Consider the following 120,886-nt stretch of genomic DNA (forward strand, 5'->3'; position numbering starts at 1 on the left):
TAGACTGCGTGTTTTGCTGCCCGAACCTAGGCCGGCAGCCTCGTGTCGGGTATTTACATGTGAACCCCGGGAAGGAAGTAAATTCCTAAATTGCCCCTGCCATTTGCTCCTCCAAACAGCAAACATATCTGTTAGCTATTTAAAAATTGGATTGGATTACAATCTGTATATGGAAAATATATTTTATTAATATCTATAAAAATTGTTTTTTTGGTTAGAAAGAATTTATTCTGAAAGTAAAACATTGTCTTAAATCTAAAATATTGATTCAGCTATGAGTAGTTGACATAAAATTATATTTAATACTTTCGAAAATATAATTTTGTATTTATGGGTTTTTTTAAATTTTGTTATATTTAAGAAATTGATATTTTCAGTCGTAATTTTTTTACCTAAACGCGGTATTTTTATTATATATGTTTCTAAAAAAAATTTAAGCATAACGTTTGCAATTTTTATAATCAAAATAATATATTAACATCAAGTTTTTTTAAAATTTAAACATATATAAAGCTTAAAATAACGATTCGACATTCAAATTTTGAAGTAGACACTTCAACAAAGCATAAGTTGATTGGATTTTGTTTCTTTTTTTTATTAGACTGTTTACGGACTGCATTAATTAGGGGGAACTCAAAAGAATCCCCAACCTTTTCCATTAATTAAATTACACTCCTCTAATTTTTAATTGTTTTCGATGTTTATTTGAGGGCAATCTTGAAATTCCTCATGGTAAAAACATAATTAAAAAAAGTTGTGAATGTTTAAATTTTATATTAAATAATTAATATATTTTGGTATATTTAAATTTTATATTAAATAATAATAATAAATGATGAAGAATAATAATGATTCAGGAAGCATAATATAAATTATAACCTTTGATAAACTACAAATTTTCTAGCAACACTCCATTTTATATGTTTTTATTGGTAGATTCATGTAAATACTAATTTTTTTTATTTTTTTATTTATCAGTATTTATGTTTAGTTATTTTGGTTATACTAGGATGAAACTAAATTAAATTGAAAGGTGATTATGGGATTAAAATGAAGAAATCAGAAAAAAGAGGGATAATTTTGAATGTTAGTTTGAAAGTCGGGGACCAATGTGAAACTTATCCAATAATTATTCCATCAATAGGGGCCGGTAGAGTGGAGGGATCGTTGAGCACTAATGTTGCTATTGCCAAATAATTACAACCTGAGAAAAAAGTTTTTGATTTCAAATTTCAAAACCTTAAAATTGATAGTTTTCTATTCATTCTCCTCCCAAAACACAACCAAACGATAAAATAATATGCAAAAATTTGTGTGAGACGGTTTTACGGGTCTTATTTTGTGAGGCTGATGTCTTATTTGGATCATCCACGAAAAGATATTACTTTTTATGCTAAAAATATTAATTTTTATTGTGAATATCGTTAGGGTTGATCCGTCTCACAGATAAAGATTCGTGAGACTGTCTCACAAAAGACCTACTCAAAATAACAAGGCAACTTAATGTCAAGGTTAAGATGTTTGATTTTTTCCAACATATTTTTATATCTAATATTTGACTCAAATTCTACAATATTTTGAGATGTTTTTATATTGTATGTATCTTTCTATTTATTATTTTAATATTACATATCGTTTATTATCGCATCCCAAGAACCGAAGCATATTGGAGCATGCCACATGGAGGAGACACAAACGAGGCCAGGCAGGTGCAAGTAAATTGAATCTACAAAAGAACTTGCGTGATGTCTCCTTCACAATCATTTCTTGTTGGCTTAGACATGATCCTCGTGATGCAATGCCCAACCTATCTACCTATTAATTAAGCTAACCCACACTTATTTTCTAAATTCTCTATTTTTTTTATCCACATACCATATTCCAATATTATCTATGACGTCTCAATTTTGGATTATTGAATAAGTAGATCGACTATAAATTTACATTTCTAACATTATATGAAATGAAAGACGGTCATCTTTTTCTAATAGGAGCTAGCAGCACTAAGAGAGAGCCAGAAATCTTTTGACTTGGAGGTAAAAACGAGATATCAAGATCTATTTAGTTTTTAGTTCAAATCTCAGTTGTGTCGATATTTTAGTTAAATTAAAATCCACTTGGCCATTATATATAACAAAGAGACAAAATATTATCAACATATCGTGCGCATTTATAATTTAAGATAAGATATTAAAGCCATCATATTTATACTCATCACCGACTTGCGTAGGACTTCAAAACAACAAAATGATCGCATCGAGAATCTTCTAACATAAAACCCATTTTCTGTCTCTTGCATGAGATTTATTTCCATGAAAGCAGAAGTGAGAGCTCGAGAGTCACTCCTCGGTAACATTGACCAATTCATATTCAACTAGGGAGAGATTGTTATCCTCCTTAACAGTGAAGCTTGCCGGTTCAGCCATTTCTAAACGTCCCCATTTATCCACAGCCAGCCTCATTGATCCTTTAAACATGTCAATTTTCGCATTTCGTAGAATTACCGTAGCATCTGGCTTCATTAGTTTCACTGCACATAACAAGTGTCAGAAGGATAATCTAAATCTTGTATAAAAGGGAACAACCATTTGGCTTTGAGGCGCTAGAGTTGGTGAGAGAGGACTTTCCAACAATGAGCTTTAAAATGCACGACACTAAAAATAACTAACCCACCCTACTCTGGATTAGTATTGATATTCATCCCCATCCCCAATCACATAAACAGTGTAGAAAGCTACAGATTATTGACATTTTATCATTTCATTTGGTCTGGGTGCATCAGCAATCATAATTTTCAGGTATCAGAATTAATATATATTGAAAAAAAAGAGACATGACTTTATAATAACTCTAAAACAAGTGTTCAAGCTATTTTTTTTGTATCAAATCAGCATCATTGTAGATATATCTCCAGAAAAGGAATGCATTATAAAATGGTCAATACATCAATGAAACAAAAATATAGCAATCTACCTTGATCATTTCTAGCCGTAAACACAATCACTCCAGTTTCATCTCCCACCAGACATTCGGCTATTCGCACTGGACCAACTTGAGGCTTGTCTGGCTTGCCCTTTTGCATGACAGTATTGGAACTGACAACTTTTACTACAAGATTGTGTCCGTTTGTGCCAGGCCGAAGCTGATCCACCTTGGAGAAAACTGGCTTCCTCAAAGCTGATTTTGTTTCAGCCATTTGAATCAAACCTACCACATGTAAAAATATCACAAAAGGTCAATTTTTAGGAAGAATTGAATAGAACAAATGTACAAACATTTACTCAAAAATGCTAATGTCACTAGGCCTACAGCGGAGAAATAGAGTGACTAGTTAGTTAAGGAGACTCTTCCACCACATCTTTTAAACTCTCTCTGGGCCTAACAGTGGAGAAATAGTTGAAACTAGATATCAGACAAGAGATTGTGGGAAAAGTTCTCATATTATATTATTAAATGCACATGTCTTTTAGGAAGCCACAACCCACAAGCACCATAATGGGAAATGGTGGGCAAGAGAACTTGGGCCAACCCCATATAGTATCTCAACAAAAAGACACAATCCCCAAGACATGCAACCGCTATTCAGCACGAAACACTAGCTGGAAGATTCCCGCGGATCAACCTACATATTCGTGCTATGAACAAATTGTGTGCAATGAAAACGCAGAGAAACCACGATTTTGCAAACGAATCGTAGAAACAACGCATGAATAAGCAATTTAAAGCTCAAACAGGAAGCCAATACCATCTCGATCAAAAAACTTAAATACCAGGCCCCCACATTTTCTAGTATTATCGTCAAATTAATCACAATCGTCGAAGAAGAAACGAAGTCACATCACTCGCTAGGAAAAACATCAGACTGAGAATCAGTTCAAAACTAGGTATTTTCAAGCTACGAATCTAAACCACGCCTAAAAACTACAGTGAAAACAAAGAAAACAAACAAAATCCACATACGATAGAAAGCAGATTACACTTGGTCGAAATTGAAGCAACAAATTGAACAGGTGTTCTGATAATCGATAGATTAGATTACCAGTTGAAGGAATGGGAATCAACAAATAGAATTTCTCGATTTGCAGAATTTATTCGCCTCCGCGAGTCTATGAAGGCGACCTTCGAATACGCTTAAATGACGATTCATTTGCTAATAAACCGTTGATTTTGTCTCATCTCATCTTATCTTACTAGTAAAATGGATTAGTAACGAATAAATTATACGCGACAATAATTTAATTTTATTTTTAATGCAATACTCCATAAAATTTATTAATCTTCAAAAGGAGGTTTACATTGTTATGGATAAAATTAAGAATTACATTAAAAATATCAAAATTGGTCTCGATCAAGGAGTATTTACTTGTCACATAACATGTTCAATTTTGAACTGTTTCTGAATAAATACACGACAAGCTGTGATAGTGAGACCAAACTTAGTGAGACATAGTACATTTGAATAGAGATCAGCTGAGACAATTATTTTGTCAAAACTCAATTTTTTTTATCAACATAGAACATTGTAGATTGCTAGTGTTTCCACTTCCTTTACCACTGCTGCTCCTTGACGATGATATATTCTGCATATCATAAAAGAACCATTTGAGTCTCGAATAAACAGACCAACAAATATCCTTCTTCTGTCACCGCTCCGTCAAACGCTTGCTCTGGAGATTTAGTTTAGTAGGAACACAGTTTCGCAGCAGACGGCATGCAAACATTACTAAAAAAAATATATTCTCATATTAATAATATTAAAAATGTATTTTATAATCTAATAATACGAAGGTTAACTTGAACGATAAAAAATAAACAATCAACTCTAATTATTTGAATTTACGCATCCTACAACACATGTACACATCCTACGTAGGCTTATTTTTTTTATTTCGACATTCGTTTAATAAATTATATAAAAAAGACATGAGAATGGATTCACATCGTATTAGTCGATACACGCAGCTCAAGCTATGGAAAATCAAAGTAGACAACCCGATTGCGACTCAGGCTCCCCGCCACTGTCTTCCCTGCATGAGTTCACACTTCCCAAATCATCTCCGCCTCTCTCCCGCCGCAACAGTGGGGAGCACATATCGCTCTCGCTGCCGCGTTCGTCGATTTCATCTGATCGGACGACAATCGATCATGGGCTGTCTCCGGAAAGAGACAAACATCAGCCGCCGGTGGTGGTGGTGAATCGCGCTGTCTCGGAGCATCCGGTGGCCGGCGTGGGATCCAAAACTGATCCAGAGGGCGGTGATGGAGGTGGGGTTTGGAGGGTTAGACCGTCGTTGTCGATACTGAGAAGCGCGAAGAGGAGGAAGTTGGTGAAAAGGGCTGCTCTGGGATTCAGGAGTTTTGGGTTTTTGTTTTGCTTGGTTTCGTTTTCAGTGATGGCAGCTGATAGAAACCAGGGCTGGGCTCTTGATTCATTTGATCTCTACAAAGAGTTCAGGTCTGAATTGTTCTCTCATTTTTAACTTCGTACAATTTTGCATAATAAACTGAACCCTTTATTTTTCTTGTCTTCACTAGTTGTACTGTGGAATACTGTGTTTGATATATTTTCTTTTGGAAATCGAAATGGGATTTTGCAGATATTGTATATCAGTGAATATTATAGGCTGTGTGTACTCTGGAGCTCAGGCAATTGATTTGTCTTTCGACTTGACTACCGGAAAGTATGCTGTGCAGCATAGAAAGCAACTCAGATATTACTTCGATTTCGTTTTTGATCAGGCAAGTTGTTAAATTTATTACTTGGAAAGTATTGGTGATGATAATTTTGCCAAATATTTGCACATTGATGGAGAAATGTATTTCATTTTCTGGTTATTAAGATCCAAATTGTTGTCGATCATCACAGTGGCAAGAAAATGTTCAGGACATAATCCTTTAGGTGGTATAAAAAGAATATATGCAAGCTTCGTTTTTTGACAAGAAATTTAGATATGAAATTTGAATGCATTTTAAATTTCTTTGTTGAAGTCTCTGTCTTTTACTTTGCTGTCGAGTTTATCCTTTTGTCTTGCCTACTAAGTCATTCCACGGATAGAACTGCAATGCAATTTATTATTTTTTTTGCTACCATTCGATTGTTTTCATCCTATTTTACTATACTTCACGGGATTTTTGCTACTAAGTTCGATTGCATCAACTTAGTACTTTAAAGCGAAGAAGAAAAAGGGGCATTTTTGGCATGAGAAGGTGGGATGAAAAAGAGGGAGAGAATTCATTCACAGCTAGCCTTTTTTCCACTTAAATGCCTACAATGCCCTACATTTTGTCCATTTCACATTTAAGTTTCAAACTTTATTCTCATTGAAAGTAGTATCGGCTCTGTTTTTTTATCCATTTTTTATCTCATCATGGATTTATCTCTTATCCGGACAATCTTCTAACTTTCTTGGTTTGATTGGCCTCAAATTATGCTTGCTATATCAATTAGTACATAGTCTTGATAGGCCGATATAACTACTCAATCCTCAATTCTTACAACATCTTACTGCCATCATCGGTTAGCCTTGTTGAGGTTTGAAGCAATGCACTCCACTTAAATTACATGATTAGTGATGGGTATTATTTTGTGGTGGCAGGTGATTGCTTACCTTCTGATATCGGCATCTTCATCAGCCACGCTTCGGATTGATGACTGGCAATTGAATTGGGGAAAGGACAAGTTCCCAGACATGGCAACAGCGTCCATATCAATGTCTTTCCTTGCATTTCTTGCCCTTGCCTCGAGTTCTCTCATATCTGGTTATACCCTCTGCACATCCAAATCTATCTAGCAACAATTTTACTTCATCAGCCTTGTTGCTACCTCTTAGGTAAAATTGTGATGAATTTATATGCAGAAAATAAGCTCTGTTGATGTAAATTACTAAATTTTCCCAACTGTATATGCATATTCAAGGTATTGAGTCCATATTTGTATGATATACATACTGATGCTTAGAATTTATACTGAACAGATTACAGTTGCTGCCTCTGATATTGGCTGGCTTGTGTTTGTTATTCGTAGGCTCAGGGCTGAGTATTCATATTTACCCAGTCACAATATAAAAAAATCAATTTTGAATTGCATCAATCTTTACTTTTAATTAATAAATAAGATAAGGCTGATACGGCTTTTAAATATGTGTATTATTATGTAAGAAAATAATATTTTATGATGTCGATTATTTTTTGTCAGAGTTTTTACATTGTAGTTTGATATTAGTCCAATTTGATCCAGATTTAGGTGAGTGTCAAAAATATTTCGACCCAAATGATTGTGTACCTAGTAACCAGGGCTTACTCCGAGCCTCATATTTTCAGAGCTTGCCCTTGCATCGACACGTCAAAGCCCAAAGCAAATTTTCAAGATGCAAGAGTGTGGTTTTATTTAAATATTGCGTAGGATATAGTTTGCTAAGCTTATCTAATGCATATGATTCCCATGTGTGTGTGTGCGCGCGCGCACTAAAATGGTTATACCATACCCCAGAGAGTTTGGTCTGAGTGCCGATCTTAAATCAAATTTTTGGTTCTTGGTAAAAAAAATTGGGTATAGTTCCATCGACGTTTCGCCTTAGTAACACTAAAAAAAGACGAGATCTCGAGTTTGAGACTTAGAATTCTAAATACCTCATATCTAATCTAAATGTAGAAAAATGATACGAGTGTAGTCCCATATTATAAAAGTATTTGTCACTGGAATAATATCAAATAATTACATGATATTTGAAATTCGTTGTCAAGCAGATTTCTTCAAATTTGTCGAAATCTCAATTTTCGAATCCAAATGCAACATCAAGAAATTATTCAACAAAAAAAAAGACCACTGCCTATATATAATAATGGATTAAAGCATTCACCCAAATTGTTTCAAACTTAGGCTTTCCGGTATGATTATTTAATAAAGCAATGCACTCAACTAATTAACATGATTGAGATAGTTGGTAGCATGATGCCAAATATTTGGTCTTAGATTAGACAAAACAAAACAATTAAAATCCCAGCAACTACCAAAATGTTACGACTCATGCAAACTGTACCCATCACAATTATTTATTTTTTTTCAGGATGGTTCCAGCACCCTTCCAAATCCAATTATTCTTGAAATCTCGTTTTTTTTTTAATTCACTTACGGGTAGAATAGATTGAGTGAACATAATTAATTTGGTGGGGCAGTGGCGGAGCCACATGCACATAAGCTCGGGTGGATAAATTTTTTTTAAAAAAAATTATATGTAAATTTAGTATAATTTTGGAATAATATGATATTAGTCCAAGTAGATCAATTTAAATTAATAAAAATTTTAGAGTTTAAAATTCTAACTCGGGTAGAACTATATTTCTGATTCCACCTAATGACAGACTTTGTCATGTAATGCGGCACTAGGAATCTTTTGTAAATGCGATACTAAAAATCATTAATAATTGTGATTAGGAATCAAGGCCGGGTACGAAAGGTTCACCGACCCGCAATATTCTGAGCCCATGACCCAACCACCCAACATGAGGTCTCACACATTGGATTTTAATGTATTGCTGGTCTAACTTCAAATAAAGTTTTTTTTTTAGTTTATTTTTGGAAAATTTTCATTTTAAGTTTCATTTTTATATATTTTTTTAATAGTCTGAATTTTATTTTAACATGTTCATAACTTCATATTATGTCAACTAGATTTTTGTATATATACAAGAGGACGGAAGAGTTTTTGTTTTAACGTAAAATCGAATTAGGAGATGTTCATGTAACTATACCAGTTCAGATGTTGGCAATATCATCCGAACAATCAGAGCCAAAGAGTGGGACAATAATTTCGCAAACTGTAAAGAAAACTTTAAAGAATGTGACAATCAACTTTACACATTTTTTTTGGGAAAAAACAAATATAAAAATAGAACAAAATGCCTTTTTTGTGTAGATTTAATGCATATTTTTTAATATTTCAATAATTAAAACGAGGTTCACAAAGCAAACATATATAATAACAATGGTGATAATACTCGGCTAACTACTAATCAAATCAACATCGGTGTGGTTGATTTTTCAGAATTGAATTCGAATTAAATTGACATCTATGTTATTATTTATATATTAATTAATTAATTAATATATACATCGATTGTTGAAACATCAATTAATTTAAGTTTGACAATAACAAAAAATATTTTTTTTCCTTTGAAATAAGGCCTAACTTTAAATTTATTGGTCCCAAGCTATTCTTTTTGGTTGAACTGGTCCCATATTAAATAGAGCTGTACATTACAGCTTGTCAACAAATTCCCCCAATCATTATAGACTTCTTTCAAAAGTACAACCGTCAATATGCAAAAATATTATTATATCTCGAAAATTTTTATAAAATTTTGCGATTTATAAAAAAATTAATCTCTTTGTAATTGATTTTGGTCCGACTCGATGACACAACCATGTTAAGATAAAATAAAAAAATCGATCTATTAACTTCTCGTGTTTATACGAAGTATGTCGTCGTCTATTAATTATTAGTATATATATGCTAACATATATATATAGAGTGAGTCTCATGTGAGACCGTCTCACGGATCATAATCTGTGAGACGGGTCAACCCTACCCATATTAACAATAAAAAGTAATATTCTTAACATAAAGAGTGAGTCTCATGTGAGACCGTCTCACGGGTCATAATCCGTGAGACGGGTCAACCCTATCCATATTCACAATAAAAAGTAATACTCTTAGCATAAAAAGTAATACTTTTTCATGGGTGATCCAAATAAGAGATCCGTCTCACAAATACGACCCGTGAGACCGTCTCACACAAGTTTTTGCCTAACATAAAAAGTAATATTTTTTCATGGGTGACCCAAATAAGAGATCCGTCTCACAAATACGACCCGTGAGACCATCTCACACGAGTTTTTGTCATATATATAAATTCCATATAAATGATATGAAATTTTATTTGTTGGATGATGTATATAATAATTGCGTAAAGTTAATGCATCCATATAGTTGAAGTCCATGGTTGGAAAGTTTTTAATGACACGGCATGTGTAACGACCATTTATGACGTATTTATTTTGAAACATAAAAATTTGTGTGAGACGGTCTCACAGGTCGTATTTTGTGAGACGAATTTTTTATTTATGTCATCTATAAAAAATATTATTTTTTATGTTAAGATTATTATTTTTTATTGTGAGTATCGGACCGACGCCGTCGCCGCCACGTCAGCTGCCGGACCACCGCCGGACTGCCGGACCACCGTCGTCGGAGTAGAAGAAGAAAAAAAAGAAGAAGAGCAATTTTGTCCTTTTATCAAAATTTTCAAAATTATCATATACTTAAAAATCTTACCAAACATATTATCAAATATTAGATATCTACGACGATCATTTTCTTTATCATTTACGTATTAATCATTAGTTTATTTTATTTTGTAACGCAGCGTTTGTGTATATATATATACACGTATATATAAGTATTAATATTAATATTAAATAAAACGGAAGAAAAGACAGTAAAGTATTAATATTAATATTAAATAAAACGGAAGAAAAGACAGTAAAAGAAAGGAAGGGGAGTGGTAGCGGTGGCGGGCAATGGACTGGTGGAAGCTGACAAGTCATCTTCATGCTTCGCCATTCCAACTTTGCTGTAGCCCACCTATACATACATAAATACATTCACACACACTTGTATGCATTTTACTTTTTTCAAGGCTCAAATTTTTCCATCATTTTTCGGCTCCCAACCATCGGAATTTAATTATATTTCTTGATAAATAAATTTGGTTGATTCTTGATTATCCTATTCCACCCTACGATCCCTTTTTCCAACAAACAAATTCTACGTGCCCCGTAATCTTCATTGCCCATCAATACATACATACTTAATATATATTTTTTTGTGTGTGTGTGTGTGTATATATATGGATGTCAATGGTCGAGAAAAGTAGAGGGACGGGGACAAATATATAGCTGCATCTGAGCGTTTCAGCTATTGTTTCTTGAAAAATAATCGAGGTATCACCACGTCTCTGTACCGTGTACTGTCATTATGTTTTTGAGCTTTTCTTGATTCATATTTGTGATCTGCGAGTTCCCGTTGAGTATTGAAGTATATGGTGCCTTTTGGAGGGAGATATTCCTCTTCACAAGACTTGGGATTTATTTGGAAAAAATATATTGAATTTGAATCTTGTTTCTACTGGGGGATTCGCTGCTGGCCTTGAGCCCACTTATTCATGGCATTGTAGACTAATTTTTTTATATTACGATTAGGCTATCTGATATTTAAGGTTTTTGTTTGGATGAAACGTTATGGAATTATTCATTGTGGTTGTTGTGTGCAGAACAAAGCTTTTTAAGAAGAGTTTCAATGCCTGGATATGTGATGGATGGATCTAATGGCGAAAATTTTGGCAAAGATTTGGAGGGTTATAACGTGCATCATAAAGAAATCTTTACAGGGAAATCTCCAAGAAGTCCATTGAGTACTCACAGTCTGCCACTGAGCACGATCAGCAGATGTGACACTGACTCAATTGATCTGGCTTTGAATGGAGCAGTCGACACCTCAATCGATCAACTTTATCGGAACATCTGTGAAATCCAAAGCTCGGATCATTCACCGTCAATGCGTAGTTTTTATTCATATGGTGACGAATCATGGATTGATTCCGAGTTGAGGTTTTTTGCTGGGGTAGATTATGCTGTGGTGGAGGAAAAGGAGGTTGTGATGAAGAAAGTTGGTGGAGAAAAAGATTCTAATGATGAAGTTCTTGAAGAAGATTCAGGTAAGTCGAATTTGCCACCTCGGCCAAAACGAACTAACTTGGAAGCATGTAGGAAGAGTAGTTCGAGGAGCAAAACTCTTCATGGCAGACCTCCTACCGGGAAACAAAGCGCCAAGGGTTTGAAAAAGCTGAATTCAGTCTTCTTGAAAAATGAAACAAGCCCTCCTTTTGCAGGGAAGAAATGGCCGTATGGAAGTGAAAACCAACGTGAACCTGGATACCTTGGACCATATCTACTCAAACAGGCAAGAAACTTGGTAGCTTCAGGGGATAATAATTTTCAAAAGGCTTTGGAACTGGCTCGTCGGGCGATGAAATCATTTGAGTTTGCCTCTAACGCAAAGCCTAATTTAGACCTTGTCATGTGTCTACACACTGTAGCGGCATTATACTGCAGGCTTGGCCGGTACACTGAAGCAATTCCCTTACTTAAACGATCGATCGAAATTCCAGTGGTGGATTTAGGCCATGATCATGCAGTGGCCAAATTTGCTGGGTGTATGCAGTTAGGCGATACATACGCGATTCTTGACAAGTTTGAGAATTCTATACTGCTTTACACAGCAGGTCTGGATGTTCAGCGTCAGGTTCTCGGAGAAAAACATCCTCAATTCGGTGAAACATGCAGATACATAGCTGAAGCTCATGTTCAAGCCATGCAATTTGATGAAGCTGAGAAGCTTTGTTTGGTGGCACTTGATATCCATAAAGAAAATAAAACATCAGCTTCTGCACAAGAAATAGCGGATAGGAGATTAATGGGACTGATTTGCGATTCCAAAGGAGATTATGAAGGTTCCCTCGAGCATTATATTCTCGCAAGAATGGCCATGGTTGGTAATGGACAGATTGCAGAAGCGGCCGACATAGACTGCAATATTGGGGATACATATCTATCATTGGATCGGTATGAAGAGGCAGTTTTCACATATCAAAAGGCTCTCAATATGTTCAAGTCAAGTAAAGGAGAGAACCATTCGTTAGTTGCTATGGTATACATTCGTTTGGCAGATTTATACAACAAAATAGGGAACTTCACTGAATGTGAATCGTACTGTGAAAATGCTCTTCGGATTTACGACAAGCCATCGTCTGGATCTCTACCGGAAGAGATTGCTAGTGGTCTGGTGGACATTTCCGCTATCTACGAATCAATGCACGAACCAAACCTGGCACTGCAGTTGCTACAGAGAGCTATAAAAGTTTATGGTGATGGACCAGGGCAGCTGAGTGCAATAGCAGGAATTGAAGCACAGATGGGGTCTCTTTATTACATTTTGGGAAGCTATTTTGAGTCTTACAGATCTTTAAAGAGTGCCATTACGAAGTTTCGGGAAACGGGAGAGAAGAAATCTGCCATTTTTGGTGTTGTTCTGAATCAATGTGGGCTTGCCTGTATGCAACTTTCTTTGATAAATGAAGCCTGTGATTTGTTCGAAGAAGCCAAGATTGTTCTGGAGACGATCTGCGGATCATGCCATGCTGACACCCTAGGAGTCTACAGCAATCTTGCGGGCATATACGATGCAATGGGCAGGTAGACATGGTTTGAAACGTGAAACGATATGTATTTTGAATATTCAGATTAATGGATCAATTACCGAACTTAGCTGAACTGATTTTATACAGGACCAGTGATGCAATCCACATCCTAGACTATGTTGTGGAGATGAGAGAGGAGAAGCTTGGAACTACAAATTCCAGCGTTGAAGACGAAAAACGTCGGCTAAGCGTGTTACTAAAAGAATTGGGAATGGTTTCAGGCAGAAGATCGAAATCTGTAGAAGCGTTGATCAGTCAATAATTCTCGTATGCATATACTCAACTCGAATTAGTTTGTCATAGGTTAGGACTTGTTCATATAGTTAAAAGGTCCATTGTCATTCATTATTGTTTCAAGGATGGTACATCATTTTCGGTTGTAGTTGCCACAAACATTGATTCAAGCCCACATAACTGCATTCTTACAAAAACAACAGCTCCGGTTTTCACCATTTTATATACACGTTGGGGTGAGCACTATCGGTTAGCCTACCAACTTGAGCAAAACTTAATCCTGAAGTAATGGGATCGGATTGCAATCTTCATATAAATTAAATTACTAAACAAAAGTAACCGAAACAATGGATCACTTGTTAGGCATAAGAAGATTAAGTTTGCACGCACACCCTCGCGGATCGATTTAATAGAGTACTTGTTTTGATAAACTATCTGCAACTATATTTAGAAAGCAACTTTTTTCTTCACCTAAACTACAATGCATTTGAATATGCATCGAAATATCCAATATTCAAGGACAAATAAGACCCCAAAAAAGGGACACAGAGAATAAAGACAACATCAGGTTTCTACAAAAATTGCACATTCCAGCACATAGATCCAATCTTGCAAAATGCTTTCATATAAGAAACCAAACTTACCCCACCGCGGACAAGTCTTGGCAAGAAGAGTCGACAAAAAAATCTTCATTTTCAACATATCTGTTGCCTGTGTAATTGTCTAGAACTCCATGTACTATTTACTGGTGAACTAGGGAAGATAATGGTAGGCAACCTCTTGCTCTCTTCCAAATGAGGAAAATCTATCGTATAGTGAAGCCCCCGGCTTTCATGCCTCGCCAGAGCACTGCTCACTACAAGCTTCGCACAACAAAATAAGTTTCTCATTTCACCTGCCTCTAGTCCTACCATAGTCGGCTCCCAACCGTTCTGAAACAGGTATGTTTCCCATTCTAGTTCCAATTCTCCTATAATCTTTTCAGCAGTCTGCAGCCTAGTTGTTGAACGAACTATGCCGACATACTTCCACATGATTGACTGGAGCTCTTTTCTTACCTCCCTTGTCCTGCGTACAATGTTGTTCAAAATAACATTACCGAGTGATTTAGGCATTATGGGACGAGCCCATGAAATCGTAGCCCCACGATCAATACGGGAGCTCTTCATGTGATTGATGGACGGTTGGACAGCTCTTCTTGCAAACACGAGAGCTTCTAGCAATGAGTTGCTAGCCAGTCTATTTGCTCCATGCAAACCAGTGCACGCAACTTCACCGGCCACGTATAGACCTTTGACATTTGTTTCCCCTTGGAGTCCGGCACGTACTCCACCGCACATGTAGTGAGCAGCTGGAACCACGGGAATCGGTTGTTGTGTCATGTCTAAACCGTGTCGGAGACATTCAGCAGCAATGTTCGGGAAATGGGAGAGAATTTGGTGTTTGGGTTTGTGAGTTATATCGAGAAGCACATATTTTTCATTGCGTTTCTTGAGTTGATCGTCTATACTTCTTGCAACAACGTCCCTAGGGGCGAGTTCCCCCCTCTTGTCATACAAGGGCATGAATCTTTCCATGTCTAAGTTCCAGAGGATTCCTCCATCTCCCCTCACGGCTTCAGTTATCAAAAAGGCATTTTCTCGAGTTTTTGGTTTAAGAGGAAGGCCTTCATCAGCCAGAGCAGTAGGGTGAAATTGCACAAACCTGGAAGTATAAAATGCATCAAACAAGATCAATGGCATAAACAATCAATGACTGACTCCATGGTGCTTAAGGGAAAACAAGTGCTCCAAGTAACCCAAAGCGTATAAAATTGTGGAATCAATCCATCAATAAGACGGAGGGTATTTAGAATCTTACTCCATATTGGAAATTACAGCCTCAGCTCGGTGAGCCATTGCCATTCCATCGCCAGTGGCAACCTATAGAGATATTGACAATATCGTCAATAAATTGTATTTCTATCCTGAAATATTCAGTTTATTTTCTTTTACAGCAACTGTACCGGGGGATTGGTAGTGCTTGGATAGATATGCCCAGCCCCTCCTGAAGCAAGTAGAGTTACCTTTGAAATGAATCTTACCACCTAAAATATTCAAAAGGACGCAAAAACAAGACCATAGACGCACTTCCATTTCAGTAAGCTGGTCTTTAGAGTCTCTTTCAACAAAAAATACAACACAGGCCACATAACATATGAATCATATCCACATTCTTACCTCATTTGTCTCAGTATTCAAAGTATCAGCACCATGACAAACTGCATCAGAGCCATCCTGAAAGCCAACTGACATAATTATATTAGACAATGACACTGGAAAGTCAAGAAACACTTCGATTTGATATTTCATAATTTTTCAAAAAAAGATTACAGATGGGCCGAAGCAAAACCTGAGAAGTCAGCAAATCTATTGCAAAATGGTGTTCGAAAACATAAATATTAGGATCCTTTCGGACTGCCTCCAACAACGCCCTCTCTATCTCCCGACCAGTCATATCAGCAGCATGTACAATTCTACGATGAGAATGGCCCCCTTCCCTTGCCAGATGCAAATTTCCATCTTCCCCGTGATCAAATGAAGCACCCATAGCAATCAGCTCCCTGATTCTCTCAGGTCCTTCAGTACACACCACCTGGAAAATTTCACAAAAGATGGTAAAAAATATCGCACTTGATGCAGCCATTCCATTAGAGCGAACACAAACAATGTCTAAATCTAAAATTTTCTCATAATCCTGATTCCACATCTTCGTTAAATACATCACACAAAACTAAATTTCATTTTGTTTTTTAACACTGGACTAGGCGGTTTGATATGGACTAAACCAGAACCTCTCGGACTTGAAGGCAGTATCAGAATTTTTTTTAAGTGGAACATAAAGCAATTGGTGAAGTGGCTTTCTTCGGATAAATATAATCAGTGTATATAATAAGAATGCTTTCACAAGATGAGTGGAGGAAAAAAGTGCAGATTATCTTTTCAGATACTTACTCGAACAGTCTCCTCGTCACATAGATAGGCGCCTGCAACAATTGTATCTTGCATGTGACTCTCTACTGAATCTGATGGGCACAACACAGCACTCACACCTCCCTGTGCATAGTTGGTGTTGCTTTCGTGGGGCTCAGCCTTGGTTATCACTGCAACGGTTCCATGTTTTGCAACTTCAAGAGCATAACTAAGGCCAGCCAGTCCACTTCCAATCACAGCAAAATCAAAATACTTGGTATATCCATCTCTCAGGCATGAATTGATAGTTACTCTGCTTCGCTTCCAATCCTCCTTGGATTTGGAATGACCATGGTTGTTTTTATTGATCTGAAGGACTTTTGGGACCCCAAGAGACCTGAGATATGCGAAATTAAGCATCAGAGCAAGATGTAATCTCCAAAATACAGTTGGTGCCACGATCATAGAAATGAATTGATTGATTTTACATGAGTGGAACAAAAATTTGTCGAAGAGATCTCCAGGGAAAAAAAATCCGCAGTTACTGTTTCAAAATCTTACACGACCAGCAAGTTCAAATTTTCCATGTCCAAAAACAAATTCTCCACCCTTGTCAGCAAACTAACAATAGATAGCATCAAAAAGAGAGAAGACCAACTCGAAATTCTCATACATCTTCCAAATGCACATCGTAAATTTAAGATTTTGTTCAAGTTACATACCAAGAAAGCTCATTCTGCATGCATTTTGAGGCTGCTACAATGTGAATCCAAGAAGCCTGTCTGCAGCTTTTCCCCTTGAATAGAGTCTCTTTAAAATGCAGTCCGCCGCTTCCTAAAGCCACACTGGTGGCCATTTCAGTATTCTGCTTAATTACAGTGTAAATTTATTTAATCTTCGACCAGCCACTCTAAAATAGAATCCAACTGATGCAACCACTCTCACCATTTTTATAACTAAAGCATTAAAAAGTATTGGAAACTGTACATTCCAACTAATTATTCTATGGGTACCCGGGTTCGATTCCAATGTTAATATGCAAGTTAATTCATTTTGATTATAAAAGCACAGACTACTGACATAGGACCACTATAAAAGCAATGGTCTCACTTTCAATATGAAAAACAATAAACATATTTGTATAATTCAGACCATCAAACAAGAAGAGAAAAAACAATTATCAACAGAAAACAATAATGCATACCCAAATGCAGAAGGGTAAACTTCTTGGGCTATCAGTCAACCTTTATTAATTAGTTTACATAACGCGTATTTTAAAAAATGGCATGCAGTGCAAACCCAAGAACCATACCAAGAAAACAGATTCCACATCAATTTTCTCTTCCAAATATAAGCTCTACGCTCCATTTGGCTTTCGCCAAAATTCGGAAACAATGTGGCAAAGACACCACAGCTTCGAAGGATGAGCAAAAACACAAGGTAAAACGCCTAGCAACATATGAACCATTAATATGCAATATTATCAATGCTTATTTCCGTGAAATGCAATGTTATGGAGCTCTGGGCCTCATACGAATATGCATCGGGAACATAAGCTCTGGGTCCGAATCATAATCGATATTTGAGATAACCAAGCAAACAAAAAGGGTGTTCGCACAAGCAATGGGAAATATCTAGAAGGTTAATCGAATATAACACACCTTATACATTGCGACGCAGGCTAGATTCGTCGAATGATTCGAACATACAGTTAGGATACCTTACCCCCACATATAACAACTCATTAATTATTGCATGCTAATTGGGGTAAACCGTAAAGGAGTATCTAAACAGCTCATAAGCTAATGAATAGCAAACCAAGATTTTACTAGATTTTTCATCAAGAAGAACAAATGCATCGCGCATGCTCTCATACTTTATTGAATGAATCAAACCATCAAAGGCTAAAAAAAGACAAGATAAATGAGAATCAACACACAAAAGAAATCCCAAGAAAACATTCATAGCCGTAAAGAGAACGAACCTAAGATTGGCCTTCTTCACCTCCTGGAACAACCCTTTACTAACCCAAGCTAAATGGTTCGTAGACTCGGGTCCGTTCCCCCCTGGTAATCGGTGAAGAATGGGAAAGACAAGAACCAGCGGATCCAAAAGCTATCAGCCGTTAAAAGATTTACCCAGAAAAAGCAGAGAAATTATACGCGTCGAAAGAAAAGGGAAGTGAAAGGAGGATTCAGAGTCGAGACTGCAGAGACATCGTTCAACTTCGCGCCATATCCTCCGCAACCTTCGCCGCTCGTTTTTGTCTTGTATATTGTTATTTCTTTTTCATTTACACACCTATTAATTACATAATTATAGATTTTAATTTATTTATTTATTGTGGCAAAGAGCATTAAATAGAATATTTGTGATATTTTTGTGGCGAAAGAGAACTTTGCCACAACCAACGAAGCTAGAAATACACACTTTCAAACTGGGTGGCTACCCTACTTCTAACCAAACAAGCAACGAAATTATTATTAATTAAAAATATATATCTACTATTTTAGTAAAGGGTGTAATGAAAAATTAAAATAAAACAATTAATTAATTTATTACAAAATAATTTTTAGAATGAAAAGGCGTCTTTCAGACAAAAAGTAAATGGTGGTCCCAAATACATACACGGATGGTTAACGAACTTTTCCTTTTGACGGCCCGGCCCAGCCCAGCCCGTCTATAGAATCTATATATTTGTCCGTCTTCTTTTATTATTATTTAATTAATATTGGGGATTTCTATTTTTATTGAAATTTGGAAAATGATGAAGCGGAAATTGATTTAATCGACAAATCAACGGCCTGATTTGAGCGATAAATTTCAAGATTGAACATAAATTTTTTTATTTAAATTTTCATGTTCACTGTGTTAATGCCAATTGTAAGCATTTAAAAATAGTTGACAATAATATTGTAAGTTTAAATGAATATGCTTAAACATCACATTTTGATTGTTTTTTATTAATTATTGCACAACAATAACTTCTTTCTTACTAATTATACTCACCGCAGTCAATTAGAACAGAGCTTGTGATATTGACTATGATATATCTCGTTGATCCGATTTTATCTATTTTTACCCCGTTTTTATCGGGTGACCCATATGATGGTTCAACCCATAATGCTATTTTTGTTTTGATATCATATTAAAATTGATATTTGAATTTAACTCAAACTCTAAGGATAACTCAAAAAAAGATTGTCCAACTCTATATATACAATTTTCAGTGATTTAATACAAAAGATATTAGACATTTAACAATAACTACAGGTTTAAGTCACACCACTCTATCAGATAATGGCGAGTATTTGCTCTTGTATCCTACACATAACAACGACAATTGATAGCCACACTAGAAGAAAGACAGAGGAATTTACTAGAATTTCTATGGCTTTCGAGAGAAATTAGAAAAGGAACTGAGAATATCTTAGTGCTATTGCACACATTGGGGAGTGGGGGCTAGCTGGAACTTGCATTCTAGAAAATGAAATGGAACGTATTTCAAAAAGTAGAGATGTGGATTTACTATTTAGGGGCCACAACACATGCCTGCATGGTTTTTTTTTTTTAGTTCCGAAAATATAATTATCTCGAAATAATTTTAATATTCCCACATCAAATTGTGTATTTGAATTTTGCATGTTATATTTTATTTTATTTTTTAAAAAGGCTATCAAGGGTAAGGGGGTATGTTTAGAAAAAATATCGATTATTAGAGATTGGTGCGGATGGTGAATTGTTTGTCGTCTGCCACGAAATACCTTCATTAATTTTAAGATTCTTTTATTATTTTAAAGTATTAAAGATTGATGATTAATTTTAAAATTATTCAAATAATCCATTATTTATAATTTTATGTTTTAGTTATATGTTTTCCTTATTCAGTTTAAACTGAAAAAAAATGGAAAATATTATTTTACACACACATTATGGGTTGAATTTGGGATATAATCTCTTACTATTTATTAAGGCTGAGTAGGTTAGAGTAACTTCCTTGGTCTGTTTTTTAAAATACCTAAAATACCCTTCACCCCACTCTCTACATTATCTTACTATTTATTAAGGCAGAGTAGGTTAGAGTAACTTCCTTGGTCTGTTTTTTAAAATACCTAAAATACCCTTCACCCCACTCTCTAAATTACTAATTATATATATTAATAAATTGTTAAAAAATAAAAGCAAGTCACATGTAGTTTAGTGGATAAAGCCTATGTTTCTTAATCATGAGGTTGTAGGTTCAATTTTTGCTTGGGTCTTTTTTATTCTTTTTTAATTTATTTTTTAGTTCATATATCAAAATTATAATGTAGCCACTCATTATTTCTTATAAATATATTTTGATCCTAATTTAAATATAAATCAAATAAATTATAAAAAGATATCGTACAAGCACGCAACGCGTACGTCGTTGTACTAGTATTTGAAGTAATCATCCAAACCCAAATAATTCAGTTTATCAAGTAATTCTCCATTCAGCCCAGTATATAGTACTCGGAGCCCATCACTAAGTTCAAAATAACATATCTGCCAATATTAGGCCCAACAACAATAGGACCAGTACTGTTAATAAGTAACCCAAGCCCAAATCATTCCAAAGTGTAGACGTCACAAATCTATATTTTTTCCAATTTACAAAATAGAAAAATGTACATCCTCAAAATTGTAAAATAAATAAATTAAATTAAATACATCAAAGCGTTTCCTTTTCTTCAAGTATATAACGTGGAGAGCAGCAACTACCTCCGCGAAAATGGCTGCTCTTGTTTCTGCTTTCTCCTCTTCAACTGCCTTTTCATCCCAGTTTTCTTGATCTCGAAACCTAGGCGCTCAACCTGGGCCTCTCTGGTGGTTGTTTCTGCCCTCCGCATGAAGTTTACGCCGAAATTGGAGCTGGTTTCCCAGGAGAGCTTGAAAAAGGTCGTGAATTCATTCTTCGTGCTCTGTGCATCGGCTGCTTTGTCCGTTTTTGTTCTCGTGACGGATGTTGATTCAGTTTCGACTTTGGTGGCGAGCATGCCTAGGAAATAGCAGTCAGATGAACTTGCCACGTTTCGTCTTTTTGAAGACAGCACTCCCTCCTTTGCTTACATTACTAATCTTGCCTCCAGGTATTTTTTTTTGCTTTTCTTAATTTTACTGAACTTTAGCTACTGTTCTATTTCTTCTGTTTTTAATGAGAGCAAAGTCCAAGCCTTTGTGGCTATCTCATTTGAATTGGCGCTTTTTTTGTTCTTTATCAGTTTTCTTTTTAGCTAGTTTTGTTCTAAATTAACTCTTCCAGTTTGTATATATTGCTCTTGTAATAATTTGTATTGGTTTGATGTTAGCTGCATTAAAGATTTTAGTTTTAAGTTCGTACTAAAATTTCCTGTAGTATGTTTTATTAATTCACCTTTGATTTGCTACTCCATGTTTTAGGCAGGATGCGTTTACACTGGATATATTGGAGGTGCCGCAGGGATCAGGATTTGTATGGGATACACAGGGCCACATTGTGACTAACTATCATTAGATTCGGGGTGCATCCTCAAGTATTCTCCTTCTTATTTCTTTGTTTGGTTATGATGTATCTGTGTGCCTATTTTTTAAAATGTTTTATTCATGGGTTTTGTTTTCCAATGATCTTGCTAGAAAAATCATGATTCTTGAGTTGTTTTTCATAGTTATAAGATGATTTGAAAGAAGGTTTCAGTTCTTAGAAATAGACCTTTTCAATTCATGGAAATGATAGTGTTGGTGGTTAATACCGCCCTTTATTTGTGCTGTGCATAGGAGCAAACAGAGGTTATAGTGCAAGACTTCTTATTTCCTACATGAAAGTTCCTCATAACATTAGCATAGCTTCTAGTATCATAGTTATGCTCCAGCTGGTTCTCAGCTACTATATATAGAGTGATGCATCAGACTATGTTTGATGACTGGAAAAACCCTTGTAATTAAATCATAAACATATTTTCAGAATTGGGTGTCTTCTTATAATGAAGACCTTCGTGCATCAGACATAATTTTCGACATCATCTAATTATACCATCAGACAACGCAGATACATTGGATGCCTATTTGAGCTTCTGCACACCTTCTAGAGTTTGTAGTCGACATCTACTCTTACAGAATGCAGTGAAATTAGTTGGAGCTGGCTGGGTTTTCTTTTCTATAGGGATGATTTTCTGGAATATATCTTTTCGAGCTCTAGTTTTTCTGGTAAATTCTGTAGTTGTTGTTTTCAGGGTTACTCTTGCAGACCAGAGTGTATATGACGTAAAAGTTATTGGGTTTTATCCAGATAAGGATGTTGTTGTCATGCATATTGATGCACCAAAAGACAAGTTGAGACCAATGCCAATTGGAGTTTCTGCAGACCTACTTGTTGGTCAAAAAGTATACGCAATTGGAAATCCTGTAAGTACATACCTCTCAATAATTTTCTTCCTTTCTACAGGCTTTCATTTTTACCCGTTAATTTTTCAAGATTTGGCTTAGTATTAATGATGATGTTGGAAAGCCACCAATAATTGCTTTTTCATTGGGGACCACTGATAGAAAGTCTCTTTAAGCAACATGCTGGAGAAATGCAGGCCTTTGGATAATTTGGGAGTTCTGTAGAAATTTATGGACGTTTTCCAATATTTTGGCTCTATTTCTCCTAAAAAAAATTTCCACACGTACATTGCTGCTGCATAATCATTAAATCTTCCCCAGTTCCTATTGTGCCTTAAATATCAAATCTGAATGTTTTTAATATTAATTTCAGCATGTTTTTGAATCCTAGAACCATGGAGAAGACATCACACGGCTAATAACATTGTCCTTCCGCCAATGGCCTTGACTACTTTTTATAGTGTGACAAAGAAATTGTACGAGTAGATACTAATATCAGAAGATGTTGGAAGATAATTCTCCACCCTGTTTTAAATTTTAAAAGCATGTCTTACTCTTGCTGGATGTTGATTATTGTGACTTCGGAAATGGAATTATGATGGTATAATGTGATCTAATTCATGAGTTTTCCTTTTTAATTATGTATGTGATTTTATTAACCTTTTGATGTTTTATTGCTTCTCAGTTTGGACTGGACCATACACACTTACAGCTGGCGTCAGAAGGTGTCAATACAATTCTATGTTCTCTTTTTCCTGAATTGATTAACTTATTTATGTCTCAATATATAACGAGCTAGACGTAGCGGGCAAACTTGTATAACTTCTGCATGAACTCTTCTTTATCATCACAATTTCAATGTTCTATTAGTGGGCTTCAGAGGGAGTTCAGCTGCAACTGGCCGTCCAAATTCAGAACGTCGTCCATATCGATGTGCGATTAATACTGGTAATATTAGAGGACCACTTCTTGATAGTTCCGGGAATCTTATTGGGATAAACACAGCTATATACTCCCCTTCTGGTGCTTCATCTGGAGTTGGGTTTTCAATTCCAATTGACACCGTAAGTAACTTCTTGAATACGTTTGTTTTATGAAATTTTTGCTAAGGAACAATTATTTAATTGCTAAGGAGTTCCTTCGCCTGGTTATGTTTTATGTCTAGGTAGGTGGCATTGTTGATAAATTTGTAAAGTTTGGGAAAGTCACTAGACCAATATTAAGTATTAAGTTTGCACGTGATAAATCCGTGGAGCAACGGGAGTTAGTGGGGTTCTTGTCTTGGATGCTCCATCAAACGGACAGCTGGAAAAGCAGTATGCCTACTATACAATCCTTTCTTGCCCTTTGTTCTCATGCAGAGCTGGTTCAAATTTTGTCCAAATTTCATTTTGCTCAGATGTGAATTATTACAATTCAAAGACAAATGAATAATGTTATTAAAAACTTGTTGGTGTAATTTTGGTCCTGCAGGGTCTTCAATCTACGAAACGTGATTCTTATGGCAGGCTCATTTTGGGTGTTATAATTACATCAATTAATGGGAAGAAGGTTTCCAATGGCAGTGACTTGTACAGAATAACGGACCAGTGCAAAGTAGGTGATAAAGGTGAACACTGAACTTTTTTTGGGGTAAATTTCAATTGCTTGAAACTGCTTTATTTATGTATATATCTTCATGGAGAGGACAAGTGATTCTTGCTTCCTTTGTGGCCATTATACAAGAGTCTGCTTCATACCTAAACTCATTAATTTTGATGTGTATGTGCCTAATGATTTTTCCAAGGGCTAAAGATTTTTTAGGACAATTCTCACACACGGCCTTAAGAGTTAGATAATTATTTGACAGTGGAAATGCTCATCACATTCTCTATTCTTGTTCGATAATACTGGACTATTGTAAATAATTATAGTGCCGCAATGCTGTATGATAACTAACTTTCCATGTGCATATTTCTATAAGTAGGCTTTCTTATACCTGAAATGTATTGTAGTTCATGCATTCATGGCGGATTGAAATACAAGAATCGATTGAGTTTCCGTCCCACATTTCATGACTTGTTTTATTTTTTTAAATCTGTTAGCAGTGTGTGATTTCATCCGAGTATATAAAACGCTTAACTCAAGAAAAATTTACTGGATTAATTAACATCTTTTAGCAGAATTTGATGGAATCTTGTTACACAGGAAGTCTGTGGGTATACAAATATACATAATTATAAAATTGCAATTCCAAAGAGCCCGCATCATGGGAGAATGGCCTCTGACGATCTTCCTACATGAGCTTCCAGTGCAGTATGCTGGCCACATCTTTTAGCTGTCGAAGCCAAGAAAATTGGAGAAATTCCAATATGAATTAAACTTGGAAATGAAAACTTTTAAACATGAAATCATACACCAAAAGGAATTGACATTTATTCCCTTTCCTAATAGTTGATCATTTTTCATGCATAATTTGAAATCAGGGAAAGGACATCAATCGTTTTTCATATATAATAAGGGAAAAGATAACGTACGGAGAAATGGTAATGGTTTCAGGTTCATACAGAGAGAGATGGCGAAAGCCCGAAATCGAGCCCCCACAGCTCAAACGTTCCGTTAACGAAATCATAGTAGCCACCCTTCAATGCAAGAGTCTTGTTCACCAGACCGTCTCTAACAAATGGGTATGACAGCAAGTTTCCAAGTGAAACATTCACTGCCTCCTGTTTTGCACGTTGAAATAAAAATGAAAAATAAACAATCAACATCATCTCGAAGCATCATATCTTGTGTTACATACACATCGTACATATATTTGATAATTATCTGTCTCGCAAAGTTGAGATTCGGGTCGAACACCTAGTAACCGTTATTTTAGAAAAATTTGTTTTTTGTCTTTTATGTTAGACTTTTACAATTTTTTATCATTTATGTTGTCAAATTTCAGTATTAGTATATTGTCTTTGTTTTATAACAATTTTAATCATTTTTTATGTAGCACCATTGTCTTATGTAGCGTTAACGCGTGTAAACCACATCAACACTCTCAATAAAAAAAACTTAAATTACCAAAAATCAAAATATAATTAATTGAAATTTGATAACATACAGAACAACACCGAAGAAGACTAGAAGAGGTTTAGAAGTTTGATTGTTCACCTTTTCACACAGCGCACACTGACCACCAAAAGGGGAACCATTAGCTTGGGATAGCACCTTGGACTTGGCAGGTAAACAGACTTTCACCCAGTCCTCAATAAAGTCACTGAACAAATCAGCCATAAAATCATTAAATTGAAAAGAATCACTACTCACCAATTTCTTTTTGACCCTGTAATTATATAAATTTTTTACGTAAGTTTCATGCACATCCCACGAGTCTCCTGATCCAAAATCGTCTAGTCTACGAGTACGCGACTTACGTGCCGGAGGATCCATCACAAGCAAATGACATGAGCCCTTTGATTCCTCCACAAGCACTATGCCCGATCACTACAATTTCTTGAACCTGTAGAAATTTTCGAGTTTACATGTGTAGATGACACATAATTGTAACAGGCACCAAAACAAAGTATTAAAATATACCTTAAGGTGTAGAACAGCATATTCAACTGCAGCCCCGGTTCCAGAATATTTAGTCTATGGCAGATCAAGAAACAGTTTAAAATCACGCATTTAACATTAGATAGTTTGAAAAAAGAAGTATACAAGAAATTTGATAATATAGCATACTTTGTCGTAAGCAGGGACCATATTCGCAACGTTTCGAACCACAAATGCTTCTCCGGGTTGGAAGTCGAGCACATGTGAGGGACACACCCGCGAGTCCGAGCAAGCGAACACCATAAACTGTACAAAAATAGAAAATAAATAAAGGCCCTTAGATTTTTTTTCTAAAAATAAAATATCAGAAAATATTTCGATATAGCTATGTACTTTGGGACTCTGGCCTTTAGCAAGTTCACCATATAAAGCAGGATTTTTCCTGAAAACGTAAAGAAAATATAAAGCAGAATTCAACTTCTTTGTTTGTTTAATCAAACTTCTTTAGTTATTCTTTTGGATATGGAAAGCTTACTCATATTTCTCTTTCTTGAAATGGATGAAACCGGCTTTCAAGGTCTCCACGGTGGCTGAAGCGGCGGCGGTGCTGTCAACTGTTTGCAGCTCCGCTTTTATTTCATCAATTTTGGCGGCGGCGACGGGTCCAAGTTCCCCCTTTTCACTGCATGCATGCAAACAATTTCGTAGCTTGATACTCTTATAATATTTCAAGTAAATTCAATGCGGATTACTCCCAGTTGTTGATGATGACGATGAATCGAACCTTAGAAGCTTTTGGAGTTCAGCAATGGCTTCCTCGTATGAATTTTTCCCCATGTCTTCTCTCTGCAGTCCTCCATATTAACAGTTAAGTGTGTGACAAAAGCATAAATATTTGTTTAATCTTGAAAATGTGGGGAGAGAGTCAGAGAGATGAAAGTACCAGAAGAGGGTGGATAACGGGAGCTGGAGCGGCGAAGATTGGTTCGTTTCTGATGAGACTCGGCGGAGAAGCTGGGGAGGAATTAAGGCTCGCGGTGGTCACAGGGCGGAACGCTGCCGGTCTAGATGTTTTTTGCTGCGTGGTGGATAATGTGAAGCGAGTAGCGATGCAACCACTAACGGTCGACATTGTGCATTGAGCCTGAATCTCATGTCCCCTTTATAATACTAATTAATTGTTATTATCGTCAATATTTTTGGTTTAGTACTAACACAATCATCTCAGCAGGTAGAGACCGCCCCCCCCCCCCCCCCCCCCACCCCCCCCCCCCCCCCAACTGTAATAAATTAAATCTTTCCTCGGAAAAATTAAAATACTCAATAATATATTTCCTTAACGAATGCATATGGTAAATATGTTACAGACAAATATAATATAATTGTCATGGAGTGCATGCATGAAAATAATTGGATAATGTATGTAAAATTGAGCTTCTCCCCATGCGGATCAGGTATGGATGTTGGAGATGGATTCAGTCTTGGGTTGGGGAAAAATAAAAGATTAAGAAAATTGCACTCAAATGCAAGTTTTCATTAAGCAACACTAGATTATTTGACTTTTTTGTAATAATAGAAATATGGAAGTTTTGTAGATATTTATAACTCTTCTGACATCAAAATTTTAAATTTGGGACGAAGTTTGGTTCGAGACCTCAATTTAAAAAAAAAATATATCTTTTTCCCAACTCAAAAAAAGAAAAAGAAAAAGAAACATGAAAGTTTTGATTTTACTACTGCTCATATTTACCAAAAAAATGTATGATTATGTATTATGATGGGGTGGATTTAAAATAAAAATTTGGTGGATAATTCATTTGAAGAAGGTAGACACCTATGGTGGGTGAAGGATAATATAAGATAAGGCCCTATCTCTAAAACTTGGTGGTGCACAACTACTTTATCTACTACCTGTGGATTGTTCTGCGGCAGGGGGGGCATGAGTTTTTCTAGTGATAGGGAGCCTTAAAATCATATTTCTACCAAGACTTTAGTGAATTATAGAATGAATAACAAGATTAAGATCTTTCTTTGGATTTGTGCTCTTTTTTCCAGACTTATGGTATGATATCAACGCTCTAAAAGCATTCATGTTATCGGTTGGATTCAGATGATGCTTGTGCAAGTTCAATAGTACTGGTAGATATGTAAATATAATCTAATATGAACTAATTGAGGACTCATACATGTGTAAAGATAATCTAAAATGAAACCAAAGTCGTACATTCCATTGAGTTTTTGGTCTCATGACTAGTACATGTACCAAAGTCGTAGATTGACCCTCCGTATGTTACCTCGGATAGAATTTTGAAGGCATCTAGTCCTTGACCAAATGAATACATCAACACCATTTGGGTTTCCGCACATTTCCCCAACACTGCTGGAATGGGTTTGCATATTAATTGGAGACTTACCTGCAGAATTACTTTTCATTTGCAGAACATGAAGATTGAGAGAGATTCAATGTTGGGATGCATTGGTGAGGATGTTCTTGCCCGTTGTCCTTTAGGCCATGCCTGTAGTCTATAGCCCTTGTATTTCAAAGTCTCCACCAGTTTCATTATGTCAACATTGTTTTGTCATCCTTGCAGCATTCTTAAGAACAGTTAAATTACCAATCTGTCCCCAATTCCCAGTTTTACTTCAACAAAGAAAAGAAAGTTACGCCGATGGCGTTTGGAACGAGATTTCGGGTTCGACACCTAATTGACAAACTGATCCCTAACATTCTTTAAAAAAAAAAAGGAAAAGAAAGTTACTGCGTCTATCTGAAATGATACGTAGGGAACCTTTTTACAACTTAATTGAAAAATACTTGACATCCTCCTATATATAAATGAAAAGATAAAACACAAAAATCCATTTAACGTATTTTTAAATCATGACGAGCAACACAAAAATTTGGGGAAAAAAAGTTCCAAAAAGCTTTATTTGTTACAATATTATTTATACGTCCAAAGCGCAAGCAGAAACACTGAAAAAAGGAATATTATGATCCTTGCATGTCATGGCAAATACATTGACTGTGATTTGTGAGCTCTAAGTAGAATAAACATAAAAGCTTGACTTCACCAAATAGAGGTAGGCACTTTCGCCTCCGAACTTGAACTTGGAAATCATAAGCATATATGACCTTTAACAACTTGTGCACCAAGCTAGCAAGCATACGAAGCCCTGATGATACTATCCAAGAAGCGTAATAATATTTACTCATTGTGCTCATGCTGGCCCTTGTAGTATATAATGATTTGTGTAACATGTTACCAGAAGAATGACGAGTGAGTTGTTAATGAACTTCCTGTTACAATTTCCAGATGTAGTAGAAAAGCGGATGCACATCTATCACTTTGGAGCCAGCCTTATAGGACAGACAGAAAAGGCAACACATCGAGCAGCTTTTGCCAACATAAAGCGCTCATTTTCCGTCAATGGCCTCTCAATGACCTTCACAATATTTGCGTCCTAACACAAAGAAGGTTCCAAGTACCATCAGCACTGAATGAAAACTATAAGGGTCATTATTGTTTTCTGTAACTCAATTTCCTTTGGTAAAAATTGAAGGGGCTGGCCAAAATAGTAATAGCAAGGTGATTTAGAGTTTGTGGTTTAAAACTATAAATATCTCTCTCCAGGTTGGGGTTAGCCATACCTTCTGTGGCGGTAGAAGAGAAGGTTTCACACTGGCCGTGTCACCAATTACAATTACATTGTTAATATTCCCACTTTCGTCCCTTTCCGTCGGTGAAGCTGTGGAATGTCTCCAGTTTTCATTAATAATGTACTTGTAGTAATACCTGTAACATATATTTTACGATTCAGCATCTTGGTGGTTATGAATCTAAAACTTAGTCCTTATCATGACAGAAACGAACAATTGACTGGATTCCCTCACAGCGCATAAGTATCTGGTCCTTTCACGGTTTAATTGACTGGAATGTAATCCTTCTACTCACCGGAATTTTGTAAGAAAGCAATACCTGCCGAAGACTATAGCTTGACGACAGACCCTCAGATTATTAGGCTTCTAAATGAGAGGATAAGGAAACTTACTTCCCTTGTGGAAGTCTAATATCAACTTCATATCTGGGGCCACCCTTGTGCACTGCCTTGATTGGCTCTTTCCAGTTTCCCGTAAAATCTCCTACCAAGTATACATCTTCCCCCTGCAAGAAGAAGATTTCTCATATTAAAAAAACTAAAGTAGACACAGATTCCCAAGCTGATAACAAAGATGAAACTGAAAGCATGTCGCCGGCTACATGGCCCTTAACCAATAGAGACCTCGGCTCTTAAAGAGTTGGGATTTATCTCCTCACCTCGTGACCGTTCCACACAAAAGTTACAGCATGGGTTGAAGGTCCATCATGGATGCCACTTTCAACCATGGCAATAAGATCCCATGTTGCCCAGGCAATTGCTGGCCTGCATTTAAAATCTTGGTTAGAAGCTCAAATCAGAGTGCGCCGTACCAAATGATTGGTAGATATTCAATATTAATTTAGTACAATATTCTTACAGAACCAGAATTAACATTACATTTTACTGATAGGATTCACACAAGGACAAAAGTTAAGAACAAGGATAAGGCTGTTTATGGCACCACATTCTTTACAAAGTTTGAGAACGGATGAAGTGTCAAACCTGTCAGGCTTGCATGTATGCAAACCAGTAACAAAATTGTGAGCAGCATGAAGGGAGGTATCTGTTATCCAGTGTAGGTAGGCAATCACACAAGCAGGTGATCGGTCAAACCCAGTGGTGCAAGTAATATAAACACAATGGTTCTTCTTAAGTAAGCGCAGCAGAAGACCCACGCAGAATGGCAGTTTTTTTCTCATGTCAAAAGAATCTGAGTCCCTAAAATAAAAAATGATAATAAAATGAAAATCATAAGGGCAGAAAACATAGGAGAAACAATTTCATAAAATAAACTCCTTAAAATACAACAATATGAAACTGTGTTGTTCTTTACTTTTTGAGGTATTTCGCACATCAAAACAGATTTAGACAAGGATAAGTAGGTAAAAAACTACTTTAAATAGAAAGCATAACGACACTGAATTATATCATTCTTCCCAAGAAAGCACCATGCAACGACCTTATGGGATAGTTAATCATAAGAACATTAAACTTTTGGCATGACTCATTGATCGAATTTGAATCAATTCCCCAATTTGCAGCTTCAATTGTACTCTGGAAATTCAGTACTGCTGTCACTCCCTGCAGACATTGCAGAATGTTTCAGTTTAGCAAAGGAACCAGAGACGACCAATACATTGCACGAGATAAGGGTGATAAACCAGAACAAAAGTACCCAGTAATATGGTTCATTTACAATAACTAAAAAAAAATTGTGTTCAGAGGACTACATATCCAAACTATTCCAAGATTTCTTAGACAATAACAATCTGTTTCAATTATGTTAAGAAAATGGATAATACTAATAATGCACCAGATGCTTTACTAATATAATTGAACAGTATCATTTTGTGACTCCTGAAAAAAATTGCCAAGATAGGTGGTGGAGGAAATTTACATATCATTTTGGGAGCGTAAGAGACGGGTGAGATGAAAATCTAAGGGGAAAAATTTATAAATCAAGCAATAGTAAAGAAGATAAGGGTATGTTAGCTCTCACCACTGTGTCAGACAGTGTCCCTACATCTTTTTCTGTTTGAATACATGACCCGACATAAATTTGCTCCGTAATCTATCAAAACAAAGCGAAGGCATAAGATGGAGTTGAATTCTTACTCGAAGTCATCTAGTGGCACTAATTCTGAAAAAGAATCAATGTAAGATATAAATAGAGAGAGAGAGAGATTGAGAAGTACCAAAAAAAGTGTAAAAAAAATTTATTCACAGTTTAAAAATGGTATGCCACTTTCTCTAGTCAAAAACTCTATTTATTTCTCTGTCTGTTTTCCAATTCCCGCTTTAAAAACTCTAAGAAACTTGATGATCAAACATATTTTCTTTTCAGAATATAAACATCTGCCAATACTAACATGATGAATAAACCAGCTCGTATGCACACCTTACTATAGCGCATACCAAGAGAATGGTTATAGTAGAGCTCTTCACTTGAACGTTCCAATGCCTTCACATACTCTTCAAGTGGAAAACTACCATGCCCCCATTCAGCGTTTTCGGGCAATTCCTCTGTGAAAGTGGCAACAAGAGGACCAAATGGTAGAGTAGGAGAGTTCTTAGCTATCTTTGGTTGACCATTCTTGTCCTGATCATTCATGTACTTCCATCCTTTAGAAGACAAAAGTTTTGGACAAAATGTCACCGATCCAGAGTTTCCAGCATCCTCTCCAGATGTATTCGAATTTGAAGATTGTATACTATCGTTCCAAGTGGCAATTGGAACAAGACCTTGGTTAAATAAAGTATCAAGATCGTTCAGAAGATAGAGATGGATGGGGAAAGGGGAGAAGGGTCTCTCGAGCACAAGGCTACAAGAACCGGCTTTCTCCTTGACAAGAATCCTGCAGGTACCATAGTAGAAAATGAAGCAAAAAGAATGAGTGGCCTAATAACTACTAAACATTTTTCGGAAACACAAAGCAATTCGCACTCTATATCGCCGTAGTCCTTGATTTCAACAAGCTTTGAAGTAGATGATTCACTCGCTTTCTTCAAAGTGTCACCCACCATAACTATTCTTGATTTCTCAGCATTCCCCTGCATGATCACTTAATGGATTAATTGGTCAAAAATAACATCAGCAAAATCCAGTCATCGATCGTGCTCCAAGAGCCTACTAAATTACATCAAACCAATCACAATAAAATCATTATTATTAAAATAATGCTCGCTCTCATGAACTCGTGGATATGATCACATACAATATTCTGACACGCACAATCTGATCTCGAGCCAAGCTAGCTACTTTATTTTGAGTTTGATGAGCTCGAGCTCTGGTGCAGTGTCGATTGTTTGAGCTAATGAAAATATACCACCTCAATTCGTTTGCACCTCTACTTTTGAGCAAATGAATTGCAGCTCCTACATTATTATCAGCGCAAACCAAAAATTTTACTGAAAGCAAAAGCCGCCATATAAATAGAAAAGAAGAATACCCCTTTTAGAAGTGCGAGAACGAAAACTTTCCCTTCAACAGAGAGCCCGAATCGAATGCCGAGCGGCTTCTCCAGTGTCACCATATACTCATTCAGATTCATCTTGAACGAGGAGGCGTTAGAGGACACCGCGACAACGGTAGAACCCCTTCTACACGATTGACGCGCCGCGAACTTCGAAACTCCATTCTTGAAATTGAAACTTCTGCCCCAGAATGAGGATTGAATGGCGGCGCCACTCTTCTGGGAGTTGCCATTGGAACACAAAAACACGGAGCGGTGTAAACCCCAGCAATTCAAGAACTGCAGAGAATACATCTAAGATCGATTTTGGGAAGTTTCTGGTGAATGAATTGGAGCGGTGAGAGATGGGATGCACGAGGAAGATAGAGAGCTTCGCTTCTTCCAGCATGGATTTTTGTATACTTTTCTTTGGATTTATTTCCACGTGACACAAAAGACTTTTCTTTGCGATTCCATTACTTTCAAATAATAATCTAGTTCAACGAGTTGTGTTTTCCGGTTTTTTTTTTTAATATAGATTTATTTCCATTCGTGTTATATATTTGTATAATTTTTAATTTTTTGAAAATCTTTTTGTGAACTTTATAAAGAAAATTATTGTATTAAAAAAATATTAATAATTATAAAAATTAATGAAAAGTCAAACAACCAACAAATCAAAATGTTGTAAGATGGCCTGACACTAAATATATGAAATAGGTCTCTTGTGATGAATCTTTATCAGCATATATGTCAAATTTGTCAATATTTATAAGAAAAATTAATGTTTTGGTATAAAAAAATAATATTTTTTATGAATAACTCAAATAAAATATATGACTCACAAAAATAATTCATTAAAACGTTTCATAAGAATTTTCGTTAAATATATAATAGAGATAGCAAAAGGTGGTAGATTATTTTTTATGATTATTTTCACTTTATTTCTATATTGGATGAGAAGTTTTTTTGTTGTTATTATTATTAATATAATATAAATTTACTCACACACACACACACACACACACACATATATATATATATCAATTATGTTTAAAAAATTCATAAATGCTAAATCAATGGGCCCCAAACAAGTGAAGCTTTATCAATTCTCTACGTTTATTTCAGCCCAAAAGAATTAGTATGGGCCGAGTAGCTGACTAAGACCATTTTCAAATGAGAACCATAAATGCCAATATAATACTCGGAATTTTAATTTAAAGGGCCACACAAGCACGGATTCCTGGATTTCAGTAGCATGGAATATTTTTGTGTGTTTATTTTATTTTATTTAATTGGGACGTCATTATAATTGAGTCTCGAAAAAAATGAGATTTTATGTAAATTTGAGATTTTGATTCATATTAATATTTGTTTATTATTCTTAATATAATTTCAAATTTGAAAAAATGGCAAAATATCTGCAGCGAGAAATTATGCGATTTCCACACTGATGAATTCCTTATTAAAAATATTTTCGTCTCGACCCCTAAATCCAAAATTTGGATACGGCCATAAGCAATCATCAGTCTCATAGTAAACGTGTCTTTTTTTATGTTTGTTGCCAGATCTTAGGACAGCGAATCGAACAGACAAGAAAATATTATTTTCTCTATTTCGAATCAGCCACATCCCGTACCTTATTTTAGAAAGTTTATCCTTTTATGCGACTCAGATGTCCTTCATCCATATGGAAACAATTGTTGGTTATTCTCTGAAAAAAAGGCAGAATATGGTTAGGTAAATCGATAATGTGGATAAAAAGGCAAAAAAATGAGATAAATGATAACAAATATCGACCTCAGAGTATATTTTTCATAATATTATAGTAAATAATTTGTTCCATATGAGAATCGTTTATGTACGCCTTTGAGTATCAACTAACGTTACTCAAAGCTTTGTCCACTCATCTATGCTCCTAGCAGCCACATCCCATAACCTTTCACACACACACACACACACACACACACACACACACACACACACACACACACATATATATATATATATATATATATATATATAATTTATGTTTGTTTTGTGGAATGTGTTGACAAAGATATATAATATGAGGATTAGAGATGTAGCGAATTAAGTTATCATAAGCTAGAATCAAGTTCGAGTTTTAATTGTTTATATTCGAGTAGTTCGTGAATATATAAATGCAAAGTTTAAACATTAAAACTATGTACAAACAATCTAAAAAAAATTGTGCTGCAAATATTTTCGAGTTTTTCACGGACTTAAGTAAGTCAATATTTCATGGGCTCGAACTCGAAATTGAACACTTGATTGAATTTTAGTCCAGCTTACAAAATTTAAATCGAGTCGAAAAAAATAAATCTGAATATATCTCGAAGATTAAGCTAATTATTTTTAAAAATCAACACAATATTTTTTTTTAATAACAACATAACATACTTATATTTTGATAAAAATGATAGGTGTCTTTATTTGTTCTCATCAGGTACTCAATATATATAATTTATTAGCTTGTATATTTAAAAATGAAATGTCAAATATTCCTTTAGTCAACTTTTGGGGTATTTTATCAGGCATGCATGTTAAGAGGATGACTAGGATTAAAAGGAATTAATATTGAGTCGGATCCACCAAAGCTTATCCAATCAAAATCCAGATAACTTGTAATCCCAAATCGTTGAATAATAATCAAGATACATATACAACTGTAGTACGTTTATATTATAGCACGATTCTTCACTATTTTCGAATTGTTGTTTTTCTGACTTGAACAAGTTGCTTAGTGTTTCTTATTATATAATGATGATTCTTCTTTTTTTAGGGGAATGTAGCCAATACGTTTTGGGTGTTTATCGAGAAAACTCTCAGGCTTAAAGCATTAGAACTACCCTCAAACTTAATGCATTAGCTTGTAAATCAGGTTGATGGGATAAACCGTACGCCGCGGAAAGTGGTATTCGCAGCGTGCTTTTATTTCACGCCGTTGATGACGTGCTGCGGAAAACCATTTTTCTTGTAGTGCGTACTGATGAAGTCATGGACGACATGCTTGACCGAGAAGATGTCAATAGGATGAGTCGAACCCGTGATTGTTCATACTCTTACCTACTTTACCAATTCAAATCTAAGCATGGCGATGCGATGATTTTTTTGGTTAATTATGTAAAATAATACAGTTTTCCGATTGAATACTTTAAATATTGGTATACTCCAGGCTCCAGCGTTGAACTTATAAACTAAGCAGGATGGACAGCTCTCAAAGGCAATATTTATTAAAATTTTATTTCAAATTTTAAAGATCGCATAATTTTGATTCTCTTAATATATAATGAATTTATTGCTCAACTCACCAAGATGGATGATTCCCATTTTTGTATATATTTACTGCTTAATTAATAATATTGACCTATTCGGTAATTGAAATAATATAGTCATTTCGCAATTATTAACAAGTGACATATTTGTCACTGGCTATTTATGAATTTTTTTGATTTTTCAAACCAAAACATATTTAGGTACATGCTACATCATGTCAAATGCCATTGAGACATAATGTAATCATGCGATTATTTAATATAATAATACATATTTACATGTGTTTATTTTAATTATTTTAAATATATTTATATAATATATGATATGTGAAGGATGTAAAAAAAAACCCAAAATATTATAAAACTCTATAAGATTTAAAAAGCAGAAAATATTATCCTTCTTAAATTAATATTCTTATTTTTTCATTACAACCTGAGGGAAATTTACGTTGTTTGAAATAGAAAATAAAATTTTAAAATAAAAAGCTTCTAGAAGTGCGGGAAACTCCTGCTAAAGCCGTTGACATTAGTGAAGAACCCTACAAGGCCTTGCCTGTACGGTAGATACGATTTCTTCCTCTTCTCTGCATTCATCGCTCTGTTCCACGTATAAAGCACCTCGTGCGGCGACGGAGATCCCGGCGCGCCACCGCCGAAGGGGACGGGCTTTGTTCCTGCTACCTTTTGAACCTTTGAAGCTTCGATTATCTTCTGAGGCTTTTGATGATCATGACCACGGTGCTTGGGAGTTAGAAACACATAATTGTCTTTCCCGTCGCTGTTGCTCCGCCGCAGAATGTCGGAGAGCTTCCATCTCCACGACGTCGATCCAGTCGACTTGCTCTTTTTACACAATACAGCAGCCGCCTTAGGCCGCCAGATGGAGTACGTCCCCGGGGGCACGGTTTCCAATTCATTCCCTTCAGACGACGAAGACGACGGAAGGTGATTCCAATCTGATCTCTCTTCTTTCTCCTCGAAATCGCCGATTAAAATGTTGCTCACCGGAATCCCGAGACTCTCCAAATCAAATCCCTCCTTCAGATCACTGTTGAAAACGGGAAACATCGACCGGATTTGGCCATCGTAGACCACGACCTCCTCATCTTCTCGTATAAAATTGAACTCAAAGGCTTCATCGTGCTGGTTTTCTTCATCATCCATGGCGACTTTCGCAACGATGTCCGCTAATTTGTCGGCCGAATAGCAGCTAAAGCTCGGGCACAGGTACGTATCTTCTTCATTGTTCTTCATTATCATTGATAATTTGATTTAAATGAGCTATCAATTAATTAAGTAGAAAATATAGAGACTTTGGAGAGAAATTAGTGGATGGAAGTGCGATGGAAATGAGGGGAAGCCTATATTATATACTTGGGGAGAGGAATCACGAAAGAATAAATTAAATACTATTTTATTCTGTATTATTATTTTAAGCATTATAATTAGTTATTACAAACAATTTCCTGGCTCTTTCTATCAACATTAAAGGGAAACAAATAATGATTCTTATAACTTTGTTGAAAATCTCAAACGCAAAAACTGGTGTGAAACGGTCTCACGGGTCGTATTTTGTGAGACATATATCTTATTTGGGTCATCCATAAAAAATATTACTTTTTATTGTGAATATCAGTATGTTTGACCCGTATCATGATAAAGATTCGTGAAATCGTCTCACAAGATACCTACTCAATCCGAAAACATGATAAGTCATCATGTTTGTGTACGATGGAGTACTGTATATCTTTTCACGTGACATATTTGATTCAAATTAATGATAAAAAATAACAATGTTATTTTATCTTACAATTTATTATGACATCTTTTATCGATCTATGTATGAATTATGATAGAACAATATTAGTTAATCTAAGCAGTTACATCTTTATTAATTTTTATTGGAATAGATCTCTTGTGAGACGGTCTCACTAATCTTTATCTGTAAGACGGGTTAATCCTATCGATATTCACAAAAAAAAGTAATACTCTTAGCATAAAAAGTAATATTTTTTTCATAGATGATCTAAATAAAAAATTTGTCTCATAAAATACGATCCGTAAGATTGTCTAACACAAATTTTTGTCTTTTTAATGTTAATATATAAATTTCATCTATCTTTCTGAACCAATCAATGTAAAATAAAAGCTGGGAGCATATTACATCATAGTTAAACAAGATACAACAGCATTGATTGAATGATCGTTCTTGTACCGAACTTGATAGAATTGCAGTACTGTTGTTTTTTGCTGCACGAGAAAAACAGCCGTAGATTTTTTTTTACACTCTAGAAGGCATCCAATACTGATTACAGCTCACCGGTGACCTTAATATATAATTATCATGTGTGAATAAAACCTTGTTGGGGAAGCTTTTGTTTCATGTTCGACTTCAACTTTTGTTCGATCGTATCTCTTTTCCAAGCTTTTCGTCGATTTTGGTCGTAGGTAAAGAGATGTCAAAGGATTTATTTACTGTCCAAACAAATCATCCTAGCTACATCCATATATAATCATCGATTTATCAAAAAACACAAGAAAAACACTTCGCATTGTTCATTAATTATCAAGAGGCCTTGAAACCAATAATTCTGTTGCTCATAAATTGGCTCGGTAAGCTATTTCCTCGTCATTTGATTTTGGTTGAACGATGTATTTCATATGTGACAAAAGACATGACAAACTCGTGGGTTTAATTATAAATTTGCTTACTTCTAAAAGAGAAGTTTCATAACATATAATTCATGAATCTCGTACATTTAAGTTACGTTTTCTTTTTCGTTTGTCCCAATGATACAATTCAGTTTTGTCTTCTTAAAGAAAAAAAAATAATAAAATAAAATAAAATTTCCCACTCCACTCGTTTCTTGGACCTCCGATATTTATTATTTTATTCCTCCCCGTACGCCTGTCTTTATGGGGTTAGAAATGATTGATTTGATTATCAAACAAACATATTTACAAAAAAATAAAATAAAACAAAGTTTTCTCACAAAAATAAATTGATTGATGTTTTCCTAAGATCCAAATACACCGATTTAAAAAAAAAAACAAAAAAGAAAAAAAAACACCCCATTCCATTTAACAAACGAAAGCAAGATCTTCTTAAAGAACATACAGAACCATATTTTTAGTCGAGTAGGTCTCTTGTGATACGGTTTTACGAATCTTTATCTGTGAGACGAGTCAATTCTACCGATATTCACAATAAAAAGTAATACTCTTCGCATAAAAGGTAATATTTTTTCATGAATAATTCAAATAAGAGATTTGTCTCACAAAATACAACCTATAAGACCGTCTCACACAAATTTTTGTATTTTTAGTCATATGATTCACATATTTTTTTATTATTATTTACTATAGATGAAGTCAACATTTTAGTCTTCTAACTTTTTTTTTTCAATTTAATTATTTTCATTAGAGTATTAATGTATTGTCGGTAAATAACAACGTAATATCAAAAAATAATGACGTGACAACAAAATTTACTTATGTAGCGCCGAACAATATTGACGTGCCCGATGACACAAAATCACTCTAATAAAAATGGCTAAAAAAATTTAAAAAAATGCAAATCAATATACTAAAATCCGGAATTGACATCCAACAATGTCGAAAAAAGACAGAGAACATTCAAGGTATATGATAAAAATGTAAACTTTTTTTAATGAATCACATTATATTTAGAAAATCAAACGAGCCAATTTTTTAAAAAGAAATAGTTTATTTTATATTAAAAACAATTTATCAAGTAAAGTAATTATAAAAATAAATGTTTTTGGAACGGTTGATATTAAATACCAATCTCAAAAATTTCTTAATGTTAATGTTCAGTAGGTTTGGTTTTCCATTTTTCTTTAAAAAAAGAAAAGAAAAAAAAAAACCCACCGATCGAATTGATTAAACATATATATAATCTTCAAAACTTAATCTCATTTTATAATCAATTAATCTTGCTTCTTATATTATGATTCTATCAACCCACCCTTTCTAATTCGTATTAATAATGCTTTGCAAATTAAAATATAATAAATTGTATAGTTATTAAACTAACGTTTCATTTGAATTGTTAAAAATATAATTAAATGACTTCTAAGTCATACTGATACTAAAATCTCAAATTTTCGACGCAAAGTCTCAAAATCTAAATTTAATAATATTCGTCCCTAACTCAAAAAACAATAAAATAAAAAATATATATCACCAGACGAAAAACTATAATGACATAAGAAACAAAATAATGTTATATTCCATTATTACAGACATTTATATTCTTTAGAATATAGTTTTGAAATATGAAAACATATTATAAGTAAATTATTATTAGGGTTGATGATGTTCACTTTTAGGAAATTAAAATATAAATATACATATGAAATTAACTCAAAAAAATCTGATGAAATAAAAGATCAACAAATCCAATATATTAATATATCATGATTTCCAGTCCATTGCACGTCTTTAGAGCAAACACTTCAAATAACACAATTTTACACCAAATATAAAGCTTGTATCCAACTCATCTATTCTGAACTTAACTCTAAAATAATGTTAATAAAACATTTCATATTATTTTATTTACAAAATTTAATTTATTTATTTAAATTTATTATGTTGTATTGTGTGTTACTCTTTATGCGGCTGTGTTCCTTTTCTTTTTCTATGACTATGAAACCAACAATCACTGTCGTTTGGTGCGCATGTAATAAACCCTATTGGACAATTATGCAAGTATTAATTCTTGTAATAATTTTATCGACAATAAATAACAACGACAACCACAACAATAATAATAAGAATAAGAGATAAATATTTTGGCATTTAAGTGGATGAGATTACACGAGAGAGATGGTCCCATGCGGAATAGAAAACAAAAATGGATAACTGGGAGAAGAAACCAAGGAAAGATTTAGTTTACGACTCTTAATTACAGGCAAAAACTTGTGTGAGACGGTCTCACGGGTCGAATTTGTGAGATAGATCTCTTATTTGGGTTATCCATGAAAAAGTATAATTTTTTATGCTAAGAGTATAACTTTTTATTGTAAATATGAGTAGGGTTGACCCGTCTCACAGATTAGTATCCGTAAGACAGTCTCACATGAGACTCATTCTAATTACAAGGGCAAGAGTTTCACGAAATAGGCCTCCTATCAAAATTGCCGTCACCCCTTTCTTTCATGTATTTATAGCCTAAATGAGGATCACAAACACAGATTTTTTTAGATGAGAAGTAGGCCTGAGTCGTTATGTTATATTTGGATTTTTTAAACAAAATTGTTTTCCGTATTGAAAAGTTTCGCTATCCAAAAATGAGTATCGAATTTGGGTATGACATAAATTCTATATCTTTTTTTATCAAAAAAAAAATCGATATATCGATATTCGGTACAATATCAGTATAATATTGTCTATGCCGAATTTTAATAAAAATTAGTGTGATTCACATTGAAATAACAAATTTTTTGAATGTCATGTCGAAATACCAAATTTATTTGAATGTTATATATCGATGCAGAAATTTTCATTATATTATAATTTTTTAGAAAATGATACCGAAATTTTTCGAATTTTATGCCTATACCAAAAAGTTTGGTATGATATCATACCGTACCAAAATTTACAGTATATCATTAAATTCAATATGTGTAGTTAGGGATGTAAACGAACCAAACCGTTTGTGAGCTATTTGAAACTCGATTCGATAAAAGCTCGTTTGAGCTCGTTTAATGAGGTTCGTTAGCTCGTGAACATGTTCGTTGGTAAGTTCATGAGTAATCTTTTAGATGAAAATATAATAGTTTTGATATTTGATTTATTGATTTTGCATATTATTTATGAAATATATAAAAAAATCTGTTAAATTTATTTATTATAATAAATTTACAAATTTTAATAAAAATAATATAATTTTCTTTAAATATTTAATTTACTTTTTAATTAATTTAATGAAAATTTAAATGTATAATTCATATTTATTAAGTTTGTTTAGGCTTGATAAAAGCTTGAACAAGCTCGTGAGCCATGCATATATTCGTTAAATAAAGCTCTAGCTCGGTTCGATTATAAACAAACCAAGCTCAAATATTCAAGAGTTCGGCTCGGCTCGACTCGATTACATCCCTATGTGCAGTATTTTACAATACAGTAAGTGCGGTATATCGAAATATTCGATATTTTTTCTCATCCCTTATCAAAAGTTGGGTTCTAAGTTAGATTCAATTTTTTTAAATAAAATGACGTATAAAATATAATAATATATAATATTTGAATAATTACCTAAAGTGTTATATATGATCGCTTAGATAATATTCATTTTACACTTGTAGGTACTGACAAAAGTATATACGTTTTCACAATCAAGAAATTAAAGCATTCTTTTTCTGAAGATGAATAATATAAATCCATTCAATTTTATTTTTTTAGCAACAATTGATCGAAGAATATTTTGATTCTTTAAATTGAGAAAACTTAGAAAACTTCTTTCTTCTGGCCCGATATTGATAATGATTTGAATCAAATATGATTTTTGGTTAAATATTAATTGGAAAATTGCATTTATGTTGTCCAGTCTTATCTCACTATTTTTTTCACAATTCTATTCAATTTTCCAATATAAAATTTATACAACACTTATGTGGTATTGAAGCATGTAGTGTCACATCAGCACTCACGGCGGAAAAAAAAACTAAAATTGCAACAAATCAAAATATATTATTAAAACTGAAATTTTACAATATATATGTGATCAAAATCGTAAAAAAAAAACAAATATATAAAAAAAATTTAAGGCTTATCTCAAAAAAATGTATGAGACATACCACTCCTAGTTAGGATCCAAACATTTTTACGAAGTTGAAATATGGATTACCGAAACTAATTAATTAATGTATTTTAATACATTATTAGAACCTTCGCTAAAACGAGTGCAGTAGAATTGGATTAGCAAGAAAAATATTCCCCGTGATCGAAAACTAATTAATCTAGAGTAGGTCTTTTGTAAAACGATCTCACGAATCTTTAACTATGAGACATATCAACCTTACTGACATCCACAATAAAAAAGTAACACTCTTAGCATAAAAATTAATATTTTTTCATGGATGACCCAAAAAAGAAACCTGTCTCACAAAATACAACCTGTGAGACCGGCTCACACAAATTTTTGCCATTAATCTATCGCTAAAAACTTTAATGGAGATGATTGATCAGTGTCCCTCCGGTTAGATTCCATGGTACAAACTTAAAAGCCATAATCAAAATATGAAAGAAAAACCCTTTTGCAAGGATGGACGACAAGCTAAGTCAATTGCAAATCGATGAGAAAGTCAATTACAACAAATGGAGAAATAAGCTTATGTGCGTAGGCTACAATTTACAAAGCAACTAGCTAGGAAACAACCAATCTATCCTTACAAACCAAGCCCATATATTCAATAGCTTCAATGGGTCTAGACACATAATTTATCGGTCCAGTGGCCTCCAAACCAAGCCCATATATTCAATAGGCCCGAGTAAGATCCGATTCACTGGTTTTTTTTTAAGGATCTGGTTTATTTATTTACGAACTATTGGATAATTTAATATATTTAACAGAAATATATTTTAGCGTAAAATATAATTTTTTAATAATAAAAAATATATTTATGAAATAATATGTAAGATGAATTTTAAACAAAGTATGAATAATATTAAAATTAGAAAAAAAGATAATTTAGATGGCTATATTTGTTGCCCATGTGACATGTATTTATTTTCACGTGACAGCTATCCTTTAACATTTGAAAAACGTGAGTTAAAAGAAATGAATGGTCCGAATTTGTGCTTGTTTCTTTCGTGTAACTTTTGTACTATGAAAGCCCACAACTAAATTTCTTATTGCTTTGTCATTCCCATATAATATCACTAATCAATTTAGTTTCATATGAGTGAGAATTTGTATGCAACGAAACTACAATTTTGAATTCTAATTTTTATTTTTTCGTTCGAACTCGACGATCGATCGAGTTAGTGTTAGCTCCCGAACGATATTTCAAACATAGATCTTGATTGTATAGAACAATATAGTTTGCACTAAATTTAAAAAAATTATTTTATTTTGTTACAAAAAAAAATGTAATGTTGATGCTCCTCCATATCTTGTCCTTAAATAAAGCTGAAAAAAGTTATATATTGAACTCAAAGCGTCACGTGAATATTTCCAGTTTAAGAAATATAGAGTTAGGCACAAGTCAAATTTTTATATTCACGAGATCAAGCTGTCCTATATAAAAAGCCAGATTGAATTTTACCATAATTGGTTACACCTTTACACGTGCCTATTTTCCTATAGTCCAGTTCGGTATTTGTCCCCCTACGTTGTTTCTATGTTACACGTGGAGCTTCATGTCTGTTGTATTTTTTTACCCTAAAATATCATATTTGATGCATGTGCTTAATTTTCTTATAGATAAGATATCACTTCTTAGATTCTCAAGCCTATATATTCTCACAAAATATTGGAAAAAATTTATGCGAGATGATCTTACGGGTCGTATTTTATGAGACAGATCTTTTATTTGTGTCATCCATGAAAAATATTACTTTTTATGCTGAGAGTATTACTTTTTATTGTGAATATCGGTAGGGTTGACTCATTTCATAGATAAAGATTTGTGAGACCGTCTCACAAGAAATCTATTCTAAAATACTTGGATTTAGTCACATTAAACTTAGTTTCTTTAATTTACACAAAACCTTCATTATTTTTTAAACGTGAGAGATGGGACGACGACTCTTCGGTAGAAACAAAAGTTGATATTGACAATACTTAAAGTCGGTTTATATATTGTGATTAATTAAATTAATGTTGTCTATATGTCACATGAATATATCCAACTGTCAAAACCCTAGCTATAATAGTCATTTACCTAGTAATCAATAATGGAAAATAAATTTTTTGTCAATTAATTTGTCTAATTTTTTTTTTTGGCACACTAATTTTTAATTTCGATCTAAATGCTGACGTGACCATTAAAAATATTAATTTTCACCTAAAAATGTGATTTGACATTGATAAACATCAGAAATTGATTATATATGTGATGTCGTGTTAACATTTGGAGCAAAATAACCAAAATTTTAAAGTTAATGTAACAAAACAAAAATTTGAAAATTTAGTTGACAAAAAAAAATGAGAAAATTAATGAACTAAAAAAGTATTTTCCCAATCAACAAGCTAAGTTATCAAGAAGATTAATTATTATATTAATAATACCAAAAAAAGACATAATTATTAACATGCAAACTAGAGTTTTCAGTAGTAATTAAATTCATCAACAAAAATGTCATAATTAATTAATTATCACAAGAAAACCGTATATATAGCTTAGCATATATAATTTACATTCATCCATCATCATTCAATATTATATTACAATCATCATGACTTAATTAAGCTCTAGAAATTTAGGAGAATAATACTATATATTATATCAACTTACCATAATTTAAAAACAATATACTAGGCTTGGGGAGTTGGTTTAATTTTAAATAAAATATTATATGAACCAATTTTTACTTCTATAATTATTCTCCATTAAGTAACTGCATGGACCAGAGATCCTCCATACTCCACATGTTGTCGTTTGATACAGTAGGTGCAGTTGGAAAAGGGCCTTGATGGAATAACATTTCCATATTTGGGTGAATCGGAGGAGAGTACGACTCGACTGCATGAGTACCCGTAGGGTAGCAACCGGACATTTGGCTCGTGCTCGCTTGATCGAGGCCGTGATCCGGATTCGGCCCTGCGAATGCCTCAGCCTGCTTGATATGCTTCTGGATGCGAGTCCTCCAGTAGTTCTTGATTTCGTTATCTGTTCTTCCAGGGAGATGCTTCGCAATTTTCGACCACCTGCACGCTGGTATATGTTAAATAACGCAATTTTCGTGGATTATATATACGATGTCAAAAAAATTCCCTATATTATTTTCAAAATCCATGATTAGACTTAATTTGCGCAGCGGACGGATCGGTTTGCGAGTACATAAATTTCGAGTTGGAGTACTTACTTGATCGATATGATATTCTATGAGGAACTGTGAGATGATCATCGAGAGACTATATACGAAATGGATTAGTATTAGATGCAAGTTAAGAATTTTGATAAGTATGACAAAATTATATAATTAATGGCAATAAAGAAAGGCCAATTATTATCTGTTTTTAAAGAAAAATATTAATCTACATATCTATATTATTTATACTATTATATATAGTATATGTCATCTAGAGCATATCGTTTTTTGTTTCCCAAATTATCCTAACAACAACATTTTTTTTCTCGAAATTGTCATTGCAACTTATTTTCAATATTACGCCTCTCAAATTACACTATGACCCCTCACTAATTTCGGCCGATTATTATTATATTAAACATTATGCATTTAATAAAATTTTAAAAAATCTTATATAAATTATGATTATAATTTCACACACAACATGTGTCATGTGTTCATAATCTACTGGTAATTATAATTTATCTAGAAATGAAATTCACCTACAAAATTGATAATTCACCTGTAAATTACACACAAACACACACACACACACAGAGATATAGATGTAAGAGTACGGTCCTTAGCTTCACTTCTCTCACAAAATAAAAGCACGTTTTTTATTATATTTCGACACGTTTTGTGGACAAGAATAAAATTCTAGCTAAACTTGCATGTTCTGTGGTTCGAATTCGAAGTTACAGATATTGCTCAAAATTATTTAAAGGAACACGATTTTAGATCAATTGAGCTGGAATCAGTTAATCTCACTCGATAAACTAGTGCTTTGATATGTTATCATTTCAGAACTATTTGAATATGATACCGTAACATTTTTGTTTTATTATTTTAATTTTTTTTAGTTTCGGAAGAGAAACACGGTTATTAGAGATGGAACGCGATTCTCCGGTCAGTTATCGAAGAGCAGCCTTCCCGCAATGAAGATAGATATTGCAACCAAGGTTTGGAAATTTGAATCTACGGTCCAAGTACAATAAACATATATATATATTCATGTTAAAGAAGAAATCAAAGAAATTTTATTTTTGTCAAGAAAAATAAGTAATAGTTGTATATATTGTATATTTCTCATTTACAGTGACATTGAAGATTGAAAAGTTCAAATGTTGCATGCATGCAGAAAGGTAGAACGTACGCCAATCAAGGGCAGTCTTATCCATAGGCATGTGTTCTATATATATGGTGAAATAAAGAAAGAAAATGGCCATATGGAGCTAGATGGAGGTTAGTTAATATCGGGTCTCAAATTCGAGATCTCGTTTTAAATTTCAGATTACGATGTCACCAATGTTTTTTTTGAAAAATAAAGCAAAAGTGAGAGGGGTCCATTGGTCCCGAAGAGCCAAAACACTTTGGTAGAAGTCTCTATCAGCAATTGGGATTTGGGAGCAACTCTTTCAAATCAGCACAGGAGGTGTTCCGATTGTGACTTACTCTATTGGGTTTTCTTCTTCTTCTTCTTTTTTTTTTTATTTATTTTATAATTATAAAATCGGATATTTGAATTTCGGCCCCTCCTCCACAACGTGTAAATGCAACATCTTTTTTTGGATTTTATAATTTTATTTTAATTTCCCACTTTAATTTTACTAATAGTGTCTCAATGCTGACAAAATCTTCATTAAACTCTTTATACATAAAAGAACTGAAAAATCGTGAAACCTTAATTAACTATACAATTTTTTGCTTCTATATATATATATTTTTGTTTAAACTCAAGGATGGTGTACGCAAACCTAACTCTTATGTTATATACTAAATATTTGAGATTCTATTAATTTTGAAAAAAAAATTAGCTTGTTTTTTCATATAAAAAACGCATATCTATAATTGACATATAGTTAAGTAAAGATACCCTAGTTCAACAAATTTTCAGATAATTGATTTGTGAAAAAAAGGGGGATATTTGAGAAATTAGACCTGATCAAGCGTTTTTTTGGTAAAATAACTTCCTTAAGTGTATTTGAAATACTCTGTATAAGGTCAATTTGAAAAAAATAATATTTGCCAGGTCTTAGATAGAAAATATCCCGAAAAAAAGATGTACCTTGTAATAACTTATTTTTTTTAAATATATTGAAGATATTTTTGGTATCCAATCAAATTTCTCTTGGAGATTCGATATATATTGCAGCCATGATTTCTATTTCCCATGTTTGATTTAAAATCATAGTACATCAAAAAAGAAAGAATATTCTATCCCACCTCTCTCCAAATCTAGTTCTCACTTCTCTATTTGTTTCAGAACCAAGAAATGCGCACGAGCTTAAATTGAGTGAGAACAACTTGCGGAGAACATTTGTCCACACGAACTTAGGGAATGATTCCGTGGATCAAAGTATTGGAGGAGGGAAATAAAAACCATTTTTTCTCAATAATTAATATGATGTTTTGGTATTTTATTTGTTTGTTTATTAATATTTTGGCAAAAAAAATGATACACTGACTAGCAAAACCCTACAAAACTTGAAGAACATACCTGTTTCCCCACTTAGCATGTAGCTCCATGATCAAGAGTTGCTCCTCCGCCGTTATATTCCCTCTTCGAACATCTGGCCGGAGATAATTAAGCCACCGGAGGCGGCAGCTTTTCCCGGTACGTTTAAGCCCTTCGACCAAAACAGTTTAAAAGAATGGCCATTAGGGTTTTCAATGGATAAACATCATTTTAAAAAAAAAAAAACCACTATCTTGATGATTCTGGTTTTCTCTATGCTACATGAAACAAATGCACAATTTTTATTAAATCGGCCCTAGTGAACAATCTCCGCCTTCATTAGAAAATATTCATATATATTAACTTTTTTTTTAACCGAAATAAGCTAGTTATATTTATTTTCCTTTGAAATATCTTACGTTCGGTGATGATCTGAAATTTTTTGAGTCTAGCACAGTTACATGAACATAAATCGATTAATTACCTGCAGATCGAGCGAGGGAATTCCAAACACCTTCGCCATGATTAGCGATATAATTTATGAGAATCAAATCTTCTTCCATAGTCCATGGCCCTTTCCTCACTTCCACCTCTTCTTGAGAATTGCATGGCTTCTTATCCATCTTTGAAGAGAGAAAATAAATTAATTAATTAAAGAGAGAGTTGAAAAAAAAAAAAAGAGAAGTTATTTGACGAAGATAATGAAGATGGTGTAGCTCAATTTATAGAGATTGGGAAGTTAAAGATAATTTTTAATTTGCAAATTGAATGAGCTTTTTTAATTGAAAGACAAAAATGGAGCTTTTAACCTAACTTTGTTTTTATACCTATAATTAGAATATCAATTTTGCTAGGTTAAAGATTGCGTAGATGATAAGGGGCGGATCCAGGATTTTCGGGGAAAAAAATGAAAAAATGAGAAAAAGTTAATCAACTTCATGAAATTGTGCGCGGTGAAACTCGAATCTTTAAAATTGTAAGTATAATTTTTTTTAAAAAAATTTGTTGATTATATTTATGTAATTCAACATCGATAGACTCATAATTTTGATAAGGACAACTTAGATTGTTGTACAAAAATTCATGTATTGTTATATATTGAGAAAATATAAATTTGTGAGCATAGCTTAAACTTAATGTATCATGTAGAACTTAAAAAGAATCATTGAAGATCTATGATTTTAATATTATGCTAATTTCTTCAAAATATAAACTTAAAATATTTTAGAAATACAGCTTCTTCTTTTTTTTTTCTTTTTTCTTTTCTTTTTTTTTTTTTATTTTTTGAAGGGTGTAATACAGCTTCAATTGCATGCATATATGTGGATTAATTACCCAAAATTTGATAGCAATCTATAGCTAAATCTATCTTTCATGATTCATATATACAATATTAATAATGAATCCGCTTTTGTAATATATACAATTTTTTTTTTCCGAATAAATATAACTCGATCGTCACTAGTTTAACATGTTTGCAGCTAGAAATTAGTGTTATGTGTGTGTGTTTATTTTTCTTAACGTTTTCACTGGAAAAATGTTGTATACTTAAAAAAGTAAATTTTGAAGATTTAATTAGACAAATGAATGATAAAGGGCGTGTCAAATTAGGTTTACATGGAAATCATTTTTATTGTATTAAGATACTTGTCTAGAGTTAAGTAATTGATATTAAATTAATTGTATTTAATTATTGACTATTGACATGTCCCCCCAATCATATTTACTTCCGAGTGACTCCAAACAAGGATAATTGTCCTTCTTAATTTGAATTGGAAAAAAAATAAATTTTAATACATTGTGTCATATTTTCTATTAAATTTTGGCCATATAACTTCCATGTTTTCACTTGTTATCAAATAATTCACGATTTTAGTCCGCTTATTTGTACTTTTTTACATTTTTAGTTCATTTTAATTGGAACGGTGACGTGGAGACGGAAAATGATAACGTAATGACACCGAAAAATAATGACATGACACCAAAGATTGTCGATGCATGTTGCTCTGTACATTGAGCAATTCCATGAACAAATGACTAAAATTGAAAAAAAAAAGTGCAAATCATCGAACTAAAATTATAAATTGTCCCATAATATCGAGAAAAAAAAACATACAAGTTAAATGATTAAAAAAAATGTAATTTCCTCTTTTCTCAACAAATTTCATGACTAAGCCATTATCTGAGGGATCAATACTCTGGTGTAACAACCAAACAATGTGAGTAATTGATGGAGGTTTGATCGTGTCGAGTTTATTGCCTCGAAACCATTTAATTTGCGACGAAAAACATTAGTTATTCTATGCAAATATGGTATAAATTTTTATCTAAAAAATCGGCTTCGACATTATTTTAATATGTTTCTTATTATTTTAATTTTACTTTATGTTTCGAATATCGCACGTTCCTTTTTAGTTGTAATAATAAACGTTTCAATGTTCCATTAATAAAATGTACTAATATATAATTAATTTTGGAATTTTTGTGACAATATATATATATATATATATATATATATATATATATATATATATATATATAGAGAGAGAGAGAGAGAGAGAGAGAGAGAGAGAGAGAGCCATTTAATCAAGGTAGTTTGGCTAGGTCTTTTTGTATTTACATTTCTTGCATTGCAAATTTGTTTATGTTGCAGAGTAGGTCTATTGTAAGATGGTCTCACGGATCTTTATTCGTGAGAGGTGACAATTTTTCTTATATTTACAATAAAAAGTAATAATTTTGTCATAAAAATAATATTTCTTCATGGGTCAATTAAATAGAATATCTATTTCACAAAATTGATATGTGAGATTGTCTCACATAATTTTTTGTGTATGTTGTAATACCAAATAAATAAGCGACATAATTTCAAAATCTAAGATAAAATCATAAATATTTACTCAATTAGTAACCAAGGAATGTAATACCACCGTACATGATAAAACACTGGTGTGGTATAAATTTTAGTGATGGTAAGTAGTTTTATGTAAAAGATTCAGATCTTAAATTAAGAATTTTAGAGATAATTTTTTTTATAATTAATTTATATATATATATATATATATATATATATATAAAATATAACTATTTTATAATCATACTATAGCATATGGGTATTAATACATAAAACACAAAAAAAAAAAAATTGATAAGTTAATGTATTAAAAAAATAAAATTAAGAATATTTAATATTAATGAACATGGTGACTATTCATGCATCAAATTAATGAAAATCTTTCTCTTTTTCTGCATGAGAAAGGGTAATTAACTAGAACCACATATTATCCTTTATAAATGTTCGCCACATGTAATGTAGCTAAGTAAGACTACACTGAATCATGAGCATAATTATGATACCATTTTTGGTAATTTAATTTCGATTAAGAAAATCAATTTTCGGAGCAATTGATTCACACTCTTTCTAAAAAGGGAATGCCTTTGAATGAGACTGTGGACTTAAAAGTAATGATTAATTAATGTGTTGTTGTAAAGTTAGAGGGTTCATTGTCTTGTGATGTTTCTTCCTTAATTCCTGATCACAATTCTATTTGTGGCTTCAAAATGGATCAAGCTAATTGGCTTTCATATAACAAAATATATATATATATATATATATATATATATATATATATATATATATATATATATATATTTATTTATTTATTTCCTTTTTCTTTTCTTTTCACCAAAAATTTGAAAACTTATAACTTATCGATGTCTTGTAGCTCGTTTAACACTGAGTTTGGAATCATGTATCAGATTCAAAACTCAGTTGTAACGAAGCTCCAAATATTTTATCCACCGATGTGTTCTTACCACGGTATCACCAACACAATATTCCATTGCTATATTTTTTTTAAAAAAAAGTCAGATCTTTTATTTTCTTATATTCGTTTCTCTTTTGTAAGATATTTTTCCCCATCTGCTCGGAGTGTACGTAGCGTGTGTTTTTCGTATTTTCCATCACTTTTTTTGGAGCATTTCAATTGCTTGGTGTTAATTCGTGTACTTGGTGTCCGGTCATTTGACGTTTTTTTATTTTTGATTATGAACAAAAACCTAACTTGTATTCTATCATTGTAATGGTCAGTCTTTTTTGGTACCCATGTACAAAAACACAAAAAACAAAAAAGGAGTAAAAATCTACAAGTAAGCTAGGGCCCCGAGAATTACAGAATCAAGAAAATCATAAAATTTCTATCTTCTGAGAATAAAACTTTTTGATTTTGGTAAAAATTAATGATTCGCAAAGTGATTTTTTCGACAAGAAAAAAAGATGGCGATAGTTACACCAAAAAATTAAGATTTAAATTGAATAGATCGATGTAAGTGTCAACTTAATTACCTAACTAGAAAAAAACAGCCCAGCTCAATCCTTAAAGTTTTGCGCGAAGAAAAACGATTTTTATTGTTATTTCCTTTTACCTAATTATGTGACATAAGATCATACGTATAGTCACAAAAGACTTGGCTGATATTTAATATGTAATAATTAATTTTATAAAATTGACAAAAGGGTTTTGTAGACAATTTAGTAGTTTGGTAGGAAAGAGCTGTATCATTATCCGCTGGTGAAATATATTTCTGTCAAATTTGTCAACTTAAGCATTGTTACCATAAATGGATCGGGAAATATCTTGAATAATTATAAAAGCTGTATACCATTTGTGCACAAATATCTTGATCTTGACGAAGCAAATGCAAATATCGATTTGTCCACATTCAACGATCTATTGCAACCATACCACACTCCGATTAAACAAAGTTTATAAATATATTTATAAGGCTATGTTGGAATATATATTTTTTCGCTTGGCAAGAATATCAAGAAATTTGAAAAAAAATAGATATTGACAATGTCATGTTAAAAAAAAGTGCATACCGTAACTGGCACGGTTAGAAAACCGGTATAGTAAAAAGTAAATTTATTCCAAAATAATATTTCAGCTCCTCACCCACGTGTAGATAAATGAAACTTAAAATAAATTTGAAATAATTTTTAGTTAGCAAGCTTAATTTATTGGAGAACAAAGCCAATAACCATTTCTTAGCAGAACGAATGGACGAATCACGATCATAAAAAGGATAAAATACTAACTGATTTGAAAATTCTTCAGTCAAGAAAGAGTATTTTAACACATTAAATGGTTCAAAAGCTTTTACCAAAAGTCTACTGGAGGAATATATAGCAGTCACAGCATAAAAAAAGAAAATCAACAGAATCTCTCAAAAAAGAAAATCAACAGAATCATATGACAACAATAAACCGGAAGACGATATTATAAGATGTTACTCTAATGTTGCCACGTCCACAAAACACCCAGAAGCCAGTTTTTGAATCCAATCAAAAATCAACCAGCAACATAAAACCCTTCACCTTATGCCTGCAAAAAATAGATAATCGTAGACATAAATAAAACCAAGGCGGCGGTTAGTTATCGAAGCAATGAGACTTGAAAACCATTTAATTTTGTAGATAAGTTCAGAAGCACCAGAACCCTGGAACAAAAGGCCGGATGGCGTGGTCACGTCTCTTTTTAAAGATAAATTTCACACGGATAGGGTAGAATAATCTTTTAGAGCCAAAAGTTTATGTGCGAGAAATACCTTGCTAGCAATGTTGCTAGAAAGCCAATCAAGTCCTTCATAGAGACCCTCCCCAGAGGTTGCACATGTGCTCTGAATATACCTGTCAGGAGATATATTTCAATTCGTATAAAACATCAAGTTTGGTGACAATATATAGAAGGAATACAAGAAAAATGCTCAGTCAGTACGAATAAATAAAGTTGACAAAACTCTGCATTTTAGTTACACTGCTTACGCACATGCTAGTGGTTTCACTTGAACTTGAGCAAAAATTTAATGCACTGCTAGTGGTTTCACTTGAGCAAATTTTTAATGCATGAAACGGAAGTACAAAGTACTGACACCAAATCAAACTGTAAGACAAGCCTACCAATGGCGTTGACGGAGAGAATGCAAACCCAGCTTATCAGTGATCTCTGCAGCATTCATTGCATTAGGAAGATCTTGCTTATTTGCAAATACCAGCAAGACAGCATCTCTCAACTCATCCTGACACAACAAAAATAAGCAACAAATAATATATGTTAGAAGAGCAGAATCAACCAACATCTTCAGAACATGAGCAATGATCATATAATTTGTAAAGCAGCATTAGCCATATGATGAAGAAAACAACAATCGTTGTTAGAAAGGAATTATGGAAACTAGAAAGGCTTCCACATGCTAATTGACAGCAACAATAAAAACTAGCATAAAGAGAGGTGACATACCTCATTCAACATCCTATGCAATTCATCTCTTGCTTCAACAACTCGATCCCGGTCATTGCTATCAACCACAAAGATAAGCCCCTGAGTATTTTGGAAGTAGTGCCTCCACAAAGGACGAATCTGAAAGAAAAGATAGAGTTAATATTTTATGACATACACAGAAACACCAAGAAGCGAACATCATAAATAAATAAGTTGCTGGAGATTATTAAATATGTATTACAACCAATAGCATCAGGCTGACAATAAAAGAGAACAAAAAGGATAAAAACAAACAGACGAACACTGATCAATTTGGATATAAAAACTAGATGAAAAACTACTTGGATATAGGTCAACGAGAAAATAATCCTCAAACTGAGCAACCAAAGTATCAATCACATGCCACTAGTATTTTAATCACACTATTTACTCGACTGCCAATACAGTAATTTCATGTTTGCAACAACAGAAAAAGAAGCTCACCTTGTCCTGACCACCAACATCCCAGACAGTGAAGCTAATGTTTTTGTATTCCACTGTCTCGACATTAAATCCTTGAAGCAATAAACTAAGAATGAGTAACAGTCCCAGAAGTCAATAATGATTGAATTAAAGCAAAAACATTTGGAATCCAGTGCACCATCTTTCATATGTAGTGCTCAATGTATCTAACTCATATTATAGACCATAAAATTCCCTGATCCACCTTTACTTCGACATTAATTTTATTTCGATGATGAAACAGAGATTTACTCATAAGACAATTTAATCCCGTATAAAAAGAAGATGCATTTGAAACTGTATAAAGAAATAGTCAGAGAGAAAACTATGCTACCACGGGGGCATCTTTCTTGAAACATGAAAAGCAAAAAAGGTCAGTTAACATCATACATACTACGAATCACCACAAGGTAAATTAAAGCCCATGACAGCAGACAAGGAACCACAAGGGTAAAATATACAGTTTAGAAAGCTATAAAAATGTGGAGATGCAAACAGAGATAAAGTCAAAGTACTACTGCCAAAACTGGCCAAAAGGACTCACCAATGGTTGGGATTGTAGTAACTATTTCCCCAAGCTTGAGCTTGTACAATATGGTGGTCTTACCAGCAGCATCGAGACCTACCATCAGAATTCGCATCTCTTTCTTAGCAAAAAGCCTGCTGAACAGCTTGGTGAATGTAAGTCCCATCTTTGTTGGGCCGCAAACTGATCACTCTGCATGGTTGGTAAATAAGACGTTATTCAGTCAAGCCGATCATCAAACGACCCAATCCCACTGATTACTAAAAATGGTAATTATTCCTACCAGAAAACTAAAACAATTTGATAATAACAAAAAAAAAGACAATCTGGAACACAATCAGAACTATGGAGTCTTTTAGCAAGCACAGTTATCATCACACAAGGGATTCACACTCGTTTCCGATAAAACAATTTTTAAATCTGCATAAGAATTAAAGCAGAACCATTATCATTGTAAATCAGACGATTTAATCGGTAAATCTTGAGGAGCTAAATTAAGCTTAAAAGAGTCCCAAAACAGCAATAACTAAATACAACACCAGCAATCCAAACAAGTCTACACAAATTCACATGGAATCAAAGCATGAACTCCGAGATCATTCAACAGATTAATTGATCCACGAAACTCAGAGATAAATGATTCAACCCAAGAAATGACGTGTATGGCGTCCACAATTCAAATAAATGGCTTAAATTGTACAGATCTAGCTGAAATACAAACAGACACTCAGATCGAATAAAAAACAATGCGAATCAGACCATACATAGCGAGACGCAACACATAGATCGCAAATGAAGGAACTCATACACACACCGCAAAAAATTTCACCTTTCGGGGAACTTAATAATGGAAATTAATATGGATCTAGGGTTTATTTACTGAACGAAAGAGGAAAAAAATTAGAAAATGCTGAGCAGAGAAAAGAGGGGAGAAGACTCGAGTTTACCTCCGAAAGCTTCGCTGAAGACTCGAAATGAGAGAGAACGCGAAAGAGAAGGCAAATGGAACGTAAATAGCAGGCAGTTGGTCGCTAATCAGATAAAAAATAAAAATAAAAACTATTTTTTTCCGTTAATTGTTTAAAATTTTCTTAAATATAACTCGTGGTGATTAATTTTTTGGCTATTAATCACTATCATATATCAAAATAACTTACCAAATTTTAGACTGTATTAGCTTAAGACAATGACATGATATTTATCATGTTTAGTGTATTGATGTCGACCACCAACCTTAATACATATATATTAAAAAATATTAGATTTTATTGTAAATATGAATATGATTAAGTCTGAATCTTGTACATAAATATGATATAGAAAAAACTACCCAATAAATTTCACCTATTAAAATTTAAGAGGAAAAGTAAATGAAAAAACACTTAATATTTCGTATGGTTTCCCTTTATTTCGTTTCGGTGAATTTTTTTTATTAATTCTTTTATTCGTTTGGGTGAATTTTAATTAATATCACATAATTTTTTCTCACCTCATGAACCACTTAAAAATAGCGTCAAAAATCAACATACGATGGGTTTATAATTGTATGAAAATCAAATTTGAACTAAACATGTGACTAAAACTTCATTCAAATTAGCATACAAAATTAAAATTGTAATTTTCCCAATAAATTAAAGTGGATTCGAATTTCCAATACAAAGTTTGTAAAATAAAATTATTTTACAAAGCGAGTTTTGCTCTTAAGTTAATTAGCTGTCATGGCAAATACAAATTTTATTCAACATTTATAATATAATTAACTCAAAATACATTTTAAAAAAACATAATATGACATTTAAATAGAGCATGCATGATATTAAAATACAAAGGTATCATATAATCGAATTATATAAGATTTAAGGATAAACAAATGACTATTACTTCTTCTTTTTCTTTTTTATTTAGGAAAGTAAAAATATCTTTTATTAATCAATAAGTAATTATAACTCTAAATTGCAATTATCATTATTATTTTTAATTCATTTATTAATTATTTATTTGACAACTTATCCAACAAAAATAAAACAATATAAGAAAGATAAAAGAGTGGAGAAAGGAATGCTATGTTTTTATGCCCAAATATTTTTCTAATTAAACAAATAAATAGTTTGAAATAGTTATATGAATAACTTGAAAAAAAGTAATGCCCAAATATGTTTTTATGCCCAAATATTTTTTTTGAATGCGGAAATTCTCTTGTCATATACTCGGGTTGGGAGTGAGAAATATTGAGTGTATTGGTGTATACACTTGTTGTAATATTTCTTCCAGTTATAAAAGTTGCAGTGATCTGTGTACGTAGCCGTTGATTATTTTATTCTCAATTTTTTCGGTATTATATTATTATTGTGGTCGGCATCGGTGTCCCCCCAACACAACCATGTTAGATCAATGATGGATATTGCCGTGAATTTGAGTTCAGTTTCTGTAAACTAAATTTCACAGTTAGAATTTAAGTTCCAGTTCTGACCGTATCTGGTAAAAAAAGTAGAGGAGAACAAAGACATATTAATCATGCTCATCAATACTAATTTATATTCGAATAATATTCTATATTGCTATGTCTTCTCATTTTTTGTTCTATCAGATAATTTGTGTGTGTTAAAACAGATAGAGCTAGGCCTTATCAATTTCCTCGCGGACCTCTCAACTTCAAAGAGACTGCAAACAATTACGTAAAGATGGCAATGTTTCGGTAAGTACTTCTCCATATGCGTTCGAACAATATGGCCCTTCATGGCTTCCCTTGGTTTTTGAAGGCTTTAGGTCAACACCTGCCACAATTAAATTTTTGCATGGCTCGTGCTCGCTGCACAGAAGAGAAACGGATGTGTGGGTATATGTCCCTGTTATATTCTGATAGGTTATGCCAGTTATCGCTACTGCTGAGGTGTCATCCTTGCAAGCCTTGTGTCCTTCACAGTAGTGTTGGTCTATGGTGATCGGAGTTTTAACATCTGACATCGTAATGTTCGAGAATGTAACATTACGCACCGACCCTGAGCCACCCTACACTTAAAAACAAGGCAGTGAGATAGATTTCTTGATATCTACTTCGGCTCTAGTCGTTCCATTTCCAGTGGAGCGATATCAAAAGCAAGCGGGGACTTCGAAAATAAAAAGATCGAGTCGACCCGATAATGGCTTGTGGCCCTTGTTATTGGAAAGTTAACCTTTCTTTTCGAATTTAGAAACATGAAAATTATAATATAATTTATGTTTTTTTCATACCTCCCAAGTCTTTATCCTTACTCCCGTCATCGAGTTTTGTACATTTGAATCATAAATTGTGATGTCTGAAACCAGAGCTTCTGTCTCATAACGTCCTAGACTCCCGATGCTGTATCCATGCCCAGGCCCACAATTCACCTGGTATACTTTTATATCGGAACACCCTGTCTGTATCGAAATACAATCATCTCCTACAATGATCAAATACAGCTCGTCAACATAAGCATTGATAACATTATTATTCCAAGAAGGAGGAGGATGAACTGTACCACAAGCGAGAGTGGAGTCGTGAATTTCAACATGTTGGCTGCGTGAGAGGTGAATCCCATCTGTGTTGGGGCTATTTCCAGGAGAGGAGACGGTGAAATTGAACACATTAACTTGTTGGGAGTCCTCAAAATAAATGTGCATACGAGGACTGTTTTGTATTGTGATTCCTGTTACTGTCACCTTAAAACAATTCGAAATACTCACTGCCTGCCATGTAACAAAACATCTGTCACAATACTGTGGAATTCAATTTATATAATATGTTAAGAATAAGGTACGAGTCCTATCATACAAGATAATGTTTGATTCGTAAGATGAGATAATGAATGATACATTGATAATAAAATTACACGCGTTTTATAACTTTATATGTAGAATTTGAGATAAAGTTCAGATCATTTATTACTTCGTCCAAAAGACAAGCTAGGCACGATATTAGTAGACCCTTGTCATTGTTGAGTATAAATTCAAAGATGATACTTACATGAGGTGCAAACAACCGGCCAAAATCTCTATCGGGATCCCACCAAACCTCGCCGTGTCCGTCAAATACGCCGCCGTTTCCTCTTATAGTTAACCCTTTTTTACACTCTCGAAATAAGATCCATTGAGTCACATTTTTCTTCCAATCCACTTTTTTTGAAGAAGCGACGATTTTCCCATCCACCTAAACCACATAAATTCAATTTATTCTTTAAACTTTTATCATCACTTCTTTCAATTATTCAACATGTTACGTAATATTTATATATAATAATATGAGTTTTGATATGCTGCACACCTACCATGCACACTTATGTGAGCACCGATGAGGTGTCATTCACCCATTAGATGTGATGAAATATAGAAAAATTGTGCATTCAATGGGTGAGTGACACACCATCGGTGCTCACATAGGTGTGCACGATAGGTGTGCAGTATATCAAAACTCTAATAATATTACGTCATCTGTATATAATATTATAATATTCAGGAGTAAGTAAAAAAAATTACCTGGACGACAACGTTAGGTTTACATTTATACCCATTAAAAATTATGGGTTGAAGTAGAAATGTATACCCCGCTGGCACAACCATCACCCCTCCACTAGCTTTGCATGTTGCTGCCCATGCAGCAAGAAAAGCCTAAAAGTGAAAAATAATAACATTTATAACATTAAAAAAAATTGTAAAAGTGACCATATACACGTGGGAGATTGCATTTTGGTTACATGTAAACTTCCATTTTAATTTTAATCATATATTTTTCGATTTTTGACAAATTTAATTATTTTTCATCAAAAATATTAATTTGTAAATACATATATCAATGCCACATAAAAGTTACAATGATGACCATGTCGGAAAATAACTACAATTGCCAAAAAAATGATGATTGTTGATTAAAATTGAAATTTGACAACATAGACGACTAAAATTAAAAAGTGAAAACAGTACCTCAGTGTCATACGAGGATCCATCGCCACGAGCACCATAGTCCAGTACATTAAAAACGTTTTCATCATGCCTTCGAAACGTATCATTTCGTCTGTTCGCTGTTAAAAATTGTGTTATTTGGCTAAAACGATTGGTTTCTCCAGCATAACAAAGTGCATGGTCTACTGAAACAAAATACGAGACGACACAAAGCGAGACGCTTAGATATATGTGGATGTATTTCTCCATGTTATAATTTTTCTCGTCCTATTCAATGCTATTTATATATAATTGGGAGATAAGATAATTAAAGGAAAATTATTATATAAAATCTATGCATTGGATATTGCTGATCAGTGCTAGATATTTGAATCGTGGTTTATTATTCGAAAGTTTCTATAATTTTGTAATTTAATGTGTCGGAGGTGGAGATAATTTTCGACTATATAATCCCATGCATGGTTAATCTTTTCAACTCGATATAAAATATTCTTTTGTAAAAACCAATCAAAATAAAATATTAGAGACATGTTTATTATGGCTTTTTTCCCTTTTACCTTGACATTTTATGAGTGAGATTTTTTTTCTGAAATAGTTTTATATATATACTTAAAATCGAGGAACTGATTTTTAATGAAATTTACAATAATTTATAGTCAAAATAGAAGCATACTATTATTGGCTAATTGACATAACTTATTTTGAATCAATACTATATTATAAAGATTTTGACAAAAATACTTGGTCATACCGAAATTTCTTTCCCAGATTATCCGTTTCCCATTATTTGAAATTGCCGATATATTTTTGTATATTTATCTAAACTTTGAATTTTTTAAATAATCATATAATGCATAAATTAAAATTGTTAAAAATTTATTTTTTTGTGATGTATCATTTAATTTTTTGGTAATTTTAGTTTTTTTTCCATTTGTAGTGTCACTACATACGTAAGCATCATGTTGAATGTTGATGTCAGCTCGGCACCACACCAGCGTCTCGTTGGAAAAAATCGAAATTGAAAAAAGCATAAATAACAGGCTAATACTAAAATTTGCAAATTAGAGGCTGAAATCGCAAATATTCAAATTCATAAGATCAAAATTACACTTTTTCATATTATATGAGAATGGTGTAAGTAAACATTTCTTGACATACTTTTGAATTTGGGAGACTATAGTTGGGAGCTAATAAATTCTATAAGAATATTTTGATCTATTAAAATAAAATCTTAAAAATAAATAATTGTGAACAAAACTTTTTTTCAAACACTTATAAATTTATTTTGAGATATATATTATTTTTAAAAAATTATAAACTAAGCATCCTTTTATAAAATAAGCTGATGCAATTAATATAAAATCTCCTTCAAATAAATTAAAACAATACTCCAAAATCAATAGCAAATTTTTTTTAGCGTTACATTCATTATTTTTTACCAGATTACAATCCATCACAAATTCTTCAATCATATAACCTTCGGAGCAACGGGCACGATTGAATGGCAACACAAATGCTTATTGGGCCTTTTATTTACAAGGCTAAAGTAAACAGGCCTCACAAAAGGCCCATATTCATTAGATCTCACCCATCTTCCAGCCATGACCCAACACGTATCGGCCCAGCGCAACTTTTCGGACTCGGAAATTCCCCGTCAACCGGATTTGGTAGAAGCATTTGGGTTCCGCCAGAATACTTTTCTTATTACCAAACAGATGGATTTACTTGGAATGAGAAAAAGGCATTCTTCCTCGGTCAAAGCATTTGGGAGAAAGCTCTTTCCAACTTTGAAGCTCCGTTTTACCCAGTTTCTTCTCTGAAATTTTCTAGGGTTTCTTCTGTTCTTAGCATCAGCTGTGCGTTGGATTCACCTTTCAAGGTTGGGAGTTGGCGAGATTAATGTGGCTGCTTTGTTGATACAGGTGGGTCATTTGTTTGTATAAAAGTTTTGCAATGCTGCGTCGTTTTTTCCCCCTAGTATTTTTAGGTTTTTCTGCATGAAATTGAGCTGTGTTTCGTTCTTGGATTCGCTTCGGGAGATTTTATGTTTGTTTTCTTCATCATAGTGTATTATTTTTTCGGTGATTTTAGTAGATCAGCGCTGAAGTATTGATATGTGATTGCTGTTTCTGAGTTGCTTGATATATTCTTCTTTCCTTTTTTTTTCCAGGTCGTTAAGGTTTTGGAAGCTGAAGGCTATTTCTTGTTTAGCTCAAGCTAAGATTTTTCATCACCACGTTGTGGAGTATGGAGGCAGGTGGTGATGTTTGTGAAAAGCCGAAGGGTGATGCGATGCTTGTTGATAAACTTCCGGAGGAAATCAGTGACATGAAAATCAAGGATGAAAAGGTGGAAAAGGTTTTTGAGGGGAACTTTAATACTAATTTTCTGTGGAAATGTTTTTATCTGATGGTATAAAACTTTGTATTTTTTTCTTGATTATGGTTGCAGGAAATGGAAGCGACGGTGGTGGATGGAAATGGGACCGAAACAGGACACATAATTGTGACAACTATCGGTGGTAAAAATGGCCAGCCCAAGCAGGTAGAATATATTGAGCAATGGCTTCTTCCATGATTTATTAGCTTCTGCATGGACCAAAATTTCGAGATAATTAGATATACCATCATGAATTTCGAGATAATTAAATAGATAGAACATTATATCAATGTGTGGTCGCAACTTTTCTTTTTGGAATATTGCCGCTGAATTTATCTTTTATTAACACGCATTCATGTAGTGTATTTGTAACACATTGAAACTGAGATGATTCTGAAAATTACACTGGTTCGACTTCTAAATTTCTTTAATTTCACTGTTCTTCAATGTGAAATTGTTGTTGAACCTAGTTGTGGCACTGAAAAACTATTGCTTTGCTGTTCCATGCACATTGAAACTGAGATGATTCTGAAAATTACACTGTTTCAACTTCTAAATTTCTTTAATTTAACTGTTCTTCAATGTGAGATTGTTGTTGAACCTAGTTGTGGCATTGAAAAACTATTGCTTTGTTGTTCCATTCATTGAATCTTTCAGCTTTCGTCGAACTTATCCATGAGGATTCCTTTGATTTTTTTTTTTTAAAAGAAAACTGATTGTTGAAATGCTTAGTTATAATTCATCATTTTTTATATTTTTTCCTTTGAAAATGAATCTAATTTTCCTGTCAGTCATTATTATCTTGTTTCGAGCTATCTTAGAATAAATGGTTCACTACATCTATTTTGTTTGATCAGACTGTAAGTTACATGGCGGAGCGAGTTGTGGGACAAGGATCGTTTGGGATTGTATTTCAGGTTATTTTTATCAATTTCACGATTCATATTATATATAATAGTCACTGGCGTGGTGAAGGGATTGAATTTCTATAATTTTTTGAGGTAGGGGAAAAAAGAAAGTAATTATACATGCTGTGTAAGACTCGTTATCTCTCTTTTAAAGTTGTCATATCCGCAAAACAGAATAAAGTTTTGTAAATGTGCTTTTGTCATCGCAGGCAAAGCATTTAGAAACTGGTGAAATGGTCGCTATCAAAAAGGTTTTGCAGGATAAAAGATACAAAAATCGTGAATTGCAAACGATGCGCCTTCTGGATCACCCCAATGTTATTTCACTTAAACACTGCTTCTTTTCAACCACCGACAAGGATGATCTTTACCTCAATTTAGTTCTTGAATATGTGCCTGAGACACTGTACCGAGTTGCTAGACATTACAACAAAGCGAACCAGCGAATGCCTATGATCTATGTCAAACTCTATACATATCAGGTCAGGAAGCTTGGATAGGCTTTGATTTTTAAAATTTGGCAAACTTCTCAAGCGGTTACTTTGCGATGGTATTTTAATTTGGTGGCATGTGTGGACATTTTTTCACGCATTTTGTTATTTGATCCCAATGTTGGAATTTTTTATTTAACTTATATTAGCATTGGCTTTGATTTATGTTGCTACTGATCATGCAAATACTGCATCCAACACCTCAGATTCTTTTGAGAGGTATATGTGGATTAATGAGGTTTATTCTTCAAAGAAAAATCCACATGTCGAGCAGTTAGTAAATTGAATCTATTATGATGGATCTTGTGAATCATTCTGCTGCTGCATCGCAGGTGACTTATTCTACTCTGTTTTTTGGGTGCACAGATTTTTAGAGCTTTGTCATATATACATGGGATAGGGGTCTGCCACAGAGACATCAAACCTCAAAACCTTTTGGTATGCTCTTGTAAACAAAAATCGTGTGTCATTGTGGTGCAGCGGTGATGATCTATTAAATCTGTTTTCTGCAGGTCAATCCCCATACCCATCAGCTGAAACTTTGTGATTTCGGAAGTGCAAAAGTTTTGGTACGTTTATATAATCTCCTTCTTGATAGGCTGCTCTAACTGGCTGGTCAAATACTGGTCTACAGCAATAAACTGATTTCATGCTCTAAAACTTTTTATGGCTTATATGACAGGTGAAAGGCGAGCCAAATATTTCTTATATATGTTCTCGATACTATCGTGCTCCTGAACTGATATTTGGTGCCACTGAGTACTCTAGTGCTATTGATATCTGGTCTGTGGGTTGTGTTCTTGCTGAACTACTTCTTGGACAGGTTCTTATAAAGTTTCAGATCTTTGTTATCTATGGCACGATATACCATTTTGAAGATATTGGCTGAGGCTCCTGTATTTTGACGGAGTGTTCTATAATGCAGCCCATCTTTCCCGGTGAGAGTGGAGTTGATCAGCTTGTTGAAATTATCAAGGTAAAAGAGTGCCTGTAATCTTGGTATAAATAAATTGATATTGTATCTCTTCATCCTCCGAAGATCATAAATTGGATGGATAGCTGATTTTATTATTTATTATGAAGGTACTTGGAACTCCGACCCGTGAGGAAATAAAATGCATGAATCCAAATTACACTGAGTTCAAATTCCCCCAAATCAAAGCTCATCCATGGCACAAGGTTAGAATCTGTCTCCAGGCTAATATGTCCATTTATTGTTGTAACTTCTGTCTATAGTTTTTATTTAGTTTTTGTTGCCTTCAGATTTTCCACAAACGGATGCCTCCTGAAGCTGTTGATCTCGTGTCAAGACTTCTTCAATACTCTCCAAACTTAAGGTGCACTGCCGTAAGTATCTCTGACTTCCCGATGCATCATTTCTTTGCTTTTTCTCATCTTTCCTTTTTGATACACGAAATGCTTTTTAAACCCTTGGGTATATATTACTTGTTTTTGAAGTTGGAAGCTTGTATCCACCCTTTTTTCAATGAACTCCATGAACCCAATACGCGTCTTCCCAATGGTCGTCCATTACCTCCTCTCTTCAACTTCAAACCCCAAGGTTAATTCTTTGAAACCTTTCCACCTTTGTTTCTTAACGTTTCTACCCACTTCATATTTTGACCCTAGTTATCTTTATTGACAGAGTTGAAAGGAGCATCTCCAGAACAACTTTCCAAACTGATACCTGAGCATGCTCGGAAGCAGTATCCGTTCTTCCTCGGTGCCTGAACTTCCCTAAAGATGCTGATGTATACTTAGAGCTAATTTGTGCTTCGTGTTGTTATTCTAATCTAATCTGAAACCTTGATTATGCTGACTTGTAGTGCGTAACTGCAGCTGAATGCTGAACTCATTTTGTTTCCCTCTTGTAACGCTTGTTCTATAGGCTAATTGATTGGCCAATCGAATGAATGACTTGTTTTCTTCATTCTTTTTGCTAATAGTTCCTATTGTGTCAAAGCTTTGCCTCCAGTATGGAATTAAATTAATTGCATAATTTGCTTTATGCAAAATCTGTATCCATTGCACGAGTGTCATAGAGTCGTTTTGCATAAAATAGTAGTTTTTATGTTTGTGGAGACGATCTCTAGTGGGTTTTCTCTACCATTTTCTCACCTGATTTTTAAATCTGTGTTCGTTACATTTAACGTTATTATTATAATACTTAATCTATATGCATTATATAGTCTATTTTATATGTATATTTACTAACGACGCACAGATTATTGTAATAAGAAAATGATATAGATGCGCTAGCATGAAGTGGCAGCTTATAATTGCAACTTGTGTGGAATTATCGAGTTTCGTAGTTCCAAAAAAGGATGAAAACTTCGAAGATTGGTGTAAATGATCGATCTATCGTTGACAACACTTGGCTTTATATTTTGAAAGATCTGAAAAAATCGATCGGTTGCCGGATGTTTATTTTGGGTTTTCCTATTTGATTCTAAAAGCCGAAATTTCAAGAACTATCTAAAACATTTTTTTCGATCCAGAGATACAACTTGAACAAAATAGTTATTAAATACAGCAAGTTCCGAAACTGCCGATTCTCTCAGTCGATCCTAACAATGTCCAAACTTCTTTTCTTGTTTTCCCTATCTTGTTGGAAGTATCCATGAATCATCCAAATGTTGAGTTTCAATTTGACCCCAAAATTCAAGCTCGAAGTCCCTTCATCCTCTAAGAAGTCCAAATCTTAATAATTATCACTTCATTTTGCCTTTCTACACCAATGTATGTAATAGTGCAAGTCATTAATCTTTTGGTTTGATTCTCTTTGCTCTTGAATACAAGTAAACTGCAGCCAGAGCTAGGCCAGTCCCCAATGCATTAATCGGCGAAACGGGCGTTCGGAAAAAGATTACCTAAGACACAATCACCACTAATCTCTTCACACAGTTTCCGACTGCATGAGAAACCGGTGATACCATTTCTAATATCATGTAAGAAACCTGACCACAAAATAAATTTTGTCACCAATAACATGCAGAAGATAATTAAGATTTACGGGCCAATATTTAGTTTTATTTGAGATTCACCTGTTGGTACGTGTGGAAGCAGAAGCCTGATAAAAGAAACCTTATACACAAATCTTTAACATTCAAACCTTGACTTTTCTGTATAAATAAAGATGATTAAGCAAAATAAAATAAATATAAGAAAGAAAGAATTGATTTCAATTTAAAACATCGATTTTTTCAGATACACATATGTGTGCAAATGCGTGTGGTACTTACAGCATATTGAATGTATGAAGGACTAAACTTGTCACCTTCCAGGAGTATTGCAGCAGATGCCAGAAGTAAAAATGACATGGTGGATATAATAGAGAAAAGATTAATGTTATCCAGAGTTCCCTATCAAAATCAACAACGAAGATTCGGAAACTTCTTCGCCAAAGAATATGGGAGCAAAAGTTGTGATAATATAATGGAACTTACCTCCATTTTAACAACCATTAGTTTTTTACTGAAGACATTCCGTGTTTGGTTCGTAAGATTAGAAGCCATTGCGCTGTTAAAACCTATCCTGTTAACATGTGATCATCATCATCAGGCTACAAATGTATGTTGAAAAATAATAGCCTGATCCATAGTTTTTATAAGATTCATACCTGTTGAAAGAGGCCTCAGTGAATGATGCTAAAGTCACGCCACCAACAACAGGAACAAGAGAAGCAATAACCCATTTAGAGGGACTCTGTGTGATCAAAATGAAAGTCAAATAACTTTAAATGATAAGATGATAAACTGCTGGTTCTTAAGGAATCATCTATGAGGCACGACAATGTGATTTTCTGGAAGCAATTGCTCTTCTTGACACATTAATAAAAGCCCTTCTACCGGAAAGTTACTTGCCAAATGTATCCCTCGTCGTTTCGGATTACAATCCACACACAAGGGAGATCTGATGGTCCGGATGACATAAATTGGTGCGTTTACCTCTCCAAGAAACAGGGCAGCAAGTAGCACTGTGAAGAAAGGTTCCATTGCTTTGATCGTGTGTGTGAAGGAGACAGCGACTGTCCCGATACTTATATTTGTCAAAAGATTTCCTGCTGTGTGTCCAAGAGCCAGTAGAAATATTGGTCCAAGCTAGACAAATGATGTCATGAAGGCTTAGAAAACAAAAGAATAAACAGCAGACATCTGTGACGCAACTAAAACTTAAAATCAAGTTACAGAATATGTACCTGAGACCGTCTTAGTTTTGGTGTTGGATGGAGTTTTAATGCCCACATCAGAAATATGAGCACTGTTCCGCAACCAAACTGAAATGCTGTTACTGTCACAGGGAATGGATAAACCTTCAAAACCTATGATTCAAGAATCTAGTATCATTATTATAGTTGGGTAAAAGTCCTAACTTCATACATAGATTAACAATCAAAATCCCAAAATCATTTATGTTTATTTGGCCAAAACTAACCCTTTCACTGCAAGAAACAGCAGAAGAAGAAATTAGTAACCCAGAAACAGAGAAAAAACACAGAAAAGAAAAGGGACCTGTTTGTTGTAGATGTTGAAATATATGTTTAATAGATACCAGATTGCAAACATGCATCCAAGCTGCAATGTTTGTAACTTTTCATCGGTACTCGTCTCCTCATTCATGCCTTCTGCTGCTGATCTGACTTTAAACTCGTACAACCTTTGGCTAGCCAATTTACATGCATTACTACAATTGTTCGGAAGTGAACTTGAAGAGAAAGAGAGACCAATGGCATGAGACAAATGGTGTGTCGATTTCAGAAAGCTTGGGTGAAAAATTGCTCCGAATCTGCAGTTGAATCTTTGAAATGGTTGGCTGAAAGATTTGATGGTGGTTTAGAAGGGGAGAGAGCCAAAGCATAGCTCCCCATTTCTTGAATTCTGCGTTAGACAAATCAAAGGTGCTGAATTTGTAAAGGTTTTGGCACCTGTCTCCAAAGCCAAGAAAATGTCTGTTTTTGTTGTTAAGAAAATGTAAAGTCACGTATGGTTTGGAATCAATGATCCCTGATTGTCATTACGCAACGTGCAAACCTTTTGGCCAAATGATCTAGACATGAAGGGTTGTCTTAAGTATGCAAAAATGACACATAAAATAAACACAATTTTTTTATTAAACGGTCTAATGATTCAATTTCGTGACACATATTTTTTATTTGCTATTTGGATCATTCATGAAAAATATTACTTATTATATAATGAGTATGGTTGACCAGTGTTGTCATTTTCGTAATCTAATTCTTCTCATTTCCGACTTTAATGGTGGTGGTTTTTCTTATATATTTTCATTAGATCGAAAACCAAGAACTTAGGTCAGGTGAAATCAACCGTATTGCAGAAACAACTCGAATCAAGAATCAAAGATTGTGACACGAGCAGATTTGCTTTTGGTAGTTCTGTTAACTCATGTAAACAACTAAATTTTGGCTGATGCGCTTATAACTCATCTAGCACACCAAGATTTCAAGCTTCTGTGTAGGTTTCTCGAACCTCTCAACTAAAAAACAGATTTAAAAAAATTGAAAGATCTATTAACCACAAAAGGAAGCACAGCAGAGCTCATCTGAAATTCAAGTTACCACCCATCCAATATGTGGACCTAGACAACACTATTGTGCGATTTTCAGCTTTCGCTTGGATTCAAAACAATATGGTCCCATTGTACGGGTCAAATAAGCTTGCAAGATTGTGACCTGTTAGTATAATTTCTGAGCCATTATTCAGGGCCCCAGGCAAGAAACCATAACCACTTCACTTGGTCCCTGTTCAACATTTCAAATTTGAGAAATTATAGAACTGAAGTTCAAAAATCTAGCTGCATGTAATGTACATTTGAAACTGGCTGGATATGTTAGTTTGCCTATTAGTGTGGGAAGCTAACAATTTTTCGGCAATTCAAGATAAAAATTCTCCATTAGATAAAGTGAATGGCTTAAATCTCAAGCAAATGCCATTTACTAAGCGCGTCTTACAGACAGACCACATTTCCCTCCATAATCTTCTACAAAACTAAACTTGGAAAAAAGCAAGAAGAATACGCAGAATCCCAAGTAATGCCAAAAAATCGGATATGAGAAAACTTCACATCGTGCACTTGAGTCTGGCAAATGTCAAATAACCCGTATGACCTCTTGTCTCACCACTTCGTTTTGCCACGATAGAGCGAGGCGAAGAATTCTCCACCCCATTCGCTCCGCGCTGCCTCTTCTTGCAACTATTCCTTGCTGATAAACCTTCTTCATCATCCTCCCAGCTCCTCAAGGAAGCTTCTCGAACTTCATACGTGTGGAGAAGCACTTCAAATGTTCTTATATCTGAAAAACAAAACCAAGCATAGGTGCTAATATAACATATAAACATAGCATGGCAAATAACCTATTACATGAAAATAATCACTGGATACTCCATCAGAATCAAACTCCCAAAAAGCTTACCAGTGAAGTCCACTCTGAGAGTCTCACTGGATCTTTGTACTTGTTCAATGCAAGGAGAGAAGGAGCACAAAACCCCATCTTGCTTCAGCATTTTTGCAGCTGAAGGTATGGCCAACCATGGTTGAGGCAGGTCGAGAAAAATGGAGTCTGCTTGCCCAGAATATTCATCGGGGAAACCCTCACCCTGTATATCTCTCACACTTACGCATACCAGACTACTCAACCCATTACTTTCAAAATCGTCCCTGCAGAGAGGAATATGAAGATTTTGCTAAAATACAGATAGACACACCTTCACTCCACTATTCAAGAGTTATCCATCAAGTGTGTTCAATATGCAAGGTCCCTTTGTTATTAACAAACTCTATCACCATGATTACATGCCTAGGTTCAGTTAACACTCATCAACAAATGAAAAAAAATATATAAATTCACTAACTCTGCCTCCTAGACAAGATCCATCTACCTATGATAACATAAAAACCTTGGATTTGACACCTTACCTAGCCGAGGCTGCTCTCTGTTCATGAAAATCAAATGTATAAACACGTCCATTCGGCGCAACTGCACGAGCCAGCGACGTGGTTAATGATCCACTTCCAGTTCCCGACTCAAGCACCACACAACCCGGAACAATCTCCAAGTACATCACCACGAAACTGATATCAGCAATGTACAAAATTTGAGTTCTATGGCTTAAAACTAGGGTCCATAACTCTGGAGTAGGAGATAACAAGTGCACAAATCCACCCTTGTTGCTTAGCACCTTAGATCCAAAGTGTTTTCCAATCCAATCTGAATGCTTAAACATACCAAATCGGTTCTGCAAAACGCCGTTTTCCAAAACCTTTACGGCCTTCATGCTATCGTGTCTCTCATATACTATAACCAAATCTCCATAGGTTATGCAACGGTTCTTGGATAATTTATCAGTGGGATCAAGTGCCAACATTCTTCGAGGTAGATAACCGGAAAGTATATGGAATCAAAATGTAGGGCAAATTACCTTACGCGAAAATCCCATCTTTCCTAAGATTTACAAATGACCAAAACTAGATCCTTTATATTATACCTAGGTTCCACCGACTTCTATAGCTGAAATTTCAGTTCAAACCTCACAAAAGTTACAATAAACTAGCAATACGATATCCAAACGCTAAATGTTCAACTCTTTCAAATTCCCAAGCAATTCCACGCATTTCTGATCGAACTTAAAGCACAAATCGAGTTTTACCTCGAATTCTATGGCATGGAAATGGTTATCTTCTCCGGGTGTGTTTCTTTTTCGGGTTCAGAAGCTTGGTGGTGGCGAGGGCTTTTCATTTCCCAAGGGAGACCAGCCACAGTGAGGTAAGGGCTGTCAATTCAAATTTTACAGGGAAAATTGTATCTTTATTTTATTTTAGGTATTCTTTCGACATCACTATTTATTAATAAAAATTATTAAAATTGTTGCCGTAGATTCAAAATACTATAATTGTCTTAACTAATATGAAAAAAGTAAATATATCATACCAAATTCGCTCTTCCCAAATTTTTAAAAACAATTTAGAACATGTTTACATATATTTTAAAGAGAATTTAGTTTAGTAAGAGATGAAGGCGGCTCTGAGACGTAACCGATAACAAAGGGAGTTTGATTGGCTTTGGTCCATTCGATGTATTCGTTCGAAAGAGAAAATTGATCCAAATTAAAATATCAGTTCCTATTTTGCATCGTTGTTTAAAATATTTTATGAAAATTGTGTCAATCATGTTTATTTATAATATTCATCTATATTTAAGTAGATCCAAAGAAGATACATTAGCCGCATAGAACACTACAAAGTACCAATTGCTCGGAGATGAGAACAATCATGTCTTCCACTAAAACACATTATTATGTCCGAACTCACTTACGGATTGGCACGACATATTCAACTGTTTTTCACACTAGTAGTGGGAACACCACCTATGAACGGGTGAAGTACTATATTGATACAAACCTGTGACCACGCTGTGTATAACACCTAACTCGCTTATTCAAAAGATTATTTATTGATTGACTTGGCATCACTCCACAAAATCGAGGATATAAAACTCCCAGCTGTAAACAGTACATTATGATTTGAAACGATGCTTCACCTAGCTCTTTTGTAAAAAGCATAAGCCAATGCAATAGTACCTATTGCACCAGCTATAGCAACTGTTGTGAGAACAGGGCGATGCTCCAATTTACTTGTCCAGCAAGACAATCCTCCCTTGTTCTTATCCTGTTTCTGTTCAGTGTTCTCATCTCTACAGCAAGAGAATCCATTAGCACCTTGGCAACAACTTGCAGATCTTTGTGCCTTCTCTTCAATGGCATTCTCTTGAGGCTGGATTACATTGTTCGCCACAGTTGTCCCATTAGCTAGCTTCGGTTCATCAACCTTTTCTGTTTCTTTAACCTTACCGCCCATTTGGCCCCTACAGTTTGACAGCGGTAAATTTGTTAATTGCATAATTCAGTGTAGACAAGTATTAGTTCCCTTCGCAATTGCAACACAATTTCTACTACTTGTGCATGGGTTTATATAATTATCAGAATCAAAGCAAAATACTCTTTCGCAGTCTAGGAACAGTAAAAGTTTCCAAGATAGTTAAGAAATCTAAATGCAAGTAAACAGTGCGTTTATCAATTTGTAGGCTATTTGGGATTTCATTTGGGTTTTAATAAGATGAATCACGAGCAAAATTCAGCAGATGTTTCATCATCAGTATGATGGACCGAAAGCAAACAATGTGTAGTTGAACTGGTCAAAAAGGGGACATCAATAATGACCTGCTTCAGTTACCAGTTTTTCAATGACAGTTAAGTTCTAACCATGATTAAAGTCATAATTAATGGAAGCACAGCATTTACTAATGCCTAAGCGCAAAGTATCGCACTAGTCTAATTAAAATGAAGCACCCTAAGGGATAACATGATTGAATTCTAAATATATGAAGAAATTTTTGTCATATAACACCAAATATGTTCCAGAAAAATATGGACTGACAATAAAACAAATATTCATTCGTCTATAAACCGAAATGAGTAACTATGTTGAATTTCACCTTTAGTTTAATTTATTATCTCTACTTTAAGATGCACCCAAGAAGCGCGTTCAGTCTTTAAAGCTCGTCAAGGTTTGGGATTCACATTTAAAGCGCATGCTTTGTTTAGAAGGCTGATCATCGATTCTAGCCGCATCTCGTGGATTTTAAATTATCAAGCACCATTATTTAAATCATACGTGTGTATCATACAGATTGTCAGCAAACACAGATATAAACAACTGCATTAGCAAATTGTGTTTGTCGAAATTCATTTGCCAGTACAAATGAGTGGTTGTGAACCAAATTAAAGCCTTCTGACAACATAAAAAACAGGAAGGTATCTTTCTAGTTTTAATTACCAAAACAAGATTAAAAATGTCGTATCAAAGGCCAAAAATTTACAATCAACGTATTAAAAGATGACTTTGAACAAAGAGGAAATTTATTAGAGAGCTTCAGTAGCCACTGAAGAATGACTTCACCACATGCTACACAAGTGACACACATTACACAAATTTAAAGTTAACGCAGATAGTTAGACAGACCAAGCATCAATACAAACAGTGGAAAATATAAAAGCCTCTGTGCGTGTGAATTGGTAGACAGACATAATTAGGTGGTATAAAGATACCTCCATATGCGGTCAATAACTTCTCCCTTCACAATTTGCCGATCAAGCAATTCAGCAACATCATTAGGGGTGACATAGCCGTACCTTCATAAAACAATGTGAGAAAATTTATATGATGTAAAGATACGTGCAACAGATACAAGATTTTCAAATATGCATCCAGAACATGTCCCGCGCAAATACTCAAGGACAATAAAAAACAAAGAGTGAAATATATCTCACCAGTTACCAACAATTTTTCCTTCCGGATCTGCACTAAAAATTATCACATTGCCTGCATATTTGTGACCACCTACATGTGAGCAAGCAGTAACAAAAACCTGGTTCTTCAAATTCCTGAATTCAATCTCCTCTTTGAACTTCTCAATCAGAACTGGACCACAAACACCACATCTTCGGTCTCGGTTGTTATGAGCACAGACAAACACATAAGAACCAGTTAACTCATCCGGGATCCCAGATACCCAAGGATTGCCATTAACAACCACATCATTGACAAAGCTATCCACGTCTGAGTCTTTCAAGCCCCTTCAATAAACGAAAAGATTATATCAGTGCCCATAACAAATTAACATTATGACAGTTGAGCAAGCCAACTTTAAAAATAATAAGTTATATCATCCTGATCTAATAAGGAATAAATAATGATTATAGTAAGAAAAAATTTCCCAAATAAATGACATGAAGCAAAAGGAAAATCGTAATTCGAGCCACCGACTTTACTTATTAAACCATAGAAATTGGAGAATCCAAATATACGCGATCAAAACACATGGAACACTAAATGCATGTATAAATATGTTCCTAGCCCATTGCATCAACTGCCACAGAACAGCTTCAACCAGTACCTCACCTACTTCAATAACAGAATGGAGGAAAACCATGGAAACAGTTACCTGTATATGGTCATGTCAGGAAAAATCACAACATCTCCTTCCGATAACTTCACATCATCGCCTCCCTCACATATAGTCAACCGAGTCTACAAAACCAAGTTACATTCAGTAAAATCCAAACGTACCACAAACATATCAGGAACAAAGAATAATCGATCGTGTCCAAATGGATGATACTATGAAAGCCAGTTAACTTAAGTACGCCTTTTGTTTTCATTTCACACATCCATCGAATAGCAAAACCGAGATCCAACTGTGGAATCCAGTGTAAATGGATTCCGCATTCGATTTCACTCTCATTCCTTGAAAAGCTAATCCGAGATCCAACATCAAACGACGCATAAATGATTATATTCATATTAACACACCTAGTGAGTAATTTCCAACAACTGGTATCAGAAAACATATTTACTCAGACGTATTCAATATTATTTAACATACCTGAACTTGGAAGTCCTTTTTCCTAGCTCTGAGAGCGGAAGCAAGCAGCGTTGGTAGAGGATCGGATTCAGAATTTTCTATGTGAGAAGGCCACGACTCGTGAGACTTGTAGCAGAGGAACAAATGACGTTCGTATGGGTTAACCGTCCCGGCAAGGTTGCCCTGGTACATCTCCGCGCGCTCGAAGCCGTAATCGGTGTTCTCCTCCTCGGCGGAGGCGACGGTGGTCGAAAAACTGGCCGATTCTCCTGCCATAAGAGCTGACGGTCAGGAAGAAAATGCGGTGGTTACGTGTGAGAATTGGTCGACTCAAAGAAATGTATTTGGGGGAGTGGAGAAAATGAAAATACATATGATTGGGAGGAATAACGCAGGCGCATTTTCTAGGTAGGTGTGTAAATTATAATAATTTAAATCTTTGATTTTTTTAAGTTAATCATAAAATAAATAAATAAAATCTGACAAACAAAATCCAATGTATGACCACGTACAGAGTTATCTCATTCGACGAGTTTCATTGATATATCCCTTTTGCGTGATAAATTTTTTAATTCATATTTCTTAGATTTTTAAAAATGTATTTATTTGTATATAAGTTCTATTTTATATTAGTTTTAATATTATATAAAATAATGTTATGTTTACTTACTTGACTTGACTTTTATAATAAGAGGATAAAATAGTAATCTTTTCATTCAAATTCGAGGTATATGATGTACTTGACCATGTTACTTATTATTATATTTATGTCGCAATGATGTCCAACAAATCATCTCATCAGAATTATAACCTCAAATTTATCTCGAATTCAAAATTATATATATATATATATATATATATATATATATATATATATAAACAAAAAGATGGAACGAAAGAAAATGCATTAAATCAATCAACATCTTGGTTCTGTTTGGTACGTGTGATAAGATAAGTAGATGATTAATAATTAGAGTGATTAAAAATAGTAAAATTGTACTATTTACAAACTCGAACAATATTTATTCACAAAACTACAAAACTAATTAAATATGGCATTTGGACAACTGATATACCGGGAAAAAAAACTTGCAAAATTTATGGATTGTTTTATCTTTATAAATTTCAAATTATTATTTTCAACAAAATAAATTCATTTAAATCTAAAAAAGAACATATGCAATATAATAATTGAGATACAATTATTGATTGTATTGGATGGCATCGACTTAACCGCATTCACTATGCGTCTTACTCTCAGTTAACCGGATCGGAGAGATACTCGTTGCGATGCGTAATCATTTTTTAAGTATTTATGCATCGTAAATTGCTATTTTTTTTTTATTAGGAATATAGTTTAACTTAGGAATATTAGGCAAAACTAGATTTTAAAAATTCACAGAAAAAGAAGTTTAACAAAATTTCGATGTTCCTTCTTAACACTCTTTTGTTGTCAAAAAATTTAAGTGGATGATACAAACAAATTTAAGTAAAATTATAAATACCTTACATTTTACAGAATTGTATTTATCAAGGTATTAAATGTAAAATAAATACATACAAACCTAAGGGTGTGTATGTAATGTTAAAAATAATCAGATGTATTTGTTAGTTTTTACAAATTTCGAGAGAGATATATATAATATTTAAATATAATATTTTAAAATATATGTATTTGGATTTTTTTGTTGATACGAAGACAAACATCAGAGAAGATATATATAATTAACCTAATTTTTTATTATTATTATTTAAAAATACCCAAATTAGTAACAGAGAAACTCCAAAGGTGAACTGACTCCAGAAGAGAAGACAATTATATGTACAGACATAGAACAGCAGAAAGATCTGGCCCTGGCCCTGACCCATTTTTCCAACTTTTAACAATTCCCGAATGATTATCATAATTGGACAAAAGAAATCCTCCATGTGGAATAATGAGAAAAAACTTGTAATATTTTTTTTCCAAAAACGGGACCTATTCTGTCATCAATCAACTAAACATGGTTAATAATTATGATACACAGACTGCAGCTTCATATCATCAGCATGTTTAGTGGCCTTTAGTCGTACCATAATGAATTCTTTAATTTCTTGGGGAAGCTGTTAAATATCAGGTAATGTTGAAATTACAGTAATTGTATAAAAAAAAAAACTACTTTTACCATAGAACTCCAGTAAGGTACCAAAGTTTTGCGAGGATCCAAAAAAATACATTTGTTGGTAACATCATTGCCGGACAATCTGGAGAGAGAAATTTCAAACAGAGATAACTACGACGTTTGTCGTATACTTCCGCTTTTCCTAGTCTGCGTGGGATTTAATTATTCTCTCTCTTCAGCCTCCATTATTGAATTGGGTTCATGTCCATCACCACCGGGGAAGTAGCTCTATATATAATTTTTTACCCTAAGCATTACCACTGGCACTGACATGGTATAAAAATACACAGGGAATGATAGAAGAGAGGCTAAAAGCCTAAAACTAAACAAGGCTTTAGAAATACTTTCCAGTAGATCTACTGGAAAGTATTTCGACAAACTTTCTGCGGTTGAGATGGCTTCTTCTTAGAAGAGTAGATTTAATACGAGGGCTGTATTTCTGGCCGCTCGTTTGGAAGTTCAAACTTAACTACTTTTATACAACTTCAAATAAACTTCGTCCTCGTCTGATCTCAATCATAAAGTTAGCATTTAGATTCGAATATATTGAGTCGATACTTTAGAATATGCATGTGTTATAAAGTTCTGAAGACACCCTTTTCTTTCCAAACGTTGTATGTACGAAGAAGATTGAAAATGTGTGTGAACAGATTACAGCAACTTCTGGAGGGACAACGCACGTGGTATCAACCAAAACATCTGAATATGCTGCAACTGTTCTTTGACAACAATCTAGGATTATTTTATAAATAAAGACACGTAGTCACAAGATTAAGTAAAAAAATTGCAAATTTAACGTGACTTAACAAAGAATGGATGTGGAAAACGAGAAAAAAATAGAAAGAGGTGGAGACAAAAGAAATGTGGCAGCCAAGAAGTGATGTAATTGAAGAGCACAAGCGTAGCAGCAAGAATGGTGGACAGGGTAATGATGGCAAGAATGATACCAAGGATGATGTTAAAGTTAAAGGGCTTCCACATCAACAAGTTCCACAGCCGGGCGATTTCGACACCACCCAGCTCGAGTTACTATGAGAAAAAGATTCTCACCCTTTCGCCTACAGTAATTTAAAACCACTAAATATGTGGGAATTCTTTTCTTTTCCATGATGTAAGTGGTACCAGTCTCAGCCCGTATATTTTAAGCGGTTATGAAATATTTTATTGCCATTTATATAATAGTAGCATGAATATATAAATTCGTGTGAAATTAATGAAAGGATGGTAAGTAACATAGTGAGACGGGAAAGTTGTAATACATAGATTAATGGAGTTCTTTTCACTTGATTTCTATTTCCAAGCTACTGGGAATCATTATATGTGCATGAACTTGAGAGTGATTGATTGTATAGAGAATTCTAGACCTACCTTAATTTGCAGAAGTCCACTGGAGCAGCGATCGTATTCAGTCGGCGAGGCCATTTTCTCGATGATGGAGAAAAGATAGGGAATCTGCATGTGATTTGAATAATCTTGCATATTCTCCATTTCTATGCATGAGCTCTCTGTGATTGCCAACCTGCGTGAATGAATAGTTCAAATCATCAGCTCTAAAGATTTGAGTCAGACGACTCAAAGATTTTTTTTAATTCGTTTTGTGGAGTCATATAGTTGAGGATATGCATCTTACTTTAAAAAAACGAATACAACGTTTCCTATAATATCTTTTATTCTGTACTGAAAGAATTTTTTTTAAAAAAAGTATCATATTTAGTTCATCAAAATATTGTTTAAACTTTATCCACTTAATCCTGAAATTCTAGGCGGCTGTCCCGCAATTATGGAAAACCTGCCTTGGAGGACAAGTGCATCACAATTTTATTTTACGAATTCTGTAAATCAAGAAGCATGATTCTATATATTCAAGACAATTAAGGACATCCACAATGGTGGATATAATACATGTCACGTCATCCAAATATTTTCTCCATCTAAATATTCACCACAGCACGCCATTGATTTGTGTGTCAGAGCAATACCCGGTTACAAATTTGTAATCGAGTATTGCAATTTTTTTTATTTCTTCAAGCCAGCGTGAGTTTCACGCTGTCTTGAGATACGTGCGTGCATTGCATTCGCGCGTTAAAACATGTAGTGGACAATTAAATGGATTCCGGGATCGACCAAGATTGGGTCGACGAAACATTGATCGACAAAAAACATTGGTCGACCAATTGTTGCAATTGGTCGACCAACCAATTGTTTTAATTTTATTAATATTTATTTTATTCAATAAAAATATAATATTAAATAATAGATGAAAGTAATTAAAGTGGTTAAATGATTATATTTAAATGAAAATAAAATATTAACTAAAGTGATAGTGGGACCCATAAATATTTGATTGGTGGGATATTTGATTGTGAAATATGAGATATTTGAATAGAGAAATATTTGATTGATGATGTAGATTATGGGGTCCACAAATATTCGATGGAAATATTTTTCTTATTGTGGATGGCCTAATAGAGTATGAAAATTTATCCGCCAAGAAAAATAAATTTTCAAAATCATACAATTTCTAAATAAAGGATCTTCTGTTTGGCTCAGGATTCATATTTATTGAATGATTGAATAGATTAAGCATCTTAGTCTTACCTCAACAATTTGTCCGTTTTCCATAACCAGGATTCTATCAGCTGCTTTGATAGTAGACAACCTGTGGAAGCGGGGTCAGAATTGCTTATAAACGTAAAGGGACATAGTGAAAAAAACTAACCTGTGTGAGATTATAAGGATGGTCCTCTTTTTCGAATCATTTTTGAAAGTATGAAGAACTTCCTGTAGAGTGCACATATAATTATGGATGTACAACAATTTTAACATACTATAACTTTGACGACGATGGGTTCCCTTTAAGATAGAATTTGAAGCAAAAATCTTACACCTTGACGTAACTTTCACTCTCAGCATCGAGAGAACTGGTGGCTTCATCAAGTACCAATATCTCCGGATCTCTGAGGATGGCCCGTGCTATTGCGATGCGCTGCTTTTGCCCTCCACTCAGTAAAGTATCGTCAATTATGGTATCATAACCATTGGGAAGACCAGAGATGAAATCGTGTGCATGTACTTTCTTTGCAGCAGACTCTATCTCTTCTCTTGTGATGCTTCTAAAGCAGCCATAGCTTATGTTCGACTTGACATCACTACGGAAAATGTGGGGCCCCTGATCATGAAGAACTTTCAGCTATCAACTTAGTGCAGCAAGGATTCAAATATTTTGCAAGTCTAACCTGCCCAACAAATCCAATCTTTTCTCTCAGCCACCTGATGTCCATCTCTTTGATAGGAATGCAGTTTATGTGAATCTGGATATCAGGGAACACAGGTAGCGGTAAAAATCTCATGTTCAGCTCTGATAAAAGGGATCGTGCCATCCAAGTCGTCTGCTATGCATGAAGGACAAGGTAATTAAGAGGTAAAATGTCACGTTCCGCTTACCTCACCACTGATTGGCTCATAGAGACGAAGCATAAGTTTGATCAATGTGCTTTTCCCGCTACCACTGGCACCAACCTTTCCCAAAATAAAGCTTGAATTGGAATTTGAATTCTCAGAAAAACCAACTAAGCAAGATGTCATTTTCTTACAATTGCAACTACTTCATTAGATTGTATAGTGATATTCACACTTTTCAAAATAGGAACCTGTCCATATCAAAGACCGGTAACGCATTAGTTCTGCTAAATATGGGTAACAATCAAGAACACTGAAACCATACAAATTAGATTGAAGTATAAAGTAAATGTAGCATAAAACTAGTGAGATACAAACACCAGAAAACAGTTCAGAAACATTCTGAAATATACAATCTCTAAGATGTAACGATCCAAAGAAGACTTTTGGCATTGCAAAAGGATATTAACGCAGGAGAGTTATATAAGTCTCTGCATATTGAAGGTACCGTGTTTCTTGAAGGATAGTGAAAAGACACATTAGCAAACTCAATGCATCCTGTCAGCTCTTGAAATTTTGCTCCTGCCAAAGAATAAACAGCAAAATCAGGGATTAAGTAGCAACAAATAATCAGTTAAATGGAATTCAATGTAGATACAACCAAACTGCTATAACTAAACGATCATTCTTGCTGTCTCAACTCAGAGGTACGTGAACCTGTTCATTGAATAGAAAAGATGGAACCTGAAGTGTACATGTCCCCCCCAAACGTACATAGATAGCTCTCCCTAATATTGGAATAGTGTTATCTTAAAATTTGAAGAACTGAAGATCTGACATCGTGAAACTGATTGTGCATCATTAAAATTTGAAGGATTGAAGAGTTGAGGGTCAATAGAACAATCCGAAGGAATCTTTTAATAATCAGCCTAGTTTATGAAAGCATGCCAAACTAAGGAATACGCAGACATGAAAAAGCACCGATCATGAGAACTTTACATGACAAAAAAAAAGGTTAAAAAAAAAGTAACCAACCTTTTGATAAGAATTGACTACAAGGGGAACAATGCATCAACTGTAAAACTTTTTCACAGGCACCAACTGACTGAAGCAATGATGACATGTTGTCTTGTATCCTCCAGGCAGCATAAATCAACCACTCGCAATATAAGACATACTTTGTCAGTTGCTCAGCAGAGACACGACGGGAGAAAATAGACATTCCTCCTAAAATAACTGCAAAAACCTAAAATGTAGTTTCAGATTGTTATGTATATATACCAGATTTCTATTCCAATGTGCAGACTTTTGTTGTCATTCTCAGTTAGAGTCAAACCTGGGTCATTCTATACAAGATGATGAAGCTCATGTTCCAGAGTCCATAAGCAACACTTTCTCGCATATCCACAGACGCCAGCCGGTCAAGCCATTGTGCGAACCTAAAAAGCTAAATTTATTACGCAAATAAGTCTACGCCCAACTTACAGCATGCACATTGCTATTATAATATTCAGGAAAACCATACAAATGAAGCACATGATTTGAATAACAATGTAAGACCTTTGGCACTCTTCTGTTTCTGTTCCATACGCCCGGATTATTCTGATAGAAGACAGCGATTCTTGTGCAACCTGATTTTTATGGGAGAAGAAATTTTGAAAAAGTACAATGTAGATAAGAGATGTATTGAAATATTAGTTATTATCTGATGTACTTCGTTGGCAGAAGAGGTAAAATCTTGAGCAAGCTTTGCTGCTTTTTTCTGGTACCTGTCAACAAAAAACAAAAGAGAATTTTTCTGTTCTCCGAAATGCTACAAGTGGGAAACAAACGAGGTGCTAGTTCAACTTAATATGTGCCAGAATTAGGAGAATAATACAGTCCATTGTCGATAATCAAAATCAAATAACAAACTTTAACCTCAAAATATCTTAGACTACTACAAATACAGTCAGTCATTTACAAATTGTCAAAGCAAAGCACTGTATGAGGAAAATTTGTGTGAAAAGCCACTAAGAAGATCCAGTTTTTACGGAAATACGCCGAAGTTTTTACCAAGACTTTTTATCATCTAGGCAGTCAAGGGTCACATGAAATGTTCTTAGATATTGTTAACTACAAAATCATACAAATGAAATAGCAGGGAATCATAAGCTATGAAATTGAGAATGCAAAGAAGTATATCAACACTTACTGGCCATAAATAACAAAAATCGCAGATAAAGTAAAGCATATGATCAGTGATGACAATGCTAGGGGCCACGACAAAATCATTAAGTTGACAAAAGCACCTGAACCCTGAAAATTATAAGTCAATAGAGAATATCAAAATTAGAGAAGTGATCAGTAATTTAGAATGAGCTAGATTAATGTTGACCTGAAGAATATTTCTCAGGATCAAATGTATATCATTTCCAAGTGTACGGGATAATCGTTGACAATCTGCACTAATCCTGCTAGTCAGATCTCCAACTGTTTCAGAGTCAAAAAAGGACATGTCCTACATCAAATGTAAAGAAATTCTGATGAATTACACAATATGTAGAAACTAATAAAGAGCACATGCCGAATCAAGTTTCTAACTCAATTGTACATAATCTAAATAAATTACAAACCTGAAGAAGAAGAGAGCTAAATAAAGTTTCCCTCATGCGCTTAACCTGCAGGACTTCAGCCCAGTTAATATCACAGTTCTACATCTGATGAAACGAAAAAGCCACAATAATATATGCTTCAGTCTACTATCAAAATAAAAGACAGTAGTCCTTTTGAGCATCTAAATGATTACTTGAACTAGATATGACACATAAAAGACAGTAGTCCTTTTGTTACGGAGCCTCAATTCTGGCATTTAATCAAGTACGTTTGTGAGAACAGATAAAAATGACTTTCGGAATTGAGAATAGTAATATAATATGGCAATTCTACTTGCTTAAAATTATTAGCACATGCAACTAAATACTCTGGTATTATTGCATTGTTTATATTCTGGTTCTGAGATGGAACACAAATCATGCAGCCCATAAACTAGATTTTTAAACAATTTTACCTTTGCTCTTAGTAAACATCGAGAAAAGGGTATACTCTAACCCTCCTCTTAAATTAGATGAGTTAGCGGGTCCTTAAGGTTGCATTCTAAGTTGTCAATGTAATCAATGGATTGAAAGCTTCTCTTAGTTCACATAAGCATTTACTTTTCGATGACATATGGTTTCGAAGTGCATTGAATAACAGTTATTCAAGAGGGCATACAGTTGATAGACAGGTCTTTTATACATAGCACCCGAACAAAATGTGAGTTAAAGTTAGTTTCAAGTATTCTCATCCAAGAAAGATGGGAATTCTATGATTTCAAAAGCATAGAATCCTCGAGCTGAAAGTCTCCGATACTCTAAATGTTAATTGTTGCAATACCAAAAGGTAAATACTTAAAACAAAAGCTAGGTTAGACGCACCAAAATCATATTAGCAATAGCAAAACATCCACTTCGCAAGCCACTGCAGTCCAAAAACAGCTGAACACTGATCATGTTTGTTAAAAGAATACAATGAAAATTATTAAAATAAAATCATCTAAAGTGACCTGCATATCCCTGACGTTAGACACAACAAAACCAGAAGCTGAGACTTCCGGTAGAACATCAAGGTTTCACCATTTACTGCAGAAAAAACAGTGTCGGTGATTATCCCGGGAATTGTAATCTCCGAAAGCTGCAGAAGATGATAGTTCAACACATAACATCAGGGACTTTTATAATACACCTATACAAATCTAAATCAGACAAGAAAGATACTCTATAAATAAATGTAAACGATCGCATTAGCTATGTGAAATAGTTTATACGGAGTCGAGTTCGCAAAACAAATACTAAAAAAACTTTAATGAATGAGCTAATAAGTTGTGAGAACATAAATACACAAGATCATTGCCCGATCAAATATGTACAGTCGCGCCAAATAATGACAAAAACAGAGGCAAAGAACTCTATGGAACTGATCACACGAACCGCTGCAATGGTTAGGGCGCCAAATGATGTGTACAGGAGCCCTTTCTCATCATTTATCAACGCCCACATTTGATTCAGAGCACTCAAGACAGTCATCGGCTTCTCCGCAATCGATGAGCTACCAACTTCGCGCTCGTTATCAGGCAATCTCCACCAACTTCCACCGGGAAAAAATCCCCGAGTAAACTCCACCCATCTCTTCAAAACGTGAATAATTTCATCTCTATCGCCGTGGCAATGCTCCCGACCTCGCTTAAATGCATTTGAAACTGAATATCTCCCAGGAATTTTGACCGAATCGCTGTTAAATAGAGTGATAACTGTGCGACTTAGCTCTGGGATACGTCCAGAGTCGGGGGGTTGGAATTTGGTTGTGGGGACAGTAGCTGGAAACGATTTGTTTCTGTGATATTTGAACGGGACTCGAAAATGGAGCGTGGACGAAAGATTGGCCATCGCAGAAGCAACAAACGTCGCATAGTTAGTCAAGAAACCAGCCTAGAGTCCGCTGCCGTCCACCGGCGACTAAGGCTCCGATTTGAGCTCAGGTCAAGTTCTTGCCAATCCACTCTATTCGTTAAAATGATGATAATGTAATCTGTCTCGCTAATCCAGCCCAATTGTAATTGGAATGAAATGTAGATTCCGAGGCCCATTATAGCCCAATCAATGATAGATTACTAAATCTCTACAAACTTTTATGGCGAAAAAAAAAATAAAAGATATTTGCATAATTAGTTAATATAAAGTTAAGAGTCGGTATCATGTGAGACCGTCTCACGGATACTAATCTGTGAGACGGGTCAACCCTATCCATATTCACAATAAAAATTAGAGTGGGTCTTATGTGAGACCGTCTCACGGATCATAATCTATGAGACGGGTCAACCCTACCCATATTCACAATAAAAAGTAATACTCTTAGAATAAAAAGTAATACTTTTTCATAGGTGACCCAAATAAGAGATATGTCTCACAAATACGACCCGTGAGACCGTCTCACACAAGTTTTTGTCTAAAAATTAATACTCTAAGCATAAAAAATTGTAGTTTTTCATGGATAACCCAAATAAGATATTTGTCTCACAAATTCGACCCGTGAGATCATCTCACACAAGTTTTTGCCTAAAGTTAAATATAAAATATTAATATTAATTTGTCGAAATCTCGTTGGCTATGACAAGGGCAACTTGATATTTTTTATTGGATGTCGTTCAATTGTTATAATATATTTGATTTGATAACTTCAATAATAATTGGTGATATAACTAATTGATGGACGACTCCCTTGAAGGATGTTAGGCATTACATGTAGTTGTAACCGGTACTGATCAGGATGTAGCGATTGTATGTCCTACCAAGGTTTGTGAATAAAGATCGAAATGGTCGTTGATCATAAAAGTATAGGAATTTAGTATATTATGTGTATCAAAAGTTAGTATTGTACTTTGATATTGACTTATTATACAAAAAGTTTACACATAAAGCATCGTTGGGTCTCTTCATATAATTTTTTTTTATAGATTTACTTTATTCCTTGGTTAATGGTTATCAACATGGTCATCTTTAGCTTAAGCTGTGTTCCGACCCCTACCTATTTTTTATTTGAAAAAAAAAAAAACAATTTTCTATTTTATTTTTTTATGTTTTCTTAGCATCATACTAAAAAATTAAAAATACAACCACCCCACAAATCACACTTAAATATCGTCCATTGGTTTGTTTATTGTAGTAGGTTTTAAAATTATGTGATTTAAGGTAAAATTCGATATCTCTAAAATTATATTGAATATTTAGTTACGGTTATTATTGTTACGAAATTAGAGAAAAGTAACTGATACTCCCGGTGGGAGGACGGGCTCGGCCCACTCTCGATAGTCCATCTCAAGCAAAGCCCAGCATGCATTCAGAAGGAAGCTTAAGGTCATCCGGGAGGTCATCTCTGGCCGACCTCCCATATCGGAATTTCCAGCGATTGGAGAGGTCAGCCGACCTCCTTGGCCGAGCTCTTTGGCCGACCTCCCGAGCCGACCTCCAAGAAGGTATTATCGGGACGTTCAGAAACCCTCGGCTGAGCTCCCGAGCCGAGGTCTCATGAGGTCCTATTGTCTCGTGGGCTCAGGCCTACGAGAGCCCTTACTCAGATATTAAGCGCGTAGCCCGCAGAGATCAAAGCCCAGAAAAGTAAAGCCCATTAAAGATCTGAATTAAATCTAACGACATCTAAATCAAATCTGGGTGAAGATCTAATCAAATCTTCCGAAGATTCCCAAGATCGAAACCTACCAAAACTAGGACTCTGCGGTTCACCTATAAATACCAGGTTTCGTTAACTTTAAAAGACACTTCATGCTTTTTCACATTCTCTTTGCACACAGTTTTCTCTCAGTTCTCTGACTTGAGCGTCGGAGGGGCTACGCCGGAACAACCTTCCGGCCCCCTTCTAACACTCTTGTTTGTGTTTCTGGATTTCGAGGTACATAATCCGAGCTCCCAAGGTGAAGATCCGACCTCCCAGCCAGCGCCCCCAGGTTTGACCCGAGCTCTCCAAGCGGGGATCTGAACTCCCAGTTAGCATCACCGATTTCAGTGTTAACAATTGGCGCCGTCTGTGGGAATATACTGAGAAGACGTAGACATGTGGGGACGAACAGGTATAAGAACAGGCCCTGCGCGTGGTAACAGAGGTCCCGGAGGTGGCAATCAGGGCCATGCAAATGGTAACAGAGGTCCCGGAGGTGGCAATCAGGGCCATGCAGATGGTAACCGAGGTCCCGGAGGTGGCCAAGGCAGAGGTGTGGCTGATCTTAGTCTAGATCAATTGGCCCAGTTGATTAATAGGTCTGTGAATGAGGCCCTCCGTCGAAATCGTACTCCATCACCACCGCCACAACAACAACCTCCTCCTCCTCCTCCTCCTCCCCCTCTTCCTGAGCATATGGAAGCCATTTGGGAGGAAGTCAGGAGGCTTGGCAGGCGAATGGGGGGCCGACCTCCCGTATTGGACAGAGAAAGCCCACTCTCCCTCGAGATACTGAATGAAGACCTCCCCGTTAATTTCCGCCAACCAACCGTCAAGGATTATGATGGAAGTACTGACCCCGAAGAACACCTTGGAAGGTTCAATAATTCTGCTTTGCTTCACCGATACTCAGATGGGGTCAAATGCCGGGTCTTCCTTACCACCCTAGTGGGACCCGCCCAGAGGTGGTTCGATTTGCTCCCGCCACATTCCATTACCAGCTTTCGAGAATTCAGCACCCTATTCATAAACCAGTATGCTACAAGTAAGAAATACTTGAAAACCTCATTGGGCCTATTCAATTTGAAACAAGGAGATACAGATTCGCTGACGGACTTCATTAGACGATTCAACAGTGCGGCCTTGGAGGTCCCAGCTGCAGCAACAGAAACCTTGGTAAATGCTTTCACGCAAGGGCTCCGAGGGGGACAATTTTTCAATTCCTTGGTCAAGAAACCCCCTCAAAGTTATGATGAGCTCCTGAGCCGAGCTGAGAAATACGTGAATCTTGAGGATGCACAAAGGCAAAGGCGAGTGGATATCCGACCCGATGATAAAAATAAGGGGAAAGAGAAAGTGGAACCAAGTAGGAAGAGGCCTGCAGAAAGAACAGAGGAACGGAGCCGAGGTCTTGGACCTTTCCCTTATGCCCCGTTGGCAATGAGCTTGGAAAGAGCCATGGCCATTTGTGAAGAAAGAAGAAAGTTAGAGCGCCCAAAACAAGCTGAAAAGGGGCCACGTTTACCTCCCTCAGATAAGTTCTGTGAGTTCCATCAAGAGTATGGCCATGTTACGAATGATTGCCAGAAATTGGGTGAAGAGGTCCAAAGGATCATGCAGAGAGACCCTCACATGAAGAACCTCTTAACCCGATCAGAGGGAAGGTACCGAGATGATAGACGAGATCGAGGACCTCCTGGGGTGAATCAGAGGCCACAACCCCGGGAGAACCGACCCAACCGAGGGGGTCGAGATGACCCCCCGCAACATCAAGGCCCTCAGGTTCAGCAGATTGCTAATGATCCGACCAGAGGTACAATTCATATGATAACGGGCGGCGCCACTGACGGAGATTCAGGCAGAGCTCGTAAAGCTCATGGTCGGAGATTGGAAAGTTTGGGGTTAGACCTTGCCCCCAAAGATGACCCCGTCATTGGCTTCGGGCCGGATGATATGAAAGGTGTTGTGGCACCTCATAACGACGCCTTATTAGTCACTCTTACTATCGCCAACTATGACGTCGCAAGAATCTTTGTTGACACCGGAAGCTCAGTTAACGTTCTTTTCAAAAGAACCCTGGACCAAATGAAAGTGGAAGGTTTCGAGTTTGATCATATCTCTACGCCTTTATTTGGCTTCACAGGACATGCGGTCCAAACTGTAGGGCAAATCATGCTCCCCTTATCCCTAGGGGCGGGACCTCACCGCATCACAAAAATGACATGTTTTACTGTGGTGGATGCCCCCTCTTCCTACAACGGAATACTTGGCCGACCTGCCCTGGCCGACTTCCGAGCTGTAAGCTCTACCTATCATCAAAAGCTGAAATATCCTGTGGGGAATGAAGTAGGAGTCGTCGGGGGGGATCAGAAATCCTCTCGACGATGCTATGTGGATGAGGTAAGGCAAGAAGTCAAAAGATCTCGGACCGAGGTAGGGATGATTGTGGCCCAACAAAATATGACCTCCAGAAGAGAGGTTCAGCTCACCTCAGAAGAGGAGCCAGAAACGGTGGAAATAGGGGTCCAACGGAGTGTCAGGGTGGCGGCTGATCTTGATCCCGAAACCAAGCATGATCTGCTGGCTTGTTTGAAAACTAACATTGATGTATTTGCTTGGTCTCCACAAGAGCTTCGGGGGATCAGCCCCGGGATAATAAAACACCACCTCAACACTCTCCCTGAAGCCCGGCCAGTCAAACAGAAGAAGAGGCACTTTGGCCCCGAGAAAGACAAGGTAATAAAAGAACAGGTAGACGAGCTCCTTAAGGCAGGACACATTAGGGAGATCTTTTTCCCAACATGGCTATCAAATGTTGTTCTGGTCCCCAAGAGCTCGGGAAAATGGAGAATGTGCGTTGACTTCAGAGATCTTAATAAAGCTTGTCCAAAAGATTGTTACCCCTTGCCGAGGATAGACCAACTGGTTGATTCCACCGCAGGTCATCAGTACTTATGTTTGATGGATGCTTATCAAGGATACCATCAGATCCCCTTAGCAGAAGAAGACCAGGACAAAGTGAGTTTCATCACTTCCGAAGGGACGTTTTGTTATGTAGTGATGCCTTTCGGATTAAAAAATGCGGGAGCCACCTATCAAAGGCTCATGGACAAGATTTTCTCAGCCCAGGCCGGAAGAAATGTGGAAGTGTATGTGGATGATATTCTTGTAAAGTCGAAGAACTCGGCTGATCTCATAAAGGATCTCCGTGAGACCTTTGCCACTTTGAGATCTTACAGGCTAAAGCTGAACCCCCAAAAATGCACTTTTGGGGTCAAAAGTGGGAAATTCCTTGGGTACATGGTAACAGAAAGGGGAATTGAGGCCAATCCCGAGAAAGTAAAAGCTATTCAATCTATGACACCTCCTGGGAATCTCCAGGAGGTCCAGAAGCTCGCCGGGAGAATCGCCGCTTTGTCACGATTCATTTCAAGAGCGGCACATCGTAGTTTACCCTTCTTCCGAGTCCTCAGGAAAGCTAAAAAATTCGAATGGGATGAAGAATGTGTGAGGGCATTCGAGGATCTGAAGAAGCATTTGGCGGAGCTCCCCATATTAGCCAAACCAGCCCCAGGAGAACCATTGTATGTCTACCTCTCGGCCACTGAGATGGCTGTTAGTTCAGTCTTGGTCAGGCAGAAAGGCACGGAACAAAGCCCCGTATATTACATCTCTCACGCCCTCAAGGGAGCGGAGCTCAGATATACAGTTGTGGAGAAGCTCGCTCTGGCCTTGGTCACAACAGCTCGAAGACTAAGGCCTTACTTTCTATCTCACCCCATTATGGTCCTCACCAACAGCCCTCTCGGGAAAATAATGACGCATGCTGATATCTCAGGAAGGTTGGTAAAGTGGACCACTGAACTAGGGGAATATGACATTCAATATGGGCCTCGAACCGCAATCAAAGCGCAGGCCTTGGCCGATTTCTTGGCCGAGACTTTGCATGTAGAGATGGAAGATCTTTGGAAGGTCTATGTGGATGGTTCATCCACCAATGAAGGCAGCGGAGTTGGTGTGTTATTAATCTCTCCAAAAGGGGATGAACTAAAGTTAGCCGTGAGGCTAGACTTTAGGGCATCCAACAATGAGGCAGAATACGAAGCGGTCTTAGCGGGTCTAAGAGCAGCACGGCAGGTCGGAGCAGCTCGAGTCCACATCTTCTCTGATTCTCAGCTGGTGGCCCACCAAATGAATGGATCATACGACATCAAGAATGAGAGATTGATAGAATACGTAAAAGCGGTGGAAGCAGCTAAAGAACTCTTTACAGAACTGGTTTTTAAACAGATCCCCCGGGAAGAGAATGAGGGAGCCGACGCCCTCGCTAAAATGGCCAGCTCGCTCCACAGCTGGAAATCGAGAGAGGTGGTGGTCCAAGTAGAGCTAAGCCCTTCTGTGCACTACCCCTCTCCTGAACACGAAGACAATGACTGGCGCGCCGAGTTGTTGGATTACATGAAAGATGGAGTGCTCCCCGAAGATCCGAAGAAGGCTTACAGGATGAAACGAAGAAGCCTTCGGTTTGTAATGATCAACGGAACTCTTTACAAGAGGTCAGCCTCTCGGCCTCTCCTCAAATGTTTGGGTCCCAAGCAATCTGACTATGTACTAAGGGAGATACATGGAGGCTGTTGTGGAAATCACTTGGGACCTTACTTTCTTGCACGGAAGGCACTCTTGGCCGGATATTTCTGGCCCACTATGTTAAAAGACGCTCTAGCCATCGTCATCTCATGCGACAGCTGCCAACGTCATGGTAGGCTCCAACATCAACCAGCTGCATTAATGAAGAGTATTGTGGCGGCCTGCCCGTTTGACCAATGGGGGATCGACATTGTGGGACCTTTTCCCCCGGCCCCAGCTCAGAAAAAATTTTTGCTCGTAGCCATAGATTATTTCTCAAAATAGGTAGAGGCTGAGGCTTTGGCTAAGATAACTGAAAATGAGGTACTCAAATTTCTATGGAAGAACATCGTCTGCAGGTTCGGGGTCCCGAGGAAGTTGATATCCGACAATGGAAGGCAATTTCAAGGAAGCCGGATCCAAGCCTGGTGTAAAGAGATGAAGATCCAGCAGCACTTCACCTCCGTGGCCTACCCCCAATGCAATGGCCAAGTGGAGGTCACCAACAGATCCTTAGTGCAGAGCCTGAAGACCAGACTTGGGAGCGCAAAAGGTAATTGGGTGGAGGAACTCCCCAGCGTGCTTTGGTCATACAGGACCACCCCAAAGATAGGCACGGGGGAGACGCCTTTCAGCCTAGTCTATGGAAATGAAGCCGTGCTTCCGGCGGAGATCGGAGAAGAGACACCTCGCGTCACATTCTATGATGAGCAAAACAATGAGAGACGAGCAGCAGACTTGGATTTCATGGAAGAAAAAAGAGAAGCCGCGGCCATAAGAATGGAAGCTTACAAGAGACGCATAGCCCAGTCCTACAACAAAAAGGTCATTCAGAGGAGCTTCCAGGTGGGAGACCTGGTCTTTAAGAAGGTTCAGGAAGAGAAGGTTGGAAAGCTCGATCCAAAATGGGAAGGGCCTTTTAAAGTGGTGGAAAAGCTCAGCTCGGGTGCCTACTACTTAGAAGACTGGACAGGGAAGAAATTGAAAAGGCCGTGGAATGCTTATCACCTTCGCAAATACTATGCTTAGATATTGCTAGAAGCTTTAGTTTTTTTTTATGTCATTTACTTTCGATGCAAGGACGTCAGGTTTTGATGCTTTATTCAGATACATTAATAAAATTATGCATTTTTGTTAGAAATTATTATTATTGCAGATAAGGGTTTTCACCCTCAGTCAGATCAGGAGCCCAGAGCTCACCTCAGCTTGGTCACGCCAAGTATGAGGAGGGTTTTCACCCTCAGCCAGTTCAGGAGCCCAGAGCTCACCTCATCTTGGTCACGCCAAGTATGAGAAGGGTTTTCACCCTCAGCCAGTTCAGGAGCCCAGAGCTCACCTCATCTTGGTCACGCCAAGTATGAGAAGGGTTTTCACCCTAAGTCAGATCAGGAGCCCAGAGCTCACCTCATCTTGGTCACGCCAAGTATGAGAAGGGTTTTCACCCTCAGCCAGTTCAGGAGTCCAGAGCTCACCTCATCTTGGTCACGCCAAGTATGAGAAGGGTTTTCACCCTAAGTCAGATCAGGAGCCCAGAGCTCACCTCATCTTGGTCACGCCAAGTATGAGAAGGGTTTTCACCCTCAGCCAGTTCAGGAGCCCAGAGCTCACCTCATCTTGGTCACGCCAAGTATGAGAAGGGTTTTGACCCTCAGTCAGATCAGGAGCCCAGAGCTCACCTCATCTTGGTCACGCCAAGTATGAGGAGGGTTTTCACCCTCAGCCAGTTCAGGAGCCCAGAGCTCACCTCATCTTGGTCACGCCAAGTATGATAAGGGTTTTCACCCTCAGTCAGATCAGGAGCCCAGAGCTCACCTCAGCTTGGTCACGCCAAGTATGAGGAGGGTTTTCACCCTCAGCCAGTTCAGGAGCCCAGAGCTCACCTCATCTTGGTCACGCCAAGTATGAGAAGGGTTTTCACCCTCAGCCAGTTCAGGAGCCCAGAGCTCACCTCATCTTGGTCACGCCAAGTATGAGAAGGGTTTTCACTCTCAGTCAGATCAGGAGCCCAGAGCTCACCTCATCTTGGTCACGCCAAGTATGAGAAGGGTTTTCACCCTCAGCCAGTTCAGGAGCCCAGAGCTCACCTCATCTTGGTCACGCCAAGTATGAGAAGGGTTTTCACCCTCAGTCAGATCAGGAGCCCAGAGCTCACCTCATCTTGGTCACGCCAAGTATGAGAAGGGTTTTCACCCTCAGCCAGTTCAGGAGCCCAGAGCTCACCTCATCTTGGTCACGCCAAGTATGAGAAGGGTTTTGACCCTCAGTCAGATCAGGAGCCCAGAGCTCACCTCATCTTGGTCACGCCAAGTATGAGGAGGGTTTTCACCCTCAGCCAGTTCAGGAGCCCAGAGCTCACCTCATCTTGGTCACGCCAAGTACGATAAGGGTTTTCACCCTCAGTCAGATCAGGAGCCCAGAGCTCACCTCATCTTGGTCACGCCAAGTATGAGAAGGGTTTTCACCCTCAGGCAGATCAGGAGCCTCATAGCTCACCTCAGCTCGGCATAAATTTTACGGTCCAAAAGTATGGTTAAGTTGCTGGCCGAGCTCCCAAGGCCGAGCCGAGCTCATCGCTGTTTTATTCTTACAAAGTTATTATGGTTAAGTGGCTGGCCGAGATCCCAAGGCCGAGCCGAGCTCATCGCTGTTTTATTTTTACCAAGTTATTATGGTTAAGTGGTTGGCCGAGCTTCAATGGCCGAGCCGAGCTCATCGATATCCTATTCTTACCAAGTTATCGTGGTTAAGTGGTTGGCCGAGCTTCAATGGCCGAGCCGAGCTCATTGATATCCTATTTTGTTATCGTTGTTGTTATCGTATTTTGACCGTCATTATTGTATCGAGTGTTTGGCTGAGTTCCAAGAGCCCAGCCGACCTCTCTCAGATTGGCATCATTGATTTATTATCATTTAAGTGTTGAGCTGGGCTCTAAGAGCCCAGCCGACCTCTCACAGCTAAGTCTCATTAATTCATTATCCTGACGGTATTTGGCTAGGCTTCGAGAACCCAGCCGACTTCTCCCGGCATGATAGTTTATTTTTTCCGGGCCGACCTAATATTAACTAGCTGATCTCTTGCTTGGGAGGACAACAGTAATACAATAAAATATAAATAGAGTACAACTCAAATTAAGCTCAAATCAAAGGAAGACACTGGGGGTCAGGCGTCGGGGGGGAGGTTCTCTACGACCTTCTTGGCATCCAGAAAATTGGCCGAGGTTCCCTCTGGAGGATAGCCAGCATCTTTGAATTGGGCCACCGCACCATCAAAACCCACATAGATGAAGTTGAGGGCTTTTTCAGCGACGATGTCCCAAAACTCCTCTGACTTCAAAAAAGACTCTTTAAAGACCTCAGTCCCGTTGGCGAGGTCAGCTCGGGCTGAAACGATCTCCTGCTGAGCTACGTTAAGTTCCTCCTTAACGGCCTTTGTCTCCTCCTGAGCAGCATCTAGACGAACCTCAGCCAAGCGCAGCTCGTTCTTCAGCTTCCTGGTCTCGGCAACAAAGCCCTCCCGCATGTCGGCCTCCCTCCTTGTCGAGTTGGCCCGTTCCTTATCCAAGGCCTCCGTAAGGGCGGCAAGTTTGCTTTCCAGATCGGCCGAGGTAGATTGGAAGGACCTCGCCTCCTTGGAAGACTGCTTCCGGATATTATTGGCTCTGAATGCCACCTCGGCATTCAGCAGGGCGGCCTGCATTAGAAAAGTGTTAGCCAAGTTTAAGTGGCATAAAGAAACAAGCTGAGGTTATTTACCTCAGCACTGGCGCTGGTGGACCTCCTGATAAGCTCAGCCCAGTTCAGCCCATCCAAGAATTCCGCATCGGCCTTCGAGGCGATGTCCCGGAGAAGGGCCCCAGCAAGAGGGGATGGCCCTGCCCCCACAATACGCAGGTCCTCCCGATACATATCGTACAGATTGGAGCGACAGCGGAGGACTTGTGAGGAGGTATCTGACCTCACCTGCCGAAGGGGCAGGACTTCAGTTTGAACAGGACCGATCTCCCCGCTGCTTCCAGACTGCCCATGAGAACGGGGAGTCTCGGGAGCTCGGCGTTTCCGGGAGGAGATCGGAGGAACCACTTGAGCCTCAGCAATGGAAACAACAGTAACCTCCTCCGCGCTGACCTCAGCAACCACGGCTTTGCCCTTGTCCGCACCGGCCGAGCTAGCCTTCTGTTGCCTCCGGGCTTCAGCCTTTTTGATGAGGGCATTCATGACTCTGGCAGCTGAGACAAAAACAGTGGCTCAGGTTAAAAAAAAAAAAAAAAAGAAAAAAAAAGAAAATGTGTGTGTGAGGGGATCAGCAGGGGTCGGGCTAAAGTTCCATACCCTCGTTGCCTTGGGATGTGACCTTGGCCGAGCTGAGCCCATAATAACTCAAGAGGTCCTCAGATAAGAGAGTGGGTGTATGGAAGCGCCGACCCCTGATCGCCCCGAATGGTCCGAGAAAGGTGCTGCTCTTACGAAAGCCCGAGAGGGGACATGGGAGCTCAGGAAGAGAAACCCTCCACTGAGAACAGATGTCCCACTGATCGGAGGGATGGACAAAGAAGAAATGGTTTTTCCAGTGTTTGTTAGAGCTCGGGGCCCCCTCAAAAAACTGACAGTTGGGCCGAGCTGAGAAGTAGAAGGGGCCCTCCTCTGACCTTTTAGGGAGGTAGAAATGGGAGAAGGAAATAGGGTCGACTTCATAACCTAAAGCTTTGAAAAGAACTACGTAATTGCACAAGGTACGGAAAGCATTGGGGGTGAATTGGCCGAGGTGAATTTGGTAAAACTGGCTGAGCTTCTGAAAGAAAGAAGGGAGTGGAAATCGAAGGTCAGCCTCTAGTTGGTCTTGATAGAAGGTATAGTAGCCAGGAGGGGGATTGTTAGCTCGCTCCTCAGAGTGAGGGAATATGAAATCATAATCTGCAGGGGCGCACGAGATAGCTCGGATGCGGAGCTCATCCGAGGTATCCAACCACGAAGGGTGGAGCTCGAACCAGGGGTCGGACGTCCTGATTGGCTCCTCTGGGTAACTGAGACTGAGCTGATTCAGGGCTGCCCCATCATCATCAGGAACGAGGCGGGAGCTCACCCCCTCAGTCTCAGGACACCCACCTGATCCCGAAACGACTTCCGTGAGGGGATCATACTGATCCACCTCTCGGAATATCCCCTCGGAGGTCGACAAGGAAGAACGGTTGGGGGAGGCCATGAAACAATACCTATTGAAGAAGATCGGGAGAGCAGGGGTTTGAGGAAAAGGACGAATTCTTTTGGAAGGTCGGAGCCGAGGTAAAATGAAGGGAAAGTAGTAAATGAAATATAAGGGGTAACGGGTATTTATAGAGGGACCAGGAGGAGATCTGACCGTTGATCGCGAAAGGCTTAAACGGCCAAGATTGTATCGAAATATGTGAAACTTACTTTTTAACCGACAGCTGGCAGTGACGTTTCGTATTCAGCACAGCTGGAAGCTCGCCGCCATCTCAGCTCAGCACAGATACCGAAAGGAATCAGCGTGGCTTAGGGGACACTAACATAAGTTCAGCTCAGCCAAGAACTTCATCATAGTGTGGAGTGCCTTGTTTAGTCATTCAGCTCGGCTATGAACTTCATCTTCCGGCTCAGGATGAACTAAAACTACGCTCAGCTGAAGACTCACTTTCTGAGGGCAGAGCTCCCTATAACTTGGTAACCCTAGATCAGCGCAGCAATAAAACTTCGAGGCTCGGTACAGGTAAGAGCTACCGGGAGCTCAGGCACCCACAGGTTTTTTACTTTCCCCCCAGCTCATCCAGTTACTCGGTCATCATGATCTCATGGGAGTACAGAGGCAGCGAGCTCAGGATAATCATGGGCCATCGAGAGCTCAGAAAACCACGAGCTTCAGGTCTTCAACGTCAGCTCGACTTGAGGGGGGGACTCGTGATACCCCCGGTGGGAGGACGGGCTCGGCCCAGTCTCGATAGCCCATCTCAAGCAAAGCCCAGCATGCATTCAGAAGGAAGCTTAAGGTCATCCGGGAGGTCATCTCTGGCCGACCTCCCATATCGGAATTTCCAGCGATTGGAGAGGTCAGCCGACCTCCTTGGCCGAGCTCTTTGGCCGACCTCCCGAGCCGACCTCCAAGAAGGTATTATCGGGACGTTCAGAAACCCTCGGCCGAGCTCCCGAGCCGAGGTCTCATGAGGTCCTATTGTCTCGTGGGCTCAGGCCTACGAGAGCCCTTACTCAGATATTAAGCGCGTAGCCCGCAGAGATCAAAGCCCAGAAAAGTAAAGCCCATTAAAGATCTGAATTAAATCTAACGACATCTAAATCAAATCTGGGTGAAGATCTAATCAAATCTTCCGAAGATTCCCAAGATCGAAACCTACCAAAACTAGGACTCTGCGGTTCACCTATAAATATCAGGTTTCGTTAACTTTAAAAGACACTTCATGCTTTTTCACATTCTCTTTGCACACAGTTTTCTCTCAGTTCTCTGACTTGAGCGTCGGAGGGGCTACGCCGGAACAACCTTCCGGCCCCCTTCTAACACTCTTGTTTGTGTTTCTGGATTTCGAGGTACATAATCCGAGCTCCCAAGGTGAAGATCCGACCTCCCAGCCAGCGCCCCCAGGTTTGACCCGAGCTCTCCAAGCGGGGATCTGAACTCCTAGTTAGCATCACCGATTTCAGTGTTAATAGTAACAAATCGATAAAAAAAAATATTTGATAAATATTGATGTCTCAATTATGATTATTCTTGTATTGTTATTTTATGGTTATAATAATTGAGTAATTATGAGATTTTTAAAAAAAAATTCTTTGTTGAAATTTTTTGAGATGATTGGATTTTTTTAATTAGTGAACTCCAAGAATGAATAAAAGAAAAAATATCAAATTATTTTTAAACCCAAAAAACAAACATTGACAAATAAGACACATATATCAATTATAGTATATGGGTGAGCAAAACATATGTTTCAACCAAAATAATCAATCAAACTGAATTAATTTGAAAATTTGGCTCGATTTATTCGAAAAATGAGTTTTAGCTCTTTAAAATTTCAGTTAGTCTAATTTGGTTTCGGTTTTTAATATTAATATTCAGTTAATCGAACAAACCAAATTTTTGTATAAAAAATAATATTATTAAAATTTGCTAATAAAGTTTATTGATAAATAATTGTTACAAATTTTCTAATAAAATTTTATTGAACAATAGAACTAGAACTAAAAATATAAATTCAAATAAATTTATTTAATTAAATTTTTATATTACATTTTTAAATTAAAACTTGATTTTAAAAATTAAAATTTGGTTAATTCGTTATGATCAAAATAAAGGAATTTTTCGATTTGGATTGTTCGGTTTTAATGGTAAAATTTAGGGATGTAAATGAGCCGAGCTGTTCGCGAGTTTTTCGGATCTCGGCTCGTTAAAAAGCTCGTTCAGGCTCGTTCGTTAAGCTTTTGAGCCGACCCCGAGCTTTATTTTGGGCTCGACAATTTTGTGGAGCCGAGCTTGAGATTAATGATGTTCGGCTCGTTAGCACGTGAACATGTTCGATAATAGGTTCGTGAGCTCGAGCTCGGCTCATCTCGTTTAGCTGGAGGTTGATGGGCGAAAAAACGGAAATATCAGCGACGGTTTTTACTAAATCGTCGCTATATAGCGACGGTCTGCAATAAAACCGTCGCATATTAAATTAAGCGACGGTTTATTAAAACCCGTCGCTATTATAGCGACGGTTTACATCAAACCGTCGCTATAATAGCGACTGTTATGAATAAACCGTCGCCGATTAATATAAGCGACGGTTTTAGCAAACCGTCGCTGATGGCAACGGTTTTGGGGTTTAGGGTTTAGGTTTTAGCAAACTGTCTAAAAATTGTCGCGTTTAGAGTCGTTTGTAACATTTGCACTTATTCATCCTGAGTGTTTATTAAATAGATATATACGTTGTCCTTACAATCGAAAAAAATGTCAGAACAAACCATATTTAGACGAAATTACAAACCATTTGTGTTTCCTAATAAAAAGTACAAAATCGTTGATGTCAATCGAAAAAAGAGTCTTGGATACTACGAACCATTTGTGTTTCCTACACAAGCCTCGCAAGTTGTGTATTTGACTTATCCAACAACGAAGAGAGCAGAATCAGATTGGATGCATGTGAGTACTCTACGTAGGCGAGCTTATGTCACTGATGTTGAGCCATATACTGAGCATAATCAAATTGATGCGAACGATGCATTTCAAAACAACGAAAGTGGACCTCATGACATCTCAACTCAATTTCTTTTATCGTCTCAAAATCTAGTCGATGTTAATGTTATGTACGACAACGAAATTGATTTGAACTGAAAGTGAAATAGAAAAGGTTCAATATTCGAGCGACGATGTTCGTGACATTTATTGAATTGTACTTTGGAAAAAATATATATTTCATTAATTATAAATGTTAATGTTTTACAATTATTGAATTTATTTTAGCGAGCACGACATGGCAGAGATCCAACGTCATGGGAGCTATACGTTCACACACATCGACATGCAGATGGATCTTTCGTTGACACGCGATCCCGCCTGCTCCACGTAAGTTTATTAAATTTCGTTATTCTCATCAACGTTACATTAAGAAAATTCAATTTGATTCATTTTAAATCAACATCACAGGAGGAGATGGAGCGCTACATGGCTGATTCATTTTGTATGAAACACTTGTATTATTATTTGCAGATTAATAATATGATTACATTTTTCAAATTTTGTTAATTTTTTTTCGATTATACAGTACAATATATTTTTATTTCAGATTTAAATAATTATAACATTTAAAAAAAAACAATTAGCGACGGTTTATAATACCCGTCGCTAATGGCGACGGGTTTAACATACCGTCGCTAAAATAGCGACGGTGAAACGTCGCCGATCTAGATCGGCGACGTTTTTGTCAATACCCGTCGCTATTAGCGACGCTTGTACTCAAAACCCGTCGCTATTAGCGAACCGCCATTAACGAGCCCAGCTCGAGCCGAGCCCGAGCGTCATAATTTCCGAACGAGCCGAGCCCGAGCTTCAAACCTAAGGCTCGTAACGAGCTCGAGCCGAAAAAATAGTTAAACGAGCCGAGCCCGAGTCAGCTACTGTTCGGCTCGGCTCGGCTCGGCTCATTTACATCCCTAGTAAAATTAGATATGTTCAGTTTGTCCGAAAAAAGATCCGTTAATTAGATATTAAAAAGTTGGATTCAGTTTTAATCGAATATTCACTGTTGTTATTGTCTTAATACTAACCACTTCCAAATACTTTAAAATCTTAGCTTCGCTTCTCGTTATGATGAAATATCAAATTTTAAAAATTGCAATTCAATATTAGCAAAATATATTCAATTTTAAATTTTTAAACCACTATTGTTAATTTGTCCCGTTGTGCGCTTCAATTCCATATACAGCTTCGAAGAGGTGATTGATTGTACCCCTTCTACAAAAATCCAACGGTCGCTATTGGGCATTGAGTACAGTGACCAATCACCGCCTTTCACGGGCTACACTCGAATCTTTCTCTCCTTGGCGCCAAATCCTCCTTTCCCGCCAAAAATATCACGGTCAGTACGGGCAGGATAAACACAACAGCGTTCGGGTCGGAGTTGTCGGCCCATTGGTCCTGGGCCTGAAGGTACCCATCGACTTTTTATTTGGTATAGTCTCTTCTACGCATAGGATTCCTACCATGCGTGCACTCAATTAATCCATGCATCGGATTCCTATATTAAATGTGATTCCAGACTAGAAATTTCAACGACACGAAATCACCGACGTAATTGCAATTTGGAATGGAGGAAGCTTCGCTCATTATTGCTTATTTCTAGTTTTCTTTTAATTTTTTTGCAGCAAATGGAGGATTTCTAACAGTGTAAATTCAATGCTAAATCGGATATAACAATTCCCCCGACAAGAAAGAAGCCTTTGTGGCCATCCATCCTCCTACCACGAATTTATCCATCTCGAATTATATACAAAATTATCTCAAAAACGTGAATTCATATTTTAAAATGGAATAAAATTTCTGAAAAAGGGTTCGATCACATCATTTTATAACTTATTATAATAATATCAATAATTGACAAATATCGAATTTCTCTTAAACTTGTTACGTAATCAACCATGAGTAGGGGTGGTGTCGGGCATATAGAGCTTTCCGCCGCACGTGCACCTCCAAACCATATAAAACCACTGAGGAGCCACCAGCTTCGCCGGAGGCACCTCCACCAGAACCCTTGTGCATGGATCGCATCCTTCGCATTTCCCCAAACACATCGGCGGGGATGACCCCACCAGCTGCCGCTTTTCAATTTTTGCCACCGGATCTATCGTCTCGAAACGATCGTTTTTCAACTCGCCGGAAAACACAACCGGAAACAAGAACAAGAAACATGCTATGTAAATTATCAAGAGCCTTTGCGGTACAAACGAAGCCATTTTTTGTTTTAGTTTCGATTCTTTGGGATCTTCATATTTATATTGGATTAGTACATGGATTAACTCAGTCAATCGAATCAAGCAAGAATCATATAATAACTACAGTCGATCGAATCAAGCGAGGATCGTCAAAATAAATATAACCGGATTCTAATTTCATATAACATGGATTTAATTAATATAATAAGAATTTAAATAGTAAGGCAATCAAATTTCGTTTTTCCAAAAAACAAAAGATGGAAGATCATGGTCAAATTTTGTTTTGGGATATCAAGAACAGAAACAGGACAATAATTAAATCATGCCCGATGAAAATAAATCGGAGGGTCTTGAAAACTATGTAATTATGCAGCCATTATACGTATTAAAAACCCGACAATTATTATTATGGTACAGCATTATGTTATGTACTTCTTGTAGTAATATATACAATAAATTTAAGGATTTTTGTATTGTATATGGGAGGAAAAGGATAAAGAAACCAAGCCTGATTCCATTATTGAGCCAATAAAAGGGACACTTTTTGGTAACAGATGTTTCTCCCGATAACCAAATAATATCGAGACGAATTGATGACATTTCTATAATATAGACAATCATTTTTTCCGGGAATCCAATGAAAATCTTCGTGATTGATTATGTAAGTTTTGATTTCAAATCTATTGAAATTGATTACTTGATCAATATTTCCTCGAATCCTTTTTATTTTGTTTGAAGTTTGACTTTTACCATATATATTTCCCAAAATTGATATGTTGTATTTAGATTGATGATTTTTAAATTTATTGATTTTATATGTATTTTTTTATTTATTTTAAATGCGCTTCAAATTTATTATTCCATGGTTATATAGTGTTTCAAGTCGATTATTATGAATTTTCATCAATAACGGTTTCATTTGAAATTAATTATATTTTATGTAATTAATGTGTAAATAAACAAAATGTAAATTTAGTAATTAATATTTTATTTTATTGTCGATAACATAACTATAATCGAGATTCATGGATTTCAAATTAATCTTCATAAGTGCACCCTTGATGAATTTTAGAATGGAAAACAAGATAAACGAAATTCTGAACTTGAAAATAATTTTGATGACTCGTTCATAATTTTTGGGAAGAAATTTCGAAAATTGGAGAGTAAGCTCGAAAATTTCAGTGTAAATTCTGAATGAGAGGGCCTTCCTATTTATAGGGGTGATTTTAAAATCTTATCATAATTCGATTGATATCCTTTCTAAAATTTGGATATGCTCTTTCCTTAAATTTCGAGATACTACTTCCATAAATATAGATATGCTTCCTTGTTGAGAAAATATGTCTTATATATAATATTTTCTTTCAATTATGTGGATATTCAGTCTTAGTTTACTATGTATCTTGCACTGAATTTCGATTTTCATTTATTTATTGGCTTGGATGATTTCTGCATACCATATATTATTTATATTTTTGAATTTATTATAATTCGAAAACAACTTCTTACATATATCTATATTTAATCAATTAAATGCCCAAAAATTTGGGGTTTCGCATTAATTAAACTATCACGTAAGCACGATGACTGTTAGGACAAAATCTAAAGCCGGCCATTAATCTGACACGTTAAGGTAAAAAGATCAGGCTTTGTAAGAAATTAAGTGCTAATCCCAAGAAGTCTTTTTACACTTTTATTTAATCAAAATTCTTTTAAATTAACAAATCTCCTTCCTAATTCCACACCATTAAGAAGTGGTGTTAGTTGCACCAATAATTTAATATTTTCCGAGCCTCACGCTCAAACGTGTTGACCTGGTAGATATGGTCGTAGAGTAAAATACTCTTGGTATCACAATCTCTAACATTAATAAATTGGATACGCTTTGTTCGCCACAAGCCATTGAATAAAAATAACTTTATTAAGGCACCTCCATTGGATATAAATTAAGATCGAACGGATGAAATAAGTGATTGTTTAGTCCGTGGTTAAGAGTTCGATGTATTCTACCAACATTTTAACGTGTGAGCTTATCATACATGACTTGTTTAGTATGATTTACTTGACTAACATAATTTGCATGTTAATGCATTAGTTCAAGAGTTTACTTAGTACGCATTAAACGATATCGATTGCGGGTCTCAAAAAAAGTTATTATATTAAACAAAATGAGTACTTTCATAAATTATAATATAATTTTCCAACGATGATTTATTTATTACTCATTTCATATCGATATCTCCAATTTAAGACTACGTCTTAAATTCGATATTCAGTTGTAACAAACTCTCACAATTCAAATTCAAAATATAAACTATTGTCATTAATATGAGACAAAATGAGTAAATTTATAAATTATAAATAAAACTGATTACTCATCATTCTTCTGACACTAATATCTCAAATTTAAGACAAAGATTTCAGTAATATACGAAAATGATATGTATGATAATTGTTATGCTGGAGAGAAACTCATAAAAAATCAATTAATTTTAAATCAAATTGTGAATTCGAGTATCGTTAAATTGAAAATTGGCACTGAGAACTTTAAATGCGACGAATTATTTTTATAAACCTAATTACTTAACATGGACCTAAAACCCATACATATTATATATATATATATATATATATATATATATATATATATATATATATATTTAAACATTAATTAATAGACCCATGTGTCTAAATACCTCTTAATTGTATTATAGTTTTTTAAAAAATAACAAAGTCAAAATAAAGATGCTTGTGTATGTTCCTCGCCAGTTTAATTACTCAAGAAATCAATCCTAGGACGTGTTTGATTAAGAAACCGTTAAAATATTTGGATATTCATTCTAGTTTTTGCGTGTGGGTAGTTTAATGAGGAAGTATGATGTGGCCCAATGGAATATGACTGCACCAAACAGGGCCTTGAAGTCATAAACAACCCCACATAGGATTCTCTATTTAACACGCTCAATTATGCGAGTGCTCCTTTTTATTATCGCCATTACGAGGGGTTTGACTTGGGACTCCTCGTTATTCAGAAAAAAAAAACTCTAATTAACTTGTTTCATAAATCAAATTATGTGATATTCATATTTTATTCCACTAAAAATATTTAAAAAATATTACTTTTCAATACGGATATAAATCTCCACAAGACCGTCTTAAAAGATATTTACACTGATTCAGGTATGTACTGTATTACATGTATACAAAAATAATAATAATAATAATAAATTGGACCACAAATTTTAAAATTTCAAATAATTGATCAAAATAAGTGATCCAAGGATTCATTGGAGCAAGTGGGACATAAGGTAACACTTTATAGTTTTGTAACAGTCAAACATAAAATCAGACAAACTTTAAATGTTAGCAAGAATTACGAACGGGGATTGAAGTGGGGAGGGGGAGCTAGGGGGAGGGGGGGAGCCCCCCCTTCGCTCAAATCGTCCTTGGTTTGATATCATATAGATGTGTTCATAAATACGTTTCGCCTGTCGGGTTTTGAAGTACATATTATTACAATTCGTCGCGCACATCATATATACTAGTACAACGACGCACGCGTTGCGTGCTTGTACGATATGTTTTTATAATTTATTTGATTTATATTTAAATGAGGATCAAAATATATTTATAAGAAATAATGAGTGGCTACATTATAATTTTGATATATGAACTAAAAAATAAATTAAAAAAGAATAAAAAAGACCCAAGCAAAAATTGAACCTACAACCTCATGATTAAGAAACATAGGCTTTATCCACTAAACTACATGTGACTTGCTTTTATTTTTTAACACTTTATTAATATATATAATTAGTAATGTAGAGAGTGGAGGTGAAGGGTATTTTAGGTATTTTAAAAAACAGACCAAAGAAGTTACTCTAACCTACTCAGCCTTAATAAATAGTAAGAGATGTGATCTAAACCTAACGTATGGCGTGTGCACAAAGTATATATTGAATCTAGTTTACACGAGTCTCGTACTAAAATTCAAGTGTTTAAAGTGGGTGGTAAACTGGTGACCAGGAAGCTTCTGGTTTAGAGGGGTCAAAATCAAGATTTATGAAGCATCTCTCTCAGCAATGAATACCATTTACTTTTTATGTTAGATTTGTTGCTTTCTAAGATTGTCATGGTTTCCTTGCTATTCCTAACGCACGCACGTGCGTATCCTCTGTCCACAGAGCAATAGGTGAAAATACGCTACTAAATCTAGGGTACTGCTTTGGCGTATGATTAAAGAGCCAAGAAAAATGGAAATTCTGCTCCCATTTCCTCTTACAAATGGGACTTTATCAAGAAAAAGAAGCTAAAAATCTTGAAGCAAAAGGGGATGATTTGCTTCTAAAAATGACTGGATATATTATGCTCTGATTCGAGAACATGTAGTGATTTAATTACCATATTATCATACTCTTGAAAATTATTAAAAAAACTAAGCTTTAAATTGAGAAAATAATTATAGCTCTAGCAAGGTAGAGTTGAAGAAGATTCATACATGCTAATATAATTTCTATTATACATTACATTACCACTTCAAAAGCCTAAAACTACCACAGTTAAACTACCAAGTACCGATACAGCCTGAAACAAACTTCCAGCACAAACTAATCGAAAGGCCTTCATATTTTGATGAACCTTAAAATCTGCTAAACTCTTTAGTTGGCTCTCTCAGCATGACACATGAATACCGATTCCAAGTCTGGGGGATTAAAGAACTCCCGAACTCCATTGAAATGGAAAGTTGAAGCTGGCCGGCGCTTCCTGGGAGCCGGTGGGCAGGAGAGCTTCTTGGGTATTTTGTGCTCACGCGCAGTCGGAGTCGTGGAGCACGCGCCGTCTTCGTCTCCGTTTTCCTCCTTGGACTTTGTGGATATCGGCTTCAACGGCGCTCGAACGGCGATCCCGGCTATAACCCATTTCTTCCCATCCAATTCCTTGATCGCCTCCATCTGATGCTTCTTCGAAACACCCATTTTTAGAAAACAAAGAAACAGTGCAAAACCTTTGCAGGAGGAACAAATTCTCCCGGGGTGGCAAAGACTCTATTTTTCAAGAAAGAAGGGAGGAAAAGGAGACGCTTTTCTCAGTGGGAAAGGGCTGGATATAAAGAAAAAATGAAAGAATAAACCAAAAGCGGTCTACCTTAAATTCCTTTATGTGATTCAACACGGGGAATAAAATTAAAAGAGAGGAGGACTTGAAGAGGGGGGGCTGGGCTTGGATGCAGTACAGAAACTTTGAACAATGGGAAAAAGAAGATTAATGGCGGCAAAAGGAGTGGACTCACGAATAATTTATACTCGAAAGAGAGAAGGAAACAGAGAGGAGAAACCTTAAAGATTTGGCCTAAGTGTAGACGATTAAAGGGCTAATTCTCGTAGCTTGCATCAGAATCTATTCCGATTGATGATTGTGTGTGTGTGTGAAATTGAGAAGGGGGCAGTCTTTTAGGCTGCCCGTCAAGTTTCGGGCAGCTGAATTTTTTTGCCGCCATTTTTTTGGTTGTTTAGCCAGCAACGGCTCTCGTTCCCGCCCATGGTTTTTTAGCCCTGTTGAATATAATATAATATAATATAATGTCATTTTAGTTTCAGCTTGGCTTCTCATGCACACACCACCGTTTTAAATGATCCCAGTGCTTTGATTTTTTTGGTGCATGAACCATCCTGACGGTGACGAATAAACTGGAGCTTGTCTGAGATAACTCGATTATTGTGAGGATAAACATTTGATAGGATACGATGAATTGGGTATTCATCTGGAACAAGTTTCATTCATAATAAACATTTGATAATCGTTAATCCAAAGATATAATCGAACTAATCCTCGTTCGTCTATGAATATTAAATAAAAGAAATGGTAACTAAAATAACACCAAACCAATCAATTGGTGAGAAGCTATTCATCTGGGGTGGCGAGTCACCGTAGAGTGGTGGGGGCCGACGAACCGATTAAATGAAGTAATATATGACAACGCACTACGCAAGCAATTAAGCTGCAAGCTGTTGTCCGATTTGATAGGATACGATGAACTGGCCATTCTGCTCCTCATACCCCTCATGGATTTGTGAAATTATCGACTTGATCTCTAAATAAAACAGCATTTAATTAATTTGAGACGAGTCGTCAAATTCGAGACATAATCGTGATCGACAACTCTTTTAACTAAAAATCGTAGAAATTATATATAAAATAAATTTGTATGAATTTTGAATTGATAATATGTGATATATCTATACTATATAATTAAAGGCAAAAACTTTTGTGAGACGGTCTCACTAGTCGTATTTTGTGAAACATATATCTTATTTGGTCTTATTTGCGTCATACATGAAAACGTATAACTTTTTATGCTAATAGTATTACTTTTTATTGTGAATATGAGTAGGGTTGATCCGTCTCACAGATAAAAATTCGTGAGACCGTCTCACAAAGACCTACTCATTTTTTATAAACCTTCATTTATATTTCATCGTATTTTTTAAAAATTACTTAATTCAAAATTATAGTTTAGTCATTCATTATTTTTCATAACTATCGTTGACCTTCATTTATATTTCTTGTCTTTTTAAAAAAATTAATTAATTCAAAATTATAATTTAGTCTTTAATTATTTTTCATAATTAAAATACGACCTTTATATAAAAATAAATTATACAAACATGTAAGACATGCCAATATGTACACGGTGATTTTCCATGGACCGAATTTATATTCGGGTCTGGGCTGCATTATGACGAGACCAAATACAGGATGCATGAAATTTATTGAGATCTTAGAGCCAATCAAATATATGGGCCGTCAATTGATTTGTTGGGCCGATTTGGCCCACTTTTTCAATAACCCCTTTAACATTTCTTGCTACACTCACCCTATTTTACATCACATACTTGATACTACTCCACAGTCCATATTTTGTACAAGTATAATTAAATGTTATATTAACAAAAAATTAGATTAGAACTATCAAACGTGATGTATTTAATTAATTCTAAGAAAAAAATAATAAATCGGATGTTATCGTTGTAAGCTATTACTGAAAATGTGATTATTGAAAAATAAAAAAATTTCCGACTTAGACGAAAAAATGATCGAATTGTGACACTTGAGTCACTGTATATTTTAGAAGATTTTAGTTTAATCTTTCTATCACATTTAATGTATATTTGCTTTTACAAATTCAGTAGTAATTGAAATTGTTTATTAAAATAATGGTTTTTTTTTTTTTTACGAAATTTGGGTTTTTAAGATAATTGACGTACTCTGTCGTGGTATCAGTTTATCATATTTATAATATTAAAATTTCAAAATCTCCTTACATTAAATAAAAAAAGAATTCATTTTATATGTTAATTCGAGGGTGGGTCAATCTTTATTGTCTAGTATTAGTCATCTCGGATATTTATCTCTAATATTACCTTCAAATATATTTTCTTGATTCTAGAAAAAAGCAAACAAATCAAATTATAAATTTATTTTAAATATGATTTGAGCTATCCACTTCTTTATGCGAAACGTGTTTTCTCACTATGATCAAATTATTACATCAAAATAACACTATTATCATATTCTTTACTAATTAATAATTTTAAAAATAAAAATTGTTTATAATATAATCTCCCGCAGGCTAGACTGTATATATGATTCACAGTTTACCCCATGCATTACGATTGTACAATATTTTTATGTTCGTTTTTCAAACAAAAGTATTTGTACGAAAAAATACTGTAAAATACAGGTAAAATGTGTCCTTAAAAATAAAATTATCCGGACAAATGCTCTCTCTACACACGACTTGTCGGTATGTCGGCTATGAAAAAGAGAAATAAACAACTTGAAGAGCAGTAAAGTGAAAAAGGATTATTTTAATTATCTCTGATTTTCGTCGTCTTTTCAAGGGTTTCTTTTCTTTCTTTTTCTTTTTCTTTTTCTTTTTTCTTTTTCCCTGTAAATTTTACGTACAAGTAATTTGCTGGGAGTTCGATAATGATTATTTAACCAAAGAATATTTTCTCACTAGGCAACTTCAAGAATTTCACGGAAAATGTGTGAATTTAAACAGTATATTAGACTTAGATGTTGGTGGGAGTTCTAGTTCTTTTTATGACGATTATTATATTGTTACAAATAATGTTTTGGACAAAACGATCGATTTTCAATAGATTTAATTAAATAGGTAGCTTATTATTTTAAACGTTGATCTTTATTTTAAATATTAGTTCGAAGGATCTGATAATTAGATTTTAAATTATTTCATTTTCGAAGGATCTGAAATCCATTCTCATGCATAAAATAATGGGAGCAGAACTCCAAATCCATAGAATTTCCTTTTTCTTTTGGGTGGAAATCCATAGAAATCAAAAGAATCGAAAGAAGCCGAGTGTAGAATATTCCAAATAAATTTTTTTATACGGATTGACTCAAAAAATTGGATTTCAAATACTTCGATCCAAATATATAATAAAGTGAAAAAAAAATGTATACCATTTTTAAAAATAAATAATATTATCGACACTCGTATAAATTATCCTATTCCAAATATATTTGTACCAAAAGAAGAAGAAGTAAAAACAGCTCTAATGTCCGTATAAGCGACAAGTGAAGAAAAAGGTCTTTCATTTTTCAAGAAGTTAGACTTGAACCTATCAAGCTCATAAAGCCATACCTTATAGATTCTGATAAATGCTTTTTTAAATCAAGACATTCATTTTTCTACAAAAGTTCATTAAAAAATAATATTTTTTTTTTGGTGGGACAGCTTCTAATATTCAAACACACGCTAAATATCATATATCTTAACAAAATTAATGTACTCTATAAGAAAAAAAAAAGATTCTACTAAATAAATTGACGACAAATCCTAAATATGGTTAGTACTTTGAAGTATTTCGCGTTATTAAAATTTTATAAATTTCTCGAAAATATTAAATTATGTGTCGATGAACAAAATAATCAAGAGAGAAACACTCGAGATGTAGCACATCAAAACCCAAGTATTTTAATTCGTGCTTTTAAAATTACTTACAATTCTTATTGTTGTTACAGGGAGAAATATAGAAACATGGAATCTTGAATGCTAAATTTTAGGTTAGATTCCTAGATTTATGAAATATATAATAAGATAAGTTCAAAAGCATTTGGTAATTATTCGTAGTGCAAATCGGAAAACAGTGTTCGAGGAAACAAATAAAATCCAGAAGATCATCGATATCTGTCGTCTTAGAGGATTGCGATCTGCTGCGTGTTAAAGGTGAGGCATGCATTAATTGCCTAATCTCCTTTTACACCGGCGGCGATACTTCTTTTCCATTCTCTCAATCGGATACTGTAATTTCAATGCTTTAATATTTTCAAGAGCAAATTATTACATAAAAAAGTGTGTTATAGCTAGCAACCACATAGCATGCATTTACTATAGCACTCTCCAGTCTCCACTCCATATATATAGAGCTAGAGATTGTACTAAATACGAGAAAATTTTATGACATCTAAAATGAGACTTTTGGAAAATATATGAGATAATCATAATTTTGATGTCTCTGTGTCTGTTATTCAGGCAATTTTTTTTTTGTCAAATTTTAGTCTTAATTCATTATCTTGTTTTTTTTCTTTTCTTTTTTTTTTTTTGCACGGCTCTGACATGACACTGATATTTCTAGTTTCATATAAATCTCACATTGAAAAATGACTAAAGTCGTGTAACAAAAACCAAAATGTGTGATAATTGCCAAAAATGAATGATATAGGTCTAAGACTCTTTATCTACAATATAATAGACCAAAATCAAGGACGTGTAAACGCTGACGACAAAAAAAATGAAGCAAATTTTCCTTTGATATATTAGAAAGCATGTTGTTTCACAAACAAAATCATAGATGCTAGTTTCATTTATCATTGTTAGAGAAGGGACTTGTATGAGTGATCAGTCTGCTGCTACAGAAGAAGTGTAAGTTCACTCTTTTTGTATTTATATATTCATTAAGCTCTCTCACACTCTTTTTTTCAGAAAGATGTTTACAGTCAGCACAAAGCATTGTTTTAATAATACCCAATTGGCAGGCTTTTGTTTCACATTCCCATAAATCACTCACTCAATTCTTTTTCCCAATATTCTCTCCTCTCATGTAAATAACTCTACTTCGTGTCTCCTCGTTTATGTCTCTTGCCAGCAGCTTCTAGCTTGCTAGGGTTTCCATTTTCTTTTCTTTGCCTAATTAACAGGAAATATATAGAAATAAGTTTTAGAACATGAATGGAGTGTGTTTTTAATGGATAACAGGCTGGATCATCCTTGTAAGAAAAGTGGGAACTGCTAAATTGAGTAGAGGGTTGTTTTCTTAGAAGAAATTTAGACATATTTGGCAGATTTTCGGACAGTTGATCAGATAAATCGATCTACTGAAAGAGGTATGTATATATACATGTGTGTTTATCTATATAAATATATTGATTCATGTTTTTACTGGCATGAATCATCTCATTTTTCAAGATCCAAGAAAAACAAGTCTTATCATCAGGTTTATATCATTGATCATCCTGACATTAAATTCGATATGGTACAAGAAGGAATCACCAATAATGAAAATACAGCAACACTCACACACACATATGTGTGTGTTTGGTTTCTTGCAAAATTACAAAGAACTTTGCTCCTTATTTTCTTTTCCCACGGAAACAGACTTGACGGGTGAATTGAATCAAATTTACAAGTTCCTGTTAGCAACTACTAGTATGATTGATTTGACTTTTCCTGCAGTCTTAGGTTCTATACTGCACGTTAGACTCTTAAGAAAACCACAAAGGTGAGCTTCTTTGGTCTTAAAAACGCTGGTTAAATATTAACAACTACTAGTGTAAATCTTTCAGGACTTACCGTTTCATGTTTTTTATTGATAATTAAGTACATTTCTTGCTCTATCTTGAATCAGAAGTGTTGGTCGTCGTCGCTCATGTGGACTTTGACCCCGACACATAATAAGTCATTAATATGAATGAATATTTATATGCTAGAGTTTGATGCTTATGGTTTGGTCTTTCTACACACAAAATCTAGAAAATCTAATCTCTCGGTGTTTTTCACATTCAATAAAATGTTCTTGTGTTGCGGAATCATCGTGGGTGTTCTTGTGATACTCACGTAATCGAGAGTACATTTAGTCCGTCATCAAAATAGTGTGATGATACCAATCAAAAATCATGGGTTTACTCAGATCTACATCAAATATTTTCGCCAAAAAGTATTGATCGAAACCACATGGTTTTCTTGAATTTTTCTTCTCATCTACCTGAAGAAAAAACAATCGAATTAGATATTGAATTTTGATTACTCATAGATATTAGCCATCAAGATAATTGATTCCTATATAATTTTTGTTAGATCATAGATATTAACCATCAAGATAATTGATTCATATATAATTTTTGTTAGATTTCACATGATTAATATATATAATAGTGAAATAAATGTCCCAATATATATTTTTTTAAATCCCATTGAGTAATTATATATTTTCAGCAGAATGGCATCAACTTCCAACTATTCCAACCCTCCCTGTGCCGCCTGCAAGTTCCTGAGGAGAAAGTGCCTGTCAGGCTGCATTTTTGCGCCCTATTTTCCTCCCGAGGAACCCACAAAATTCGCCAATGTACACAAAATCTTCGGGGCCAGCAACGTCAGCAAACTGCTAAACGAAATCCCCCCACACCAAAGAGAAGATGCAGTAAACTCTCTCGCATACGAAGCCGAGGCTCGGCTCAAGGATCCGGTCTACGGCTGTGTAGGAGCCATTTCCGTTCTTCAGAGACAGGTTCTCCATCTCCAGAAGGAACTGGATGCAACGAACGCCGATTTAATGCGTTATGTGACCAACGAAAACACGCCGAATTTTTATCATAATCCCATGAATCATATGCAAAATAATCCACCGAGGAACAAAAACAATAATAATATTGCGCGGAGGAATCCGGATTATGGAGCGCCTGGTGGGTCGTCTTTCGACCCAAATTCAGGGTTTTGCTTCCCTTATCCTCCTCCATGGATCGATAATCCGTCGGGGGAGAACATACATGACAATGATAGGCATGGCAGGGGCTAAGTGTATGTAATCAAGCAAAATGGAATTTGTATGTAATTATTTTGTGAACTAATCATGTTTGTACGTATCATGAATATTGTACGTGGATATTGTGAAATTTTGTGTGGACATTGGAGTATTTTAGAATCCATAATAAATTAATAATCAGCATATTGGCATTTGATCCCATGTAATATATATATGCCTTGTGTGTGTAAGTAATTAATTAACGAAAGTAATTTTTTAAGATTGTTTGATTTACACTTCATCTATTGCTAATACATTAGCAATCAAAATACCCTAACTTTTTTCTAAAACAGAACCTAATTCTAATTTAGTTTCTAGTATTACTTACATATATAGTTTCATTGATACCAATCAATTTTAATGTTTCCATTGCTCGGGGGTAGAAGACCACACGATCATATTTGGCATTAACATTTAGTAAAATATTTTTCCTTTTTTAAGGGAATTTTTATTTTACAAAAAAATTATTTATATAGCATGATTAAAAACATCAATCGCTGACAAAGACAAGAAACATGGATTAATGGGAAAATTATGTGAAATATTTTTTGTAACAAACAACATATATTTACTAATTTACAAAGGAACAAATTAAAGACAACCAAACGATTCAAAATAAATGTATCCGGCGGTGATTCATCCAACTAGAAAAAGATTAGATATGTTCATTTATTTATTGTTACTATATAAATAATTTATATAATGAAAGATTGACGGTGAGCTTTTAATATTAATATTATAACTAGCAAATATTTGACTATATTCATGAATCAGAGATTTAAGAAAAAGTTCAAATATTAATGTTAGTCAAATAATGAAGAAATTTGACACAGCCAATGTGAACAACACAGCATATAATTTATTTTCTTAAATATTTAATTTAAAAATATCACTCACAATGTTTTTTTTACTTCTCTATAATATTTTGAGTACCTCAATTATATGAAAAAATTGTCATTGTCCACAACAGTAAAAAAAATAAAAAAAATCCTAGGAAGATATTTTTCCCCATGTAAATGAACATGAACTTACATAAATTTGCATGACCTTTAATTAATTATATATATGTGTGTTTCTTTTTTTGAACAAAATTGTGTATTCTATAAAAAAAAAGTAATAAATTTGTAAAAAAATATTAAAAACTAGACAAAAACTTGTGTGAGACGGTCTCACGGATCGTATTTTATGAGACAGATCTCTTATTTGGGTCATCCATGAAAAAATATCTTTTTATGCTAGGAGTACTACTTTTTATTCTGAATATCAGTAGGGTTGACCCGTCTCACAGATAAAGATTCGTGAAACCGTTTCATAAGAGACCTACTCTAAAAAGTAAGGGAGAAGATAGCCCGACTCGTCCCTTAGCTCCACCATTTTTTGATAACTCAAATATCTGAGTTTCGTCCGATTAATTCGAGGAGATGACGATAAAAACATGTGGTGTTTAGTTAGTGAAAGGGCTAGTGAATGTGATGCCCCAACCCAAATTATTCACATCAAAATATGCTCTCTGTCTCTCTCTTTTATCTTTTCAAAGTCGTCACGCGTGGTGCGTATGAAAAGCATATACCAACAGACCTATGTATTCATTCATACGGCTGGATCGGATTAAACTTCTGACCCCAAAAAATAAATATAACTTGCTATCTCATTCATATTATTTTTGATAAGTGTAATCGTGTTTGGGAAAATTTGGATCGAGATTCTTTTTGTGAGTCTATCTTAAAGCATATATTTTTTGGGGAATAAATTTGGAAGGGATGTTACCTTCCGCACTACTCTCATCTAATATTGTATCTAATGGTAGACATTTATCAATACATGATCATGAGCCTGTTGATTTTTCAGTGGTCTCGCATAGGGGTGCAAACGAACCGAATCGAGCCGAATAATAGTAAAAAAGTCAGGCTCAAATTCGGCTCGAAATAGGTATATTCGAGTTCGAGCTCGATTCGAAGTTCGATAATTTCAAATATTTGGGCTCGAGCTCGGCTCGAAATGAAGTTCGAGTTCGAGTTCGGCTCGAAATATTCGAATATATTCGTGAACTATTCGAATTATTGCTCGGATATTAAGGTTTGAAAGCTCGAAATGCTCGAAATATTCGAAATGTATATATATATATATATATATATATATATATATATATATATATATATATATATATATATATATATATAATTATATTATATTAATAAAATATTAAGGCTCGCGAACTATTCGCGAGCTATCGAACAAAATAATTTGGGCTCGAGTTCGGCTCGAAAAAAAGTTCGAACGTGTTCGAGTTCGGCTCAAATTCGATAAGTTCGAATACGAATCGAATATTTATCGAGCCGGCTCGAAAAACTCGCGAACATGTTCGGTTCGTTTGCAGCCCTAGTCTCGCATGTATAATTAAATATTTACTCTTAGATGCGTGGTTTGTGTAATACGTACCTTAGAGATAGCTCGAAACTTCCCACAAATAACCTACATTTTTTTGTATCTATCGGATTGTTTTTCACGTCAGCATATTTCACCTCGTTATCCTATTTTTCTTGAATCAGCGCAAGGATTACATGAGACACGCCAAACGTATCACAAATGGGGTAGAAGAGAAACAGGAAAATGTACATTATTAAATACAAATAAATAATGAATATATTTATGTATATTCATCTTCCTCTTACAACATAGGCATATAGGGAGATTTTGGATACAACACATAATAACGTTAGCTTTTTTTTTTAAAAAAACAAAAAACATTAATTGTTTTTTAAGTTTGGATAAATGTTAAATTTTTTTTATATGTATATATTTCCCTTAATAAGTACTTTTTAAAAAGATTTGTACTAAACAATTACTTTAAAAAAGTCATTTTTTTTAAAAAAAAATGTTTTAGTTCATTGGTTTTTCCAATCAAACGCGCTCTTACTTCACTGTAAATTTCCTCATTGTCTTTCATATTTTCATACTATATCTTACTTAAACATTGAAAGGATTATGCTAGGAGAAATCCCAATGATTTTACTTAAACATTGAAAGGATTATGCTAGGAGAAATCCCAATGATGCATAACCAATTTGTTCATACTTTTGAAATGATATGTTGGAGATCGTGGACCACCAAAAACAGAAGCAGACACAGATACACAACTTTAGATTGGGTCATTATCTATTATCTAATAAATTAAAAGAAACAAAAACAATTTAAGTCTTGTCATCTCAAATAATCAGTCCCATCCATCATTCTCAAGTCATTGGCCCCTCGAACCGACCCAAACACCACTTTGACTCAATGTAAGGACCCGTGAAGCCCAACGTCAAACTCACTCATTGATTTCATTAACTTCAAACCTTTTTTTTAACTTGGTCTGAAATGTATGATAATTTGTTTTGAATCCAAAATTTCATCTCAATTTTGTGACGTCAGTGTCAGATGAACGGTAAATCATCGTACATTAAGAAAAAAATGTACTCGTTCCAAAGTGAAATAATTGATATATTTTCTCTTAGGTTTTATTAATCCTCTTTCACTTTGGTAAATGTATAAAATCATTTTTCCTAATGATTTTTTTGGGGGGCTGTAGCTAGGAAGATGGGGCCATCGAATTAATTTTAAAATATTTGCCTTTTTGACTTTGAGATGTCATTTTGTGCTTGTCCATGTGCCGGCTAGGGGATCTCCACATACACCTAGGCTACCCTATCTATTATCAAGATTTGATATCACGTAACAAAATTCAACACGTTCAGTTTCAATTAAAACATCAATTTTACCTTTAAATTAAATATTAGAGCTTACTTTTCTTTCGTGATTTTGTATGGAAAAAAGTGTATGTATGCGAATAATGAATCTGAAAATAAAGAATTTTTTTCATCCAAACCCCAAATTCAAAATGTTGAATCGTAATAAAATTAATATCTGAATCTCTGTGTTGAGATATGGGTATGGCAAATTGGATTTCATTTTTCACTAGAAAGGCTGCTGCGTTATTGGTCACCTTTAGACAATGACCCAAACACAGACTGCTGATTCCAGTTGACAATGTCCAATTTCAATTAAAGTTGAGCCCATTAATTTGAGCCCGTTTCTTTAGATCTGAAGAGCATTTCCCTAGCCCACCAGAAACTCAATTACACGCATATATATATATATATATATATATATATATATATATATATATATATATATATATATATACAGTTTTGATATCCTGCTCACCTACCGTGCACACCTTTGTGAGCACCAATGAGGTGTCACTCACCCATTGGATGCACAATTTTTCTATATTTCATCACATCCAATGGGTGAGTGACACCTCATTGGTGCTCACAAAGGTGTGCACGGTAGGTGTGCAGGATATCAAAACTGTATATATATATATATATATATATATATATATATATATATATATATATATATATATATATATATATATATATATATATATATATATATATATATATATATCTGAGTTCTTTGTCATTTTTTTTTTTAATATTGAATAAAAATATAACGTTGTTGTATAACTGTCACGTCAACCACGATGATTAAAATAGGTATCATACGTTACATAACTAAAATTAAAAAAAATAATATCATGTAATAAGGTTACATCATCAAACAATAACTAATATTATAAAAATATCATATCATGTACATAAAAAAAATACAAAAATTGCAAAAATATCATATCAGTACCAACTGGACAGATATTGGGTCCGGTCTTAGGTCTTCATGAATTACCTCGTTTGGAACCGTCGAGAGTTTGGGAACCAAATGATAGTTCGAACTCCCTGTGAGCCCTTTCGTAAAGAAGATCCCTCAATTTTTTTTGATTGAAATTAAATATCGGAGATATATAATTCAAAATTTTCTTGCCAAGTTACACGAAATATATTTCCGGTAAAATTGCAATTACAAAAATTTTGGGAGTAACATGTAATAATGATTAAAATAGTAAGTAATGACTAAAATAAAAAAAAATCATATTATATACATATAAAAATGACTAAAATCACATAAATATCATACCAGTTGCATCGAAAAATTACAAAAATATCATATAATCAATTTACATCAAACAATAATTAAAACTGCAATTACAAAAATTTTGGGAGTAGCCTTGAACAATGATTAAAATGGTAAACAATGAGTAAAATGGCAAAAAGAATACAAGTTAATTACAAAG

General features: G+C 35.3%; 19 protein-coding genes, 2 long non-coding RNA genes and 1 pseudogene across 31 annotated transcripts in view; 7 read left to right on the top strand and 15 right to left on the bottom strand.

The window, feature by feature from the left end:
- Positions 1–63, bottom strand: part of LOC140806313 (uncharacterized) — a 5,764-nt gene extending 5,701 nt beyond the window's left edge. Inside the window, exon 1 of the mRNA XM_073162901.1 lies at positions 1–63. This exon is cut by the window's left edge and continues 204 nt beyond it. The gene's annotated coding sequence lies outside the window, so the exon portion shown is untranslated.
- A 2,121-nt stretch (positions 64–2,184) lies between these two features.
- Positions 2,185–4,191, bottom strand: LOC140806314 (uncharacterized protein At4g28440-like). Of its 2 annotated transcripts, none has more exons than XM_073162904.1 (3): positions 3,980–4,130; positions 2,974–3,207; positions 2,185–2,530 (listed from the first exon to the last, which is right to left on the bottom strand). In XM_073162904.1, the coding sequence occupies exons 2-3, from the start codon at positions 3,194–3,196 to the stop codon at positions 2,340–2,342; spliced, it is 414 nt and encodes a 137-aa protein (XP_073019005.1). In that variant the 5' UTR covers positions 3,197–3,207; positions 3,980–4,130; the 3' UTR covers positions 2,185–2,339. The 2 variants fall into 2 exon arrangements, with proteins under 2 accessions (XP_073019005.1, XP_073019004.1); XM_073162903.1 differs by having other exon boundaries at positions 2,186–2,530; positions 4,040–4,191.
- A 721-nt stretch (positions 4,192–4,912) lies between these two features.
- Positions 4,913–6,928, top strand: LOC140806315 (CASP-like protein 4A3). The gene is made up of 3 exons (XM_073162905.1): positions 4,913–5,455; positions 5,598–5,739; positions 6,597–6,928. The coding sequence occupies exons 1-3, from the start codon at positions 4,971–4,973 to the stop codon at positions 6,789–6,791; spliced, it is 822 nt and encodes a 273-aa protein (XP_073019006.1). The 5' UTR covers positions 4,913–4,970; the 3' UTR covers positions 6,792–6,928.
- A 3,651-nt stretch (positions 6,929–10,579) lies between these two features.
- LOC140806316 (protein KINESIN LIGHT CHAIN-RELATED 2-like) lies at positions 10,580–13,787 on the top strand. The gene is made up of 3 exons (XM_073162906.1): positions 10,580–11,002; positions 11,332–13,312; positions 13,405–13,787. Exons 2-3 carry the CDS (start codon positions 11,358–11,360, stop codon positions 13,577–13,579), a joined length of 2,130 nt encoding a protein of 709 aa, XP_073019007.1. The 5' UTR covers positions 10,580–11,002; positions 11,332–11,357; the 3' UTR covers positions 13,580–13,787.
- Positions 13,788–14,202: 415 nt separating this feature from the next.
- On the bottom strand, positions 14,203–18,780 carry LOC140806317 (L-aspartate oxidase 2-a, chloroplastic-like). Of its 2 annotated transcripts, XM_073162907.1 has the most exons (8): positions 18,487–18,780; positions 17,225–17,367; positions 16,545–16,899; positions 15,943–16,185; positions 15,771–15,827; positions 15,557–15,637; positions 15,412–15,473; positions 14,203–15,255 (listed from the first exon to the last, which is right to left on the bottom strand). In XM_073162907.1, the coding sequence occupies exons 2-8, from the start codon at positions 17,356–17,358 to the stop codon at positions 14,247–14,249; spliced, it is 1,941 nt and encodes a 646-aa protein (XP_073019008.1). In that variant the 5' UTR covers positions 17,359–17,367; positions 18,487–18,780; the 3' UTR covers positions 14,203–14,246. The 2 variants fall into 2 exon arrangements, with proteins under 2 accessions (XP_073019008.1, XP_073019009.1); XM_073162908.1 differs by lacking the exon at positions 18,487–18,780 and having other exon boundaries at positions 17,225–18,431.
- Positions 18,781–21,218: 2,438 nt separating this feature from the next.
- LOC140806320 (protease Do-like 1, chloroplastic) lies at positions 21,219–24,909 on the top strand (annotated as a pseudogene).
- Positions 24,910–25,005: 96 nt separating this feature from the next.
- LOC140806319 (carbonic anhydrase 2-like) lies at positions 25,006–28,740 on the bottom strand. 2 transcript variants are annotated; one of them, XM_073162911.1, is made up of 11 exons: positions 28,703–28,740; positions 27,352–27,568; positions 27,193–27,254; positions 26,944–27,090; positions 26,802–26,850; positions 26,598–26,714; positions 26,451–26,504; positions 26,288–26,373; positions 26,025–26,130; positions 25,430–25,588; positions 25,006–25,200 (listed from the first exon to the last, which is right to left on the bottom strand). In XM_073162911.1, exons 1-11 carry the CDS (start codon positions 28,723–28,725, stop codon positions 25,159–25,161), a joined length of 1,062 nt encoding a protein of 353 aa, XP_073019012.1. In that variant the 5' UTR covers positions 28,726–28,740; the 3' UTR covers positions 25,006–25,158. The 2 variants fall into 2 exon arrangements, with proteins under 2 accessions (XP_073019012.1, XP_073019013.1); XM_073162912.1 differs by having other exon boundaries at positions 25,400–25,588.
- Positions 28,741–29,143: 403 nt separating this feature from the next.
- LOC140806318 (phosphoglucan phosphatase LSF1, chloroplastic-like) lies at positions 29,144–33,956 on the bottom strand. Of its 2 annotated transcripts, XM_073162909.1 has the most exons (10): positions 33,497–33,954; positions 32,992–33,098; positions 32,446–32,902; positions 32,047–32,118; positions 31,507–31,628; positions 31,050–31,265; positions 30,725–30,830; positions 30,459–30,571; positions 30,058–30,202; positions 29,144–29,870 (listed from the first exon to the last, which is right to left on the bottom strand). In XM_073162909.1, exons 1-10 carry the CDS (start codon positions 33,812–33,814, stop codon positions 29,751–29,753), a joined length of 1,776 nt encoding a protein of 591 aa, XP_073019010.1. In that variant the 5' UTR covers positions 33,815–33,954; the 3' UTR covers positions 29,144–29,750. The 2 variants fall into 2 exon arrangements, with proteins under 2 accessions (XP_073019010.1, XP_073019011.1); XM_073162910.1 differs by lacking the exons at positions 29,144–29,870; positions 30,058–30,202 and adding an exon at positions 30,209–30,385 and having other exon boundaries at positions 33,497–33,956.
- Positions 33,957–37,284: 3,328 nt separating this feature from the next.
- Positions 37,285–38,049, bottom strand: LOC140805658 (uncharacterized). The gene has a single exon (XM_073161914.1). The coding sequence runs from the start codon at positions 38,047–38,049 to the stop codon at positions 37,285–37,287; it is 765 nt and encodes a 254-aa protein (XP_073018015.1).
- An 8,059-nt stretch (positions 38,050–46,108) lies between these two features.
- On the bottom strand, positions 46,109–49,990 carry LOC140806322 (MYB-like transcription factor EOBII). Its single transcript, XM_073162916.1, has 3 exons — positions 49,779–49,990; positions 49,337–49,466; positions 46,109–46,693 (listed from the first exon to the last, which is right to left on the bottom strand). The coding sequence occupies exons 1-3, from the start codon at positions 49,915–49,917 to the stop codon at positions 46,366–46,368; spliced, it is 597 nt and encodes a 198-aa protein (XP_073019017.1). The 5' UTR covers positions 49,918–49,990; the 3' UTR covers positions 46,109–46,365.
- Positions 46,907–48,153, top strand: LOC140806324 (uncharacterized). The gene is made up of 2 exons (XR_012112473.1): positions 46,907–47,798; positions 47,936–48,153. It is a non-coding gene; the product is annotated as an uncharacterized lncRNA (long non-coding RNA).
- Positions 49,991–54,371: 4,381 nt separating the features above from the next.
- On the bottom strand, positions 54,372–57,638 carry LOC140806323 (ADP-ribosylation factor 1-like). Of its 2 annotated transcripts, none has more exons than XM_073162918.1 (7): positions 57,550–57,638; positions 56,621–56,794; positions 56,059–56,129; positions 55,594–55,713; positions 55,254–55,372; positions 54,902–54,983; positions 54,372–54,678 (listed from the first exon to the last, which is right to left on the bottom strand). In XM_073162918.1, the coding sequence occupies exons 2-7, from the start codon at positions 56,766–56,768 to the stop codon at positions 54,673–54,675; spliced, it is 546 nt and encodes a 181-aa protein (XP_073019019.1). In that variant the 5' UTR covers positions 56,769–56,794; positions 57,550–57,638; the 3' UTR covers positions 54,372–54,672. The 2 variants fall into 2 exon arrangements, with proteins under 2 accessions (XP_073019019.1, XP_073019018.1); XM_073162917.1 differs by having other exon boundaries at positions 56,621–56,785; positions 57,540–57,632.
- A 1,616-nt stretch (positions 57,639–59,254) lies between these two features.
- LOC140805659 (polygalacturonase At1g48100-like) lies at positions 59,255–61,768 on the bottom strand. Its single transcript, XM_073161915.1, has 6 exons — positions 61,541–61,768; positions 61,097–61,228; positions 60,588–60,770; positions 60,103–60,310; positions 59,834–60,024; positions 59,255–59,611 (listed from the first exon to the last, which is right to left on the bottom strand). The coding sequence occupies exons 1-6, from the start codon at positions 61,766–61,768 to the stop codon at positions 59,255–59,257; spliced, it is 1,299 nt and encodes a 432-aa protein (XP_073018016.1).
- Positions 61,769–63,240: 1,472 nt separating this feature from the next.
- LOC140806321 (shaggy-related protein kinase epsilon-like) lies at positions 63,241–67,227 on the top strand. Of its 3 annotated transcripts, none has more exons than XM_073162913.1 (13): positions 63,241–63,441; positions 63,690–63,877; positions 63,971–64,063; positions 64,756–64,815; positions 65,016–65,288; positions 65,664–65,735; positions 65,810–65,866; positions 65,980–66,120; positions 66,223–66,273; positions 66,381–66,476; positions 66,561–66,644; positions 66,756–66,858; positions 66,943–67,227. In XM_073162913.1, exons 2-13 carry the CDS (start codon positions 63,767–63,769, stop codon positions 67,026–67,028), a joined length of 1,227 nt encoding a protein of 408 aa, XP_073019014.1. In that variant the 5' UTR covers positions 63,241–63,441; positions 63,690–63,766; the 3' UTR covers positions 67,029–67,227. The 3 variants fall into 3 exon arrangements, with proteins under 3 accessions (XP_073019014.1, XP_073019015.1, XP_073019016.1); XM_073162914.1 differs by having other exon boundaries at positions 63,699–63,877; XM_073162915.1 differs by having other exon boundaries at positions 63,242–63,441; positions 63,690–63,868.
- A 577-nt stretch (positions 67,228–67,804) lies between these two features.
- Positions 67,805–70,100, bottom strand: LOC140805660 (phosphoenolpyruvate/phosphate translocator 2, chloroplastic-like). Its single transcript, XM_073161916.1, has 8 exons — positions 69,809–70,100; positions 69,496–69,618; positions 69,245–69,397; positions 68,917–69,002; positions 68,744–68,831; positions 68,540–68,659; positions 68,342–68,419; positions 67,805–68,254 (listed from the first exon to the last, which is right to left on the bottom strand). Exons 1-8 carry the CDS (start codon positions 69,914–69,916, stop codon positions 68,168–68,170), a joined length of 843 nt encoding a protein of 280 aa, XP_073018017.1. The 5' UTR covers positions 69,917–70,100; the 3' UTR covers positions 67,805–68,167.
- Positions 70,101–71,366: 1,266 nt separating this feature from the next.
- On the bottom strand, positions 71,367–72,872 carry LOC140806325 (uncharacterized). Its single transcript, XM_073162919.1, has 3 exons — positions 72,231–72,872; positions 71,728–71,972; positions 71,367–71,607 (listed from the first exon to the last, which is right to left on the bottom strand). The coding sequence occupies exons 1-3, from the start codon at positions 72,677–72,679 to the stop codon at positions 71,375–71,377; spliced, it is 927 nt and encodes a 308-aa protein (XP_073019020.1). The 5' UTR covers positions 72,680–72,872; the 3' UTR covers positions 71,367–71,374.
- Positions 72,873–73,549: 677 nt separating this feature from the next.
- Positions 73,550–77,117, bottom strand: LOC140806326 (altered inheritance of mitochondria protein 32-like). The gene is made up of 5 exons (XM_073162920.1): positions 76,756–77,117; positions 76,315–76,400; positions 75,641–75,946; positions 75,419–75,502; positions 73,550–74,175 (listed from the first exon to the last, which is right to left on the bottom strand). The coding sequence occupies exons 1-5, from the start codon at positions 77,008–77,010 to the stop codon at positions 73,848–73,850; spliced, it is 1,059 nt and encodes a 352-aa protein (XP_073019021.1). The 5' UTR covers positions 77,011–77,117; the 3' UTR covers positions 73,550–73,847.
- A 1,736-nt stretch (positions 77,118–78,853) lies between these two features.
- On the bottom strand, positions 78,854–86,955 carry LOC140806327 (ABC transporter B family member 26, chloroplastic-like). 3 transcript variants are annotated; one of them, XR_012112474.1, is made up of 19 exons: positions 86,303–86,955; positions 85,879–86,006; positions 85,751–85,793; positions 84,911–84,955; positions 84,673–84,795; positions 84,490–84,593; positions 84,010–84,064; positions 83,856–83,926; positions 83,632–83,734; positions 83,331–83,541; positions 82,804–82,877; positions 82,490–82,546; positions 82,341–82,415; positions 82,133–82,207; positions 81,782–82,065; positions 81,616–81,677; positions 81,495–81,555; positions 80,265–80,415; positions 78,854–79,124 (listed from the first exon to the last, which is right to left on the bottom strand). XR_012112474.1 is itself a non-coding variant. In XM_073162921.1 (18 exons), the coding sequence occupies exons 1-18, from the start codon at positions 86,756–86,758 to the stop codon at positions 80,302–80,304; spliced, it is 2,139 nt and encodes a 712-aa protein (XP_073019022.1). In that variant the 5' UTR covers positions 86,759–86,952; the 3' UTR covers positions 80,107–80,301. The 3 variants fall into 3 exon arrangements, 2 of the variants coding, with proteins under 2 accessions (XP_073019022.1, XP_073019023.1); XM_073162921.1 differs by lacking the exon at positions 78,854–79,124 and having other exon boundaries at positions 80,107–80,415; positions 81,784–82,065; positions 86,303–86,952; XM_073162922.1 differs by lacking the exon at positions 78,854–79,124 and having other exon boundaries at positions 80,107–80,415; positions 81,784–82,065; positions 85,879–85,954; positions 86,303–86,455.
- Positions 86,956–88,940: 1,985 nt separating this feature from the next.
- On the top strand, positions 88,941–93,455 carry LOC140805661 (uncharacterized). Its single transcript, XM_073161917.1, has one exon. The coding sequence runs from the start codon at positions 88,941–88,943 to the stop codon at positions 93,453–93,455; it is 4,515 nt and encodes a 1,504-aa protein (XP_073018018.1).
- Positions 93,456–103,306: 9,851 nt separating this feature from the next.
- On the bottom strand, positions 103,307–103,627 carry LOC140805662 (EPIDERMAL PATTERNING FACTOR-like protein 3). Its single transcript, XM_073161918.1, has one exon. It carries the CDS (start codon positions 103,625–103,627, stop codon positions 103,307–103,309), a length of 321 nt encoding a protein of 106 aa, XP_073018019.1.
- Positions 103,628–108,047: 4,420 nt separating this feature from the next.
- Positions 108,048–109,120, bottom strand: LOC140804910 (cyclin-dependent protein kinase inhibitor SMR6-like). The gene has a single exon (XM_073161066.1). It carries the CDS (start codon positions 108,580–108,582, stop codon positions 108,265–108,267), a length of 318 nt encoding a protein of 105 aa, XP_073017167.1. The 5' UTR covers positions 108,583–109,120; the 3' UTR covers positions 108,048–108,264.
- Positions 109,121–113,429: 4,309 nt separating this feature from the next.
- LOC140806330 (uncharacterized) lies at positions 113,430–115,134 on the top strand. 2 transcript variants are annotated; one of them, XR_012112476.1, is made up of 3 exons: positions 113,430–113,555; positions 113,889–114,016; positions 115,125–115,134. It is a non-coding gene; the product is annotated as an uncharacterized lncRNA (long non-coding RNA). The 2 variants fall into 2 exon arrangements; XR_012112475.1 differs by lacking the exon at positions 115,125–115,134 and adding an exon at positions 114,366–114,411.
- Positions 115,135–120,886: the final 5,752 nt, after the last annotated feature.

This window comes from Primulina eburnea, chromosome 11, assembly GCF_022965805.1.
Source record: "Primulina eburnea isolate SZY01 chromosome 11, ASM2296580v1, whole genome shotgun sequence".
NCBI classification, from domain to species: Eukaryota; Viridiplantae; Streptophyta; class Magnoliopsida; order Lamiales; family Gesneriaceae; genus Primulina; species Primulina eburnea.

Coding starts and splice junctions, on each gene's coding strand:
- LOC140806314 (XM_073162904.1), bottom strand. CDS start 3,196: ATGGCTGAAACAAAATCAGCTTTGAGGAAGCCAGTTTTCTCCAAGGTG. Junction 2,531..2,973: donor TACGGCTAGAAATGATCAAG/GTAGATTGCTAT, acceptor TGTTATGTGCAG/TGAAACTAATGAAGCCAGAT.
- LOC140806318 (XM_073162909.1), bottom strand. CDS start 33,814: ATGTATTCTCTGCAGTTCTTGAATTGCTGGGGTTTACACCGCTCCGTG. Junction 30,572..30,724: donor TTGTGTGGAACGGTCACGAG/GTGAGGAGATAA, acceptor TTCTTCTTGCAG/GGGGAAGATGTATACTTGGT. Junction 30,203..30,458: donor ATTAGACTTCCACAAGGGAA/GTAAGTTTCCTT, acceptor TATATGTTACAG/GTATTACTACAAGTACATTA.
- LOC140806316 (XM_073162906.1), top strand. CDS start 11,358: ATGCCTGGATATGTGATGGATGGATCTAATGGCGAAAATTTTGGCAAA. Junction 13,313..13,404: donor ATATACGATGCAATGGGCAG/GTAGACATGGTT, acceptor GATTTTATACAG/GACCAGTGATGCAATCCACA.
- LOC140806326 (XM_073162920.1), bottom strand. CDS start 77,010: ATGGCAGGAGAATCGGCCAGTTTTTCGACCACCGTCGCCTCCGCCGAG. Junction 76,401..76,755: donor AAAAGGACTTCCAAGTTCAG/GTATGTTAAATA, acceptor TTGGTTTTGTAG/ACTCGGTTGACTATATGTGA. Junction 75,503..75,640: donor GGAAAAATTGTTGGTAACTG/GTGAGATATATT, acceptor TGTTTTATGAAG/GTACGGCTATGTCACCCCTA.
- LOC140806319 (XM_073162911.1), bottom strand. CDS start 28,725: ATGCCTTCAAAATTCTATCCGAG. Junction 26,374..26,450: donor ATGCTGTTCTACACCTTAAG/GTATATTTTAAT, acceptor AAATTTCTACAG/GTTCAAGAAATTGTAGTGAT. Junction 25,589..26,024: donor AGTGTGCGCTGTGTGAAAAG/GTGAACAATCAA, acceptor CGTGCAAAACAG/GAGGCAGTGAATGTTTCACT.
- LOC140805660 (XM_073161916.1), bottom strand. CDS start 69,916: ATGAATGAGGAGACGAGTACCGATGAAAAGTTACAAACATTGCAGCTT. Junction 69,398..69,495: donor CAAAACTAAGACGGTCTCAG/GTACATATTCTG, acceptor TCATTTGTCTAG/CTTGGACCAATATTTCTACT. Junction 68,255..68,341: donor GCTTCCACACGTACCAACAG/GTGAATCTCAAA, acceptor TTTTGTGGTCAG/GTTTCTTACATGATATTAGA.
- LOC140805659 (XM_073161915.1), bottom strand. CDS start 61,768: ATGGAGAAATACATCCACATATATCTAAGCGTCTCGCTTTGTGTCGTC. Junction 61,229..61,540: donor GATCCTCGTATGACACTGAG/GTACTGTTTTCA, acceptor TTTCACTTTTAG/GCTTTTCTTGCTGCATGGGC. Junction 60,311..60,587: donor GCCGGTTGTTTGCACCTCAT/GTAAGTATCATC, acceptor GTTACATGGCAG/GCAGTGAGTATTTCGAATTG.
- LOC140806327 (XM_073162921.1), bottom strand. CDS start 86,758: ATGGCCAATCTTTCGTCCACGCTCCATTTTCGAGTCCCGTTCAAATAT. Junction 84,956..85,750: donor CTATTGCTAATATGATTTTG/GTGCGTCTAACC, acceptor GAAGTCCTGCAG/GTTAAGCGCATGAGGGAAAC. Junction 82,066..82,132: donor AGATTGGATTTGTTGGGCAG/GTTAGACTTGCA, acceptor CTTCATGATCAG/GGGCCCCACATTTTCCGTAG.
- LOC140805658 (XM_073161914.1), bottom strand. CDS start 38,049: ATGAAGAACAATGAAGAAGATACGTACCTGTGCCCGAGCTTTAGCTGC.
- LOC140806321 (XM_073162913.1), top strand. CDS start 63,767: ATGGAGGCAGGTGGTGATGTTTGTGAAAAGCCGAAGGGTGATGCGATG. Junction 65,867..65,979: donor TCGGAAGTGCAAAAGTTTTG/GTACGTTTATAT, acceptor CTTATATGACAG/GTGAAAGGCGAGCCAAATAT. Junction 66,477..66,560: donor AAGCTCATCCATGGCACAAG/GTTAGAATCTGT, acceptor TGTTGCCTTCAG/ATTTTCCACAAACGGATGCC.
- LOC140806325 (XM_073162919.1), bottom strand. CDS start 72,679: ATGTTGGCACTTGATCCCACTGATAAATTATCCAAGAACCGTTGCATA. Junction 71,973..72,230: donor CAGAGAGCAGCCTCGGCTAG/GTAAGGTGTCAA, acceptor TCCTCTCTGCAG/GGACGATTTTGAAAGTAATG. Junction 71,608..71,727: donor TCTCAGAGTGGACTTCACTG/GTAAGCTTTTTG, acceptor TTTGTTTTTCAG/ATATAAGAACATTTGAAGTG.
- LOC140805661 (XM_073161917.1), top strand. CDS start 88,941: ATGTGGGGACGAACAGGTATAAGAACAGGCCCTGCGCGTGGTAACAGA.
- LOC140806315 (XM_073162905.1), top strand. CDS start 4,971: ATGGAAAATCAAAGTAGACAACCCGATTGCGACTCAGGCTCCCCGCCA. Junction 5,456..5,597: donor GATCTCTACAAAGAGTTCAG/GTCTGAATTGTT, acceptor GGGATTTTGCAG/ATATTGTATATCAGTGAATA. Junction 5,740..6,596: donor TCGATTTCGTTTTTGATCAG/GCAAGTTGTTAA, acceptor TTGTGGTGGCAG/GTGATTGCTTACCTTCTGAT.
- LOC140804910 (XM_073161066.1), bottom strand. CDS start 108,582: ATGGGTGTTTCGAAGAAGCATCAGATGGAGGCGATCAAGGAATTGGAT.
- LOC140806322 (XM_073162916.1), bottom strand. CDS start 49,917: ATGGATAAGAAGCCATGCAATTCTCAAGAAGAGGTGGAAGTGAGGAAA. Junction 49,467..49,778: donor TTCCCTCGCTCGATCTGCAG/GTAATTAATCGA, acceptor TTTTGGTCGAAG/GGCTTAAACGTACCGGGAAA. Junction 46,694..49,336: donor CATGCTAAGTGGGGAAACAG/GTATGTTCTTCA, acceptor ACCAGCGTGCAG/GTGGTCGAAAATTGCGAAGC.
- LOC140806317 (XM_073162907.1), bottom strand. CDS start 17,358: ATGGCCACCAGTGTGGCTTTAGGAAGCGGCGGACTGCATTTTAAAGAG. Junction 16,186..16,544: donor GTGACGAGGAGACTGTTCGA/GTAAGTATCTGA, acceptor GAAATTTTCCAG/GTGGTGTGTACTGAAGGACC. Junction 15,256..15,411: donor GCTGTAATTTCCAATATGGA/GTAAGATTCTAA, acceptor TTATACTTCCAG/GTTTGTGCAATTTCACCCTA.
- LOC140806323 (XM_073162918.1), bottom strand. CDS start 56,768: ATGGGACTTACATTCACCAAGCTGTTCAGCAGGCTTTTTGCTAAGAAA. Junction 56,130..56,620: donor TACTACAATCCCAACCATTG/GTGAGTCCTTTT, acceptor TATTGCTTCAAG/GATTTAATGTCGAGACAGTG. Junction 55,714..56,058: donor ATGTTGGTGGTCAGGACAAG/GTGAGCTTCTTT, acceptor CTTTTCTTTCAG/ATTCGTCCTTTGTGGAGGCA.
- LOC140805662 (XM_073161918.1), bottom strand. CDS start 103,627: ATGGCTTCGTTTGTACCGCAAAGGCTCTTGATAATTTACATAGCATGT.